The 144,179-nt window shown below is 33.3% G+C and overlaps 6 protein-coding genes and 1 pseudogene across 6 annotated transcripts; 5 read left to right on the forward strand and 2 right to left on the reverse strand.

Moving 5' to 3' along the window:
- The first annotated feature begins 15,829 nt into the window (after positions 1-15,829).
- On the forward strand, positions 15,830-18,002 carry LOC132308049 (protein DOWNY MILDEW RESISTANCE 6-like; annotated as a pseudogene).
- Positions 18,003-27,583: 9,581 nt separating this feature from the next.
- LOC132309873 (uncharacterized) lies at positions 27,584-29,532 on the forward strand. The gene is made up of 2 exons (XM_059808132.1): positions 27,584-27,593; positions 28,952-29,532. Exons 1-2 carry the CDS (start codon positions 27,584-27,586, stop codon positions 29,530-29,532), a joined length of 591 nt encoding a protein of 196 aa, XP_059664115.1.
- Positions 29,533-38,155: 8,623 nt separating this feature from the next.
- LOC132309874 (uncharacterized) lies at positions 38,156-38,686 on the reverse strand. The gene has a single exon (XM_059808134.1). It carries the CDS (start codon positions 38,684-38,686, stop codon positions 38,156-38,158), a length of 531 nt encoding a protein of 176 aa, XP_059664117.1.
- A 12,027-nt stretch (positions 38,687-50,713) lies between these two features.
- Positions 50,714-52,643, forward strand: LOC132308048 (protein DOWNY MILDEW RESISTANCE 6-like). Its single transcript, XM_059806002.1, has 4 exons — positions 50,714-51,049; positions 51,196-51,422; positions 51,528-51,849; positions 52,110-52,643. Exons 1-4 carry the CDS (start codon positions 50,768-50,770, stop codon positions 52,365-52,367), a joined length of 1,089 nt encoding a protein of 362 aa, XP_059661985.1. The 5' UTR covers positions 50,714-50,767; the 3' UTR covers positions 52,368-52,643.
- An 11,893-nt stretch (positions 52,644-64,536) lies between these two features.
- On the forward strand, positions 64,537-66,239 carry LOC132310424 (protein DOWNY MILDEW RESISTANCE 6-like). Its single transcript, XM_059808597.1, has 4 exons — positions 64,537-64,894; positions 64,990-65,246; positions 65,335-65,656; positions 65,791-66,239. The coding sequence occupies exons 1-4, from the start codon at positions 64,616-64,618 to the stop codon at positions 66,046-66,048; spliced, it is 1,116 nt and encodes a 371-aa protein (XP_059664580.1). The 5' UTR covers positions 64,537-64,615; the 3' UTR covers positions 66,049-66,239.
- A 21,342-nt stretch (positions 66,240-87,581) lies between these two features.
- On the forward strand, positions 87,582-89,693 carry LOC132308050 (protein DOWNY MILDEW RESISTANCE 6-like). The gene is made up of 4 exons (XM_059806003.1): positions 87,582-87,871; positions 88,154-88,407; positions 88,491-88,812; positions 89,139-89,693. Exons 1-4 carry the CDS (start codon positions 87,602-87,604, stop codon positions 89,394-89,396), a joined length of 1,104 nt encoding a protein of 367 aa, XP_059661986.1. The 5' UTR covers positions 87,582-87,601; the 3' UTR covers positions 89,397-89,693.
- A 5,156-nt stretch (positions 89,694-94,849) lies between these two features.
- LOC132309875 (tryptophan decarboxylase TDC1-like) lies at positions 94,850-96,385 on the reverse strand. Its single transcript, XM_059808135.1, has one exon. It carries the CDS (start codon positions 96,383-96,385, stop codon positions 94,850-94,852), a length of 1,536 nt encoding a protein of 511 aa, XP_059664118.1.
- Positions 96,386-144,179: the final 47,794 nt, after the last annotated feature.

Raw genomic sequence — 144,179 nt, forward strand, 5'->3', positions numbered from 1 at the left:
CCTAAGTTTTATAATTATGGATTAATTTGGTTTGTGCATAATTTGGGAATTGGGTTGATGACTATCTAGTACTGTTTTATCAACTCTGTTAATTGGAAGATGGTATGTACCGGTATGGGACGGTGACATACTAGGTATGGACTAATTCCAACATTAAGTCCTACCTAATTTGGATCAAGGTATGGATTAATCATAAAGGTTAAGTCCATCATCTACATGTGTCATATCAGTTGTGAATTAAATGACCTACTAGGATTTCAGGATGGATTTGTTATACATATATCAGACCACTACACAGATGGATGGTATACTGTATTAGGAGGAGTACGGACTTTATATATATATTATATGGTGCTGTGGAATGAGCTTGAGTCTCATGACCATGGTTAGGGCGCGTATATCGCCTAGGATGGATAACTGGACATAGGTGTTGTTCCCTGGTAGGTCTAGGTACTCATGCCCACCCTAGGGTGCGTATTCGCATGTTGCCTTCTATTCAGGCTGAGACAAACCTACTGGACTAGCGAGCGTCCTATAGTGTGTACTATATACATATATGGACTACTCTAGATATTGTTAAGTCTTCCTAGGATGTATCTGCGTATCGGATTACTGTTTGGATTGTAGTAGATCAGGACTTGCATGTGGGCCTGACCCACTTCTTTATTTTTCAGGTGCTCGTCAGTTTCAGGGTTAGAGTTTAGACGTGCAGAGCAGATACAGCTATTCATTCTTCCGATTATGTAGGAATCTTCTCTATGTTAGCTTTGGATTTTATTTTTATTATTTCAGTATCTTTTGGAGAATTTTAATAAGGGGTCCAATGGATGGATTCCCGAGTTGTAAACTTATGGAGTTTTGGATTTTCTTTTGGATTTCAATATTTATATCTTAAGGATTTTCAGTTAGCACCCTTCCAGCTTATCATTTTTATTTCTTATTTTATCTTGTATTCTGTGTTCGGTTACATATTAATTGTTTGATATCTCTCGGGTTTGGGCCTGGGCCTGATCAACCCGTGTCTCGGATCCGAGGAGTATCACATTAACCCTATGAGTTAAGTCCATCACCTACTTGTGTCATGTCAACAAAATAGTTGAATAACTTAATATGGTTTCAAGACGGATGGATATACATATACCAGATCGCCACACAGATGGATGGTATTTTGTATTAGGAGGAGTATAGACTTTATATATTTATTATATGTGCCATGGTATAAGCTTGAGTCTCAGGACCATGATTAGGGTGCGTATATCGCCTAGGATGGATAGCTGGACAGAGGTGTTGTTCCCTGGTAGGTCTAGATACACATGACCACAGTATGTGCGATTTGCATGGTATCTCTATTCAGGCTGAGATAAACTTTTTTAGACTAGTGAGCGTCCTATAGTGTGTACTATATACATATATGGACTATTCTAGATATTGTTGAGTCTTCTTAGGATGTATCTGCGTATTAAATTACTGTTTGGATTGTAGTAGATCAGGACTTACATGTGGGCCTGACCCACTTCTTTATTTTTTTCAGGTGCTCGTCAGTTCTAGGGTTAGAGCTTGGACATGTAGAGCAGATACAACTATTCATTCCTCCGATTATGTAGGAATCTTCTCTATGTTAGCTTTGGATTTTATTTTTATTATTTCAGTATCTTTTGGAGAATTTTAATAAGGGGTCCAATGGATGGATTCCCAAGTTGTAAGCTTATCGAGTTTTAGATTATCAATATTTATATTTTAAGAATTTTCAGCTAGCACTCTTTCAGCATATTATTTTTATTTCTTATTTTATCTTGTATTCTGTGTTTAGTTACATATTAATTGTTTGATATCCCTCGGGTTTGGGCCTGGGCCTGATCAACCCGTGTCTCGGATCCGTGGGGTATCACAATAAGCAAGTAAAAGAGTTGTTGGAATAGTATGGAATCAACCAGAATTTGGCAGCAGTAAGTCATCCGCAGACAAATGGCCAAGCAGAAATCACAAATAGAACAATTTTTGCTTGCATCAAGAAGAAAATTGAGGATCAGAAAAGAAAATGGTTAGATAAACTACCGAATGTCTTATGGGCTTATAGAACGACCCTAAGACGGCCAACCGGAGAGAGGCCATTCACCATGGCATATGGTACCGAGGCAGTTATACCAATCGAGCATTTAGTTCTGACTGTCCGAAGCTTAGCATGGAGCCGAGAGGAAAACGACAGTATGTTGAGGTTTAACCTCGATATGTTAGAGGAAAAAAGAGATGCAGCGGCAATAAGGCTCGCATCCTACCAGCAGTCCCTTATGAACAGCCATAACAAAAAAGTAAAGCACAGAGACTTTGCACCAAGTGATCTGGTTCTGAAGAGGAAGGTAGGAATGGTTAAAAAAATGGTGTCACCTTGGGAAGGCCTATATAGAATTACAGAAGTCATAAGAAAGGGAGCTTACACCTTAGTGACCTTGGCTGGAAGGCTGGTCAACAAGCCATGGAATGCTACATCTCTGAAAAGGTATTATCAATAGAAAGTTGAGTTCCAATTTTATCATTGTTCATTTTCAAATTGTGTACGCCTGAATATACATAAATTTTGAAATCTATAAAGAGCTATTTTCTAAAAAATTGAGTGTTGGAAAAACAGTAAAGTAAGTGGCAGCTGGCACTACGAGGCACTATGAGCTGAACACCAAAAACTTGCCAAAAAATGAAGAGTGGTAGTGGCAAGTGGCATTCCAGCCGAGCGCCAACCACTCTGCAAAGTAAGTGGCAGCTGGCACTACGAGTCGAACGCCAAAAACTTGCAAAAAAATGAAGAGTGACAGTGGCAAGTGGCATTTTAGCCGAGCGCCAACCACTCTGTAAAGTAAGTGGCAACTGGCACTACGAGTCGAACGCTAAAAACTTGCCAAAAAATGAAGAGTGGTAGTGGCAAGTGGCATTCTAGCCGAGCGCCAACCACTCTGCAAAGTAAATGGCAGCTGGCACTACGAGCCGAACGCCAAAAACTTACCAAAAAATGAAGAGTGACAGTAACAAGTGGCATTCTAGCTGAGCGCCAACTACTCTGCAAAGTAAGTGGCAGCTGGTATTACGAGCCGAACGCCAAAAACTTGCCAAAAAATGAAGTGTGGTTGTGGCAAGTGGCATTCTAGCCGAGTGCCAACCACTTTTCCAAGTAAGTGGCAAAAAATAAAGAGTGACAATGGCAAGTGGCATTCTAGCAGAGCACCAACCACTCTGCAAAGTAAGTGGCAGCTGGCACTACGAGCTGAACGCCAAAAACTTGCCAAAAAATAAAGAGTGGTAGTGGCAAGTGGCATTCTAACCGAGCGCCAACCATTTTGCAAAGTAAGTGGCTGCTGGCACTACGAGCCGAATGCCAAAAACTTGCCAAAAAATGAAGAGTGATAGTGGCAAGTGGCATTCTAGCCAAGCGCCAACCACTCTGCAAAGTAAGTGGCAGCTGGCACTACGAGCCGAATGCCAAAAACTTGCTAAAAAATGAAGAGTGGTAGTGGCAAGTGGCATTCTAGCCGAGCGTCAACCACTCTGCAAAGTAAGTAGTAGCTGGCATTATGAGCTAAATGCCAAAAAATGAAGAGTGGTAGTGGCCATTGGTATTCTAGCCGAGCGCCAACCACTCTGCAAAGTAAGTGGCAGTTGGCACTACGAGCCGAACGTTAAAAACTTGCCAAAAAATGAAGAGTGACAGTGGTAAGTGGCATTCTAGCCGAGCGCCAACCACTCTGCAAAGTAAGTGGCAGTTGGCATTACGAGCCGAACGCCAAAAACTTGCCAAAAATTGGAGAGTGGTAGTGGCAAGTGGCATTCTAGCTGAGCGCCAACCACTTTGCAAAGTAAGTGGCAAAAAATGAAGAGTGACAATGGCAAGTGGCATTCTAGCAGAGCGCCAACCACTTTGCAAAGTAAGTGGCAGCTGGCACTATGAGCCGAACGCCAAAAACTTGCTAAAAAATGAAGAGTGATAGTGGCAAATGACATTCTAGCCGAGTGCCAACCATTCTGCAAAGTAAGTGGCAGCTGGCACTACGAGCCAAATGCCAAAAACTTGCCAAAATTATGAAGAATGGTAGTGGCAAATGGCATTCTAGCCGAGCGCCAACCACTCTGCAAAGTAAGTGGCAGCTAGCACTATGAGCCGAATGTCAAAAACTTGCCAAAAAATGAAGAGTGGTAATGGCAAATGGCATTCTAACCGAGTGCCAACCACTCTGCAAAGTAAGTGGCAGCTGGCACTATGAGCCGAACGCCAAAAACTTGCCTAAGCTGAATATGAAGTTAATTGTTATTACTGATGAATAGGTGTAATCAATGGGAAAATGTAAAATAAATTTTGGAGCAAAGTTCTGCTAAAAAATCTGTCATCTCATTTATAATAAGAATTTTAAGGTTACAACCCATGAAGTATACAGATGACATGAATACAAAAAGAAGAAATTGTGGCAACAGGAGAACCCTAATTAGCTGCCTTTGTTCCATCACCCTCCTGGTTCAGCTGACTTATCTCCTACCCACCATTGGTTACCTCATTTCCGCGAGAAGGAGAATCAAGCTGAATAACTGAGTCGTTCTGCTGAGTCTCAACCTCGATAGTGGTCGCAGAAGGGACCAGGGTGGACAAAGGAGGCACGTCCAAAGGCTAATCAGTGGTAGGAGTAGGAGTGACCCTGGAAGAAGTAATCTCCTGACACTCATCAAAATATGCTCAACAGGAGTGGAATTTGGATCAACATAGGTTCTTGGGGGATCAATTTCTAACTCTTTATCAACCTCATCCGAAGTAGAACCGGTTTGGCTTTTAGCAGGAACGCGGTTGGTATAACCCTATCGGAACCCTGTGCATACCTGAGGGCACCTACCCTGGAAAAGTGTGCATAAATAGCCATCATACCACCATTTACTTTACCAATAATGTTAAGTAGAGCATCGCGTTCTTCCAAGGCCTTTCTCTCGAAAGCCATTCGAGTGGTCTGTTCATCACTAAGTAGACGCTGAAATTCCCCCTTCTCAGCCCTAAGTGATTCACGCTCAGTATGCTAAACACTCTTCTCAATTTGCAGAGCGTCCTTTTCATCCTGGAGAGAATCTGCCTCCTTTTTCAGAGCATCTATCTCTTTTTCAATTTTGTCAAGCTGAACCATCAGTTCGGCATTTTTGGTGCTGATGATCTCATTCCCTTTTTTGGCCACATCAAGGCCATCAGAAAACTTACGAGCCTTGGCATTCCCCAATTCCACTTGCTTCTGCATACCCATTATACCGAACAAGGTCTGCAGAATACAGGTTAAATCAAGCGTATGGTCAGAAGAGGTCAAGTGTAAAGACTATGAAAAGAGCTAGTGATTAAAGGGGAAAAAGATACCTCCATGGCAGATAAGGGGAAGCAGCTGAACATTTTCTTTTGAGACAAACCTCTGGCCACCTCAATGTCTTTGGGAGTCCACATATTCCTATAATATGCTATGGCGGTAGGACCATCCCTGAACATGGTCTCGCTCGGCTTCACAGTTGTCCCATCCACTCGGATAAACTGAGGACTTCATGGTGCCATTACGGAGGCAGAAGCAGTGGCTGTGACAGACCCAAAGGGTGCAGGGGGCCTAGTTGGTGGAGATACGGGCACATTCGGCCCAAAAGTGCGAACCCTTTTGGTCGGAGGGATACCATCTGGGCTAAATGTACCCTCAGGCAGGGGCCTTTTCCCTCTCTCCTTTTCACAAGCAGCAACAGTGGTAGCTTTCAGTGGGTTATTGACTGAAGAAGTTGTGCTCAGATTGGTAGGCAGAACGTTGATGACCGGGCTGGCAGTTACCACGGTTGGATTGATAGAAGGGGAGGTGCCAGAGATAGTGGCAGAAGAAGATGCCGAGGCTGGAGAAGAGGTTGCAGCAGAAGCGGCAGTGGTCCTTGGAGGGTCCTTCTTCCTACCAAAAGATGGGATCTTGAGCTGACTCATTGTATTGCCGAGGACTGAAAGGGTAGAAAGGTTATTTGAAATAAGGAGATCTGAGCAGGAAGGAATATTGTTCAGAACATACTTCTTTAGGTAATTAACCTTATCCCTGCAAACACCATAACTCAAGTCATTACAAGGAATGCCCAGGGAATGGCATAAGAAAGTGCAAAAGCGAGGAATATAAGTTTCACAGGGACAATCGTTCTTGTGTGTTTTGTATTTCTTATACGAAGAAACAGAGCACACGCCAAAGGCGCTCGGGATTGGATAATCCTTTGCAGTCGTAGAAGACCAGGCCCCCCTAACCCCTATTATGTTTTTTCTCTAACCCTTCTCAGATTTGATTGTGTCCTTACATATGGATTTCTTTTCAAACGAGTAGAAGTGGTAGAACGGTTCATGAGTTCGGATTTTGCTAACCTTGTAACAGAGGAAAAGATCTATGAGATCAAGATCCAGACCTCTGCAATGGGTCAGGAGCAGCAGAACGGATAAGATTCTAAAGAAATTTGGATTTACCTGCAGAGGGGAAATCCTTAATCTATTAAAAACATAGTTAAAGAAGGGGTGCAGAGGGAACCTAATGACGTTAAGATGAAGATGGGAAAATAGAACTTCGCCGGGAAAGAGACCCGTACCAGTTCTGACATCTACATCTCTAGGACATACCCTAATTTGAACGTCACTGGGGAGATTAAGTTTTATACGAAGGATATCCAGGTCGATTGTCATGATGAAAGCGAATAAGAACTCTGGGAAAGTAAAGCAAATCCCCAGAAAGAAGAAATAGAAGCAAAACTAACCTCAAAGATTGGAGACTGCAAAGAGCACTGCGAGATCGCTAGAAAAGAAGCTTTCGCAAGAGTTCACCGGAAGAGATTTGATTTGATTCGAAAGGGACAAGCAAGGATTTGACTAACAGCAATGCAGGATGGAAATGGTAAAGAGGGTTGTGTGGGCATCTTTGAGACTTATAAAGACAAAGTGGGCCTGAAGGTCGAAGCGTCAGGAAAACGAGAAGTTTTTTGAATCTCGAAGCATCGTTTCTATGTTCAACCGTCCTTTTTCCCATAAGATCTCCTTGAGCCGTCAAAATCATGATTCGCAGCCATTAATAATTATCCCCTAATTTATTAGGGAGTAATTATGGGGGCAGTTGAGGAAACTGAAGATAGAGTGGGGCGGATTTGACCCGAGAGGAGAGCACCGGGTTGGGCAGCAGGTTCTAACCCAAGCTTGGAGAGTAATACCACAAGGCCAACACCGGAGATCCACCGGATTGGGTCAAACCCAAAAGGAAGAAGGCCCAAAGGCTAAGAGCCCAACATAGGAAATTAGTTATAACACTTGTAATTGCCTATAAATAGGCATAGAAAAGAAAGAGAAATGGGGATATAGAAAAAATGTAATGAAACTCTAAAGAAATGAGGAGAAATATTTTATTGCATTTACAACGATATTAAAAAATATAGGGTAAAGTGAAAATTACCCCCTAAACTATTGTCCTTTTGCAAATAACTCCCTAAACTATTGATTTGTTACAATTAAAGACAAACCCATCACAAAAGACTATTTTACCCTTTTTTATTAAATGAGTCATTTCTTATTAAATTATTTTTACTGTATTTTCTCTCATTTAAATATTAATTATACCATTTACCTTAATTTTATGATTAGTACCAATTTATCAAAAATATATATATATATATATATAGAAAAAAAAAAATTAGATTTGTAGTTACCATTTTCTAAAATTACTAACTTATTATACTCACTCTGAAAAGAAAAAAAAAATGTAAAAAAATACCTTTTTTTCATACAGTATTCATGAAAAATTAATAAATTACATAAATTAAAAATATCTTCTTTTTATGCAATATATTCATGAAAAATTAAGAAATTACCTAAATTGTTCAAAATTTCTACCTAAGATTTTTATTTAAATAATTAATTTTAAAAATTAAAAGCAAACTTATGTAAATTTAATAGAGAGTATTTCATCAAATTAGTATGATATTTTTTCACAATTTATTTCAACAAGAAAAATAGGATCAAGTGTAATTCAATAGGAAATGGTACTAAAATCAATTAATAAAAAATAGTCAAGGCAATGAGATATTTTGTAATTAAATGTGATATTTCAGAATTTTATGTACAAACATTAGTTTAGGGAGATTATTTAAAAATTTAAACATAATTCAGGATGTTTATTACACTTTATCCAAAAATATAAGTAAATTTTTTGAAATTTTTATAATTGTTTTTTTTTAGAATAAAAAAAATTGGAGCGCTCAAAGGTATCTCTGATGTAACGCGAATATCAGCCTAACTTTTAGAGTCTTTTCTACTCAATTATTTTGGTCATTTGGAATCATGACTATATTAATTACTGGTTGGCGAAGAAAGAATGAGTACGCTGAATTATTATTATATTTTGGTCATTTGTAGAGGAGCTGGACCCCACTCAAAAATGTTGGTATGACTTTTGGGTAGACTTTCAGCGTTTTCTTCAACCATTGCAGTTTGGTCAGTTTGTGGCTTTTCATGTGGACTGTTCCGACTGAAAAGTTATGTAAGAAGTTGTATTTCTAATAATTTATCACATAATAAGAGAAAATAATATATGGTCCGAGATAATCACCAGCAGACACAAACAAATATAGATGAGCATGTTAATTAATTATTATTATTATTTTTTTTTTCAAGGCAAGAAAATTTCATTAGCATAAAGCGTAATCAATCAATACATTCAAGTTCCACAATGTCCGTCAAAGAAAGTGAAAAAGACGAAAGAAAACCGAACGACTTTTTAACTCTCATAGCATATTGGGCTAACCAATGAGCCACTTTGTTTCCCCCTCTATGAATGAATTTGATAGAAAAGTTGTCTCTCCGAGAAAGAATATGTCAATTGATAATAAGTTGACACCAATGGTCCGGGACATACAATAATTTTTCACATGATAATTGTAGCACATAAAGATGTACTGTAGTTTTTCTAAATCACTTCCAAGTTCCTTCTTCCTAAAAAAATTATTTTCATGTTTATTTACTAAGATGAATGACAACAAATATGAAAAGTAATTATTGAACAAAAGCTGACACATTTATTTATGTCACGAATTATGATGAATCAAAATTATATAATCCAAGTGATGTAATAAGAACTTTCTAACAATAATTATATTTGAGATATTGACACTTGCAATGCAACTAAAGTCAAGTCTAATAACATAATTAATCGTACTTAGTCCAAGTCCAACAACATACTAATTTAATAAATCCCTTCTTGGTGGCTGAGGCTGAAGAAAAGCACACTGCACATGTTCTAGAAAAAATTAAAAAATAAAAGATAAAAAAATTCAGATTATAAGTAAGAAATTATTTGTGAAGCAAAATTGATTATTACACAAATAATAATAATAACAATAATAATATTTGAAAGCATAAAATTGATCACAACTGAAAGACTAAATGAAACACATCATATAATTAGAACATGCATACGTTTGTGAGAAAGTGTTACTAACAACAGTGGCGTTATCCCATCATTTTAATAATAAATTATCCATTTAAAACTTTAGTCTCACAAAACACTTTGTATGAAAACAATGATGCCAATTTTGCTAAACTTCAGGCCCACATAAAAATGGAGTATCGATTCAAGACATTTCAGACTCCCAAAAAGTATGAAGTGTAAGCGAAATTTCATATTTGCAGAAAGTAACGAAGTAAAGAACGCAGGCAAAATTTTAGCTTGCGAAAAATATGTAGTCTAAGGAATTTGTAAGCTTTAGTGAAAAAAAAATTAAGTATGCATTATACTATTTTAGTAACACTAAGAAATTAATATAGATGATTAATTTTCTTGCTATTTGGTATGAGAAAGAAAAATTTCATTTCAGTTGCATGATTAAGTGTTATAAATTTGATATAAATATATAATTACAGAGTTAAAAAAGAAAGGACAAATCGAAGAAAAATAAAAATAGTTCGAGACTCAGAGAAGTTTTCATTCACTATGTTTCAAATATCTATGTTGTCACCGTTTTACATACAAATCACAGCTCTCAAAACATAACGCCACAGGCCTACACGTTTCACCGCCTTGTGCAATTCAAATTCCACAAAGGCTCAATTGCATTCACACAGTCACACACAACACATTAAAATTGCATTAATAATTTGTTGACCTAGTAACACTAATTGAAATCATCTTTCAGAAAGTCCTCCTCTTAATATCTACACCACCGCCCAACACTCACTCTCTACCACCACCGCCCAAACTCTCTCTCTCTCGCTCTCTTTTGATATCATCATTGCAACCTCTTTCTCTCTCATATGTTATCAAACGACAAAGCCCCAAATCTATAACAACTGTACTCTGACTAGTTTGATGTGGTGGAATGGAATAAAAGAAAATGAAATGGAATGATTTTTTTTTTTTTTTTCATTCTTGTGTTTGGTGCCAATTTTAAAATTGGAATAATCATTCCCCACTATTCTTAGAGAATGGTCATTTCATCAAAATCATTCCACCTTTAAACAAAATGAATGACCATTCCATTCCATTTCCACTTTCGTTCTCGTTCCATTCCACCACACCAAACTAGCCCTTTTTTGCTTCCTCTATTATCAAAACCCCAATTCACAACAAGAAATTCCAATTCCAAACTCAAATTTCAAAAACTCCACCCCAAAGCATTCTAAGACAAGACTCCAAGAAGCCAAACGTAACTGAAATCATATCAGAATATTTTAGTCAAAACTCTCACTAAACAACTCACAAATGCTACACTTGAATGAAAACCTCTCAAAGAATAACCTTATCTATGAATTTATTGAGTTCTATTTCAAGAAACCATGATTTTTATGCAACACTTAATCTCCAAAGTAAACTTAATCATAAATGAAGGATTTGATCACACCATTTAAGATTTCAAGTTTATCATTTCAACTGGTTTGTGAGTTCCAAGGTGATCGGTTGTGTAAAACCAAAGAGATGAGGTTCTAATCCTTCATTTTGGTAAATAAATATGAGGATAAGGTGATGATCTGCATTTTAGTCATGTTCTTCTATTCCCACTAGCCATAATGGTTTAACTTTCCATGCATTAATCTAGAATAATGATTTAAGAATTAAATTAATTCAATTTATGTAAGTGTGGAGGTGAGTCCCTATTATATAATGTTACAAAACGTCGTGTGATATGTAACTCACCACCCATTCCATACCAAGATTGACTGCATTTTGTTGAGTTTGAAACCAACGAACTGTCACCATCAAGACAATTGCAACAAGGGATGAAAATTCAGTATAATAATAAAAAATAAATAAATAAAATTGAGGAAGAGAAATGAAACAATATCTAAATATATATAAATGAAAGTAGGGTTTTTTTTTTTTTGGACAACCCGGGGTATCCGAGGCTTCACTCAGACTAATCCTAGAGGACCCAGGAAAAACGCCTCCCCACCCCACTTTCTAACGCAAATAGCAGTAAAAATACAAGTGATCTGAAGACTCATTACAGTGATGTCTAATTTCAAATTAAAAAAGTTACTGCTACATAATAATCTTGTAAGCTATGCAATTACTTGTTAAATAGGAACAAAGGATAATGTAGGGGAGTACATGAGAAAGAACCATAAAAAATGGATAACGTGGCGAAATCAATCAAATGTTCACAAGGAACGAAGGTTTTCTTGAAATTACAAAGTAATGTACCTTGAATCCACAAGAAAAAAAGAGAATTCGCAAAAGAATCTGATATTTTATTGATAAATAGATGAATCACCTGCATTGTAGTACATGTATGTATAAATAAGAATCCCTAATAGTATATATATATATAAAATAAAAAAATAAAAAAAAAAATCTAAAAATATACAGAAACTTGCAGCATAAGGAAACGGCTCAAAAACAAACTTGTTCCAAATATTCTATGAAAATAAGGAAAGAAATTAACCAAATTATTAAAAACTACTAAATACAAAAGATTATAGTAATTCGAATCCATTTAGTCTTCTAACGAAAATATTGAAATATTCAAAATTGGGAAAACACAATTTCTGAACCCTAAACGATTTAAGTCGGCCGAAAAGCGTCGATTTTTGCGAGTTGGGCCGTTTCTGATCAAATTAGGGTCTTTTCAGGTCAAAATGGATTCGTCGAAATCGTCTAAAAAAAACAAGGTCAATTTAAAGGAGATCACTTAATTTAGAAATATCAATAATTGTGCACTTATAAAATCGAAAATATGATTCAGCCAAAAAATCAACAACAACAACAAACAGAGAGGAGAAAATTAACCCTTGGTGAAATTAAAATAGGTTTTTTTTTTATTTAAATTAAAAAAAAAAAAAAAAACAATATAACATTGCTAAACGAAATAGTATTTTCAGATTGATACTATATCATTAAAAACTCACAAAACTATGACCTTCTGACGTGAAAACTAAAGGCATAAAAGGATACTGAAACAGTCGTGGATAAGTAAATTAGCATCCAGAATGAATAGAGAAGAATCATCTACTAAATAGAGTTAGTGATTTGCAATTCAATTTTTTCTATTCAAACTTTAAATGAGAAATAATCTTTACACCCTAAAAGAGTTCATTGCATTTTGTTTTCTAATTATGTACATATAACTTTTAGACTATTTCTACTAAATTATTACGTATTATAGGGTACGTGCAGAAAACACTTCTAAAGTATGCTTGCAATGCATATCACATTCTTTACGTGCAAAAATCACCTCTAAAGTATCAATTTGATGCAAATAAGTCCCTCTGACAAATTTAAACCTTAAGTGAACTAAATTACCCTTACTGAAACATTTTATAAAATATATAAAAATAAATAATTTTACAAAATGACCGAAGAGGACACTATTGGAGGACATCCCTTACGTGTAAAAAAACACCCCTAAAATTTCAATTTGGTGCAAATAAAACCCTCTAACAAATTTAAACCTCAAGTTGACTAAATTATCCTTACTAAACCATTTTAGAAAATATATAAAAATAAATAAATTTATAAAATGACTGAAAAGAACACTATTAAAGGACGTTGGTAATGGACAAGTAAAGATAAAAATAGAAAATATAAATACAAATACAAATATAAAAGAAAAGTATAGACAAAAATGAAAAATAAAAAATGAAAATAAAGTGCAAATTAAAGAAAACAAATTACTCCAAACTCTGAAACCAATGCACACTGATATTGGGAATTTTTTTTTTTTGTTTAATAATGGTGGTACGAAAAAAAAAATAGTAGAAAATAGTAAACTGAAATATCAAAAAATTCAAATCCTCAATCTACCAATTCCCAAAAAAAATTTTAAAAAAAGTTTAAAGACATAAAAAGAAAAAAGTTTCAGAAAAGAAAAAAAGAAAAAAGAGTAATGTGCACATAATACCCTTATACTATGAGATTAGTGGCATATATACCCCTTGGGCATTTTCAGAAGAGTAAAATAGTAAAACGGGTATTACAGTATTAATTTATGTCAGATTTTTTATGTACGAAGTCATATTTAAAAATGCTGATATGGGAATTGAGGATTGTTTGGAGCATCAATGACATGGTGATCCTGGACCACTTAATAATTTATCAGGTTTCTTTTTATATAGTTTATTATATTGTTTTATAATATTGTATAATATATAATACTATTATCACAATATATATATATATATATATATATATATATATATATATTTATCATAATATTGAAATAGTGATACTCTTTCACCACCACCATCACTACCACCGCTTTCCCCCTCTACTACCGCCATCTACTTTCACCACCGTTCACCGCTTTCAATCACCGACACCGTCTTCCTTATACATTTCTTGGGTTGGATATGTTAATGCTTAGGATAAGTCAGCTCATCAAGCATCGAGTTACTTTTATTATTATGCACAAATAATATGTAGGACCATTTTAGCATTTTATTTTTATTATTTCTTTATTTATTTTTTCTAGAAAGATCACATGAACGTAATATTTCTTTATCTTTTTCATATTGCATGTTTACTTGTATTTTTGTTTATTTATTTCTTGCATTTTGTTTCTTTGCATGCTTTCATGAAAAGAAAACCTCTCCTTTGATGAGAGGTTGATCTCATACCATCTGCGTTAATATCTTTTGAAATTATTCTAACTATGTTGTCTTTATTAGCGTTACATGTGTTTTACTTCATGTTTGACAAAATTTAAGTGGATGGAGTAATTAAAAACAAATTGAGAAACTTAAATGTAAAAGGACATTGTGTATAATAGAAAAAGATGAACTAAGAGAATTTATATGGCCCACTTCTATATAGGATAAAGGTAGAAATGATGACGATTATGGCCAATTCGTGTTTGTGAGTCCTAATTGCGTCATGTTTGCCTAAGGATATTATACTAAACATGTCAATACTAACCTGACCCGTTTAATAATCATGTCAAAGACTCTCAAACGGGTTACTTGTGTTAATCTGTTTAACGACCTATTTGGAAAAGTAGAAATTAAATTATTTAAATTATTTATAATCTTCAATAAAAAAATTAATGTAAGTCTCAATCCAACCAAATTACTAAATAACTTCTAGTTCACAAGATAGTAATTTTAAAAACACAAGTTTAGATAGTTGTTACAGAACCCAATTAATAATGACAACTAAGGAGCTATGGTATATTTTTGTGAGGGTTTATGTTGCAATGAATTATGACCAAAAAAAAAAAAAAAAAATGTTGAAATGAATTAATTGTACACATTTAAACATTTATTAATGAGTTACATAAATTGAACCCCTCAATTTTAACACAACAAGATTAATTAATTAGGTTAATCATGTCAACCTATGTATGATCTGAATTCATTTAAAATCAACCCAAACTCGTTTATATGGTGTCATGTTCGAGTCGTGTTAACGGATCGTGTCGAACTTTACCACCCTTAATGATAACAATGAACGACCAATGGAAGAAATGCCGAAAGTCGTAGAAGAAGGATCTTAGTGTTGGGTGGGTCACCAGTGAGATAGAAAATAGTACTCCCTGCCTCCTAATATTTTTGTTCATCTTTTTATTTAGAGATGTCCCAAAATACATGTTCATTCCAAAAAAATGAGTGTACTTTTTGCATAATATACCTGGACTATCATATTGACATTGAATTGTGCACTAATTACGAAGTAATTTTTTGTTTCCTCTATCTCAAAATAGTTGTTCATTTTTCCATTTTGGGATGTCCCCAAAAACATGTCCCAGAATTTTTATAACATTCCCAAACTACTCTTTTAACTAAATAACTGCACTAATTACGGAGCACTATTTTGTTTTTTAGTAAGAGTATATTTGAAACTTCACTCTTATCAATATAATAAAAAGCTATTAAAACTCCATTACCATAAAAAGTTGAATTCCCTCTACAGGACATGTATTTTGGGACATAGGAAGTATCTTTTAGTAAGGATTAACTTTAAAAATTTAGCACACTATCATAAAAAATTAAAATCTCCAAAATAAAACTAACAACTTTGGGACGACGAGAGTAACTAGTAAATAAGTAACCATTTCTTCTATATTGAAAGTGGTGGGTGGGTTATTGGAGAGCTAACTGCCTAACTTAGGAAATAACCTAACTTAGGAAATAACCTTGTGTAAATTAGAACGAAGTGGTGTGCGGGTCCTTGGAGATAGAGAGAATCCTAGGAAATAACCGTGTGGTGTTCAAACAAAACGTATGATTCTTTGCAATGCATGGTAGAGTGCCTAACCCAATTGAGCAAACACCATCTAGAAGGTATTTGGACAGTTTGGCCTCAGTAGTGTTGCTTCAAGCCACAGATACTGAACTATCCTTTTGTATTCTTCCTCTTTTATGTATCAGGGACGAAAAAAAAAAAAAGAAAAAGAAAAAGAAAAAAAGTGTACATGGGACTGCTCTGTCTTGTCAAGACACGGCCTTTAATTAGCTGAACAAACAACTTTTGGCCACAACGATGCCTATTTAAATCAACCCTAGATTTTAACGTGCTTTCAATTCAATCACACACCACCAGGTAAACAATGTCTTCTCAAGTACTTGCCACCATCGAGACTCCTCCTCCTGCTCATGAGCTGCGAAGCAATGGCGATTACAAAAAGGAGATTGCTGCCTATGAGAGTGATGATTACAAAAAAGGGGTCAAGTACCTTACTGATATGCTGCCTAATTTTCTTACACTGCCTTCACAATATGTTTTGCCATTCACCACAAGTCCTTTATCAGTCAGCCATGCTTCAATTCCTGTCATCGATTTAAGCGGTCTCAATGGATCCGCGGAGTCTAGAATCACCACTATTCAGGCCATTGACTCTGCCTGTGTCGAGTGGGGAATCTTCAGAGTAAGTTTTCTTATTCAAAAATTCATTTTTGGCATTGATCGCCAATGTCTTGCACGGGAGCCTGATAAATACTGTATATCAAAGTCCAACTCCGCGGATTTAACTTGTTATGTTATCCTAGTGCGAGAGTATTTTGATAATTTTCACAATTATGATGTTGCGATTCTGAACTCTCTGTATCCGCTACTGTCTTGGACGACACTCTAAATTTTGGACCAGCCAAGTATTTTTTTTTTTGTTTAATTTCACAACACTATTTACATGTTTTACACATTAATATATTGTATCTTTTATTAATATGAAATTAATAATTTACCAAAATAAAAATGAACAGGTTGTTAATCACGGGATAAAGATATCTCTAATGGAGGAAATGTTGGAGGCTGTAGTAGGATTTTTCAATCTCTCCTTGGAAGAGAAGATGAAATATGCTTCAGACGATCCGAAGAATCCACCTGTTAAGTATGGAACAAGCGTGAATGCATCCATGAAGCAAGCTATGTGGAGGGACTATTTGAGGCATCATGGCCGTCCTCTTCATACTAGCTTTCATCTTTGGCCAAACACTCCCTCCAACTACAAGTAAGTAGATGTTTAAATAAATGAACCATATTTTTCTCAATTTCATTTTACAAAATTAATCAAAATCTGTGAATTAAAGGTGCATAGCGAAGGAATTTGTAGAGGAGGTTTGGCAGTTGCACCTGAAGATAGCAAGTGCACTATCAGAAAGCTTAGGACTCGACTCTGATTACATAGAGAAGTCACTTGGAGAAGGTTTGCAGGTGGTTGGTGCTAATTATTACCCTCCATGTCCAGAGCCACACTGAACACTTGCCATACCACCACATTCTGATCATGGTGGACTAACAGTTTTGATGCAAAATGACGTTGATGGCTTACAAGTTCAACACAAGGAAGAGTGGGTTGCCGTTGGACACATGCCAGGGACTTTTGTTGTCAACGTAGGAGATTACTTGGAGGTTTGTCTGTTACAGTTTGTAATTCTAATTTAACAATATATACAGGATATTAATTGCTTAGAGGTTAGATGGTAATGAATAGTTAGCATGTATTTCAGACCAAGGTTGAGTCTAAATGTTCAGAAACGACCTTCTCCCTCCTCTTTGAGAATGAGGAGATTATACCATTAGACTAGATGACAATTGGTTCATGGAAGCCGTCTAATTTTCTAAAAATCATATTCTCAAATTAGGTTTAGTTTGAGGTTATATCCTTATTTAAACCTTGGATAATAATAAATAAAAAAAAAAATTGTGATCTTAGATATTGAGCAATGGAAGGTACAAAACTTTGAAGCATCGAGGCGTGACAAATACACAAAGAACGAGGATATCAATAGCCGTTGGCAATGGACCTGGGCTAATGACCAAAGTTGCACCTGCAAGCCCGCTAATGGATGGAGAGAGCGAGATCAAATATGGAGACGTCAAATACAAAGAGTTCATGGAACTACATCGAAACGGCGCCATAGGAAAAAACCCATTGCAAGCCATGATTGACCTACAAGTCAACAAATGAAGCTCCTAAAATTATCAATATGTTATATATATGAGTGAAGTTGTGTAGTGAATTGAATTTGCAAGGTACAACCCATGTATGGGCATAAATAAAGTAACAGCGGTAGTTCTTGTTTGTGTGTTTATATGTTTAGCTGCTGCTGCTAAATTCTAAAATGCAAGACACCACCTTGATAACAAGATATTTTAGTTGCAAAAGTCATTATTTCTGACGTAACTTTTTCCGTATAAAATTTGATAGTGGCGAGACCATATTTTCAACCGAAAAAGTAAAATTATTTTTGTCGCATTAAATTGTTTTTTGTCTGAGACTTTTTGCAACTAAATTTGTACAATTTGCTATGAAATTTGTCGTAAATAAAAACTCCTTTTTTTGTTGTTCTTGATCTCATTTGTATTTCACTTTTGGTGATGAGGTGTGGAATTCCTTGTGAAAAATATTGAGAAATAATGTTTATCACGGTTACCATGGTTCCCTTTACCGCATTCATACATAGATCGGGACCATGATAGTAAAATGAAGCTATATTCGCTTGAAGAAATGTTGTCAATCTGACCGAATAGGAATTCTGATTTTTCATCAAAAGCTCATTGTTTTGTTCAATCATTAATAAACATGATACCAACGTAGAATATTTTGTAACATCGCTATTGATATTGTTGATCTAAGAGCAGTGACGTATCCAGAAAATTTTGTGAAGGGGACGGCCTTTTATTTTGTGGGGGCAAACTTATATAGTTGGTCTATTTTTATAATTTCAATGAGTTATCTTCATAAATTTTTAAAAATTTAAAGTATAAAATGCAAAAAAAAAAAAAAAAAAAAATTCCAATGGGGGTGAATATTAAATTTAGTGGGGGCATATTCAAAAATTTTCAAAAATTTGAAGTATAAAATGTAAAAAAAAAAGAAAAGAAAAGAAAAGAAAAAGAATTTTATGGAGGCAAATTTTAATTTTAGTGGGGGTATCTTTATAAATTCTAAAAAAATTGAGGTATAAAATAAAAATATAAAAAATCTAGTCCTACGTTGGGTCCAAGCCAGGAGCACATTCGCGGTATGAAATGTGGAGTATATTTTTTCTAACATATCCTCATAAGAACTTTCTCTTCATGTAACTTCAGCAATGAGCTGATTATACTTACTCATAGTTTTCAAATCCAACCACCAAATCATATCGAACTTTTGAAAGGATATGAAGGATATGATTTTTTCGACACTCATACCGTTCCTTAATCATTAGGTACAAAGTCTTTAATTCCTCACTAAAATAATGGTGAAGGAAAATCATTAATTCCTTTCGTGCGGTCTTATAGAGACGCTTGATTTACAATATAAATGTCAAAATAACACGGTTGGAATCATAAAAATAAAATGTCATATATTTCAACCTTGAAATCAATATATATGTTTAGAAAGGTCAATGTAGACTTAAGTACTATTGATGTAACTTATAATTTAATCATAAAAAGTACCATCAATACGATATAATTAACAATCTAATCAGAATTTTTTTTATTTTTTATTTTTATAGAAAAAATACATGTTAAATACAAAATAGAGAACTCTTATATTATATTAATGTGAAATAAGATGTATACAAGAGGGGTTTATATAGGAGGGTTATGTATGATGAACAAGTAAACTCTATATATATGATAACTATATATATGGTAATCATATACAAGATAATCCTATATAAGGTTAGAATATATTATACAATATATTCTAAAAATACACATCAATAAAGAAAAAGCCCAAAGAAAGTAAAGAACACAATATTTCTTTTCTAAGTGCATATTTAGAAAATGATTAAATTAGAACATAACAACAGTAACAATTATCATGATGAAACTAAGACTTTCTTCGTAGGAAAATGTCAAATATTTTATTTTAATTCTAGTAATAATATCATAGATAAAAAGAGAATTATATGGTAAAATGAAATAATAATAAATAGAGACATTTCAATAGTTCAAAGACAATTTATATTGTTACTGCTTTGCGAAATTTCAAGATGGCAGAGAGAATTCAATTTTAGCACCTCACCTCTGACGAGTCAGTAACATTGTAGAACTCGTACCGAGTAGTTGCGAAACTTCAACTAGCTCACGAGGAGTATTAAGTGCATGCGAAAATTTTGGCTTGTGACAAATTTTGGTATAAATTAATAAATTCATCACCCACCGTTTTACACCAATCACGTACAGCCTCAATTAACCACCTTGTGCATCGGTGCTCACTAAGACTCAATTGCATTCACACACTGTATATCTAAATTTTATTAAATGATTTGTGTCACCATTCTCATAGTGTAAGTGGAATGATTGAAGTAAAGATAAAGAAGAAATCCTCTTTCAGAAGGTCTTTCTTCATGGACCATACACATCGATTGGTTCACCTTATCTAGATAAGAAGAAATCATCTTTCAGAGATCTCAAAGTACCACTCATGTCGGTTTTCAAAGAAAGTGCAGGATTGTTAATTTCATATACAGGGCTAATCATCTTCTCTCCTAGTGTCAATCAATCAACCACCTCCTGTTAATAAAAAAGTGTAGGATTGTTTCATATGCACACACCTACACACATTGAAAAAACACCATCATAAATTTTTACATGTCCCGGGCTGCATAAGTTAGTTTGGACAAATCACAACTTGACACAAACAATTATATCAATTTTGTTCTTACTAAGATTTTTTATTAGTGGAAACCATCTAATATCGAATCATGTAATAATTTTTCAAAATACCATATGTGCTGTGATTGAACATGCAGGCTTGTCTTGTTCGGATGCGTGCTTTAGCAAAACAAAAATCTTTGGGTATCATATGAACTCAAATCTTCTTACAACGACTTTCGATCTCATTGCTCTCAGTACCTCAATGTCTTCTCAAGTAGTTGCCGAGACTCCTCCTTCTCATGATCTACCAAGTTATGGCGATTACAAAAGAGTTAACTGTAGAAAACTCTCCTCTATTATCAATATAATGCAAAATAGTTTCTCTGTAGTTTAAAACTCCTCTATACTATTGATTTGGTGCAAATAATTCTATGGGGACTTAAAATAATGATAATACCCTATTTTTAGTAGAATATATTAATAAATATAAATATAAGTCATGTAAAATGACCATTTTGTTTGTTTGGGATAAGGTTGCAACTCAGACGGGTTGGGCGGGCTTGACACTCATCTCGAGCTAGGCCTATATAGAAAATCTTCGGCATAAGCCCAGCTCGAGCCCAGCCCACACTAAGCCAACCTCAGAAGAATTTGTGTGTAAAAAATAATTCAATTAATGCTACACCCATGACTTGTACTTGAAATCTTAAACATAAATTCAAAACACACTACCAATTTAGCTAATACAATCTTGTAACTTAAGTCTAATTATAAATATATATAATAATTTCGGGCACGGGTTAGGTTTCGGGTTTCATCCATATCAATCCAAGCCCAGTCCGAATTAAATTTAGGCTCAAAATATACAGCCCAGGCGCAAACCGAAATTAGAAAAACCTTGCCCAACCCCACAAAATTTCGGGCTGGGCTCGGGTTATTTTGGACTGGGCCCGCCTGAGTTGCAGCCCTAGTTTGGGATAAGAATAAAGTAAACTTCCTTTTGTCCAAGAATAAGATAAACTAAACCAAACAATCCCAAAACCGGATATAATAAAACCCAAACTAAATTATATGCTAATGCCATGGTTTGTTGGATTGCTCAATATAATGAACAAACTTGCAAACACAAGTTTAGATTTAAACTTTCAGTGCAGGAATTGTGTCACAACTAGTGCTAAAACTGTACCTTGTACTTCTATCATTTTCAAAGAAAAAAGAACAACAATCATCATTGGTGACCTATATATGTATTCAATTTTCGTTGCTACATATGCTCTTATTATCTTATCTATTGAAAACTCCTTTTTATTGTTATAGAGACATTCGATCTGAAAAATTACTGAGTGAAGGGAGGCTTAAGCTCATGCTCAACGGTGATGGGGAAATCGAGGGAGAGATTCATGTAGAGGGTCATGCTCAAATTATGGCTCCTGCATAGGTTGGTATATTTGCAATTGAGATCCTCATTGACATGAGTGTGTAAAGTGAAGTTGATGTCCAAGTAGGGAATTATTTTATGATAATTATACCCAGAATACAGTAATTTCAAAGAAGAAAAACAGAGGGAGGCAGAAACAGAGAGAAAGGAATAAGTTAAAAAGGTGTGTATATATATATATATATATATATATCATACCTTAGTTATTAATTTGCATTATGTACATTTGATTACAAGATAATGTAATGTTCAAAATTCTTATATAAATTATTAAAGAGGGTATAACTATAGTAATTAGACACAACCATAGTTGTTAAAGGCTCAAGGCGCACAAAAGCGCAAATGCCTCCTGGAGCCTGAGGCGCAAGACGTAAGGCGCAAGGCGAGGCGCGCGCCCGACTGAAGCAAGGCGTACGTTGAAAAAAAAAACAAACAAAACCCACCCAATAAAGTATTAAAGATGCAATAGTATATATAAAGATGCAAAAGTCAACTAAATGAATTACTTAAGTTAAATATTCAACATAAAGATGCCAAAACCAAGTAAATCAAGTACTTGAGTTAAACAGTGAATAATCAAACATATTAACATAAAGATGCAAAAGTCAACTAAGGAGAATTATGAGATAAAACTAAAACAAACATAAACATCATTTGTTCCTAAGAAGACAACAGTAACGAATCTAAATATCATCCTCATCATCAATAAGCATAACAATATTTTGATCGTCACTAAATGATTCATAATTCTCAGGATCCTCTTCTATCTCATCTGAATCATCCTCATCCATAAGTCGAACTGAAGAACTTCCTACTCCCTTTGTTGGTAACCGTGAACTAGAACTAAATTTTGATCTAGTACACCGGTGCGACCTGTTATCCTCTCCAATACCAGCAAAACTAGCAACATCACCCTATGTCAAGGAATTATCTTGAAAGACTAGATCATATTCTGCATCAGAATCATCCATCCTCCCCATCAACCACTCGTTGCTCTCATCAATGTCATCGAGTAAAATGGGATCAAGAGTGTCACACATATTATATCGATGCCTCAATGCTCTATTATATTTGATGAACACTAAATCATTTAAAGTTGTTTGAGCGAGTTTATTTCTTTTCTTGTTATGAAGCTGTAATAAATTCAACTTTAACTAATAAGTATAAAAAATTAAAATTTTGATTTTCAACAATTAAATTATAAACCTAGTTAGTAGATAATATATATTTACATGCTCAAACACGCTCCAATTTCGTTCGCAACCAGAAGAACTGCAAGTAAGGCTTAAAACCTTTATAGCAAACTTTTGGAGAAGTTTTGTTGACTTGCCATAAGCTTCCCACCAATTAGCTATTAAAAAAAATTAGTAATGATGTTTAGCAACTTTAGCTTCATCTTTCTATCGACTCTACTGTCAAAATAATTTTAACACTTAGCTATACTAACTTAATATACTTTACCACTTTACCTGGTCCTCGTGTACTTCTCTGTCTAATAGCAAAAGGATTACTAAAGAGGCCTTCAGCTTTAGAATATAAGGATAGATCCTCATTAATTTTGTCTTGGTCTTTGACATCCGGGACTAACCTTGCAATGCATGCATACAAACCCTTTGCAATGTCTTCATCTTCTTCAATTTTTGGATTTGAATAAAAGTATTCTGGGTTCAAATAATAACCTGCTGCATGCAAAGGACGATAAAGTTGAACATTCCACCTCTTATCAATTATTTCAAAAATATCTGAGTATTTATCTTCTACTCCCTCAAATGATTTTGCAATGGTTTCTTTAGCCCTATCCATAGCTGCATCAATGTATCCCATGGGAGGCTTTTTCTCGCCATCAACTAATCTCAAAACTGGAATAAGAAGACCGAAAACCTTAAGGATAAAGACAATGTTGTTCCAAAAGGAAGGCATCAAAAAATAAGAAGCAACTCTTTTACCGGCTTCCTCTTTCGCCCATTTACTACGATTCCATTCTTCTGAAGTAAACATCTTTCTTAAGTTATTCTTTTGCTTGTGAATACTTGATAATGTGATGAAACATGTAGCAAATCGAGTCTTAGCAGGCCTAAGCAACTCCTTTTTATGAGTAAAGTTCCTCATAATGTTCAACAACTTTGGACGCATACAAATATAACTATTCAACTCTACTGTCCTCTACATTGTTCTAGAGATGGATGGTATTTTCTCAATGTCTTCCAACATCAAGTCAAGCAATGAGCAAACGGAAAAAAGAAAGCAAACGGAAAAAAGAAAAAATGATATAAAGAAAATGAGTAAATCAAAATTGATTTAAAATATATATATATTTGTAAAGAATGTAAACTCTAAAAGTTATAAACATTGAACATTCTTACCGGCATACTTATTGCTTGATTTACTATCTATGACTACTTGGATGACATTTGCTACTCCAATGCGGTTCACAAATTTATTAAGTAAGTCAAACATCTTGTCACCATCCTTCGAAAAAGAAGAAGTATCTATCGATTCAATAAACATGGTTCCCCTTGGACTATTTACTAGGAAATTAAGCAATGTTCTCCCTCTCTTGTCTGTCCACCCATCTGCCATTAATGAGCATCCAAATTTTGACCACTCCTCTCTATGGTCATTCATCAAAGCATTGGTATTATCCAATTCCTTCCTAAGCAAATGAACTCTCACCTCATGACAACTAGGTGGTTTCATGCCAGGACCATATTGTCCAATTACTTCAACAACCTTGGTAAAGCTATCATACTTAACAGCATTGAATGCAATTCCTGCATTATACATCCACCTTGCAAAAGCAGCACACGCTCTTCCTCTCAACTCTTTCTTGCATGCATCATTAATGGTTGTCTGTTTCCCTCCCTCTTTTCTTTTTTGTACCACAATTTTCGGTCTGGGAGTGAAATATAAATCAATCGGTCCCTTTTGTTTTTGCCTCTTTGAGGAATTGACACTAGCACTGCCACTACCTGCACAAACGGCCCTTTTTCCCCGATTGTTAACTTCCATAACGTCATCCGCATCTTTTCCATCAATGAATTAATTTCATCACTAGGTAACAAATTCATTTGATCTTTTTCTTCCTTTTTCTTACTCATGTACTCTTTAATTTCTTCTCTAACACTAGATGGGCATCTTGTGCATGCACTCACATTTCTATACCCTCCAACTAAGTGTTGCTTAGCCCGATAAATACCTCCTCTCGTAACTTTTGCACAAAAAATTACAAGTGACGGCATTTGTATCTTTTGGATTCTCCAAATGTGAGTAATTCCTTGCCGGATCCTTTCTTAAACCATCACTAGGCATCTTTTAAAGTACAAACTACAATCAAATTCAAGATAACAAAATAATAGCATCATGTAATCAGTGTCTGCAACAACTCTGACAAAAATAAATAAATAAATATAAAGCTTCAAAGCAATTAGCAATATTAACATTTCAATTTAAAAAAATAAATACAAAGCTTTGGCAAAATGCAAAAAGCAGAATATTATTTCATGCAAAAAACAGATGAATGGATGATGGATGTGCTATTATTATTTTTAAGTCAAATCAAATCTAATTTTCATTACGCATGAATAAAACATTTTTGCAAGCTGCAAGCACCATGTTTGGATGCATTAAATAGAAATTATGAATTTATCTTGTAAAAACCACAATGATGTGATATATTTTCAAATCAAATCAATTTAATTTTCTATAAGCACCATCATTGATTCTATTTTTCATTTTTGGGTGAGTGATTTAACAACTAAACATTCTTTCAATAATAGAACCTAATTATATGAAAATAATATAACAGTACATGAGTAATTATTTCATTTTAACAAAATTATTTCATTTTAACAGTACATGAGCTATTTACAATTTGAGATTGTCTTCTATAATTTATAGTACACTTAACTAATTATTTCATTTTAACAAAATTAGATAAAAATGCATTTCCTCAAATCAACAACATGTTAGAATGGAACAAATACAGTTGTTCACACAAATAAATAAAAAAATAGTGAGAGCAATACATTGTAGTAATCTAATCCAAGGCTTCCAAGCAGGAAAATATAAAGTACCTCACACAAATATATATATATATATATATATATATATATATATAAGAAGAAAAATAAAAAAATAATAAAAAAATCTGCCATTCTGCCAGGAGAGAGCCGAGACTTGAGAGAAGAAGAAGAAGAAAAGAAGAAAAAAAGAAAAAGAAGAATAAAACTGGAGAAAAAAAAAATTAAAAAATAAAAAGAAGAAGAAAAATAAAAACAAATCTGCCAGGAGAGAGTCGAGACTCGAGAGAAGAAGAAGAAGAAAAAGAAAGAAAAAGAAGAATAAATAAATAAAGAAAAAGAAAAAGAAAAAATGAACTGAAAAAAAAAAAAAGAAAAAGAAAAAGAAGAAGAAGAAGAAGAATAAACTGGAGAAAAAAAAAAAAGAAAAAAAGAAAAAGAAGAATAAACTGGAGAAAAATAAATAAATAAAAATAATAATAAGAAGAAAATAAATAAAAATAAATGATATAAATCTGCTAGGACTAGGAGAGAGCTGAGACTCGAGAGAAGAAGAAGAAGAAAAGAAAAAGAAGAAGAATAAGAAGAAAAGAAGAAAAAAAAATATGACCGATCCGGCAGATCCTAGAAGAGAAGGACAAGAGAAGAAGAAGAGAAAAAGGAGAGATGAAGAAGAACTTACCTGCTGAGTGTTGGCCGACGCAAATTAGACTCCGAGAGTCCGAGTGAGTACTGCCTTCGTTGCCTCTGTCTTCGACTCTTCTTCTTTCCTTTGTTTTGCTTCTCTCTTTCTTTTTTTTTTTTTTTTTTTTTTTTTTTTTTTTTTTTTTTTTTTCAATGTCGTAATAGGCTTTTAGCTTTGAGCTTTCTATTATATTAAGTAATAAAATAATAGAATATGAATAAAAACAATAATATAACAATACACAAAGTCACAAACAATAAACAAACAAAAATAAATAAATAACGAAAAGAAGTTAAAAAACCAAAGTTTCAAGCAGACGCGCCTTTATAGCACCTGTAGCCTGGCGCCTTATGTAACACAGCCTCCTTAAGTGTACTCAAGATGACAACATGGCGCCTGAAGGCGCCTTTGACAACTATGGACACAACGCTTGTTGATTCCACTATTTATGACATTTTATTCCTTGATTGGTTATGTTGCATTTACAATATTAAAGAACTGCGCCACTTAGGTTGACTCGACTTGTAAGATTATTTATTTAATTGTGGCCCACATGATTTGGACATGTGACATATTACTTGGTGGCTAAGTAAATAGATATCAATTAATATTATTTATTTTTGGTCAAGTTATAATTACCTTTTTAGTAATTACTTATTGGAGAAGTGTTTTCCTTTCTTATTTCTTACTTTGATGGAAAGTAGAATTACGTTACTAAAAGGAAAACGGGTCTTCTCTCTGCCTTTATAAAAGTGCATATACTCCATCAATTATGTACGATTAAGGATACAACACGTAAAAGTTTTATGTGTGCAAAAGGTCAAGAGAGAGAAACCAGTTTTCGCCTTTACCTGTTGATCAGAGTTGCAGATTGGTTCGTGGTTAAAAGATCTAGACGTTGGATTTAATCTCAATAAGGTTTGATATCATGAATCGAGGTATGTATATCTAAATATATTTATTTATGCGTTATAAGGATGTGAAATTAATTGAAGTTCTAAGATCTAAGAATTTATGATTATTTGTAATTAATGTTTAACACAAATTAATTATAGTTTACATGTGGTATCAGAGCTTGTGATTTTGGAACCCATTATTTTCCATTATTCTTACATAAATAATATGTGTAAGTTTAAATTAAAATTAAATAATTTTAATTTATTGTATTCGAACATGCTTTAATAAAGAGATCCGCTCAAAATTTTCTAATTCTGTACAGTAGCGTTTTTTCTTATGAAGATTTACGGATCTGTTTGCATTGATCAGTTATGTTGCCTTATGTTAAATTATGTGCCTTGAATTCCGTATTTACATGAATAGATGAAAGTCACTGGCATATATATACTAATCTGTTTACATAAATAATGTTTGTATCATGAATAGAATTTTATTGCCTTATGAATGTTTGTTTGCCTTGATTTCCGAACCTAATAGATTAGTTGAAAGTTGAAGTCTGGTTGTTAATTTTGTGCATAACAATAGTATACAAAATTGTTGTTATATATATATATATATATATATAATAAGACAAATAAGTGATGATTGTGATTTTAGTGTATCATTCGTACAAAGAACCAATTAAGGAGGATTGATATTTCGTACATAATTGTATACAGAATGAAGTATTTGATTGTTATTCCGCTGCATATTTTGAGGCCGTGAATTATGATGATGTTTTGTATATGATTAAATATATGCTTATTAATATATATTACAGTATATATATTTATGAAATTTTTGGACACCCACTTGCAGTTTAATTAATTGACTTTGTAAATTTTGTGTGCATAATATGGTGGGTAACTTAATGTTGATTTTATCACTAGATAATTAAATATTCATATTATAGAAAGGTTGGTAGCTACCAAAGTGGCCTAACCATAATGATTAATGGATATTAATTTTAGTGGTAGACATAATTGTAATATTTTATGAATAATGATGCTTATAATTTTTTGTAAAATTCATGAAAATCTGGTTTATTCAATTATTAGAAATAATTCCTCAAAGGGAATTAATTTTCAAGTGATTAAATAAACATTAAGGGTTTGTAAGTAATTTTTAATTGGGTAGATATAGGATATTCAAAGGTAACTTGTCTATTTAATTACTTAGTGCATCACCAAGGAAGCTATATATAAATAAATACATCTGAGCATCATTTTTCTTATATTTTGTGGTTACTACCCAAAGGGGCACCATAGTTGTACAATATATTTATTTATTTTTATATGTGTTGTTATGTCAAAGTATTAATGTTATGAGCATTTACCTTATTATGATTATTTTATTGCAGTATCTCTTCCTGTTTCAGTGAATTCGCATACTTCATCTATTCCAATTCTCAATGGGACTAATTTCTCAGAATGGAATGAGCAAGTTCAGTTCAACTTAGGTGTGCTAGATCTTGATTTAGCATTTCAAATTGAGAAACCTACTGCCATTACTGGTGAAAACAGTGAGGAGGAAAAGTCTCTCCATAAAGTTTGGGAGAAATCGAACAGATTGAGTATTATGTTTATCCGAATGACTATTGCAAACAATATCAAAACAATTATTCCCCAAACTGATAGTGCTAAGGAATATTTGAAAAATATTGAAGAACGTTTCCGTATTGCAGATAAGTCTCTTATAGGGAAATTAATGGCTAACCTCACTACTATGCTTTTTGATGGTACTTGTAGTATGCATGAGCATGTTCTTGACATGACTAATCATGTTGCGAAGTGGAAAATTTTAGGGATGAATGTGGATGAGACTTTTCTTATTCAATTTATTCTTAATTCCTTACTTACTCAGTATGGGCCATTTCAAATTCACTATAACACTATTAAGGACAAGTGGAATGTGAATGAATTGGCTAGTATGTTAGTTTAGGAGGAAGAAAGGCTTAAGCAACAAGATAATTATAATGTTCATCTCATGACTCAAGAAGTTAGAAAGAAATTTAGGAAAAGGCTTGGAAAAGGCATTAAGCGAGCAACACCCCAAATAAAGGATTCTGATCAAGATATTCAAAAGAAGGAACGCAAGAATGATAAGTGTCATTTTTGTAACAAATCTGGACACTTTCAGAAAGATTGCATGTAACGTAAAGAATGGTTCGAAAAGAAGGGTAAGCCTTTGGCTTTTGTATGTTTTGAATCAAATTTAATTGAAGTTCCTTTTAATACTTGGTGGGTTGATTCAGGCTCTAATGTTCATATTTCCAATACGATGTAGGGATTCCTTTCAACCCAAACCACAAATCCAAATGATGATTTCTTATTCACAGGAAATAGGGAGAAAATTTCAGTTGAAGCTATTGGGACATTTCGTTTAGTTTTAGATAGTGGATTTCATTTAGATTTGTTTAAAACTCTTTATGTTCCTTTAATTTCCCGTAATTTGATTTCTTTGTACAAACTTGATGTTGATGGTTTTTCATTTAAATTTGGTAATAGATATTTCAGTTTGTTCAAAAAATCCCAATTTGTTGGTTCTAGTATTCTTGTTGATGGTTTATACAAGATAAAGCTTGATGATTTATTTTCTGAAACACTTTTGACCTTGCATCATAATGTTGGAACCAAATGTAGCTCAATTAATGAAAATTCATCTTTCTTGTGGCATAAAAGATTGGGTCATATATCCAGTCAAAGGTTAAAAAGATTAGTAAAAGATGGAATTATTTGGAATCTAGATTTTACTGATTTTATTGTGCGTGTGGATTGTATTAGAGGTAAACAAACCAAACACACAAAGAAAGAAGCCATAAGGAGTATAGAACTTCTTGAAATTATTCATACAGACATTTATGGACCTTTTGATGTTCCATCTTTTGGTGGAGAAAAATATTTTATCACCTTTATAAATGATTTTTCACATTATGGATATATCTATTTGTTACATAATAAATTTCAAGCAGTGAATACTCTTGAAGTATACTTAAATGAGGTTGAAAGGCAACTAGATAAAAAAGTGAAAATAGTAAGGTCAAATAGAGGTGGTGAATATTATGGAAGGTATGATGAAACGGGTCAATGCCCTGGACCGTTTGCTAAACTCCTTGAAAAGCGTGGCATTTGTGCTCAATACATTATGCCAGGCACGCCATAGCAGAATGGTATAGCTGAAAGGCATAATCGTACTCATATGGAAATGGTTAGGAGTATGTTAAGTAATTCCTCGTTACCCATATCATTGTGAATGTATGCTCTTAGAACTGCTCTGTATGTATTAAACAGGGTTCCCAGTAAGGCAGTTCCAAAAACTCCATTTGAACTGTAGACATGAAGGAAACCTAGTTTAAGGCACCTGCATGTTTGGGGTTGCCCAGCGAAAGTTAGAATTTATAATCCACATAAAAAGAAATTGGATTTTAGAACAGTTAGTGGATACTTTATTGGTTACGTACCCAGAAAAATCCAAAGGGTATAGGTTTTACTGTCCTACGCATAGTACAAGAATTGTTAAAACCGGTAATACCAGATTCATTGAGGATGGTGAAATCAGTGGGAGTGATAGAAATGAGAATGTGTTCATTCAAGAAGTTAGGGTACAAATCCCTTTACCCACAACTTCTAAAGAAATAATTGTTTCTCTAGTTGTTGAACTGCATAACAACGAAGAACAATTCAATGATCAACAACTCCATAATGAAACTATCATCACTGAGGTTATAAAAGAACCACAAGGAATAACATTAAGACGGTCTCAAAGAGAAAAAAGACCTGCTATTCTGAATGATTATGTGGTATATCTACATGAATTTGATTATGATATAGGGATATGTAAGGATCCGGTTACATATTTATAAGCCATTAATAGTAATAATTCTACCAATTGGATTAATGTCATGAATGAGGAGTTGAAGTCAATGAAACAAAATAAAGTCTGGGAACTCATTGAATTGCCTGAAGGATTTAAACAAGTCGGGTGTAAATGGGTATTTAAGACCAAACATGACTCTAATGGCACTATTGAACGATATAAAGCCAAACTTGTAGCCAATGGCTTCACTCAGATAGTAGGCATTAATTATAAAGAAATCTTCTCTCTGGTATCTAAGAAGGATTCCTTTAGAATTATCATGGCGTTTGTAGCTCATTATGATTTAGAGTTGCATCAAATGGATGTGAAAACAGCTTTCCTAAATGAGAGTTTAGAAGAAGAAGTCTATATGGATCAACCTGAAAGCTTCAGATTAGAAGGTAAAGAACACATGGTCTGCAAATTTAGAAGTCAATATATAGACTTAAACAAGCTTCCCCACAATGGTATATTAAGTTTAATGATACTATTACATCTTTTGGTTTTAATGAAAATACTGTTGATCGGTGTATATACCAGAAGGTTAGTGGGAGTAAGTTTATATTTCTGATTTTATATATTGATGATATTTTGCTTGCTAGTAGTGCTCTTGGTTTATTGCATGAAACTAAAAATTATCTCTCTAAGAATTTTGAGATGAAAGATATGGGTGAGGTATCCTACGTAATAAGAATAGAAATATTTCGTGACAGGTCACGTGGATTGTTAGGATTGTCTCAAAAAACATATATTGAGAGAATTCTAAAGAGATTTGGTATGGAACATTGTTCAGCTAGTATTGTTCCAATACAAAAAGGGGATAAATTTAGTTTGATGCAATGCCCAAAGAATGAATTAGAACATAAAGAAATGCAAAATATTCCTTATGCATCTATTGTGGAAAGTTTGATATATGCACAGGTTTGCACACGTCCAGATATTGGATTTGCAGTTGGAATGCTAGGCAGATACCAAAGCAATCCAGGAATGCATTACTGGAAAGCTGCAAAGAAAGTCATGAGATACTTACAAGGAACAAAGAATTATATGCTCACATTTAGAAGGACTGGTGACTTAGAGGTTATTGGTTACTCAGACACAAATTTTGCTAGATGTGTGGATAGTAGAAGATCTACTTTGGGTTATTTGTTCCTTTTAGCTGGAGGGGTAATATCATGGAAAAGCGCAAAATAGTCTATTATTGCTTCATCTACTATGGAGGCTGAGTTTGTAGCATGCTTTGAGGCTACAAATCATGGTTTGTGGTTGCGGAACTTTATTTCGGGATTTGGTGTTATAGATTTAATTTCCAGACCGTTAAAAATTTATTGTGATAACACCGTAACTGTCTTCTTTACTAAAAACAATAAGTATTCCAATGGCATTAAGCATATGGAGCTGAAATATCTTACCGTTAAAGAAGAAGTTTAAAAACGAGTATCTTTTGAAAATATAAGCACACAACTTATGGTTGCAGATCCATTAACAAAAGGATTACCGCCCAAGAAATTCATAGGACATGTTGAAAGAATAGGTCTTGAATATAATCAAAGTTAACTATTATTTTTGTTATGGATTGTTTAACAATGCTTATATATATTTGACATTTTGAGCTCATTAAGCTGTGTTTCTAATATTTCCTGTTAATTTATGTATGTACATACATGTATTACTTTAAATGATGAAAACAAGAATAGTCTTAGAAAGACATTATTGTTAGACCTTTATTAATGCTTCTCACTTATAGATTATGTTAAATGGGTTACTAGTGTTGTGGTACATGGAAGGGACTGTGTCATTTAATGACATACAACCGCCATAACTCACATTGGTAGTTTGTTTACTATGGTATTTATGATGACCATCTTAATACCTTAATCTGATTTATGGTGCACACTAATGACTATTTTACTAAACCACTACAGAAATTATCATATGTGCCAAGTGGGAGAATGTAAGATTATTTATTTAATTGTAGCCCACATGATTTGGACATGTGACATATTACTTGGTGGCTAAATAAATAGATATCAATTAATATTATTTATTTTTGGTCAACTTATAATTACCTTTTTGGTAATTACTTATTGGAGAAGTGTTTTCCTTTCTTATTTCTTACTTTAATGGAAAGTAGAATTATGTTATTAAAAGGAAAACTGGTCCTCTCTCTGCATTTATAAAAATGCATATACTCCATCAATTATGTACGATTAAGGATACAACACGTAAAAGTTTTATGTGTGCAAAAAGCCAAGAGAGATAAATTAGTTTCCGCCTTTGCCTGTTGATCATAATTGCAGATTGGTTCGTGGTTAAAAGATCTAGATGTTGGATTTAATCTCAACAAGGTTTAATATCATAAATCAAGGTATGTATATCTAACTATATTTATTTATGCGTTATAAGGATGTGAAATTAATTGAAGTTCTAAAATCTAGGAATTTATGATAATTTGTGATTAATGTTTAACACAAATTAATTAGAGTTTACATGACTCACTGATATATATATTTTACTTATGCAGTTTTTATTGGTTTACATGTTTTAGATATTAATACATGGTTTCTTTTGCTAATATTTCTTTAATAATTAACAAAACAAAAATTAACAATTATTAATCACGGGATAAAGATCTCTCTAATGGAAGAAATGCTGGAGGCCGTAGAAAGATTTTTCAATCTCTCTTTGGAAGAAAAGATGAAATATGCTTCGGACGATCCAATAAATCCAGCTGTAAGGTATGGAATAAGCGTGATTACATCCACGAACAATGATCTCCATTGGAGGGTCTATTTGAGGGCTTCATTGTCGTCCTTTGCATAGTAGCATTCATCTTTGGCCCAGCAATCCCTCTTAACTACAGGTAATTAAATACTCATATTTAAATGAACCTATTTCTCTCAATTTCATTTTCAAAATTAATCCAAACCTGTCAATTAAAGGTACATAGCAAATGAATATTTAGAGGTGGTTTAGAAGTTGCAACTGAAGATAGCAAGTGCAATATCAGAAGGCTTAGGACTTGACAGTGATTACATAGAGAAGTCACTTAGAGAAGGTTTTCAGCTCGTTGATTGTAACTATTACCTTCCATGTCCAGAGCCACACTGAACACTTGGGATACCGCCACATTCTGATCATGGTGGAATAACAATTTTGATGCAAAATGAAGTTGATGTCTTACAAGTTGAACACGACGAAGAGTGGGTTGCTGTTGGACAAGTGCCAGTGACTTTTGTTGTCAACATAGGAGATTACATGAAGGTTACTTAGTCTCTCATGTAATTCTAATTTAACAAAATATATGGGATACTAATTGCTTAGAGGTTAGTTCAATTCGAGTCCAAGCAACAAAGAAAACTGTCCTAGTTTGGCTAAAATTCATATTCTCGAACTAGGTTTAGATTGATGTATCAAAATTATATCTTATGAATCTCTCATTCTCTTTAAGGATGGAGAGGTTATACCATTCGGCTACATGTCCTTTAGTATTTACTTGTGTTGTTACTTAACCAATATGTCCAGCCTGGAGTCACTATAAGACTAACCCCTTCGATCATTACGAACATTTTTGTGATCTTAGATTTTGAACAATGGAAGGTACAAAACTTTGAATCATCTGACAAATGCAGAAAGAACAAGGATATCAATGGCTGTGAGCAATGGGCCTGGGCTGACAACCACAGTTGCACCTGCAAGCCCACTAATAAATAGAAAGAGTGAGATCAAATACCGACATGTGACGTACAAAGACTATTATGGTACTAAAACAAAACCGACCCAAATAAATGAAAAAAGCTCATTGCAAGCCATATTGATTCACAAGTCAACAAATGAAACTGCTTCTATTCCATTGCTAAAAAGTAGAAGTGGCCTCCTAAAGTTTCAATAAGTTAGTGCATATGCGTGAGGTTTTATAGTGAATTGAATTTGAATATAGTCCTCGTGTGGGGCCGCCATGGGCATAACTAGGGGTGACAAAATGAGTCAGAAATCATTAATTGGCCTATATCGTTCGCCTTTTAATGATTGTAGATGAACCATATTAAGTTTGAGGGCCAACATGAGCTGGGTAATTTTTAATCACTTAATTTGAGGGTCAAGATGAGTTGAATGGATAAAGGGCAAATAACCCCCTAAACTATTGTCCTTTTGCAAATAACTCCCTAAACTATCGATTTATTGCAATTAAAGATAAACTCATCACAAAAGACTATTATACCCTTTTTTTATTAAATGTGTCATTTCTTATTAAATTATTTTTACTATATTTTCTCTCATTTAAATATTAATTATACCATTTACCTTAATTTTATAATTAGTACCAATTTATCAAAAAAAAAAAAATAGATTTGTAGTTACCATTTTCTAAAAATAAAACTTATTATACTCACTTTTAAAAATAAAAAAATTAAAAAATAAAAAAATTAATGTAAAAAAATATATTTTTTTTCATACAGTATTCATGAAAAATTAATAAATTTCATAAATTAAAAATATCTTCTTTTTATGCAAAATATTCATGACAAATTAAGAAATTACCTAAATTGTTTCAAAAATTCTACCTAAGATTTTTAATTAAATAATTAATTTTAAAAATAAAAATCAAACTTATATAAATTTAATGGAGAATATTTAATCAAATTAGTATGACATTTTTTCACAATTTATTTCAACAAGAAAAATTGATCTAGTGTAATTCAATAGGAAATGTAACTATAATCAATTAATAAAAAATATTCAAGGCAATGGGACATTTTGTAACTAAATATGATAGTTCAAGGGTTTAATGTATAAACATTAGTTTAGGGAGATTATTTAAAAATTTAGACATAATTCAGGATGTTTATTGCACTTTATCCTAAAATATAAGTAAATTTTTTGAAATTTTTATAAATTTTTATTTTTTTTTTGGAATTTAAAAAAAATTGGAGCGCTCAAAGATATCTATGATGTAACGCGAATATCAGCCTAACTTTTAGTCTACATTTGGTGTGCGGGAATAGAATGGAATGCAACATGGTATTGAATGAGAATAGAATAGAATGAGTATTACCATTCTAATGTTTGGTGTGACACGGTGAATCGTCCTTTGTCCCATATTATTAGTTCATTTTTCTCTTTTTAAATGTCCCAAATTAATTGTTGAAGAGTCAAAGCAAATAAATTCTCTATTTCCATCATTGTTCTTTATCTTTTTAAAAAATTTCAAACTTTGTAATTATATATATTTAAATTAGAAGAGACAAATTGGTAATTTTAAAAGGGGACAATACATTAAATGCATGTCTCCTTAAAAACTCTCATTTCTAAAAATAGACCTCTAATGTGGGACGAAGGTAGTACCATTCTATTGTTTGGTTGACTATTATTAAATCTAGAATGGAATGATTTTTTTCTCAAAAATACATTTTTCATTACTTTTTAATAAAATCAATCTAATTAATATTCTGTCAGTACAATTTTATTCAAAAACGGGTTGAATACTTAGCCTGAGAAGCTGATGTAAAGGCTATATATATATATATAATATGGTTGAATATCCTATAACTTTTTGTCAATGGTAGCTCTGGGTATATTCAGAAGGGAGTGAAGGTAAAAGACCTTTACCACGTCTAATAAAGAAGCTCGAGAAATGCAAAAAATGGAATGTGAAAGATTTTTGATTTATGCGAAATATTTTTGCCTTATTAGAATGTGATGAAGGGTTTATTGGGAATATTACAAAAATATTTATTCTTATTATGGAATAGAATGGCCATTCCATAAATTTAATAATAGAATAAATTTTCATTTTATAAAATAGATTTTAGTTCTATTGAAATGGTCATTCCTTTCCATTCCATTCCTGCGTAGAGTCTTCTCTACTCAATTATCTTGGTCATTTGGAATCATCACTATATTAATTACTGGTTGGCGAAAGAAGAATAAGTACGCTGAATTATTACATTTGTAGAGGAGTCGGACCCCACTCAAAAATGTTTTTTTTTTTTTTTGAAAAATAAAGCAACTAACATTAGATGGTTGAAAAGATTAGAAAGTTTGGCCTGAAGCCCATAGTTGATTAATTACAAACAAGCCCCATTGGGTAGCAGGGGCAAAGGCCCAACCTGAAATAACCTAAACATTCAATAACTGTCAAAATTAACTGTTAATTGAAAGGGGTTTTCAAAACCATCTCCGGTGAGAAATTGTAGCCGGCATACGGCTACAGTGAGCTAGTCTGGAGGGCGAGGAGGAGGTCTGCAACAAGACGGGGCAAGATTCCATTCATAGAGAATGATCTTTGATGCAGCACAGTCCTTTAGGAAGCCAAGTCTGAGGATTGAAGTGATAGTAGAGATGATCTTGGCCAGTACCACTCTCTGTGAACACTTTTCTTTCCTGAAGATTCTACTATTTCGCTCTTCCCATGTGTGGTAAACAATTGAAGAAAGGCATATATTCCTAACCAGATTTCGGGGAGTATTGATCTTCCACATGTGGCTTGCAAGCTGAACCAGGTTCCTCCAATTTGTGATCACTGTTGAGAAGTGACATTTATCCTTTATGTATCTCCAAATTGGTGAAATGAAGGGGCAATTGAAGAAGATGTGGTCATGTAATTCCATTGATGAAGAACAAAGGACACAGAGATTATGGTGCTTAGCCATCGATTTGCTATCAAAAGTTGGAAGTTTAGATTGGACTGCCAGCCACAAATTAAATTTCATTTTAGGGATAATTGGGGATTTCCACACCAAATTAGACCACGGCACCATTTCAAATTCCCAGCCAAGTGAGCAGCAGTGTGACTGAAGTTGTATTGTCCAGTAGAAGATGCAGTCCATACCTTCTTATTAGCAATTGATGGACATGGAAGCTGTAATTGCATTAACTCAGGGATGATAGCTGTGAGTGACTGTGGAAATGACCAAGTGGATCCTTCAATGAAGTTGTCAAGAGTGATGGAATCATTAAGACCATGATCTGTAAGAACATTTGTTAGGAATCTAATGCAGAGAAGACCTCCTTGAGCCCAATTATCCCACCAAAATGAGGTATCTGCTCCATTACCAACTTTATGTTTTATTAATAATCTAGCTGGATATCTTAACTGTAAAATTTTCCTCCAACTCCATGTGCATGAGTGAGGAATTTTTAGAGACCAAATGTTTCTGGATTTTAGAAGGTGTGAATTACACCATTTGATCCAGATTCTATCTGAGCTTCCACATTGCAGGTCCCAAAGTAGCCTCATAATGCCTACTTTGTTTGATTACTCCAAATTTGGGATGCCCAAACCCCCTGTAGCCTTAGGTCTACACACCTTTTGCCATGCAACTTTAGAACAAGTTGACTTCATCTCAACCCCAGACCATAGAAAGCATCTAAAAATTTTGTTGAGTTCATCAATGACTCCTTTGGGAAGAATAAAAATGCTACTCCAGTAAATTTGAGTAGATACCAACACAGCCTTGATCAATTGCAGTCTGCCAGCATAGGAAAGGGATTTTGATGTCCAATGTGAAATCCTATGAGTGATTTTGTTAATTAGTTGGCTGCAATGTGAGGCCTTCAAGGAGATTGTGATGGGGAACACCAAGGTATTTGACTAGTAAATTTGCTGCTCCAATGCCAAAAAGTGAGAGAATGGCTTGTTCAATGTGTTCTTCTACTCTAGAGAGAAAGACTGAACTTTTGGAGAGGTTTACTTCAAGACCAGACATAGAACAAAAGTGGTCAAGGGCACATTTTAGTACAGACACAGATGTAATGTCCCCATGGCAAAACAAGAAAAGATCATCAGCATAGGAGAGGTGTGTGATCTTTGGATCCTTGCATCTCTAGTGATACCTAAAGGAGTTAACTTTGTTCACATAGTTTTTGATGATTGAGGAGAGAACATCCATTGCAATTACAAAGAGAAAAGGTGAAAGGGGGTCCCCTTGCCTTAGCCTTCTCTTTCCTTTGAAGTAACCTTGGAATTCTCCATTGAGGGCAATAACAAATGAGGGGGATGTCACACAAGCATGGATGAGTGTGGTGAATTTTTGGGGATAATGATGGAGGTTAAGGTAGTTGAAAATGAAATCCCATTTAATAGAGTCAAAAGCTTTTTGAGATCAATCTTTATGGCACATCTTACTAGCTTGGAGTGCTTATGGTATCCCCTAAGGAGTTCATGGGTTAGTAGAATTGGATCTGTGATTTTCCTGCCAAGGATGAATGCTGATTGGGATGGGTCAATAATTTCTGGTAAGGTTTGTTGCAGCTTCATTGCTAGCAATGCACTTGTAAATTGTGTTGACACAGGATATAGGTCTGTAATCATGTAGAGAAGAGGGGTTTTGGCATTTAGGGACTAGGCAGATATAAGTTTGATTAGCCTCAGCCAGTAGCTTCCTATTTCTAAAGAACTCCGCAATGGCAAGGGTGACTGATCTACCCACAATATTCCAAGCTTTATGGAAAAAGAGGGCATTATACCCATCAGGGCCTGGTGTTTTGCATGTGTTGAGCTGCAGCATACAATTCTGTATCTCCAAGTGTGTTGGGGGTTCATCCAAGTAGTGGTGCAGGTGAGTGGATAGGTGAGCTGTGATGAAGGGTGAGAGATCATCAATATGATGGGTGCAAGGAGGTGTGGATCCAAGTAGATTTTTGAAGTATGCTACCACCTGAAGCTTGATGTCTTCCTTATCATATAAGATATGACCTGAGTCAGTTGAGAGGGAGATGACTTTATTTCTATTGGATCTGGAGCATACTGATTTGTGAAAAAAACTTGAATTGCTATCTCCAAGTTTAAGCCAGCTCATTCTAGACTTTTGTCTTATGATGTCTTTTTGTATGTTTGTTAATCTCCAGAACTCAGTAGTAAGGGACTTCTCCATCAATCTGAGGCTGCGATCACTGGGGTTATTGTCCAGGTCAATTTGACAGGAATCCAATTCCAGCTTTATAGCTTGCAGCCTTGAATCCACCTCTGAAAATTATTTCCTGCAGTTTGTTCTTAGCACTTGCTTTAACAACTTTAACTTTTGGACCACCTGAAACATAGCTGTACCCTTGATGAAAGTAAACCAGACCTCATACACAGAAGATTGGAATTTTGGATGAGTGGTCCATGCATTGAAAAATCTGAAAGGGACATGTCTTCTAGGGGTGTTAAGATCCAGTGTAATAATAATTGGGTTGTGGTCAGATATATTTGGTGGAAGGAAAGAACATTCAGATAGTGGAAATTTTTCAGTCCATTTAGGGTTAACCAAGGCTCTGTCAAGTTTCTTGGCAATACAGGCATTCCCCATACTTTTGTTGCTCCAAGAAAAGAGAATCCCATTAAATTTTAAGTTTTCTAACTCAGTTTCTTGCAAACAATCATACTACTCAGACATAGCATTACTCCACCTCATTGAACCCCCATGAGCCTCCCCAGTGTTTGGAATGACATTGAAGTCACCCATGAGGAGCCAAGGAGAGTTTGAAAAGAGGCTACCATGGTGGATTAGATCTTCCCATAGGAGCTGCTTATTAGCTGCAATGTTAGCAGCATACACAAAGGATGTGAAGAAGCTAATATTGTGCCCTAATACTGATATTGAGCAATGAATGGCCTATGAGGTAGTGGTGATAACAGAGAGATTGATGGTGTTTGGGTTCCATAACACCCACATTCTACCCAAATCAGAGAAGGAGTAGTTATGAACCATACTCCAAGAAGGGGCAAGTTTCTTATGAATAAATGCAACATTTGTGGGAGACACTTTGGTCTCCACAATGGAGACTATATCAATTCTTTTTTTAGAGATTAATCTCTTAATCTCTGCTTGTTTAGGGGGTTGGTTTAACCCCATAATGTTCCATGTAAGCAGTGTAATCATTTAAAGGAGGAGAGAATGAACCTCCAAGATGTTTGTAAGACATCACATCAGTGCAGGGAATTGTCTTCATTCTCGCAGCTTTCTTCAAAGACCTCATTAAGGTGGTGCCTTGGGATACAGTTTGATGAGAGTTAACTGGTTCGGAGAGGGTGGAAACTGTTTGATCTCTTGAATTTGCACTTCTGTTTACACCATGGATCTGCTTTGCTGGTGTGGTGGCCTCTGATGTCAGTTCCTCTTCATGGTTATGGTTTGGTAAAGGAATTGGTGATTTGTGCTTAAGTTTATTGTTGTGTTTGTTGTACTGTGGGAATATAGCAGGAGAGCAATTTTGTGGTGAAGTTGAGGAAGGGTGGTGATTTTCTGGCATGGAAGATGGTACAATTGTAAGAGTGCTTGAGTTGGGTCAGGTGTTGTTTGGTGAGAAATTGAACTTTTTACTGCAAAGGGGAGAGAATGGTGATGTAAGTGGAGGGGAATTTGGTTGGTTACTTATAGTGGGTCTGTGAACTATGATGTTGTTTGTTGAAGGTAGGGTGCAATGAATAAGCTGTGGATTAGCTAAAGGTTGGAAATGGTTGGTGTTGTGAACTGGAGTAGAAGAGGAGGATGGTTGCTGGGATATTTGAGCAGTGTTGACTGGTGGTTTGTTCTTCTTCCTTTTGATGGTCACCCATTCAGTGGTAGGTTGAATTGCAGGGCTGTGATCGATCATTGGAGTATTGTTTTACTGTGAGGATGGTTTGTTAATTTGTAGGGGTGGTGGTTGTATGATGTTAAGAGGGCAGGAGTTGACAGTGTGAGAGAGCTGATGGCATTTACTGCAGAACTTTGGGATCCATTGGTATTCTACTCTGATATCAACCAAGTTTCCTTCCATTTGGAGTTGGACTACATTGCGTAAAGGCTTTTGGAAGTCAACATTTACACAAAGTCTTGCAAATTTGAGTTTGGTTCTGTCTTCTGCTGCTTAATCAGCATACAGTGGTTCTCCCACTGAGCTTGCAATGTAGCTGAGACCATTTGTTGTCCAATAATTGAGAGGGATGTTGAAGAATAATCCAAGTAGGGATACATGCAATGGTTGATGGTTGGGATTGGATTTGGTTAGTCCATCTCAATAGGGAGAAAGGTTTCCCAGCAATAGACCAAGGACCAAGAGATAAAACTTTCTGAGCTTGGGATGAGGAAGAGAATCTAAACAAGAATGTGTTATTGTCACCCAAAATTGTGTGAGTGAGTCCATGGGATGTCCAGAGTTTTGCCGCTGCATCTTGAACCACTTTAAAGGGTAGTCTCTTGTGAAAAGATTTCCCAAATTCCCCAGGTTCTCGTCCTTCCATTCAAGTTGTTCTTGGAGTCTGTCAATTTGGTGAGTTGGAGAAGAGTATAGCAAAGGGTTGAAGTTTATTGGTAAGTTATCTGGTTGATGTTTAGGTTGAAGGTGGGATATCTTATAGGTGTTATTTGTTTTTTGTTTGACATGGTTGGTTGGTCTTATGTTTTGTAGTAGGTGGAGGAAAGTGGTAAGTGTGGTTCCCCTGGTAATGTGGATGGAAGAGGTGGTGGACAGACCTGTGTGAGTGAGGTGATAGTGGATGGAGGTTTTTTGAGGATGAACTTAGGTGATGATTGTTTAGGGGGAAGTAAGGTTTGGTGTGAATTCACTTGTGTGTGGTTATTCTTTGTCTGTTGTACTGGTTTGGAATTTGGTTTTGTAAGGGCTATATGATTGTTTGAGGATTTTGGGAAGTAAGAAGGGGTGGTGTTATGATGAATCAGTCTAGTAAAAGGTGGTTTTAGGTGATTTGCAATTGAATTTCTTACTGATGGAGATTCTTGAGGTTGGGAGGAGTTGGTTTGGAGAGAGGAGTCATGGAGAGAGTTTCTTTCTCCCTTTTCTTCCCCACTCAAAAATGTTGGTATGACTTTTGGGTAGACTTTCAGCGTTTTCTTCAACCATTGCAGTTTGGTCAGTTTGTGGCTTTTCATGTGGACTGTTCCGACTGAAAAGTTATGTAAGAAGTTGTCTTTCTAATAATTTGTCACATAATAAGAGAAAATAATATATGGTGCAGAATAATCACCAATATGTTAATTTTATTTCATTTTTTATTTATATGTCAATTGATAATAAGTTGAGACCAATGGTTCAGGACATATAATAATTTTGCACATGGTAATTGTAGTATATAAAGATGTACTGTAGTTTTCCTAAATCACTTCTAAGTTCCTTCTTCGTAAAAAAAAAAAAAAAACAAAATACTTTTATGTTTATTTATTGAGATGGATGACAATAAATATAAAAAATAATTACACTGTTGAATAAAAGTTGACACACTTATTTATGTCAAAATTATATAATCCAAATGATGTAATAAAAACTTTGTAACAATAATTATATTTGAGATATTGACACTCGCAATGCAGCTAAAGTCAAGTCTAGCAACATTATTAATCGTACTTAGTCCAAGTCCAACAACATACTAATTTAATAAAGCCCTCCTTGGTGGCTGAGGCTGAAGAGAAGTACACTGCACATGTCCTAGAAAAAATAAAAAAAAAATTAGATTATAAGTAAGAAATTATTTGTGAAGCAAAATTGATTATTACACCAAAATAATAATAATAATAATAATAATAATCAATAATATTTGAAAGCATAAAATTGATTACAACTGAAAGACTAAATGAAACACATGATTTAATTAGAACATGTATACGTTTGTGAGAAAGTGTTACTAACAACAATGGCGTTATCCCATCATTTTAATAATAAATTATCCATTAAAAACTTTAGTCTCATTTTAATAATAAATTATCCATTAAAAACTTTAGTCTCACAAAACACTTTGTATGAAAACAATCATGCCAATTTTGCTAAACTTCAGGCCCACATAAAAATGGAGGATCGAGTCTTCAAGACATTTCAGAATCCCAAAAAGTATGAAAGTGTAAGCGAAATTTCATATTTGCAGAAAGTATCGAAGTAAAGAACGCAGGCAAAATTTTAGCTTGCGAAAAATATGTAGTCTAAGGAATTTGTAAGCTTTAGTGAAAAAAAAATTAAGTATGCATTATACTATTTTAGTAACACTAAGAAATTAATATAGATGATTAATTTTCTTGCTATTTGGTATGAGAAAGAAAATTTTCGTTTCAGTTGCATAATTAAGTGTTATAATAAATTTGATATAAATATATAATTACAGAGTTAAAAAAGAAAGAACAAATCGAAGAAATATAAAAATAGTTCGAGACTGAGAGAAGTTGTCATTCACTATCTTTCAAATATCTATGTTGTCACCGTTCTACATACAAATCACAGCTCTCAAAACGCCTCAGGCCCACACGTTTCACCGCCTTGTGCAATTCAAAGTCCACAAAGGCTCAATTGCATTCACAGTCACACACAACACATTAAAATTGCATTAATAATTTGTTGACCTAGTAACACTAATTGAAATCATCTTTCAGAAAGTTCTTCTCTTAATATCTACACCGCCCAACACTCAGTCTCTACCACCGCCGCCCCAACTCTCTCTCTCTTTGTATCATCATTGCAACCTCTTTCTCTCTCATATGTTGTCAAACCACAAAGCCCCAAATCCATAACAAATGCAGTACTCTTTTTTTTCTTTTTCTTTTTCTTTTTTAAAGTTGGGACTCACACACACTGTTGCCTCCACTAAAATTCGTACCCCTGACCTTTCTTTTAAAAAAGTAAAAACCTTTTACTGCTAGGCCACACACCTGTTAATGGTGCAGTACTCTTTCTTTCTTCCTCTGTTATCGAAACCCCAATTCACAACAATAAATCCCAAGCTCAAATTCCAAAAACTCCACCCAAAAGCATTCCAAGGCAATACTCCAAGAAGCCAAACATAACTGAAACCATATCAGAAAATTTTAGTCAAAACTCTAACTACACAACTCACAAATGCCATACTTGAATGAAAACCTCTCAAAGAATAACCTTATCTATGAATTTATCGAGTTCTATTTCAAGAAACCATGATTTTTATGCAACACTTAATCTCCCAACTAAATTTAATCACAAATGAAGGATTTGATCACACCATTTAAGATTTCAAGTTTATCATTTCAACTAGTTTGTGAGTTCCAAGGTGATCTGTTGTTATAAACCAAAGAGATGACGTCCTGATCCTTCATTTTGGTAAATAAATATGAGGACAAGGTGGTGATCTGCATTTTAGTCATGTTCTTCTATTCCCACTAGCTATATTGGTTTGACTTTCCATGTATTAGTCTAGAATAATTTAAGAATTAAATTCAATAGTTACCGAATTTAATTTATGTAAATGCGGTGGTAAGTCCTTATTATATAATGTTACGTAACGTCGTGCCATATGTAACTCACCACCCATTCCACACCAAGATTGACTGGATTTTGTTCAGTTTGAAACCAACGAACTGCCACCATCAAGACAATTGCAACTAGGGATGAAAATTCAGTAGAATAATAAAAAAATGAATAAAGACAATTGCAACAAGGGATGAAAGTAGGCTCTTTTTTTTTTTTTTTTTGGATAACTTAGGGTATTCGAGGCTTCGCTCAGACTAATCCTCGAGGACCCAGTAAGAGCGCCTTTCCACCCCACTTTCTAATGCAAATAGCAGTAATAATACAAGTGATCTGAAGACTCATTACATTGATGTCTAATTTCAAATTAAAAAAAGTTACTACTACATAATAATCTTGTAAGCTATGCAGTTACTTGTTAAATAGGTGTTCAGGGGAGTCCATGGAGAAAGAACCATAAAAAATGGAAAAGAAATCAATCAAATGTTCATAAGGAACGAAGGTTTTCTTGAATTTACAAGGTAATGTACCTTGAATCCACAAGAAAAAAAGAGAATTCACAAAAGAATCTGATATTTTACTGATAAATAGATGAATGATCTGCATAGTAGTACATGTACGTATAAATAAGAATCCCTAATAGTCTAAAAAAAAATCTAAAAATATATAGAAACTTGCAGCACAAGGAAACGGCTCAAAAACAAACTTGTTCCCAAAATTATATGAAAATAAGGAAATAAATTAACTAAATTATTAAAAACTACTAAATACAAAAGATTAAAGTAATTCGAATATGTTTAGTCTTCTAACAAAAATTCAGAAATATTCAAATTTGGGAAAACACAATTCCCAAACCCTAAACGATTTAAGTCAGTCGAAAAGCGCTGATTTTTGCGAGTTGAGCCGTTTCCGATCAAATTAGGGACTTTTCGGGTTAAAACGGATTCATCGAAATCGTTTAAAAAAAACTAGGTCAATTTAAAGGAGTCCACTTGATTCAGAAATATCAATAGTTGTGCAGTTATAAAATCGAAAATATGCTTCAGCCAAAAAACCAACAACAACAAAGAGAGAAGAGAAAATTAACCCTCGGTGAAATTAAAATAGGTTTTTTTATTTATTTAAATAAATAAAACCAATATAACATTGCTAAACGAAATAGTATTTTCAGACTGATACTATATCATTAAAAACAGAGAAAATTATGACCTTCTGACATGAAAACTAAATGCATAAAAGGATACTGAAACAGTCGTGGATAAGTAAATTAGCATCCAGAATGAACAGAGAAGAATCATCTACTAAATAGAGTTAATGATTTGCAATTCAATTTTTTCTATTCAAACTTTAAATGAGAAATGATCTTTGCACCCTAAAAGAGTTTGTTGCATTTTGTTTTCTAATTATGTATGTATAACTTTTAGACTATTTCTTCTAAATTATTATTATAGGGTACGTGCAAAAAGTATGTTTACAAAACAAATCCAATTCTTTACGTGCAAAAATCACTTTTAAAGTTTCAATTTGATACAAATAGGTCCCTCTGACAAGTTTAAACCTTAAGTTGACTAAATTACCCTTACTGAAACATTTTATAAAATATATAAAAATAAATAATTTTATATAATGACCGAAAATGACACTATTGGAGGACACCCCTTATGTGTAAAAAAATATCCCTAAAATTTTAATTTGGTGCAAATAAGACCCTCTGACAAATTTAAACCTCAAGTTGACTAAATTATCCTTACTAAATTATTTTATAAAATATATAAAAATAAATAAATTTATAAAATGACCGAAAAGGACATTATTGGAGGAAGCCGATAATGGACAAGTAAATATAAAAATGGAAAATAAAAATAAAAGTATAAAAGAAAAGTATAGATAGAAATGGAAAATAAAAAATGAAAATAAAGTACAAACTAAAGAAAACAAATCTGTAAACTCTGAAACCAATGCACACCGATATTAGGATTTTTTTTTTTTTTTTTTTAACAATGTTGGTAAAAAAAAAAAAAAAAAAAAAAAAAAAAAAAAAAAAAAAAAAACTAGTAGAAAATAGTAAACTGAAATATCAAAAAATTCAAATCATTAATCTACAAATTCTCAAAAAAAAATTAAAAAAAAAAATTTAAAGACATATAAAGAAAAAAGTTTCAAAAAAAGAAAAAAAAAAAAAAAGAAGAAGAAGAAAAAGAAAAAAGAATAATGTGAACATAACACCCCTATACTATGAGATTAGTGACATATATATCTTTTTGGGCATTTTTAGAAGAGTAAAAAGGTAAAAGGGTATTACAGTACTATTTATGTCAGATTTTTTATTGAAGGTATTTTTGCATAATGTAGAAAGATTAAAAATATTTTTTGCACACTTTTTTAAATAAGGATAAAAGTGTTATGTGGAATATACTTTAATTATTATAGTTTATTTAAATTTATATTTTACATAAATTTATACTATATATGTATTATTTTCTTTATTATATAGTATTGGTTCATTTATTCTTTGAATAAAATGTTTATTGAGATGATTTGATTGATGTTTTGTTTATTTTGATTCTTGCTTGTTCAAATATGAGTTGATGATTTTTGCTTAATTTTAGTTGGCACATGGATGGGGGAGTTGATTATTTCTGCACTTGTCTCTATTACGCGGTATATATTTTGGTCATTTGGAATACTGACAATTAAATTTGTAGAGGAGTTGGATCCCACTCAAAAAGATTGGTTTGACTTTTGGGTATACTTACATCATTTTCCTGGACCATTACAGGTTTGGTCAGTTTGTGGCATTTTATGTAGACTGAAAGGTTACGTACGAAGTCATATTTAAAAATGCTGTTATGGCAATTGAGGATGGCAACAGGGTAGGGCGGGAATTCCATTCTTCATTCATATTTTCATTCTCGATGTATTTTTTATTTTTTACTTTTATCTTTATTCTCATTTAAAATTTTGGCAAAATCTCCATACCCGACCCCCCGACACCTTATCCCCATCCCCGCCCCCGCCCCCGCCCCGGCCTCATAATTTTTTTTATTAAAAAAAAAATACATTTTTTTTTATTTATATATATATAATAAATCTAATTTAATAATAAATTATTATATATAAGGGTATATTAGTAACTTCACACTCAATCAGGGAGAGATGGGGAGGAGAGGGTTTACTCCATTCCCATCCGGCCCCGACCTGGCGGGGATTCATAATTTGCCCCCATCAAAAAGATTAGTTTAGCTAAAAGGATTCCATTCCCGCTATAAACTGGGTGGGGAGAGGCCCCGACGGGGATGGAGAATTTGTCATCCTTATTGAGGATTGTTTGGGACATCAATACATGAGGATTGTTTGGGACATCAATACATGATTCTGCGTCACCTAATAATTTATTATATAATTAAATTTATAGAGGTGTTGGACCCCACTCAAAAAGATTAGTTTGGCTTTTGGGTATACTTGTATCATTTTGTTGGACCATTGCACGTTTGGTCAGTTTGTGGCATTTTATGTAGACTGAAAGGTTATGTACGAAGTCATTTAAAAATGCTGTTATGGCAATTGAGGATTGTTTGGAGCATCAATGACATGGTCATTCTGGACCACTTAATAATTTATCACATAATTAGAGAAAATAATACATAGTCTAGGGTCAATCACCAATAAACAAATAAACAAACATAAGTTTTATGTTTATTTTAACTGAGTCCAATGATTCCATGACTATATAATAATTACTATAAAGCGATAAAAGTGCTATAGGCCGATTTGGTTTTCCTAAATCACTTCCAAGCTCGATCCTCCTAAAAAAAAAATTCACCATTGTTCTTCTTTACTGAGATGAATGACCGCAAATGCGAAAAATTATTACACAGTTGAATAAAAGCTTACCCATTTATTTGTGTGGCAAATTCTGATTGATCGAGATTAGATGCTCAGAATGATGTGATAAGCACCTCATAACGATAATTATAATTCAAGATATTGACACTCGCAATGCAACTAAAGTCAAGTCCACTACTTAGTAAGTCCAACGATATAAAATAATTTAATACAGGCCCACCTTGGTGGCGGAGCCTGAAGAAAAGTAGACTGCACATGTTCTAAAAAAGAAAAGAAAAAATTTCAGACTATGATTAAGAAATTATTTGCGAAGCAAATTTGATTACTATCCAAAAAAAAAATTAATAACAATAATTATGACTATTTGAAAGCATAAAATTGATCAATTGAAAGACTAAATGAAACAAAACATATCATATCATATAATAATTATAACACCCATATATATATGTGTGTGAGAACGTTACTGGTAATAGTGGCGTTATCCCATCTTTGAAATAAGTTACCTACTCAAAACTTCAGACTCACAGAGCACTTTGTGTGAAAAACAATCATGTCAATTTTGCTAAACTTTAGACTGACATAAAGATCGAGTATTGAGTCTTCGAGACACTTTAGGCTCTGGAATAGTATAAAGTGTAAGCGAAATTTCTGGTTTACAAAAAATATCGAAGTAAAAATCTCAGCCTTCGCAAAATTTCAGCTTGCGAAAAATATGTAATCTAAAGAATTCGTCACCTTTAGAGAAAAAAAATGTGAAGTATGCATTCAGTTGGTTGCGTGTTCGAAGTGTTATAAATTTGATAGAAATAAAGAATTACAGAGGTTAAAAAACGAAAGAACAAACCGAATAAATATAAGATTAGTTTTAGAGTCTAGAGAGAAGTTGTCATTCACTTTCTTTCAAATATCCATGTTGTCGCCTTTTTCATACAATTCAAAACGCAACAGTTCACTGCCATGTGCAATTCGAAGTCCACAAAGTCGACTCAATTGCATTCACAAAGTCCCACTCAACACATTAAAATTGCATTTATAATTTGTTGACCCATTCACAGTAATGGAGATCATCTTTCAGATAGTCTTTCACTATGGACCATTCACGTCTATTCTACGTACCTCCTAGTGTCAATAGTGTCACATTTACGCCAGAGCTAATTCCACTAATCCTTACCTAAGCAAACGACTTTTGGCGCCAAAAATGCCTATAAATTGAACTCAAATTTTCATACCACCATGCATTCCAATTTCAATCACAATCCTACTTAGTACTCTTACTACCACAATGTCTTCTCAAGTAATTGCCACAGACCAGACAACTCCTGTTCATGAGTTGCCAAGTAACGCCGATTACTACAAAAAAGGGGTTAAGTACCTTATTGATATGGAGCCTAACTTGTCCAAACTGCCTTCACAATATGTTTTGCCACTACCCAAAAATCCATTATTAGTCAGCCATGCTTCGATCCCTGTCATCGATCTAAGCGGCCTTAATGGATCCGCCGAATCTAGAATCACCACTATTAAGGCCATCGACACTGCCTGTGCCGAGTGGGGAATCTTCAGAGTAAATTTTCATTTTTTTATTTTTCCACTCAAACTTTACTGTTTCAAAAGTTGTTCTGATCACATACAATACATTTACGATGAATAGTTGGTTTTTCAACGTAGGAGATTACATGTTTTTGACATAACCAAAATAAAAATGAACAGGCTGTGAATCATGGGATAAAGATCTCTCTAATGGAGGAAATGCTGGAGGCCGTAGTAGGATTTTTCAATCTCTCTTCTGAAGAGAAGATGAAATATCCTATGTATGGAACAAGCCTGTATACATCCTCGAAGCATGCTCTGTGGAGAGACTACTTGAGGCATCATGGGCATGGCCGTCCTCTTCATAGTAGCTCTGATCTCTGGCCTAACAATCCCTCTAACTACAGGTATATATATAAATATATCTCATCTTTAATTAAATGGACCATTTTTCTCAATTAATTACATTCAAATTCATTTTGCAAAATTAATCCAAGTTGCGTCAATTAAAGGTGCATAACAAAGGAATATCTAGAGGAGGTTTGGCAGATGCAACTGAAGATAGCAACTGCACTATCAGAAGGCTTAGGACTTGACAGTGATTACATAGAGAAGACACTTGGAGAAGGTTTTCAGGTCATTGGTTCTAATTATTACCCGCCATGTCCAGAGCCACACCGAACACTTGGGATACCAGAACATTCTGATCATGGTGGAATAACAATTTTGATGCAAAATGATGTCGAGGGCTTACAAGTTGAACACGAGGGAGAGTGGGTTACTGTTCCACACGTACCAGGGACTTTTGTTGTCAACATAGGAGACTACATGGAGGTTAGTCTCTTATCTATTTCTAATTGCTTAGAGATTATTTAATTTTTTTATTTTTTATTTTTTTTTTATTATTTTTTTTTACATGGAGGCTAGGCATTGTCAACAATTCTAACGTAAGATTTGGTCCAGGTGTTGACTAGTTTTAGGTTTGATGTGTCAAAATTATTTGTTTATTTATTACTTAACCAATATTTCAAACATGGGGTCACTGTTGCTCTAACCCCTTGGATCGATCATAACGAATGTTTCTGTGATATTAGATTCTGAGCAATGGAAGGTACAAAACATTGAAGCATCGGGGAGTGACAAATGAAGAAAAAACAAGGATATCAATAGCTGTGGGCAATGGACCTGGACTGACGACCATAGTTGCACCTGCAAGCCCACTGTTGGACGGAAAGAGTGAGATCAAATACGGACATCTCACATACAAAGACTACATGGAACTCCACCAAAACAGCGCCACAAGAGGAAAATGCCCATTGCAATTCCTGGTTGACCTACAAGTCCACAAATGAAGTTCTTCTATTTCGTTGCCAAAACTATATGAGACCTCCTACATGTTTCAATAAATGTTTTAATAAATTTGAAAGGTATATCCCATGCATGGGCATAAATAAATCTGTCATCTCTATTACATACTACATCCGTCTCATTTTAAATGTTAGCTTCGAAAACTGTCAGTCACAGTTTTTGGAAGTGAACTTTTAATATGGGGGTATGCCCCTCTTATTCCTGTACCTTGCTTCCTTGGTGAATAAATTGTTAGAATTTATATGCCCTATCATAACAAATTCCTATTTGGATTAAAGAGACATGTTCATAACATATCTGAAATATTTATGCTTTATATAATTGGTGAATTCAATGTATTATGTTTCGATTCATTATAGAATTGATAGTGTCCACTTAATTACAAGAGATATTTATATCTGTATGTGATGACGATCAATACATGAATATAAATAGTAATCATAAATAGTTCATAATCGGTAATTATGGATGGACTCATTATTAACTAAGATTTGAACTGGATTCGCATTAGGTTGAGATATATTACGAGAGCCGTTGTATGCAATTGCTCCCTATCACTGTCATGGCATTTGACTCTTAAGTATGAGAGAAGTATAGACTCTTTTATTAATTAGTAATTACTTTGATCTGTTTGGCGGAATATTCGGAATCCATAAACCGGCACTTTGGTTAATTATGTAATTAATAGTTAAAGGGTTATATTTTCAATATTTGTATCATTGCTACTAGTATTTATTTTGTATTGATTGTGCTTGATCTCAAAGTAAATTCGTAGGCCTTTGTATGTTTTTAGACAAAATGATTTTCTATATATTTATTTATTTAAATTATTATTTTTGTCAAATAAATATTTTATTGTTATTAAGCTGGAAATAATCAAATATACCAAAATAAATATATTAATTTAGTAGTCAGATTGATGACTTTATTTATCTAATAACTAATTATGCATAGTGGAGTCAAAGTGCAACTTTGACTTAAAGGTTATTTATTATTTAATTGGAATTCAATTAATTTCTTTTAGTGGAGTAGAAATTAATTGATGAATTAATTGAATTGGGTTCACAGATCTGGCCAATTATTAATTCATTGTAGTCAAGAAAATATTAAGCCAAAGGATTCTCACTCATAGCCCAACTTGATATTGAAATTCTATAAGATTTGAGATATCACGTTACTTTTAGAGATTGAGAAAAAATATAATGTCTTTAATTATTTTTTTTATGTTATCTATATATACATGGAGTTCGTGTATATTTTAGGTTACGCCTATGTTTAATAATTTTTAGAAGACAAGAAAATATTTCTCTCTCTAGAATTTTAGTGTTCGTGTTATCATCTAATGGAGGCTCCCACAAGTTAAGCTTTCTAATGTCATTCATAGAGACTTATGAGTGATTCATAATGACAGGACTATTACCAAGAAGATGGAAATCCAAAGAGAAGACATCTAGCAAAGGGATCTACAATAAGTAAGAACATTCACTTTAAAAGAGAGATTTAAGGTTTACTCAAATCTTAATGTAAGTTTTCTATCCTTAAATAGAATGGATCATCATGTTCTTCATGCATAAAACTTATGTCTACACATGAATCAAAAATTTTATTTGAAAATCCCTCATGAAGTTCCAAAAACTTCCGTTTCCCTAGCATAAATAACTCACTTCTAAAATATATATATATATATATATATATATATATATATATATATATATATATATATATATATATATATTCTTTTAGTGTTGTTCTTCTTGTAAGACCTTGAATATGAAGACAAAGCAAGTTGTGTGTGTGTGTGTGTGTGTGTATATATATGCTAATATTAGAATTAATCTAATTAGATTCTAATTTATTTAAAATTGATGGAGACCAAGACATGACTCGAGAATTTGAATTTCATATGACTTGCACCTACGAAATTAAAGATTTGATGTAATTAATTAGGGTTAATTTATGTTTGTTATTTATTATTTTAGAATATTTTAATGGATGGATATTTTATTACTTTATTATTTTAAGATTTTATGGTTATAACGTTGCATGTATAAAGATTATTGTGTAACCAAAATATTTAGCTTTGATTATTGAAATTTGTTGTGGTTTGAAATTTTTATTTCCTTTATCCTCATTTCTCTTGCACTTCTCAACTTTTTAATCTAATACAAATAAATAATGAAAGTAAATTATTTCGCCTCAAAGCCCATTTATTTAATTTAATTCAATTTTGAAAAGTTTTTCTTCTTTAAGTTTGCTATTTTTTAACTTGTTATATAGCAAGCATCTTTATACGTGTAACCCATCATTTCCAGGTTCTGCAAACACGTAAGCTTGAAGTCATATATCTCAAGCATTTTGTTTTTGTTTGCCATATTCAAGGGCGAATTCAGGAATTGCAAACAAAGAGGCTAATATTAAACAATGGAGAATTAGGGATCGAAAGATTAAAGAGTTGAAAATTTTTAGAACATATAGGGTTAGACTTTAGAGGGAGAGAAGGAGTGAGCTCTTTGATTTGTGTAAGAATTTAGGAGTTCTCTGTACTTTAGTTTAGTGATTATTTAAGTCTTGTTTGGCTTGGGCCTATTTAGTTGGGCTTTTGTTTTAAAATTGTGATTTAGATATTGTTTGGATGGATTAAAATTAGAGGGGCTAATAGTACTACTAATTTTCATTGCTACCATAGCTTTTGATTTAGCAAAATTGTGGCTGTACAGTAAAACATGTAGAGTAGTAGCTCGCATTTGGCCTTGCTGATTTTACCCCTTTTTTTTTTTTTTCGAAAGTTTTTTTGATTTTACTTCTTATGACTTGAATGCTTTTCAAACCGTGAAGTGTTTATTTGGAGAATCTTACGAAATAAACATGTCTTACTCAAACAAGGCATGGGAATTTTTCATACGCACGCTAGAGCTACTTGGCTACACAAATTGAGAAAACACAATCAACACAAACTTGTGCCATTTCTTGTCCCACACACATGGATTAGCTTAATAAACAACTTTTGGCACAACAATGCCTATATTAATTATAAACTCAAATGTTCTTACAACATTAAATCTCATTGCTCTTACTACCTCAATGTCTTGGCACGAGATGCCAAGTAATGTCGATTGCCAGAAAGGCGTCTACCTTACTGATATGGTGCCTAGCTTGACCTAGCTGCCTTCACAATATGTTTTACCATTGACCAAAAATCCATTGTCAGTTAGCCATGCTTCAATCCCTGTCATTGATTGAATTGGTCTCTACAGAACGGCTGAGTCTAGAATGATCACTATTCAGGCCCTCGACTCTGCCTGCGCCGACCGGGGAATCTTCAGGGTAATATATATATATATATTTGAACCTTTTTTTTTTTTTTTTTTTTTTAACCTAATAATAAGAAACAGCCATATGACATCTAAAAAACACATCCATAAATAATCATACTGAGGCAACAAAGCTAAGCTAGAAAAAGACAAACAAATCATGAAACAAAATAAGATAAATGAAGAATAAGTTCCAAATTTGTTGAGAAAGAGCCACCGCTTAACAACGGAGACCACCAAGAGAGAAGAGCAGCAACGGGAGTGACCCAAAAGTCAGACCATCATCAAGGCAACAGCTCCAAAGCTACATCCACAAAGCGCCTTCGACAGGAGAAAAAACCACCCAAACCCCACACAAGATAAAATCAAGTCGGGGATAATAAAAACTGACATAAATTAGAGATCTAGCCTGAGAAAAAATAACAAATCCACCCGAGCAGGAAATAAGCCAAACAGGAACAGATATAGCAAAACAAAAGAAAAAACCGCATCAAAACCACCCACAGAACGAACTTATTATTACACGCCGAGTTTATTTAGCCTGTGGGAGGCAAGAAACGACACCTCCCCACTCCCATGAAAGAGAGCAGGGATAAAAACAGATGGGAAAGACGAAGTTAAAGGCAACAAAAAGGGTACTAGAGAGAGAAGTGAGAAAAAGTAGATCGTTATATTTGAACTTTACTCTTAGTAATTACATATAATACATTTACTCTCAGAGAAGTACTTTATTGGCCAATCTGCCTTGCTTGCCAAGACACAATGGCTTGCAGACCTTACTATACTTGCAACATTTTATTTCTTGGTTGGTTATGTTGCATTTATATTCAAGAATTGTGCTGCTTAAGCAGACTCGACTTAGTAATATATATATATATATATATATATATATATATATAAAGTAGTGTTCAATTGCTCCCTAATGAGTAGGGAGTAGTTTACTCACTTTTAATCCTAATAGTATAATCTAATCTAATGGACATTATTTAATTAGCTTTCTTATTATTATTTTTGGAAATATACTTAATTTTTTTATTACCATTGGATACTATTAAAATGAAATGACAAAAGTAAGCATTTAACAAAAATTTAACAATTTACTTTCCTAAAAATAAAAATTAAATATTTCATTACTCCCCAATAGGCTATTGATTCCTGATAGTTCATGATTGTTGGAAGAAGAGATGGAGGGATGGGCAATCAGAAGAAGCTAAGACCTGCAATTGGAAGATGCAATAGGCTATTGATTGTTGAAACTACAATAAAAAAGCTACACTTTCAAACCAATTAATTTGCTTGGAGTTTTACCAGTAACAAATTTGGTTTAGATTATATTGATTTTTAACTAATACTTTACTAAACTAATCTGGTTAAAGTGTAAAGGATTTGATTTATTAAGCCGTTATGCTTAAGATTAAAAATCACTTTGATTATATTTGCAATGAAGCTTCTCTCTCACTTTTAATTTTGCCATTGAAAACTAAATTGATCCAAATTGATGTAATTGATGCAATTGAAAACTACTATTATTAATTATATGAGAATCAAGAAACCGGCTAATTTTTTACGAATAAAATTTATTTTCTTCTCATTGGATAATATGAAATAACACACTATAAAATTTCTAGTTTTACTTATTGGAATAAAAAACCTGTAATTTTTTATTTGCTTTGAAGAAAATCTCTAATCTTACTTTGTGAGAAGAAGAGGAATTTTTTTTTTTTACTTCCCTAATTCTAATTCAATCAACTAAAAGAGTAACACAATTGTTAAATTTTTGTTAAACTTATAATTTTGTCATTTCATTTTAATAGGAAACATAAGTTTCTTTCCAAAAATAATTATAAGAAAGATAATTAAATAATGTCTATTGGAGCAATTAAACACTATATATATATATATATTGTAGCTAAGTGGTTTTTATTAGTTTACATGTTTTCGACATTAATATATTTACCAAAATAAAAATTAACAGGTTGTTAATCATGGGATAAGGATATCTCTATTCGAGGAAATGCTGGAGGCCGTGGAAGGATTTTTCAATCTCTCTTTAGAAGAGAAGATGAAATATGCTTCCGAAGATCCGATGAATCCAGCTGTTATGTATGGAACAAGCGTGATTACATCCACGAAAAATGATCTCCACTGGAGGGACTATTTGAGGCTTCGTTGCCGTCCTCTACATAGTAGCATTCATCTTTGGCCCACCAATCCATCTTACTACAGGTTACTAAATAAATAGATCTTTAAATGAACCATATTTTTCTCAATTTCATTTTACAAAATTAATCCAAATCTGTCAATTAAAGGTACATAGCAAATGAATATTTAGAGGAGGTTTGGAAGTTGCAACTGAAGATAAGAGTTGACAGTGATCACATAGAGAATCACTTGGAGAAGGTTATCAGCTCGTTGGTTGTAATTATTACCCGCCATGTCCAGAGCCACAACGACCACTTGGGATACCACCACATTCTGATCATGGTGGAACAACAATTTTGATGCAAAATGAAGTTGATGGCTTATAAGTTGAACATGACGACGAGTGGGTTGCTGTTGGACACGTGCCAGGGCCTTTTGTTGTCAACATAGGAGATTACGGAGGTTAGTCTCTCATGTAATTCTAATTTAACAAAATATACAGGGTAAAATCCATATTCTCGAACTAAGTTTAGATGTATCAAAATTATATTTTTGGAACCCTCTTCTTCTCTATGGGGAAGAGACGACGGCGGTTCCGCGATGATTACTTTCGATGATGGCACGATGAAAAGCGACGGTGACACGTCGTCGCTGGATGCAAATCGATTTCAACGACGATGATGAAGGATTGTTGGTTTACGAGTTTAAATTTGTTTTGTGACTATTATAAAGTCTGTAGGTTTGTTGGGTTACGGGTTTGGGAACAAAAGATGGTGTTAGGTTATGTTTGGTGGGTTATAATTGATCAACTATAACAGTACCCAAAACAGAATCTCGTGTAGAGAGTGAAAAGGTAAGTTTGTGGAGGTAAATTTGCCGATGAGGACAACCTCTCTTCCGCCGGTGGTTGTGAAGTTGGGTGGGGAGTAGCCACGGATCTGTGAAGAGCTCAGGAGCCATTAGCCGCCAATGAAATTTTTTATTATTATATTTCATATCCTTAAATTTATACTTTTTTATATTTATATCCATAAAATTTTGAAATTGTTCCTATTGAAATTATGAAAAAATCTCTCCATATAAATTTATCTCCCCTTATATGAATTTTTAAATCCGTCCCTGGTAAGGAGGTAAGGATGTGGCAGTGTTGGCACATATGTGAAAATCAAAAGTCAAAGGGTAAGAGTGTTTTTTTGAAAAAAAAACTGTCATATTAATATTAAAATAAATGACATATTAGTATTTTCACTTGAATTTCATGTTGGAGAGAGATAAGTCTAAGGGTGTGTTTGGTAGGGTTGATTTGGAGGGATAGGGAGATAAAAGAAAATAGAGAATAATGTGAGAGTGTGTTTAGGTAACTTAATTGGAGATAAAAGAGAGGATGGGGGAGAGATAGGGAGGGATCTATCCCTCCCTATCCCTTATAAGTTTTCTCTTCCAATTTGATAAGATAGGGAGGAAAGGATAATGGAGTAAGTTGTAAATTCTTAATATCAAAAATACCCTCTACAAATCAATATAAAAAAAAGTTATTCCATTTATTTCCTAATTTTGTTTTCATTTATTATTTATTATTTTTTTTCTTTTTCTTTTTTACTTTTGTTTTTACCCATTGAATTGAACTATCACAGAGAAACATTCCAAATATCTTATGTGAGATTTTGGAAATGAATAATACGTGAAGTGATTATAAAAGGGTATAATAGTAATTTGGTCACTATCCTTTCTTTTTTTTCCTCTAGTCTGTTTTATCTAAACAAAAATAACTATCCTTTCTCTTCTTTTTTTTTCTGTCTATCCAAATACGAATTAAAATTATTACTATGTTTCATTTTCTTTTCTTTTCTCTCATAACTAATATTATTCTTTCTTTTCTTTTTTTTTCTATCTATCCAAACACATCCTAAAGGCACTGAGTGATATTTTCCCATTTGAAGATATGGTGGCCACCGACCCACCAAAAAGGTCGGTTTGACTATAGGGTAGACTTACGGCATTTTCTTGAAGCATTAAATTTTGGTCACTTTGTTGCATTTTGAACCAATGACTATTGTTCCGTTTGAACTTTATTAACCCACCAAAAAGCATGCATATTTTTCTGCCATCCCAGAAACACAAACACAGAAAGAAATCATAGAAAAGAGGACAGGTTACTTCCGTAACAAAATTGATTTTTTTTTTGAGGAAAAAGCATGGTCGTGCTTTGGGAAAATAAGAGGGAATCGTAATTATGTTATATAGAATCTTTAAAAGTAAAGAAATATTTAAATTTTTATATAGGTATAGAATATGTCCCCGATATTTTTTATTGAATATATATTTAAAAAATATATTCAATCATTCAATTATATTATTGTATATTATTGCTTTAGAATGAATTAAATATCTATATTGAATATTATTATATTAGATAAAAACACGACTTCACCATAGAAAATAAAATAAAATAAAATTAATAATTAGCAATGTCCATGTATCTTTTTGTTTAAAGATTTGACATTTCTGACTCAAGAATATATATTCATATTCAACATACGTACCCGAATTCATATAACATAAATAGGACTGAAGCAATTACTAATATAGGCAGCAACATCCACAAAAAAACTAATTCTTACAACTAATTTCATTATCCCAAAGGAAGTTGATATTAAAAATACTAACAGTAAAACTTAATTTTTTGTAATAATAAAAGGAAAATAAATAAAATAATAAAAGAAAACAAGAAATTGAGGAAAATATTACTATCAGCATAATCTATTTATCACACTCATTGAACTGAAATTTAAATTGGAATTATTTTATTTTAATAAACAATGGACACAGAGTCACTTAACAAACAAAATCATATCAAAAGGTGTAAAGTGCAAAAAATTTCCCTCGAATCGGAATTTTCAAATAACTCTATTGAAATATATTTTGTGCATAAAACTTACTAAACTATCATATTTAATTACAAAATACCTCAATGCCTTGATTATATTTCATTAAATAGTCATAATGCCCTTTCTTATTGAATTACACTCAATCTATTTTTCTTATTAAAAAAAAAAATTATACTAATTTGATAATATATTCTCCATTAAATTTACCTTTAATTTTGAAAATTACTTTTAAAATAAAAATCTCAAGTAGAAAATTTAAAATATTTTAAGTCATTTATTAATTTTTCATGAATATATTGCATAAAAAAGTATGCATTTTTTATTTAGGTAATTTATTAATTTTTCTTAAATATATTATATGAAAATAAGATATTAGTTATAGTAAAAAAGTTTATTGTGAGTATAATAAGTTTTATTATAAAAAATTAAGTGTTAATAATAAGTTATTCATTTTAGAAAATGATACTTACAAATATATTTATTTATTTTATCATTTTTTTTTTGATAAATTGATACTAATAATATAATTAAGATAAACGGTATAATTAATATTTAGATAAGAGAAAAGATAATAAAAATAGTTTAATAAGAAACGACAAATATAATTAAAAAGGGTAAAATAGTGTTTTGTAAGAGCATCTCCAAGTATATATTTTTGTGTAAATCTAATGTGTCAGAGTAGATTTACACAAAAATTTTGTACTACCTATTTTTAGCTCCAACGGTTATTTTATACCTTTTGTGTAAAAAAATATCACACAATAACAATTAACCATGTCATACCCAAAGTTTTACATAACTTTTACAAACTTATTTGATTCATTTACTTTTTTGTAATTAAACCTCACGTTCCAATCCTCCTCAATTAGAAAAATAATAATAATTTTCCCCTATACACTTTCTACATAACCAAAAATATACAAAAAAAACAATTGGGATTGAATTGACTAATCACCAAAAAAGAAAAAAAATTAATAATTTGTATATCGGTATCAAACAACAATTATATTAAAATAAATATCTAATATTTGGCTAGTACATATTTATCTAGTTAGAATATAATGTAAAAAGATAAAAATCTAAAAAAACCCTAGAATCTAGTACGAAAATTACGGAAGATAAGATGAAACGAAAGTGATGAATCAAACTATTTTTATTAAAAAAGAAAAAAGAAAAATAAAAGATGGTCGAACAGTTTTTACCTTACCGCCAGTTGCAGATTTTCTCTATATCGCTCTAAAAGTGGAAAACAAAGAGGCCTAAAGGAATGAGAGAGAAGAAAGAGAACTGCGAGTGGAAACGGAGAAGGAGAGAGAAAATATGCTTATGTGGCTGTGTAATGGGCAGACGGATCTTAACTCCATCATTCCATCTCATTCGATCTCTTCTTTCAACATTTACTTTTGTTATCTAACTCAACTTCAAAGCTTACCAAAAAATATATACGTTTTAAATAGTTATTTTGGTTAAAAGAAAAACAAATGACTTTTTGTTAACATATTTTTTTAACCATTGCGTATCTAACTATGACAACTCTGGGGAAAGGTCAAAAAAAAAAAACCAATAGACTCCTCTTCAAAAAATTATATACATTAACGATAATTTTCAAGCATCGGTGGTTAAGATGTCTCTTGTCAAGAATTGTCTATCGTCTAAATATACCTATAGAGTCCTATATTTTAAGATTTCAGAAAAAAAAAAAAAAAAAAAAAGAAAAAAAAACAAAATCCATGTTCTCTTTTCCTACAAAAATGTTATTATATCCTTAAGTCTATTGCTTATAGAAATTTTTCTCAATTGCTATACTTTTTAATATATAATAATAAATTTTTCAGGTGATAAAAGTTTTTGTTAGCGTGCTGCCCAACTCTTCCTTTAAAACGATTCTCAGGTTCTTCTCCTTTTTTTAACTTTCCTTTACATTGTTATCTCCAATTTTAATATAAGAAATATTTGTTTATCTTAAAATGGTTTGTAATTTTTAACCATTAAGATGTCTGTCATTTTTAACCATTAAGATGTATGTCGTCTATATATGACCACAGAGTCCCATATTTTAAGATTTTAATAAAAATAAAAATAAAAAAAGAAAGTGCATGTGTGAAAATATTATTCTATTTTCAAGTCTATACGCATATAGAATTCTGTATATGGTCTATATATGCCTAGAGAGTCCCATATTTTAAGAAGAAAAAAAGACTGCACAATTGTTATTCTATTTTCCAGTCTACCACCTATAAAAGTCTTTGTCAAATATACTTCTTTATATAATAATTAGTTGTCATCAAAATTGGGATGCCGTGAACTCTTCATTTGAAACAACTCTTCATTTGAAACAATTCCATGGTTTCTACGTTCTTCTCTCCTCCACACACACATATATATGTAAAAATGAAGTAAAAGACTCATTCATGTTCTTCTCTTTGAAAAAATTATTCTATTTTCAAGTTTCATATTGATACAATACTTCTTTTTATAATATATTTTTTTAAAGTGGATAAAAGTTGTTATTACCAAGTAAGAAAAATATTTTCAATACAATAATTGAGACTAAATGATCACCACCATTCGGTACAATTCAACAAAAAATATTAAATACCGATTAAAAATTACTTTTCTAGTAAAAGTAGTCATTGTGATTAAATGTAATTTTAAGTTATTTTTATTAGTTAGTCAATGTTTCTATGATAAAAAATATCAATGTTTCTATGATGAAAAATATTTTCTCCTTCATTTTTTTTTGAGATATAATAATATATAAAATATTAATTATTTACGTACAATACACTACACGTGATCATTTTCTAATATATATATATATAATATTAACGGTAGACAAACAACAGTCGGTAAAAATACTCCGTAGATTAGAACCCTCATTGAAGACTTTTCATTGAAAATACTCCGTAAATAGGTTCCATTGGTTTGTATATATATACACACTGTTATACGCAAAAGTATTTACGGTAAGCAATTCTTTACCTTTAGAAAAATATGGATGATTAATATTTTTACTCTTAAATATGAATAAAATATAAAATTAGAAATATAGAATTGGAGATTCAAGAGAGAGATGCTATTCACTTTCTTTCAAAAGGTATAAAACTCAATATACAATACGGATATATGATATGTACATGTTATCAACGTTTTACAAGCCAATCATAACTTCTCAAAACATAGAAACATTTAAATGAGCAGGTTGTATTGATGACATGTATCACCAATTTATTAAATATTACAACGTAATGATAGAATCTAAGTCATACAATCTTGCTTAACAAGTGTTTCTGCGATCTCGCTCAAATTCTAATTACACTTAATTTTGCCGCTCTCTCTCTCTCTCTCGTTCCCGCTCCCGCTGCCGCATTATGTGACTTAGGATAGGACTTAAAAAAATAAAAATTACTTATTTAACATGACATAATTGATTAATGTCATAAATAACAAAGTATTAAAAGTGAAAAAAAGTAATTTTGCTCGAATCATACCTCACCATTTCATTACTATCAATTGCATTCGCGGCACGGTACTATTTATTGCATTAAATTAATGATCGGTGAATATTGAACCAATGATATGAAGAAAGCATCTTTCAGAAATTAGTATTTCATCAAGGACCATACACGTCTATTCATCTCATCTCTTATTGGCAACCGGTCGGTGTTAAAAAAAATAAAGTTTATGATTCTTTCATTTTCATTCTAGAAGTACCGGCTACCTCATTAATTCAGAAAAAACACACAATCTGTAGTGGTATTCCACACATACGCGTGCTTAATTCCATCTCCAGAGACCTGCCTTACCTAAACCAACAATGCCTATATATATCAACTCAAATTTTCTTACAACCTACATTCAATCTCATTGCCTTTACTAGTTACTACCACGATGACTTCTCAAATTGCCACAACAGATGTTCCTTTTGCTCATGAGTTGCCAACTAATGGCGATTATTACAAAAAAGGGGTCAAGTACCTTACTGATATGTTGCCCAACTTAACCAAGCTGCCTTCACAATATGTTTTGCCATTAACCACTAATCCATTAGCAGTCAACAATGCTTCAATCCCTATCATCGATTTAAGTGGTCTCAATGGACCCGCTGAGTCTAGAAAGATTACTATTCAGGCCATCGACTCTGCCTGTGCCGAGTGGGGAATCTTCAGAGTAATTTTTTCTCTTTTTCAAACTTTACTGATGAATTGAAAAAATCTTTTCTGACTTTGATCAAAGAAGTGTGTTAATATTACATTAATATACAGGTTGTTAACCACGGGATAAAGATCTCTCTAATGGAGGAAATGGTGGAGGTGGTAGAAGGATTTTTCAATCTCTCTTTGGGAGAGAAGATGAAATATGCTTCGGACGATGTGATGAATCCACCTGTAAGGTATGGAACCAGCGTCATTACATCCACAAACAATGCTCTCCACTGGAGGGACTATTTGAGGCTTCGTTGCCGTCCTTTACATAGCAGCGCTACCATTCATCTTTGGCCCACCAATCCCTCTAACTACAGGTAACTAAATTTTTTTTTTGGATCTCTAAATGAACCATATTTTTTTTTTTATCAATTTCATTAATCCAAATTAATCTGTGAATTAAAGGAATATAGCGAAGGAATATATAGAGGAGGTATGGAAGTTACGAGCGAAGATAGCAAGTGCAATATCAGAAGGCTTAGGACTTGAATCTGATTACATAGAGAAATCGCTTGGAGAAGGTATTCAGATCGTTGGTTGTAATTATTACCCGCCATGTCCAGAGCCACACCGAACACTTGGGATACCACCACATTCTGATCATGGTGAGCTAACAGTTTTGATGCAAAATGATGTGGATGGCTTACAAGTTCAACATCACGACGAGTGGGTTGCTGTTGGACACGTGCCAGGGACTTTTGTCGTTAACATAGGAGATTACATGGAGGTAATTAGTGTTTTATCTGCTTCTTCTGATTTAACAAAATATATTTGTATTATCATTTTGGCTTGGTTTACTAATACTAGAATTTGGACTAAGCTGTTTAAATTCGTCTAAAAATCATATTTTTGTGATGTTAGATTTTGAGCAATGGAAAGTACAAAACTTTGAAGCATCGAGGTGTGACAAATGCAGAAAGAGCGAGGATATCAATAGCCGTGGGCAATGGGCCTGGGCTGACGACCACAGTTGCACCTGCAAGCCCACTGATAGATGGAAAAAGTGAGATCAAATATCGACACGCTACGTATGAAGACTACATCAAATTTAAACAAAACGGGACGCTAGGAGGAGAAAGCCCATTACAAGCCATGATTGTCCCACAAGTCAACAAATGAAGTGTTTTTTTTTTTTTTTTATTCCATTACATCTTTTTCTTCTTGATTTGATGATCTTGTGCGGAGTTTTTTTTGGGTGTCAGAGCATGTTATGGTTGTAGCTTTGGAGTTGTTACCTTGATGATTGTCTGATCTTTGAGTCACTTCAGTTTGCTACGTTTATCCTATGGTAATTATTGTTTGTGTTTTTATTTCTTTTTGTTGCTTCTTATTGTTTCCCGTACATTATAAAGGCAAGTCATATATATACTGCTACTAAGCCTACTATTAGAATTATCATTCTTCTTCTATGTGTTTTTTTTTTTTAGAGGTAAATGAGTTAGGCTAAAATCAAAGCAATACAAACTAAGCCCAGCCCACACAAAAGCCCACCAGGAATTCAAGTCATCATCAATCAACATGGCCCAAAGGAACGTTGCTCTGGTCACGAACCAGAGCACCATTCATTTGAGGAGGAGGAGGAGGATCGATCTTGGTGAAGGACGCCGGGAGTTCCCGCACTCTGACAGCAGCCACCGAGGATTTCCACTTAGTAGTCAACAATAAATTGATTTTCCTAATATATGAAGACCAACCGAATCATATTATACGTTAATATTAAAACTAATCTAATTAGAATATTGATGGAGAGAGACTTAACGACACTGCTCAAGGGTTTGAAGTCCATATGATTCGCACTTATTATATGAGATCAAGAAAATATAAATATTCTTACTAGAGCGTGGCATACATGTATCGAATATGTGTCGGATATGGAGATTCTCATGGTGAACCTTCTAACTTTGATACAACTTATTATGACAATAGCTAGAAGTTCATGCCCATCCAGATTCGATCAACTATAAATAATAATTAATACACATCCCCCATATTTAATGTAGTTGAATAAACTCACTTGCGTCTACAAATGAAAACAAAGGATTTTGTAGAGAATTGTCACTTAGGCTTGTTTGTTTGGACGTAAAATATTTTTCAGAAAATATTTTTTTATTTTTTAGTATTTGGTTGTCATGAAAATATTTTTTTATTTTTTAGTATTTGGTTGTCGTAAAATATTTACGAAAAAAAAGAATATTAAAATTTAACAAAAATAATTTATTTATAAATTTTTGACAAGTTATTTTACATACCCCGACCGATGGACTCGACCTCAACCTTGATGTAAACCTTTGTCAAACACTTACAAAGTAAAAATAAAATAATATTTTACCTAAAAATATATATATTTTTTAAAAAATATATTTTACGTCGAAACAAACAGAGCCATACTCTATTTAACCATTAATATACGAGTTCTTAATTAATATACTAGCTTGTACTCTATCCAGAATTTTAAATATATATTTTTAGAATTATGGATACTTTTTTATATATATTTTAAAAACATAACATATATTTTTAAAAATCATTACATTAAGCAATGACTTACATGTTTTAAAAATATAGATTAAAACATATAGATATATTTGGCACAATGACTTACTAATTACTTTACTAATTACATATTATAATTACTAATTACTTTAATGCCCAACAAATCATTACATTAAGCAATGACTTACATGTTTTAAAATTATAAGAGATTTTACTATTTTTAATTAGTCTCCGATTAAATAATAATTTGCTTGTAAAAAATATTTTAGGTCGAAATAAACGGAGCCTTAGTCTATTTAACCATTAATATACGAGTTCTTAATTAGTCTACTAGCTTGTACTCTATCCAAAATTTATAAAGTTTGCTCATGATTCCTTCTAACATAACTGGCACATATTGTTTGAAATTTGTGAAAAATTAACCCGAAAAGACATTATTTTGTAGGAAACAAAATGAACATGAAATATTGGTTAAATCATCAAAGTTGATTGGTCTGCAATCAGATCGATCTTCCTTACACAATTTATCCATATTTGATGTGATTCAAGATAATATCTTATTTTGCATATGATGTAACAAGTGAATGATAAATAAACTAAAAAGGAACATTTATAGGATAATGATTAGTCCCGTTATGTTATATGATGCAAAATATTAGGCACTAAAAAAGAAATACATATCAATGTGGCGGAAATACAATGGTAAGATGATTGTTAGAATAAGATGGGATTAATAAGAATTAAAAAAAAAAAAAAGGCGTGGAAAAATAATAGAGTAGTCTTAGGTGATATGAGCATATTTAACTTTATCTATAAATGCACATGTGAGGAGAGAATTAGAGAGGGTATAACCTAAGTCACATAAAGCGAGAGCGGGAGCGCGAAAACGGCAAAATTAAATATATATATTCTCCCCCTTCACATGTGGTATTTTTTTAGTCCAACACGTTTTTTCGGTTTTAAGTATCAGAATCATGATAAAGTTTGAACTTGAGATCATTAGCTCTAATACTACATTAGCGTTTTTTTTTTTTTTTTTTTTTTTTTTTTTTTTTTTCTTAGTTGGTATACTCACACACACATGTCTCCACTGAGACTCGAATCCTTGATCTCACTTTGGAAGGATAGGGCTTGATACCGCTAGGTCACTGACATGTTAGTCGATACCATATTAATTTACTACCATCTACTCTTAAAACTTAAGAATTAATATAGTTTTAAAGCATACGAGGTCTTGTGTTATTTAACCAAAAAAATGTGTTCAAACCTAAACGTTACCTTACTATTCAAATTGAAACACATGTTGGACCAAAAGAATGCCACATGTAAAGGGATGTGTTAAAGAATTTAAATATTAAAAATACACCGTCTCTAATGGTTTAAACTAACTTTTAGAGTATATAATGATTAAAAGAGAGGAAGATTGATTTTTATAGAGGGGAAGAGGCAAAGAGACCGACTGTAGATAACATAGAATGAAGTGAATAGAAATAATTTCAAAAATTAAATCTAGTAGAATATATGCATACAAAAGAAAATGATGGAGAGATACCCATTTATACGGGATAAAGGTAAGGATGATGATGATTTTTATGTACCTTCGGTTTGGCTGGTTAGAAAGATTGTGCACCAATGCTACCATGTGTGATATCCCTAATTTTCAAGCGTGGGTTGATCAAGTCCGCACCCGAATACTGGGGGATATCAAACAATTAATAATAAATATGCACGGCATACAAAATGATAAATAAGAATAGATAATAAAATGATGAACAAAAACAAAAATCTAAATAAAAAAATAATAAATCATCCACTAATAAACCTCTAACAAAATCCATAATAGAAATAAACCTCCAAATGTATACAACTCGGGAATTCATAAATCAAGGACCCCTAAATAATTCCATAATTGAAATAATAAATATCTAAGTCTAAATAATAAAGAAATAAATAAAATCCTACGTCGAAATAATCGAAAGAGTGATGAAGATTGTCTCTGATCAGCAACAAACTCAACCCTATGACTGAAATGAAGAAGACTTGAAAAATGATAACAAAGTGTAGGTTAGACCAACGAATAAGCCTTCTCTACTACAACCCAATCAGAGAATCGAAAAACAATCCATCTCTAACTAAAACTCATATAATAACTATATAGTTGTACATATATATACACATTAATAGATTGTCACCAATGCATACGGAGACTTAACCGGAATAAACGACGACCACTCATAAACTCACACAAGGCAGTCAAGTGTCCCGAAGTCCTACCCGAAAGACAATGTCCTATATATGCAATATATCTCCGGCAATATACGTCTCAGTCCTAAACACTAATCCCGAAATTACAATTGGTATCAGGTCACATACATATATAATATCAACATTATAGTCATATCTAATAATGGCACAATATAAGTGATTCTAAACTTATTAGCCAGCTCATCTACTCATCACCAAATATCAAAGCCATATCTAACAATGGCACAATATATATGAGACTCAGCTTATTAGCCAACTCACATAAATCCACCTCATACATTCATCAATTGAATTCATATAACATCATCAAACATAAGCACGATTAATATGATACATACTTGATAAAAATAACTGATTAAAATCATTCGTTACAACACATTACACAATCCATCTTGATTAGTATCAATTATCACAACACATAAACGAAGATTTAACTCAAGTTAATTAATGTCTGTTTTGAGCCCCATTCCTGCAGCGCGACTGATCGCACAAGGGGTCGGTACCGTTCGCGACTCCATACTTAGAAGATTTTTTTTAAAACTCTAAATTACATGTTTTAGGTACCATCGTTCGCGTCAAGGGCTCGACCAATCACGTTGATAACGCGATCGATCGCGCTCTCCACGCTACCAGTTGCGTTCGTCTTGAACACGATATCTGTTGCATGCGACTTTGGGTTTCAGATCTAATTTCGCCCGATTTGGAGTTCTAATGATGCAAATCATGCCCAGCAATTGATAATACGAATCTAAACAATAACACCAAGATTAATAAAGCAAAATCAAGCCTTATGAACACAAACACACACACACACACACACATAGATACAGACTTATATATACATACACATATATATCCAACAACATTTATATACATACACTTATATATAAATTCGAAATCACCATTACACATGCATAGATTTATATCTAAAATTATAGATGTACAAATACACCTATTGATTTGAAAACATAGATACACATATACACATATATAATCAAATTTCATGCATTTACATCTATGTCTAATCATGTATTAATATTCAATTATTAAAGTTCCGCAAGAATGAAAAGTTTATAAATTCAAAGGAGAAGAATAGAATAGTGACTTGCCTTAAGTTTCCGTCACGAAAACGATATTGAAAGCCCTCCGAATCTTCTTCTCCAACTCTGGTAGCCATAGATTAGTTGCTTTGTCTTCTCCCTCTTTGCCTCCCAATTCTCTCTATCTCTTAATTATACATACGATACTAACTCTAATAAAAATGATCTTAAATAAATAAATATAATATATATATATATTAATATAATCATAAAATCAAATCAAATAAAATGCATATAATATATGATATGGGCTTTAATATACTACATGGGTTTTAATATACTTTGGCTTTAATACCAATACAACCCAACAAGCCCTCTAAATAAGCTAAACTCAAATCCTATGGTCCAATGATACTATAACACAACCCATTGAAAAACTAAAATAAGGATAATTCTTTAATTTGAAAACTGAAATTAATAAAATACCTTAAGACAAAAAAAAAAATTTAAAAATATATATATAAACATAAATACAATAAAGTAAATAAATAAATAAGGGAATTTTTTATAACTTTTATTTAAAAAAAAAAAACCCCAAAAAAATCATTTTTTTAATTTTTTTTGTTTATTTGTTTATTATTTTTTATTTACAAAAAAGAAGGAATACCTAAAATTCCCTATTTTGGGATTTTTGTAAAACTTTTGGTCAAACGTGACAATGAAGGTGGCAATTTACTCAAAATTTTGAAAATATAAAAATTTATATGCACGTATTAAATAATAAAAGTGTTTCTTTTTTCTTTTTCTTTTTTTTAGTTTAAAAGGATAAGCTTGTATATATAAATAAGCTTGTAAAAGTTTGTATATATAAAAGTGTTTCTTGCACATTCTATATAGCAATTTTTTCTTTTTCTTTTTTTTCACTTTACCCTATTTCATACGTGGATGCTTTGACCAAAAAAAAAAAAAAAAAAAGACTGAACTTACTTTTACAAAATGGACAATGTATTCACTTTGTCGTACACGACATCATTGTTACACACACACACACACACACAGATATATATATGTATATATATATATATAAAAAGAACAAAAGAAATGAATAAATAAGTGACGGAATATATTCTAATAAATGACATCATTTACGCATTTAAAATTGATTTCATGTATATTGAAGAAAACATTTACTGTGAGTGCTTATATAATACAAGCAATTGGGGATTTAAATTGAGAACATACTTGTAAAAACATAAAACACAAATCAATAGGTTTTAAATGAAATTGTTTTAGGGAAGTTGAGTCTTCCACTTAGAATACAGGGTGTCTATTTTTGTTTGAACTTTTAAATATATATAGGTATTAGGACAAAGTACATAAAACCCTTTTATACTTGTAACATTTTTCAGTAAATTTTTCTCGTCTAATTTTTTACTAAAGAACCCCCATCGACTTGTAGAATTTTCAATAAATCTTCCTTGTCTAATTTTTTTACCAAAGAACCCCTCTCAACTATCGGAGGGGAATAAAAGAGTTAATATTTGGACCAAAATACCATTTTATTTAAATCTTAATTTTCTTGAACTTCAAAAATTCATATCTCACAAACCGTACATCCAAATATTGCAAATAATATATAAACGGAAAGCTTATAAAACAAAGATTCCAAAAATATAAGATTTGTTTAACAAAACTTTATAACCAGAGAGAAATAGATAATCTAAAAGTCTACTACAACAATCTTATTTTATTTTATTTTATTTTTTATAAAATACTCGGGTTATTTGCAAGAAAATTTTCAGAATTATTCATTTTCATATAGAGTATAACATATAAACAAAATTAGCCCCAATAGAGACCGAATATTCATTTTTATTTATTTTAAAATGGTAAGTTTATAAATAAAAAAAACTAAAATACTTTAACGCAAAATATGATATCTCATGAAATCGATCTCTATTGAGGTTAAATTTTTTCTATATTCGGCTCCGTATATAAATGAATAATTCTAAAAAATTTCTTGCATATATCTCGAGTATTTTATTTTTTAAAAATAAAAGAAGACTGTTGGAGTAGATTTTTAGATTGCCTATTTCTCTCTGGTTATGAAAGTTTGTTGTATAAATCTTATATTTCTAGAATCCTTATTTCATAAGCTTTCCGTGCATATATTATTTACAATTTTTAAATGTATGGTTTGTGAGATATGAAATTTTGAAATTCGGGAGAATTAAGATTTAAATAAAAGGATATTTTGGTCTAAATATCAATTATTTTACCCCCTTTAGATGGTTGAGGAAAGTTCTTTTGGTAAAAAATTAGACAAGGGAGATTTATTGGGCAAAGGTTACAAATCGAGGAGGGTTCTTTGGTAAAAAAAATAGACAAGAAAGGTTTACTAAAAAAGACGATGGGGGTTTTCTGTACTTTGCCCAAGGTATTATTCAAAAACTAATTAAGACCTATCCATTAAAGAAAGTTCAGCTTTAATAACATAATAAAAGAAAATCTTGTACTCTCAGTTGTTAATGATCTTGCAGTTTGTGCTTAATTATGTACTTATATTACATATTGGGTTAGTAAGCTCTCTCATCTAATCAATTAATTAAAAATATTATTAAATGATTAAATAAAAGAAGATCATATTTCTTATAATGAGAAGTTCTCATAATAGCATTATTTTATTGAATTTTAAATTTTTGACTCAAATCACTGTTTTAAAACTTAATATTTTTGTTTGAGAGAGACACCTGGTTTCAAAAGTCATTATCTATAAACAAACTTATTTATTATTGCATTCGAGTAATGGAAGGAGGTGATTCTTTTGTCGTATCTCTCATAATTCTCTCCAAATTTATTTGTTTATCATTTCACGTGAAGTTACATATTAAATCCTTTTACATATGATTGGGTTTAGGGACGACATCAACAGAAAAAAAAAAAAGAAAAAGAAAACGAACCAACTTGAAATCACGTGAATGACAAGGGAGATGCATAATTCAATTTTCTAATAATTAAATCATGTTTACATTTTTATTTTTATTTTTATTTTCGCAAATCATGTCTACATCTTTTGGCTTGGAAACAATTATATCTCACTACCTCTCCATAGGTCCAATTACCATCTTACTGTTAAGCCATCTCCAACTCTTCATCTGGTTATCATTTTGCAATTTTTATTTTCAAACATGGAATGAAACTTACAAATAACAGTAGTTTGATTTACTCATTAATCACTAACAACATAATCATAAGTTGTTGATTTTAGTTAACATCATTTGTGTACCTCATTCATTATTGTTCTGTTTCTCTTTGTTCCATGAGTGAATAATTATCAAAGTTTGCAACAACAACCACAAAAAAAAAATTAATAAATAAAAATAAATAAATAAAAATCAAATATCAAAGAATCATTTTTAATATGATAATTGAAGTATATAATTATCTAAACCATTAGTTACCTTTTTTCTTTTTTTTTTTTGTTAAAAGGTAGACATTATTTACTTGTTGAGCTTAAAGAAAATTTATAAAATTTGATTGTTCTTAATATAAAATGATTTCAAATCCCTTTTTTGAAAATTTCAAAAGAAAATAGTCTTGAATCCATTTCCGGCTCGTATAGTAATTATATATATATATATATGGAAGTAGAAATAAAAAAAAACTGATTGGTGTTTGGTTGGTTGAATTGAAAATTTTATATATTAGAAATTGTAATACGAAGTTTTACTTGGTACAAATAGAAATATTTGTACGAATTGATTTTGGTACAATTATATTTCATTTGTTTTTGAACAATTTATTATCTTTGGGGTCTTTGGTTTTCAGAGAATGAGGCACACGCTACATGATTTATCGATTGGACGGAGAACTCTAACTTGGAAATTATCCCAAAGCATGTACTTGGTTGTTTCTAATCCCATCATCGTTCGGTTTAATGGGTTTTGACTTAAATTGTCACCCATAATAAATAATACATAAAAATAATTAAAAAATAAAGAGTTAGTGTTTAATGAGATTTTTTGTTTAGAGAACTAAGATTCATGAATGACCTTAATCAATAAAAGTGGGAATACAAGAATCTTAGTTCTCTAAACAAAAAGTTTCATTAAACACCAACTCTTTTTTTTTTAAGTCCAAACCCATTAAATCGCTCAAATCCGTCCACTAAAACTAAATTATTTAAGCACTAAAATTTAAGTAAGTAGATAACAATGAGTAAAAAGTGAATACCTATATAATTCAATAATTAATGATAAATTAAAAGTAAATACACATCTTAACCCACAAAAACAAAATCCTATTTTCTTTCTCCTCCGTTCATATCTCTTTTGTCTCCTCTGTATTATGCCTGTCCTTCTCTTTTATCTTTTTCATTTATTTTCACATTTTTTTCTTTCTCTTCCGTTTCTCTCTCTTCCCTCCCTTCTTCTTTTCTTTTTTTCTTGCATTCTCTCACCTCGCTGGTTCTTTTCTTTTTTTCTTTATTTTTTTTTCCAAGATAACTCTCCCTCTCTTCACTCTTTCTTCTAAATTTTGTTTTATTATATAAAACAAATGACCAACAATTAATTAAAACTCTTACTCAAAATTCTTTTTTTAAAATATATGTAATTAATATTGTTGAGTAACTTGTATAGTAACATTTTCCAAAATAAATTTAAAAAAAAAAAAAAATGTAACTCTTGAAATCAAAAAAATTAATTAATATTGTTGATGAAGTTGTATAGTGACTTTTCCCAAAAATAAAATAAAATAAAATAAAAATAAATAAAAATTAAATTTATAATATTTGAAATCAAAAAATTAATGTAAGAACAAATTATTAATATATATTTTTTTTTTTAGCCACGGATGGTTGGAAAGTATAAAATTTGCAAAAGTTTTTTTTTTTTTTTTAAATAAAAAATAAATAAAAAGTTGGAATGGGTTAACCTGTTTTAACTTGTCCATTTGAATCTTACCCATTTATGACCCACTATTGATGGGTGGAGAATTGGTTAGTGACCCATTCTCAACTCACCCAAACCCACCCAATTACAACCTCTATTATTTATTTTATAGTCATTGTTATGGACTTAATTTTTATAATTATGTTTGTACTTTGTATATGATGAAATTATTTTTATCAGTTGATACTTATTTTTTATGATTTTATATGATTTTTTATCATGATATTATTATTGTTATTATTATATTTATAGTAGTAATAATTATCAAGGACATCAAACCAGCAATTTTGCCAAAACTTCAAGCTAAGAAATAAAATTTAATTTATAATAGCTCCGACAAGTCAATAATTTCGTGAAAAACACGATCAAGAGTTCTTCACTTCTTCAGCTTAAGAAAAACAATTTAGAGTATGCAAAAAATAAATAAATAAAAATAAAAATACTGCCTCGTGACTCTCATGGGTAAAAAAAAAAAAGAAAAGGGATTTTTACATATAAATGGGCTTAGTGACCCATATTTATATATTCATTGAGTCAAAATACAATAGTTTCAAAAAAATGTGTTTGACTAAATTGCTGATGTGACACATGAATTATTACTGTTTAAAATTTGTGTTACCTAAAATACCCTTCTCCCTATTTTCTGTGTTGCCTAAAATGCCCTTGTCCATTTTCTAATACATTTTACTTTTTGGAGCCCTAACCTCACCGAAATCCATTCGTGCAATAACCTTCTCTCTCTGCCCTAACCATCACTCAAATCTCATTCGTGAAAAGCCCTCTCTCTCTCTCTCCCCCTCTCTGTAGCACCATTTCACACTCATTCGTGCGCCCTCTCTCCCCCTCTTTGTCTAACCAGCGAAGCAAGACCACACCACCACGAAATCCCGGCCCTCTTTCAGAAGAAGAAAAAAAGAGCCATCGGTGAGCCAGCAAGAAAATATCTCTCTAAACATGGCGATACGCCTCAGCATCTACAACGAGACCTATTTCCCTAGGGCACCTGCCCACAAGTGAATGTAGAAGCAAAAGGAGTCATTCTTTTCCTTCAAAACGCCCCGATTTTCTAGTAATGGTAAATACTCCCTCTCTCTCTCTCATTTATTTTTTAGATGATTAGTGTTATAATTTTTTCTTTTTCCCCAATTGGATGTCTGATTTTTAACTAGGTTTTTTTTTTTTTTTTTTTTTTTTCCCCATTCATTTATAAAGAGACATGAGCTATATTATACCCTCTAATTCTACATGTTTTTACTATTTATATACCAAATTTTTGATTCCACCACTCAAATATGCAGGTATTCTTTTAGCATTGGTACCACAACAAAAATTCAATTTTTTTTAATAATTTTTAATTATTAAACATACAGCTTTGTTGTCAAGGCCTTGATTCTCCTCTGGACTATATTCATCTGAACTTATGTAAACAAACTTGATTGATCCGTAGCGCTCATATCGCTCCCTTAACATGTTGACCTGGTAGTATAATTATATAAACATTTTTTCAAATTAACACCAATTCATGAATAACAGTACGTTGGAATCAAATTAAAAACTTGAAAATAAAATGTAAAATGCAAACCTTGCGCATGCAAAGCCGGCAATCACCGTCATAAAGCATCATAACCTTCCAATTTGGAGACGATTGTTCATCATCATCATCTTCCTTCTTGGAAGCTACAACTTCCACAGTTGGTTCATGTATTGCACGAATTGAATATTTTTGTCCTGCAACAAGGAAACAAAAAATTCAATAGCCCCAATATAAAGCAAAATTCATGTTATTCTTTCCCGACTAGAATTAAAAGCTAATTTGAAAAATATTAATGGCATAATACCAAATACAATTATCAAAACCACAAAACAACATATCTAATACCAAATCACAAAAACACATTTGGAATTTAAGTGAGTAATGTAGAGAAAATATAGAAATGAAAAAATATATATATCTGACACAATTATAACCTAAAATGAAAATTATAGGTGTAGTATATATGTGTGTGTGTATATTCCCTGTTTGGAAATTGGGATTATATGAAAGAGTTCTATGAAGAAGAGGGTGTGAAGAAGAGGCATGGTGTCTAGTTTTGAGATAGCGAGGGATAAAGAGAAGAATTGGGTTTGCTTGTCTTCCAATTGAAGCTACCCCTCTCAATGCCATGTTGTTGAATCTAGAGAGAGAGAGTGTGGTGTGTTTCTAACTTTCTGTTATAAACGGTTCTGTATACGTGGTAGCACAGTTTTCACCCAAAATAAAAAATAATAATAAAAATCATTAAACAAAAATTCAACCGATACAAATCACTTAATGTTTCTGGTTTGGTGTATTGATTATGTTCACAATTATAATTGAATTATACCTAAACAATCTTTTATTTAGTGATAGTTGTGGTGTTTTCATGTTGGAGTTAATAGAGAAATGGGATGGTTCACTCAATCAACTAAAAGAGAAGGTGAAGTGGAAAAATCTATTTTTTACGTCGGTCTTATTTATTTTGTAAATGGTGTTTCTAATTTTGAATCTTAATCAAAAAGAAATAAATAAAATAAAAATCCCATTTTTTTCTTCAACTACTAAATGTGCTTCATGAGATGTCAAGTTAATAGGTTGCAATCTTTTAAGCCAGGGTTTGAGTAAATATGATTGTACACTGATAGATGTTACTTATGAGTTAAAGGTCATTGCAGATTGACTAAACCTGGAAAAGAAAAATGATCAATTTTTTGGAATTGATATGACAATTATTGAGATAAATAAATTATATTCTTCACAATAACCGTCTGCCGAAATTTGATCCATTAAAATGGAGTTTTTTAGAACTTGACAAGGCTCTTAACAGCCTTGTGGTGGTCAAGATTTTTAAACGCGTCTACACACCAATAACCTCTTTCCCGAAGCGTCACATTAAAATGGAGTTTTTTAGAGAGGGGAGATCTTTGGCTTTCATCAATGGTTATTCCATTTCACTAGGTTGTTACTTTCATATTATTCATCTTGTTTTCCCTTATAAATTATTATGTGCTTGGTTTAATGAATTATGTTTAATCATGTTAATTTTTTCATGTTAACGTACCCTTTCAAGAATTCCTCTTTTTTCCGTTTAAATGATTATGATGTTGTTTGGCACAAATATATTTTAGTCTTCTGATAATTAATCGAGAATGTTTTATGGTTATTTTCTAAAACTTCTAGATTTTAAAGCATCAAGATATATATGGCTTAACTTTAGTGACACTTTGATTAAGATTTAAGGGTATGTTTTGACATAGGACTATAGTTAAATGTGAATCTAAACTTTAATAGTGTGGAAATGATAGAATATTGAAAACTGACAGCGTGAAGATATCGGACAGTGACTGTTTTGCAATCTTAAATTAGTCATTTCTAAGGGAAGGGAGGAATCTTAAATTTGCATTTGGAATGTTTGCATTTGAAAACATACCAATGTGCATCCAGTACTCGACAATCAACCAATGTGCACACATTTTCTGTTCTATTAAAATGCAGTGACGCTAAATCTAGAACTAAGGCTATGTACAAAGCTCTCTCTCGTATGTCCCTTGTGAATCTCCTAACACCCATTAAGTATTGTGTGATTATTTCCCAACACCCATTTGTTGTATATTGACAATATGGGGCCATTTAATTGGCCGCTACAATATTCATGCACATACAAATCATATAGAGGTATTCCACACACGGTCCCAAACTAGTTGTCTCTCTTTCCTTTCTAGAATATTCCAAAATAATGTCTACTTTCAAAATAATAAATGACTTTACAAAATTTTCCTTAGAATTGAAAATTCCTTATGGTTTGAAGATTACTTTTGGAATTTTAGAAAAAAAGATGCATGCCCTATAAAAACTTGGAATCACTAAAAAGGGACAACTATTTTGGGACTGAGAGTTCTTTGTTATTATAAAATTTGTTCTGGTTTTGTTTATGTTCTATTTTTGTGCTCATCTGACCAAATTGCTAACATATTTACTAAGAATGAAGCTATCTGTGTATGCAATATTTCACATATAAAAGTTTAGTATCACCGAGATTTTGTCTAATTTCAATATTGTGCAACGGTGGTGAAAAAGTTTTCTTTATCAAATATATAGTTTATGCAGCACTAGATTCCTATTTATTTACACTTACATGTATTCACGTATGAAGTTCATTTCCTTATCCTATACTCATAAAAAGAAATTACCTGATTTAATATACAGGTAGACATTGACAGGTTATGTGCAACTATCGCTTCAAGTTTGCTTTTAGATAACAATAACAGATTCAAGAATTATGTAAAGACCCAAGCACGTAATATATGATATTTGTGGCTAAGCACATTTATACTCTTTAACGGCTATATTTTAATTTGTAACATTTAGCTGTGGATTTGTTTTAAAGAAGAGGGTTTTATAGGCATTAAACTTACCATAGCACTCTTTTGGTGATTGATTCTTGTATGGGTTGATCACAAGCACGTGATATATGATATTTGTGGTTAAGCACATTTATACTCTTTAATGGCTATATTTTAATTTGTAAAATTTAGCAGTGGGATTGTTTTAAAGAAGAGGGTTTTATAGCCGTTAAACTTAGCATAACACTGTTTTGGTGATTGATTCTTGCATGGGTTGAAACGGTGTTGCCTTTCACCCTTCCATTCTCTCCCATTTCCCATGTGTATTTCCTATTTTTATTCTTCTTTCTAAAAATAAAAATAAAAATAAAAAAACACAATATTTGCTTTACAAAATTTTTTTGGGCAGTATGTAGCCAAAACGGCGACCAGGCACAGTGACCGGCGCCTAGCCCCTCTTCTGTTTAAAAATATATATATTTATTTGCTTCACAAAATTTTTTTTGTTGGCAGAATGTAGCCAAAACGGCGACCAAGCGCAGTTCAGCCCTATTAAAAAAAAAAAAAAAATTCAAACCAACAGCTCCATTAGCACCATAATTACCACAAAATGTTTTCCAAGCTTGCTAAGCAGTGTTTAGCAAACATGGTACCTGGAGGCCAAAAAGTGGTACCTTTAGTTCAAAAACGTGGTACCTTCGGAGAAAAAGTAGTACCTTCGCAAAATGGACTTTTTTTTCTAATTCAATATGTTATTAAACCCCACACTGCTCATTAAGTTGCACATTACATCCACAAACAACTCTATTAGCGCCATAAATACTTCAAAATATTTTCCAACCTTGCTAAGCGAGTGTTTAGCAAACATGGTACCTGGAGGCCAAAAAGTGGCTTTAGTTCAAAAACGTGGTACCTTCGGAGAAAAAGTAGTACTTTTGCAAAATGGACTTTTTTTTCCAATTCAATATGCTATTAAACCCCACACTGCTCATTAAGTTGCACATTACATCCACAAACAGCTCCATTAGAGCCATAAATACCTCAAAAACATGGTACCTTCGGAGAAAAAGTAGTACCTTCGCAAAATGGACTTTTTTTTCCAATTCAATATGCTATTAAACCCCACACTGCTCATTAAGTTGTACATTACATCTACAAACAACTCTATTAGCACCATAAATACTTCAAAATATTTTCCAAGCTTGCTAAGCGATTGTTTAGCAAACATGGTACCGGAGGCCAAAAAGTGATACCTTCAATTCAAAAACGTGGTACCTTCGGAGAAAAAGTAGTACCTTCGCAAAATGGACTTTTTTTTCCAATTCAATATGCTATTAAACCCCACACTGCTCATTAAGTTACACATTACATCCACAAATAGCTCCATTAGCGCCATAAATACCTCAAAATATTTTTCAAGCTTACTAAGCGAGTGTTTAGCAAATACGGTACTTGGAGGCCAAAAAGTGGTACCTTCAGTTCAAAAACGTGGTACCTTCGGAGAAAAAGTAGTACCTTCACAAAATGGACTCTTTTTTACAATTCAATATGTTATTAAACCCCACACTGCTCATTAAGTTGCACATTACATCCACAAACAACTCCATTAGCGCCAAAAATACCTCAAAATATTTTCCAAGCTTGCTAAGCGAGTGTTTAGCAAACATGGTACCTGTAGGCTAAAAAGTGGTACCTTCAGTTCAAAAACATGATACCTTCGAAGAAAAAGTAATACCTTCGCAAAATGGAATAACTTCAAATATGAGGAGTTAAAAATGGAATAACTTCAAATATGAGGAATTAAAAATAGAATAGCTTAGAATGCTATAATGAATTGATATTGATTAATTTCGCTCCATACAACAACAAGAGAGAACCAATGAATGACTACTGCTTCAACATAGACATACTTATCTAATATTTTTATTTTGGTTTTATTTTAACCAAATTATTATAATGTTAATTTCTTTTTGAAATAGATTTCTAAGTACACTTTGATTATCTAGTATCTTTATTTTGATTCTATTTGATCAAAGCTATTATAATTTTTTTTTTTTTTTTCCAAATACATTTCTAAGTGCACTTTGATTATCTAATGTCTTTATTTTAATTCTATTTGATCAAAGCTATTATAATGTTATTTTTTTCACATAGATTTGTAAGTGCACTTTGATTATGTAATTTTTGAATTTTGATAATGTTAATTTTTTGTAGATAGCTAATGGGAGGACGAGGACGAAGATACGATGTTTCTCAATAGATGGAAAATTTGAAATTTTAGTGATGGGTTAAACAAGAATGAGAAAGTAGAGGATGTTCCTATTCAACCTCCATCTCCAATTGTGAACCTCGAAAATAATTTGAGGTATAAAAAATTAACAGTGCAAAAGAGTATTATGCAGTATTTTTCCAGTGAACCACTGATACAAAAATCTAGTCATAGCTTCTTACAGTATAGGTCCTCTGAAAAGTTCCTATCCAAACATTTCTGATGATTTTTAGTTAGCTCCCCTTGTTCGTACAAAATACTGACATCAACAATCAATCATCCATAGCAATCTTCTCGAGTGCTATTGTCGTTGAGAACTCGAAACAAAAGAAGCAAAGAATCCAAAACAAGCCTGACAAGTCAAAGCTATGATCGTGCCCTTTCCAAAGATCACTCCCTACTGACTTCCAAACTAAAAAGGAGATTTGTCCGGGAGGTGTTCCCCACTCCAGCTAGCTCATAGCGCAACGGAAATGTGGAAATCCTGTCTATGTAAGAGAATCTCCTTCAATAACATTCTGTTAAAAAAAAAAAAAAGTTAATGACATTCAATTTGTGTCATATAACGAAAATAATAACAAGCCTTAAAGAAGTTGGGGGAAAGGAAAAGGGACAGCCATCCCCAACATGGGACAACACGTTCGAAGAAAATTAGAGCGGTGGAAAGTATTTTTAGAACATTCGTTTGACATCCAAATTGAGAAAAATTAATTTATTTTGAAATGAGACTTTGGATATTATAAATATGGAAGTTCTTGGAATTTTCCTAGGTCAACAAGTCAGTCAAGTAAAATGTTCAAAAATCAAGTTACAAGTACTGGAAAAATTCAGACGGCAGCTACTACCCGTTTTTTTTATAAAAATAACTTTTTGGCCAAAAATCATAGAATTAATTTCGGAAGTACTAGACACATAAAGGAATCTGGGGAAAAAATTTCGTAGCAATTGGGCCAATACAGCTTCTTATAAAAACTTCTGTTCCAAACGAAGACTTGAGAGAATTTGACAAGAAAGCTGGAAATGCAGCACTCTAATTTCTGCCAAGAGACTACATTTAAGGTCACCCAATCCTTTACAGAAAATAACATCAGCCCATATATAGAACAATCGGTCCTCAAATATAACTTGATCATGATAAAAACCTTTATACAAATATTTCATCAAACATTAGATATCAACATGAGATAGTATCCAATTAAGCACATAAATTTTTGGCATCATTTGGAGAGATGATAAACATAGAAACTTCCAAAGTATAAATTGAAACAAAGGTACATAAGAAATTGATTTCGAGAACATCAGTGTATATGTAGGCATTATAAATTTAGATCAAACACTCACCTTAACTATGCAGATTTATGTTTTCAAAGAAAGAACAAAGCCCCATCAAAAACGAAAACCACTTCAATCCTACCCAAAAATCTACACATAAATTCATTGCCTTTTAGGTAATAAATAAATTTAACAATAGCAATTAGGGAGTTAGATTTTTGAACATAAAGGAACAATAATTAATTAAAACTTTGTATGCTAATTCATGAACCATTCAAGAGGTCTACTGCTATAAACTGCTCAAAATGTAAAAACCAATTCAAATTTTATACACATCTGCTAAAATTCTACAATGAAAATCAATCAACACAACCCTTGATTAATGAAAATCAATCAACCCAACCCACCATTATCATCCATGCACATCAGCATTTTCATCTATACTACTCATGGTTATCACAAATGGTTCCTTAGGCATTATTAAAATTAATGCCCAGAGACTAAAAGAGGTCAAATGGGTTCCATCACTATTGCAACTTTCTATGGAATAAGTTTGATAGTGAAAAAAGATGAATTCTTGAAAGGGTACATTAACATGAAAAAATTAACATGATTAAACAGAATTCATTAAACCAAGCACATAATAATTTATAAGGGAAAACAAGATGAATAATATGAAAGTAACAACCTAGTGAAATAGAATAACCATTGGTGAAAGCCAAAGATATTCCCTCTCTAAAAAAACTCCATTTTAATGTGACGTTTCGGGAAAGAGGTTGTTGGTGTGTTGACGCATTTCGAGAAAAATCTTGACCACCACAAGGCCGTTAAGAGCCTTGTCAAGTTCTAAAAAACTCCATTTTAATGGATCAAATTTCGGCAGACGGTTATTGTGAAGAATATAATTTATTTATCTCAATAATTGTCATATCAATTCTAAAAAATTGATCATTTTTCTTTTCCAGGTTTAGTCAATCTCCAATGACCTTTAACTCATAAGTAACATCTATCAATGTACAATCATATTTACTCAGACCCTGGCTTAAAAGATTGTGACCTACTGACTTGACATCTCATGAAGCACATTTAGTTGTTAAAGAAAAAAATGGGATTTTTATTTTATTTATTTCTTTTTGATTAAGATTCAAAATCAGAAACACCATTTAAAAAATTAGATAAGACCCACGTAAAAAAATAGATTTTTCCACTTCACCTTCTCTTTTGGTTGATTGAGTGAACCATTCCATTTCTCCATTAACTCCAACATGAAAGCACCACAAGTATCACTGAATAGAAGATTGTTTAGGTATAATTCAATTATAATTGTGAACATAATCAATACACCAAACCAGGAACATTAAGTGATTTGTATCGGTTGAATTTTTGTTTAATGATTTTTATTATTTTTTTTTATTTTGGGTGAAAACTGTGCTACCACGTATACAGAACCGTTTATAACAGAAAGTTAGAAACACACCACTCTCTCTCTCTTTAGATTCAACAGCATGGCATTGAGAGGGGTAGCTTCAATTGGAAGGCAAGCAAACCCAATTCTTCTCTCTATCTCTCGCTATCTCAGAACTAGACACCATGCCTCTTCTTCACACCCTCTTCTTCATAGAACTCTTTCATATAATCCCAATTTCCAAACAGGTAATATACACACACACATATAATTTTCATTTTAGGTTAAAATTGTGTCAGATATATATATATATTTTCATTTCTATATTTTCTCTACATTACTCACTCTAATTCCAAATGGGTTTTTATGATTTGGTATTAGATATATTGTTTTGTGATTTTGATAATTGTATTTGGTATTATGCCATTAATATTTTTCAAATTAGCTTTTAATTCTATTAGGGAAAGAATAACATGAATTTTGCTTTATATTAGGGCTATTGAGTTTTTTGTTTCCTTGTTGCAGGATAAAAATATTCAATTCGTGCAATACATGAACCAACTGTGGAAGCTGTAGCTCCCAAGAAAGAAGATGATGATGATGAACAATCGTGTCTCCAAATTGGAAGTTAAGATGCTTTATGACGATGATTGCCGGCTTTGCATGCGCGAGGTTTGCATTTTACATTTAATTTTCAAGTTTTTAATTTGATTCCCGCTTACTGTTATTCATGAATTGGTGTTAATTTGAAAAAATATTTATATAATTATATTACCAGGTCAACATGTTAAGGGAGCGGAATGAGCGCTACAAATCAATCGAGTTTCTTCACATAAGTTCAGATGAATATAGTCCAAAGGAGAATCAAGGCCTTGACAACAAAGCTGTATGTTTAATAATTAAAATTTATAAAAAAAAAAATTGAATTTTTGTTGTGGTACCAATGCTAAAAGAATACCTGCATATTTGAGTGGTGGAATCAAAAATTTGGTATAGAAACAGTAAAAACATATATAGAATTAGAGGGTATAATATAGCTCATGTCTCTTTATAAAATAAAATAAAATAAAATAAAATAAAAAATAAAAAACACCTAGATGAAAATCAGACATCCAATTGGGAAAAAAAAAATTATAATACTAATCATCTACAAAATAAATGACAGAGAGAGAGAGAGTACTTACCATTACTAGAAAATGAGGGCGTTTTGAAGGAAAAGAATGACTCATTTGGCTTCTACATTCACTTGTGGGCAGGTGCCCCAGGGAAATAGGTCTCGTTGCAGATGCTGAGGTGTATCGCCATATTTAGAGAGAGATTTTCTTGCTGGCTCACCGATAGCTCTTTTCTTCTTCTTCAGAAAGAGGTCCAGGATTTCGTGGTGGCCTGGTCTTGCTTCGCTGGTTAGACAGAGAGAGGGCGCACGAATGAGGGTGAAATGGCTGTTACAGAGAGGGGGGGAGAGAGAGAGGGGGCTCTTCAAGAATGAGATTTGAGTGAGGGTTAGGGCAGAGAGAGACAGAGGGGGCTCTTGCACGAATGAGATTTCAGTGAGGTTAGGGCTCCAAAATGTATTGGAAAATGGACAAGGGCATTTTAGGCAACACAAAAAATAGGGAGAAGGTTATTTTAGGTAACACGAATGAGGGTGAAATGGCTATTACAGAGAGGGGGGGAGAGAGAGAGAGGGCTCTTGAGGGCTCTTCAAAAATGAGATTTGAGTGAGGGTTAGGGCAGAGAGAGACAGAGGGGGCTCTTGCACGAATGAGATTTCAGTGAGGTTAGGGCTCCAAAATGTATTGGAAAATGGACAAGGGCATTTTAGGCAACACAAAAAATAGGGAAAAAGGCATTTTAGGTAACACAAATTTTAAACCGTAATAATTCATGTGCCACATCAGTAATTTAGTCAAACACATTTTTTTGAAATTATGATACTTTGACTCAATGGATATGTAAATATAGGCCACTAAACCCATTTATATAAAAAAATCCCAAAAGAAAAACCACCTCCTTTCACCAGCTTGTGCATTTGGACGGCCACATACATTTGAATTGTCACTATTTATTGCATTAAATGATATGTTGACTCCATTCTCAACATTATTGTCAACATTGTCGATGCTGAAAAAAAATATGTTTAGGGTTTTTTCACATGTACGTTAGAGCCACTTGGCTACCCTAATTGAAAAAACACCATCTGTGGTTTACTTTTTCTGAATTAATTAAGTAAACCACGTGTTGTAATGTAAAAGATGTGAAAAATAAAAATAATAATAATAAAGTGATGGGTGAGCGGGTCTCTTAAAACATGAAAGTGGTGAAAAATAAGCTCCATATGAATCCAGAGAGAGAACAGGAAATAACCTGGCCACCCAAAATTGACAAAACAGCATCTAGATGGATCGAACATACGTAATCCTCTTCTTGTCAAGAGTCAAGACACATACGTACGTACCTGCCTACCCCAATTCAGAAAACACACAATCTGTAGTGAGTCTAGTGAGCCACCTGACCTAAACCAACGACTTTTAGCAGCAACAATGCCTATATATATCAACTCAATTTTTCTTACAACCTACATTCAATCTCACTGCTTTTACTAGCTACTACCACAATGTCTTCTCAAATTGCCACAACTGCTGCTAAAGAGCTGCCAACTGATGGCGATTATTACACAAAAGGGGTCAAGTACCTCACTGATATGCTACCCAATATGACCACACTGCCTTCACAATATGTTGTGCCGTTACCCACAAACCCATTATCAGTCCGTCATGCTTCAATCCCTGTCATCGATTTAAGTGGTCTCAATGGACCCCCTGAGTCTAGAAAGATCACTATTCAGGCCATCGACTCTGCCTGTGTCGAATGGGGAATCTTCGGGGTAAATATATATATTTTTTTCTTTCCAAAGTTGACTGATTCAAAAATTCTTTTTAGCCATTGGTTACCAAACTCGGTCTGAATAATAAGTACTCAAAGCAATTACATACAATATAGTTATCTTTAAAGAAGTGCTTTATAGGCTGAGTCTGCCAAGACACAAGGCCACACAATTTACAACATTTTGTAGCGTGGATTTTTATTAGTATACATGTTTTAGACGTTAATATATAGTTTGTTTTGGGACTATTACTGTAATAATTAACAAAAGTTTAATGAACAGATTGTTAATCACGGGATAAATATCTCTCTGATGGAGGAAATGTTGGAGGTCGTAGCAGGATTTTTCAATCTGCCTTCGGAAGAGAAGATGAAATATGCTTCGGACGATCCAATTAATCCACCTGTTAAGTATGGAGCAAGCGTGAATGCATCCACGAAGCATGCTTTCTGGAGGGACTATTTGAGGCATCATGGACATGGCCGTCCTCTTAGTAGTACCTCCGATCTTTGGCCTAGCAATCCCTCTAACTACAGGTATATATCTTTAAATGAACCATTTTTTCTCAATTTCATTCAAATTCATTTAGCAAAATTAATCCAAAATCTGTGAATTAAAGGAACATAGCGAAGGAATTCGTAGAGAAGGTATGGCAGTTGCAACTGAAGATAGCAAGTGCACTATCAGAAGCTCTAGGACTTGAACCTGATTACATAGAGAAGGCACTTGGAGAAGGTTTTCAGGTGGTTGGTGCTAATTATTACCCTCCATGTCCAGAGCCACACCGAACACTTGCCATACCACCACATTCTGATCATGGTGGACTAACAGTTTTGATGCAAAATGACGTTAATGGCTTACAAGTTGAACATAAGGGCGAGTGGTTTGCTGCCAACATCAAGCCAGGGACTTTTGTTGTCAACATAGGAGATTACATGGAGGTTAGTCTATTATATATGTATGTAATTCTAATTTAACACAATATATAGGATATTAATTAATTGCACAGAGTATTAATAATAGGATGTAACGCGGCCAATTAATAGTTTGGTCATAGTGGGGAAGGAGCTAGCTTCAATCTTTATGATCACATAGCTTCAATCTCCCGAAGAAGAATCTGAGTCTCAGAAGAATTTTTTTTATTATTTATCTTTTATTTTCTGTTGATTGTTGTACTAGTGTTGTTACTTAACCAATTAATATGTTGAACCTGGGTCATTGTAGCACTAACTCCTTTAATCATAACGATCTTTTTTTATGATCTTAGATTTTGAGCAATGGAAAGTACAAAACTATGAAGCATCAAGGTGTGGCAAATGAACACAAAACGAGGATATCAATAGCGGTGGGCAATGGGCCTGGGTTGACGAACACCATTGCACCTGCCAGTCCTCTGGTGGATGGGAAGAGTGAAATCAAATACCGACATCTCGCCTACCAAGACTACATGGAACAACACCAAAAGGGTGCCACAAGAGGAAAAACTCCATTGGAATTCATGATTGACCCACAAGTCAACAAATGAAGCTTCTACTGTTCCATTGCCAAAACAATAAGAAACCTCTCCTAAAACTATCAATAAGTTATATATATTTGTGAGGTTTCATCATGAATTGAATTTGCAAGGTATAATCCATGCACGGGCATAAATAAGCTTGCTTTCCAAGCAATACCGTGAGTTGTTGTTTGTGTTTTTATTTCTTTTGCTGCTGTTCTTTTTGTTTTTCCTTATATATGAATGTTGGGATTACTCTACAAAGTCGTCGATGATTTGTAATTGACTTCTAGTTTTAATAAAATCTTAGTTTTTTTTTTCAATTTATCCGCATACGTATATGATGGGTGCTTGTGTTAATTAATTAAAAAGTTATATTAAGTATTCGTTAATTATGATAGTTATAAACTTGTTCACATTCATCAGCAGAATTGGACATTCTATTATATATTTTTTCTTCATAGGATGTCTTAGCGTGTAAAACTCATAAACTTGTGTGTTAATGTGTTTGTCACGTTGAACTCGAACTATTTTTAGTCATTATGAGTAATTTTTTCTTTATCATTACAAAAGCAAATAGACTCTTAGTCCGGAGATATTTATGGACTTTTGTTCATAGTCCTGGTTACCTTAACTTACTCTGAGTCATATCGTTTACACGTTCAATATTTTGAGCATTCGTGGACCAAAAGCTTTGGAACATATATACTTCACAAAATGGAATTTTGGTTTGGTTTCTTTGATCACAAAAAATTACCTCAGTTATATTTACTATATAATTTTTTACTTATTTATTATTTTAAAATAAAATAAAAAATTATTTACCCAAAATATATCTATATATATATATATATATATATATATATATTTTTCCTAAATATATGTATAGTAATCAAATTTACAAAATATTTGTCATTTAGTGACCTTTTAAGATTTAATGTCTTGAATACCCTTTTATGAAATCATAAGTTCCAATTACAATTTAGAAAATGAAAATAATAATAATAATAGTTTTTACTGGCCTTTCTCGAATGCAGCAGCAGAGTCTTGCATTTAGTTCAGGGCAGACAATATGGTAAGAAATTTTTAATAATCAAAAGTCAAAAAATGAATACCAGTTTGTGGAAAAAAAAAAAAAAAAAAATATGATGGAGAGAAAGTTGAGTGTTGATTTGACTTGATGGGACAGTAAGCGATTTCAATTTTCACGTGTTCTTCCGTACAGGTTGTTGTTGATTTGCAATAATAATGTGCTTTTTGTCAATAATGTGTATTCAATAGTTGTCGGAGTACACACTTGCATTAGATAAATCACATTTCATAAGGATACTTGTATTATTTTAGAGTGTCCCTTGGTGAAATTTTCAATTTTCAATATCCTTAAACAAATACTGCATATTTATTGTTTTTGAAGATCGGGCAAAAGGTTGCAAAGATAATTTTGATGTAGACCGTTCCATAATGATAGTTGGACAATATAGATGTGAAATTATTCATAAATAAACCAATTTATTGTTTTTGAAGTTTTGGTGGACTGTCCGAATTTACTTTTTTCAATTTCAAAATCCATACCACCGCAGTGCTGTAGTGTTTGGTTAGTGTGTTGTAGTGTGCCCTACAGTGCAACAGTACCAATTTTCAGAACACATGTTGTTTGGGCTCAACTTGTTGTATTATCAACAGTAGTGAAACACCAAGGAACAAATCCAATATTTGGCCCAAAAATTGGAACAATAATTTGGTGTTTTATGTTGTTCTAGGCCCACTTATTTTTACGAGATAATAAAAAAAATTTCAGCCTCCCAATCGCCTCCATCTCCATTCTCGTTCTCAACTCTGAACTTGCCCTAATCGCCTCCATCTCTATTCTCATTCTTAACTCTGAACTTGCCCTAATTTCATATCAAAAAAAAACTTCCTAATCGCCTCCCAGTGGCGATTTCACGGCAAATCATTTCAGCCTCCTAATCGCCTCCATCTCTATTCTCGTTCTCAACTCTAAACTTGCCCTAATTTCAGATCAAAAAAAACTGTGAACTTGCTCTCTCTCTCTCTCTCTCTCTCTCTCTCTGCAAATGCAAATTACAAAATATACAAGAATCAGTTTCCCTCTCTCTCCCCCTCTGCAATTGCAAACTACAAAATCTACAAGAATGGGTTTCATTTCAGATTGTTCAAAACCCATATCTTTCGGTCAAGTGTCAGGTCCACCTTTCTTTGAGACATTTTTTTGAACATATATATACTGATTTACAATATTGTTTGACCAGAGATGCAAGAGGAAGGGCGGGTCTCTTATTTGATGTGAGCTTTGCTCTCACTCTGTTCCCTGTTACGATAGAGTCAATATTTAGTTTGAAGTACAGTTATGCAATAAAAGAGAGAGCTACCTTGTGTGTATGGGTTTTCGCTATTCTACTGTGTTTGGGTTTTGTTGTGTGTATGGGTCTCAACTATCAAGCTTGCCCCCTCTCTCTCTCTGCAACTGCTAACTTGTGTGTATGGGTTTTGTTTTAATTTTTTTTTTTTCTAAATCAACTAATCAAGCTCTGTAATTCTTGTTTTGCAAACTAATGAAGCTTTGTAATTAATTTAATTTAATCATCCACAAAAAAAATATTAATTTCTATTCTAAAATTCTCACTCCAAATTTTTGTTCCAAACATGTTTTGTTCCCATTTCAGAATATCACACTACAAAACACTTGTTCTATTCTAAACTAGAGCAGTACACTACATCACACTACACTTAAGTATCACAAAATACATTGTGTTGCACTCTTTCCTTGGAATTTTTAAAATGATTTTAGAAATTGTCAATGACGTGATTTAATATTAAATATATATTTAACTGGCTAGGACTTGTTTGGTTAAGCTAATATTTAGGTAGGTTAATACTATATATATATATATATATATATATATATATATATATATATATATATATATATATTAATTGGGCTAAAATTTTCTATATAAATAGAATTTTTTTTTTTTTTGGGTGGACTTAGCCCAATCCTATATCCGCCCCTAGCCCTATTTATAATATGAGAGTACTATTTTACTCTTATACCTAAACCCTTATATTACATACAAAATTATCTCTATTATTAAAACAAAGTATATGTTTATTTAGTTGCAAATGCCTTGAGAGTCCAATGTATTAGTGTTTCTCATAAATTTTGTAGTGTCAAACTTTGACTCTTTGTATTTATTAATCTAACTTCTAATACTTCTTGCCTTATGAAAAAAAAAAAAAAAAAAAAAAAAAAAAAAATTGTGCTTTTAGTTACTTTTGTACAACTATATAAATTTTGGAAGAATATATTTATTTTATTTATATTTTTAAATACGAGTTTTGCAAAAATTTGAGGAGAAGAATTTTTTTTTTTTTTTTTTTTTTTAAAAAAATGAGTTGGATTAAAAAGGATAACTTTGCCAAATGATTTTGGACGGAATTAAAACTTAGGATCGATGGTCATTTCTACACCCACAATACTTATCACACAAAATCAAACCACTCCCCCGTAATTGTTAAGATAATTTTGATGTATGCACTTTCAAAATCGTCAAACAATTAAAAATTGAGAAAACTTCATTTAAATAGAGTTAACAATCCTGGATAACAAAATGGTCAGTTTTAAACTTTTATTTTTCACTCTGATTGAATTAATTTGTAAAATAATTACATATACATAGATAACCATTGTCTATGTTCAAAATACCCTCCGAATTCTCATTTCAAAATACTAAATTATTCTTCTTAAATCAAATAATTCATTCACTTAAAAAAAAATTTTAAAAAAGAGTCATATTCAACAATCCTCGCGTCAGCAAAAATATGTGAATTGTTAGTAACTTATTATCTTCTTCTAACTGATTTAGTAGACTTTTTCATTTTCTCCCAATTAATCCCTGCAATTTTCCAAACACCCAGAATTAGCAATACTAAAACACCAAATCACTTATTCTTTGCCTGCTCCTATGTCAAACCTTTTGGGTCGTATGGACATTTCTTCAAATACGTTGTGGGTTTCACATTCAGCCACCAAATTGGGCTTGCCTACACATCAATGAATAGGAGATTCTTCCAACCAACAAAGCTCAATCTCGCGAATGGCACTCTCATCACTTGTCTACAATGTTTGAAATGAGCGTAACAGAAGAATATTTAAGAAAAAGAACCTAATGCAGAACTCAGTCCTCCATCGTACTCTTGACAATGTTAGAATCAAGTTTGCTCGACTACCTCTTTCGAATTCCACCAATGGACAACAAATTGCAGATGAATGGGAGCTTCCCATTTCCCCATCTCGTCGTCCGGCGGAACCACGTACCGGACCTTTGATTGAGGAGGTTCATCCTTGATTGGGGAGTTTCCTCATTGTTTCTATCGGATCGTGGAGTTATCAGTTATGATTTCTTCTTTCGTTGCTTCCTATCAGTTGAAGCCTTGGCCTGCAAATTTAAATTTGTTTTTGGGGGCGGTGTATTGGGCCAGCTCCCTTTTGGGTCGTATACTTCTATGTTATATAAAAAACTTGAAATTAACTTTTCAAAAAAAAAAATTACTAAAACACCAAACAGTACAGTCATCCAAAAGGATCTAATTATTGTTTCTTCAAAAGCAAACCCAGATCAACGAAACAAAACAAATAGAGCAAACTGAATCGCCTTAACACTTATTTGTAGAATACCATCAACATTGATGATAAGGATTATACATATATAGATATAGACTTATAGTCTGTTCCATTACATTTATGTTATTTGCCATTTTTATTTTTTTTAAATAAAAATATGTTTCGATATGTATATTAATCCTAAAAATTTTCAATGAATGAATTATTTGGGTGTTTGGTAAATGCAGGGTTTGATTGGGAGGAAATAAAATCGTCACAAAGAAGTTGACGAGGAGGTGGAAGATATCATAAGAATTCATAGATCTAAGGCAGCGAGATCCAGAATCGATAAGGTCAAAGCCGTGAAGACATGAAAATGAATGATATTTTTTTAGGATGAAATTATTTGATTTAAGATGAATAATTTAGTAATTTGGAATAAAAGTTAGGAGGTCATTTCAGACTTAAATATTTTACTTAATTAAGCAAAAGTGAAATATCAATTTTTAAAATTGATTAGTTTGTTATTTAGGACTCTAAATTTTACCTAAGTATAATTTTCTTTGAAAATTATTCTTTTTCTAAAAGAATCAAATGATTGGAAAATCAAATACTCTCCATTTACAAGAACATTAACATTGTGTGAATGGAGAGCATTCCCTTTGATAGAATTAATCTCTCTTTTTATTTCATAATCCGCCATTCTCTTACAAGATATCACGAACATACTACACTCACAATACATATCACATAAAATTAAATCACTTACAAGAATATATAGCAACTTCTTTCTTCATCACTATATATCAGAAAAAATAAATGACACCTACTCACAAGTCACAAATTGCAAAACAACATTGACCTAAGCCGTTCCAAAACGATCCCACAAGACGAAATCACTTGACCAACCCTTCAGCAAATAATCAGCTACTTCCTTAATTAATTTCCAAGCGGCAATTACGTGGCGCTCTTCAGTGAGTGTGGCCCCCACTGCAAACCTCAGCATGTATACTCCGCCCGCTATTGTGTGCGTCATATAAACCTGCCCCGTTGAGTTTACACATTCCAGTAACTTCCGATTCAGTATCTCCGGGTTCGACCCTCCATTCGGGTTCAACCGGAAACAGACTAGTGAGAAGAGTCGGGGCACAACAATCTCGAACCGTGGGTCGGACCTCACGAACCCTTCGAACATGTTGGCCATCCTAACATCGGACCGGATATGGGTCTGGAGGTTCATGACACCGTAGCTACGCAATACGAGCCAGAGACGGAGCGCTTTGAACCTTCGACCCGTACCCACTTGCCAGTCCTTGTAATCCACCACCGAGTTGGATTCACTGGGTTGGTTTTTCAAATACTCCGGATTTGTACTCAGTGCCTTCACTAACAAATCAGGCCTTTTCACCCACAAGCAACAACAATCCAGGTAACTGAGTAGCCACTTATGTGGGCTCAGACTCAGCGAGTCAGCTCGTTCGATTCCGTCCAAGTGGTGCCGAAATTCTGGACATATACATGCACTCCCTGCGTAAGCTGCGTCCACGTGCAGCCAAACGCCGTATTTACTCGCCACGTCAGCGAGACCCTCCAAAGGGTCAACGGCTGTGGTCGAAGTGGTCCCCACAGTCGCACAAAGGTAAAGTGGGACCAACCCAGAAGCCACGTCAGCTTCTATCACTCTTCGGAGATCCACAGGGCACAGAGAAAACCTGGTATCACCCTTTGTGGGGACCGATCGTATGTTGCGCGGGAATATACCAACCACCTTGCAGGCCTTTGAGAACGTGGAATGAGTCTGATCAGAACCGTACACGACAAGTTTGTCCACACTATTGACGCCTATGATCTCGAGTGCACGGTCTCTAGCTGTAACGAGTGTGCAGAGGATTGACTCACTAGTAGTCCCTTGAATTACACCCCCACCAGAACCTGAGAACATGAATGATTTAGGAAGCTTAAGCATGTTGGCGAGCCAATCCATGACCACCATCTCGAGCTCAGTCGCCGCCGGCGAGGCCAACCAGTTGAAACCAACAGAGTTGAAGCAGGTACACAACATCTCACCAACAAAAGCGGCGGAGCTCACGGTGGCCGGAAAGAATGCAAAGAATTTAGGGCTCAACCAATGGGTCATACCAGGGATTATATGGTTGCGCACATCTGTAAGAATGGTTTCGAAGGATTCGGGGCAATGGGGTGGGTTTTGAGGGAGTTGGGTCCGGAGATAGCCCGGCTGGACTTGGCTGAGAACTGGGTAGTTCTCGATGTTCTTGTAGTAATCAGCAATGAAATCAACCATTTGATGGGCTTGTTTTCGGAAAATTTCAGAGTCAAGTGGTCTGAATTGGGGAACGGGTGACTCGGCGACAAAGGATGGATGATCTAGACTGCCCATTTGGAGAATGAAAAGGTCGAGATGAGGCGTGTAGAGGGAGGTGGCCGGTGAAGATTAAGAAGAAGAAGAAGAAGAAGAAGAAAACGGGAAGGTAGTTGGGGTGGTATAAATGCAGAGGTAAGGGGGGTGATAATAGGTGCGACAAAAGATAAAGGTATCCGTTGTATTAATGAATAAGAGTTGCAGTGGCGGAGTTCTAATAGTCAAATGTCTTGCCCTCTCCCTCTCTCTCTCTCTCTCACAGACACACACACACAATTTGATGATTGAGGAGGAGGCCAGAATGTTGTGAATGATTCAAAGTGTTTGTCTTCCATGATATTTATAGAGATGGTATCGTTACATTTACAAATTGTACTCATGCATGCAACACGTTTTTTATGTAGTTATTTTTATTATTATTACTGTATTTTTTAGCATAGGTTGTGCATTATTAGCTGAAAATGTAAGCAAAGGAGTAAAAATATATTTTTTTTTAATATATTATTTTAGCATAGGTTGTGTATTCATATTTAATCCATTAGTAATATAACATAATTTAGCAATTTACAGTCCAAGAACAATTTACCAATTATTAGAACTCAGAGATGCAGAGTTTTACAGTCAAATGGTCATTGATTCAGTAAATGCTCTTAAATTGTATTAAACTTTTACAGGAATGGTACCTCATTGTTAAATATGTTCATTGATTCATGAGTAAATTAGACACAGACGGGATTTTGGCTAAGGAATGGGTTGCTAGATCATAGTAACGTTACAACCAGATGGGATTGTCTATTGAAAAGGTTCTCACCAAAACCCAAAACAAGTCTAAATAGTTGGAATTTCCTTGGAACGCGTATCTTCAGAATATCTTTTACGAAAAAATTTGAACAAATTAGAGGTTCATATCCTTATTTAATTTAATAATAATTTAATATCAAAAAAACTGTCAAATCAAAAGTCTCTAATTTTTTTTTGTACCGTATACACTATATAAATCTACTTAATCAAACTTTATTTCTTTTCCTTAAAAATCAACCTAATCAAATCCTAAAAAATTCATTTCGTGTCAAAATATAAAATTATTAAGTTTTTTAACATAAGTATATGATAATTTAGTTATTTTTAATTTTTATTAACTGTATAGTTGAGTACACACGTCTAGTCTTAGTAAAAGTCAAAATAATAATAGTCAAAAGTTTTACCTGTGTAAGTTGTCCCAAATTTCAAAAAAAATGTTAGTGTAATTTACCAACTATAAATTCGTGCTTATGAAATAGAGATATTGCAAGGGCCATGCAATAGATTTTAGAATGTTTAAATAGGCCTTGCCCCACCATGACCAAAAAAAAAGACAAAGTTCAATTATTTACTTTTTTTTTTTTTTTTGTAAGTATGAGATACGTACATAGGATTTACTATATATGCATGTAAAAATTGGGCTAGTTGTTATTCTTAGAATAAAATATAGATCCTTATGTTATATTTGATGTAAAGAAATATAATGAAATATAAGTGAGGTTAGAATGAGAATGGGAATAGAATGGAATGACCATTCTCATTCTATTATTTGGTTATAAATATGAAATGTGTAAGAATGGAATGATAATAACCATTCTATTGTTTGGTTCGATTAATTTAAAATTTAGAATGAAATAAATTTCAAATTGAATTCTCCAAAATATTACTCTTAGTTACAAAAAAATTAAATTAACAAAATAACATTCTCTAATAATTTTTTAAAAATAAATGGTATCAGTGGCAGTGGTGGTAGTGGTGAAAAGTGGTGACGATGGTGGTGGTAAAAAGTGGTGACGATGGCAGTGGTACAAGGTGGTGGTCGCGGTAAAAGGTGGTGGCGGTAGTGAAAGGCAATGACAATGGTGGTGGCAGTGGTGGAAGGCGGTAGTGGAAGGCAATGACAATGGTGGTGGTAGAAGGTGAAGGCAGTGGTGGTGGTAGAAAGCGGTGGTGGTGGTAGAAGGCAATGGCGGTGGTGGCGGTGGCGATGGTGGAAAGCGGTTTGTGGTGACGGTTGCGACGGTGAAAGATGGTTGTGGAAAGCAGTGGTGGTGAAAGATTGTGGCCGTGGTGGAAGGTCGTAGTGGTGGCAGTGGTGGTGGAAGGCAGTGGCTATAGTGAAATGTGATGGTGGTGGAAGGTGGTGGCGGTAAGGCTGCAAATGAACCGAGCCGAGCCGAGCTTAGGGTTGTTCGGACTCAGCTCGCCAAAATCAAAGGCGTGCTCGGGCTCGGACGAGCAAGGCTAAGGTATGCTCAGGCTCAGCTCGTCTTTGTTTGGTTGGGCTCGACTTGGCTCGCTCAAGCTCGTTTATATATATATAACCACATTCGTATACATAAAAAATCTCAAGATCTGTTTATATATGTACACATACTCAGAAGATGAAATTCCAATGGGCCATGGTCATCGATTTCCGTCAGCACCTGATTCTTAACCATCGTCTGTGTTCTGGGCTGGTAATGTTGTATGGCACTTGTTAGTCTTCTTCAAAGTTAAAACCAGGATGAAAGAGAAATAGTGGGAAGATAGAGAGATTTTTGAGAGAAAGATGAAAGAGATAGACTAAAAAGATAAAGAGATATTTGAGAGAAAGATGAAAAACAGAGACTGAGAAGAAGCGTAAGAGAAGGCGAAATGTGGATGCGATAATTAGGGTTCAAGTGAAAGTGAAGTGAATTTGGGTATATGTTGTTCTAAAGTTTGTTTAAGGCCGTTAGATTTTAACGGAATCTAATGGCTCATATGGTATTAGTTTTATGGGCTTTAACAAGTAAACTTAAAACATAAGGAACTTTGAGCCACACTTCTAATATATGTGGGCTAGCACCTTTAATATAAAAATATGAATATAATGGACTTCTTAAACGAGCCTAACGAGTCGAGCTCAGCATTGCTTAAGCTCGGCTCGTTTATTAAACGATCTTAAAAAATGTGTTCAAGCTCGACTCATTTACTTCACGAACAAATCCGAACCAAGCTTTTAACGAGTCAAGCCCTAGTTGTTCATGAACGGCTCGGTTCATTTGCAGCCCTAAGTGGCAGTGGTGAAAGGCGATGGCAACGTTGGTGGTAGAAGGTGGTGGTGGTTCTGAAAGGCAATAACGGTAGTGGTAGTTGCAGCAAAAGAAGGCGGTGTCGGTGGTGAAAGGAGGTGGCGGCAGTGGTGGTGGTGGTGAAAGGCGGATGTGATTGTGGTAGAAGGTCGTGGTGATTTTTGGATTTGGAACATGAGACTTTTTTTGGGACGGTTATTTATAAAAAAAAATAAAAAATTATTTGAAAATGGAATAGTGATTCTATAGGTTTAGTTGTAAAATGAATTTTCATTCTAATGAAATGTCCATTCATACTTTAAATTACATACGAAACAAAAGAATGGTTAGAATGAATATTCCATTCTCTTCAATTCTTATACACCAAACGTAGCATTAAGTTTTATTAGTAAAGATTCCGAAAAAGGGAGTTTGGCAATATTTAAAATGAATAATAATAGTCAGTTGATCATTGAGGTCAACAACTAGTCTGAATCCAACGTGTAGTTGCCAGGTCATTCTAAAAAAAAAAATTACTCCGAGGATGTTAGGGGCTCCTCACTCTCTTCGATTCTCTCTCTGGTTCATTCTCCTCAGTGATCCCATCTCATTAAGATCAATCTTCATCCATTTATCGTTTTCATTTTTTTGATCAACTGAACTTATTCTTTGCCTTTGTTCACTTTGTCAAATGATTTCAATCAATTTTTTGTAGAAATCATTTTTTCACTTGAAATAATCACATATATAACCCAAATTGAGCTCTTGGGAGTCGGAATTCCCAGATTTTGTGAGATTTTGTGGGTTTTGGTTGGAAACAAAACTAGACAGTCACAAAATTTTGTTGAAGATTGACACTCTTCTTTGAAAATTCGAATTTTTTTGTTCTTATTTTGAACAAAGAATTAAGAAAAAAAGTAATCATTGTAATTAAATCATTGGACTTAGGGTATGTTTGGTATAGTTGAAAAGAAAAAAAATGATAATAATAGTTACGAGGGAAAGGAAATTAAAGAAAAAGATAATTTTAGGTATTTAAAGAATAATAATCATGTTTGAGGAAAGAAATGGAAGGAAATTAAAATAATGAATTTATAACTATACCTTTTTTTATATGATTTTTCTCTTATAAGAATAAATTTGGTATTAATAAAATTTCTTTAAAAATATTAGCTTTTTTCCCTTTCCTCCCATTTTTTTAGAGAATAAAAAAAGTTATTGTTTATACTTTAATTTTTCCTTCCAAACACCTCCATTCCCTTTCATTTCCATCCAACATTTTATACCAAACACAATTTTTTATTTTTTTTCTTCCATTTCCTTTCTTTTTTTTTTTCTCCCGTTTCTATCATACCAAACTGAGCCTTAGAGAATTCGCCGGTGTTCAAGAAATTACTGCAACAAGCCGTTCATTAGCTTACCGAGGTGAAAATAGACCGTAATAGTTGATAACATTGAGAATTCAGTGGCGGTGTAGTTCTACAAAAATGTCACATATGCATTATTGAGAGAGAGAGAGAGAGAGACAAAAGAAAAACTGTCAATCAAAGTTACGATCTCAAGGTTTTTTCTTCCCCTTTTTTTTATTGGGTCCTTTTTTTTTTTTTTTTTTTTTTTTTTTTTTTTTTTTGGGTCGAGTCCTTTTCGTTTCAGACTTTGAGTGGCATGATGTGATTAGATTAGACAAAGGAGAGAGAGTTGGAAGTCTTCTGTAAATGAGCACGAAAAGTAGTAATCATAGTGTTTGTTTGCAGATGTAGGTGCCAGTACCTCGATCAACCCGTATCTATCACTCCTCTGTGGCTACGCCACTGGCTAGTACTACGTACTATACTGTGTGACCCACTGAACTTTTATTTTTTATTTTATATAGAAATATTTTTATATTTATACAATTACCGCACTAAAATTTGACGTGCACATTTATATATATATATAATCAAATGATCATTCAATGTATTACACAAAAAAATAATAAAAAAAAATAAAAGAAATATAAGTTTTTCAAAAAATTTGATATTTTTTTTTTTCATTTTTTCAAAATATTATATTTTTTTCAAACTTTCCTCACAAATACAAATACAAGATATTCTTTCACAGTTTTGACTTTACCACAAACAAATGCGTTGTTTCCATCAAATTTTTAGTCTTCAACATTTTTTTTTCGACGAGTCTTTAACATTTCAAAAATTCACAAAATCCAAAACAAATATTGCAGTGCGAAAACAGGTAAACTGATTTTTTTTTTTTTTTATCATTTAAATTTACGATTATTATGCCATGAATATTTTGAAAACTCGACTGCGCAATCGAATGGAAGACCAATGGATGAATAATATGATGGTTGTGTATATTGAAAGAGATATATTTAGTACTGTTGACTATAATGTTATTATTCAACGCTTTCAGAATATGAAAGATCGTTGAACGCAATTGTGAATGTACTGAATAAAAATATTATGAATCAATGTTTTAATTTTTACATTTTTTATTTTGGTTCAAATTATATATATATATATATATATATATATATATATATATATATATTATTGCTATTCACTAAAGGAAATTTCTGGTTACGCCACTGGTACTAGCCACGGATCTAAAGTTTTCAAATCATACTTTGTCGTGTATAATTCGATACGTGACGTATCAGCAAAGTAATTGAGCACGAAAAGTAATAATCATAGTGTTTATTTGCAAATGTAGATGCCAATACCTCGATTAACACGTATCTATCACTCATACAGTACAGTACTAGCAATGGGTTTAAAGTTTTTAAATCGTAGTTCGCCGTGTATAATTCAATACGTGATGCATCAATTGATATGAGAACAATGATTTTATCCAAAACCGTTACACTGCGATCGATACCGCAACCGTAATCGATATTACGAACCATGATTCAAACAAAACCACTTGGTTACTCTAAGTTTTCCTATATATTTATTTATTTATAAATAAATTATTTTTACTTTTATTTTTTATTTTTATCTTATAATATATCAGCAAAAATGCCTTTTAAAACGTTTTAAGAATACAAGTTTCTTATTAATTACCAAATAAATAACTTATTTGAAATAATAAATATATACATATTTATATTGATTATCAAATAAATACATTTTCTCGTCAATTCAAGTTTCTTTTAGTTTTACCTTATAATTTTTTATTCTCTCAACAATTTCACAACTCTTGGACTTCCTAAAATTTTAAAATTCTCTTGCATATATATCAATATTGATAAAAAAAAAATTGTAGTTTATAGTTTATTGACTTTGTTTCAAGTAGATTTCTAGGACAATTAAATCACTATATATTTATTAAGTTATAAAAAGTAAATACTAGTATTTATATACTTATTGAGTGTTACTCCCCTTCATCTCCTAAAACGTGTTCACATTTTTATTTTTGATTATTCCAAAATAATGGTCTCAATTCAAAATTTAATATACAATTTCTTTTAATAATAATAAAATAAAAATAAAAAACCTACTCCAAGGATGTTAGGTGCTCTCTCACTCTCTTCACTCTCCCTCCCCTCCACTCTCCCCAGTGATCTATCTCATTAAGATAAATCTCTATCCATCTATTGTTTTATTTTATTTTATCAACTGAATTTATTTTTTTTACCTTGTTCACTTTGTCAAACGAATTCAGTCAATTTTTTGCAGAAATCATTTTTTTTTCAAGAAAACCCAACTTGAAATAATCACAGATATAACCCACATCGAGCTCTTGGGAGTCGGAATTCCCAGATCTTGTGGGTTTTGGTTGGAAACAAAAGAAGACAGTCGCAAAATCCCCTTGAAGATCGACACTCTTATCTGAAAATTCGATTTTTTTCATCTTATTTTGGACGGGGAGTAATCAAAGAAGGAAAAGAGTAATCATTGTAATCAGGTCATTGGACTAGAGAAGTCGACGGTGTTCAAGAAATTGCAGCAACAAGCGGCTCATTCGTTTCTGTTTTTATTATGGTGGAAATACATCGTAATAGTTGATGTTATTGAGAATTCAGAGGTTGTGTAGTTCTACGCACATTCAAATGCCGGTCTCTTTGGACTGGCTGCTCACTTTTACAAGAATGGTAGTGTTAAATGGTCAAAATTGATTCAGTATATATACATATATATATATATATATATATATATATATATATATATATTGTGACGATTTCGGGTAAGAATAGGTTGTTGATCATTTCCTTGAAATTAATAATGGTAGTAAGGTTATGTGAAATTATTATTATTATTATTATTTTTTTTGGGCCATGTACACATACTTAATAAAAAGATAATTTGCACTTACCTCACATCTACTCATGGTTTATTACACTTACCTTTCCTGTATTTTGAATAATTAAAGTTGTCTTTGGTCTAATTACATGTGTATTACAAATTAACCTTGTGAGTTTCATTATAGGTAAAAAATAGTCAATATTAATGTGACAAGCATTTAGCTTCAACTGACAAATATGTGGGTTCAAATTGTTGTGAAAATTCTTTTGTCGATCATTTGTTGAGAGATTTTGATGCTTTCTTCTTTTATAACTCGCATCTATTTCATCTCATTCACGTTAGTCAAATGAACTCGTGAAGGGATATGAATTTTTTCCACATCAATAAATTGATCCTTTTGTGAGTTTTCAAATATCTAAAATTACGATTGAGTCTTGCAATTTGGTAAAGTATTTCATATATCAAAAAAGTTATCATGCAACTTTAAAACATAAAAAATGGTCGGGCATAGTGATGAATTTATAGGCAAAGTTAAAAAAAAAAAAAAAAAAAAAAACTAAACTATATCCGAAATTAAAAATACCCCCCATTAAAATATATTTTGTGCACAATAACCCTAGAATTATCATATTTTAGTGCAAAATACCCCATGCTTGGGCTATTTTGTTATTACATTATCATGATGCCCTTCTTGAATTACATTTAATTCATTTTTCTCATTAAAATAAATTATACAAAAATTCATACTAATTTGATAAAATATTCTGCATTAATTTAATTTTAATTCTTCAAATTAATTGTTTAACTAAAAATCTATAGTGGAAAATTTTAAAACAATTTAGGTAATTTCTTAATTTTTTATTGCATGAAAAATAAGGAAATTTTTATTTAAATAATTTATTAATTTTTTATCAATAAATTGTATGAAAAAAGAAGGTGTTTTTTTTCCTATAAAAAAGTTTAAATCGATTATAATAAGTTTTATAACTTTTATTATAAATTGTAAAGTATTAATAATAAAAAAATCATTTAAAAAAATGGTAGTTATAACTCGGTTTATTTATTTTTTTTCATTTTTATGATAAATTGATACTAATAATAAAATTAAAGTAAATGGTATAATTAATATTTAGATAAGAGAAAAGATAATAAAAATAATTTAATAAGGAGTGACAAATATAATGAGAAAATAGTCTTTTATGAAGAGTTTGTGACGTTTGTCCTTAATTTTAACAAATAATTAGTTCAGGAGAGAAGTTTGTAGTTCATGGGAATTATTTGTAAAAAGACAATAGTTTAAGGAGATTTTTTTTTTTTCACTTTGCCCTCAAATTATTGAATTAAATGAGTATCAATCATGTTTTCATTTATTTATTTTAGTAAAAAAATATCTTGGCATTATTTAACATTTCTTCCACTTTTTTATCTCAATATTGGCGGGCACCTTGTCCCATGATTTTTTTTTTAAAATTATTATTATTATTTATCCGTCATGTACATATTTATAAAAATAAAAAGATAAATTACACTTAACGCCCCTTTAGTTAGGGTTTATTACACTCACTTATCCCTGTGAGGATTTACACTTACTTACTTGTAACAACCCGAACCGGGGGTCCGAATCGCTAACCGGGTCCTTAACCAAACACGAGGACACATTGGGGGTAAAATGGTCATTTTACAATATGAGAGGATAATCTATCTTTAAACTAGTGAAATGAAATTTAAAACAATCATTCTAGTCGTTCCATGATGTTTGAAGAAGTTTTACGGTCATTGGATATGATTTCCCAAAAGCGCTCTTACTCGGTTCAAGGGAAATTCCGACACTGTTCCACTAAAACAACCATAACTCTCAATATGAACGGAATTTGAAGATGAGGTTGGTCTAATTGGAAAGTTAACTCAAAATCCTTGAAACAGACTTAAGAATAACCCTATTTGGGTTTTGAACAAAGAAGTTATGGCCGCACGAATTCAAGTGATCCAGGCTGTCAAACTGTGAAAGCCAAAAAATGTACTGTGGAAATTGAACCGGTTCCCAAATCTTGGTACCGATTCCACATAGGCAGAATGCCCAAATGTGAACCAATTACACCCTTGAACCGGTTCCCGAAGACCAGAACCCTGAAAATTTCTCGGAAAAGCATAAAATAAAGTATTTTTGCACATGGGCACCCCCTTGGTCCCTTAGTGACCCTATTTAAAGTCTAAACATGTCCTAAATCACGCATATGCCGATGAAATTAGCACAACTAGGTATCATTACATTCGAATAAAACTGTACATGAGTCCATTACATCCTTTAAAGTAAAATAAGTCTGTAATACATCGAGGTATGGCCTTAAGGCCTTACATGGATTTCAAAATTTTAATTAGATCATGAGATACAAAATGGCACCTAATACAATTTACAACAAAAGGGTAATATACACATCAAGCACAAAAGAAGTCCAAGTCTCTTTCAACCCTACGAAGCGTATGGCGGATTGTCGTGTGATACCCCTTGGATCCGAGACACGGGTTGATCAGGCCCAGGCCCAAACCCGAGGGAATATCAAACTATTAATATTTTAAAAACGAACACAGATGACAAAATGAAATAAGAATAAATAATAAAAGTTGGAAGAAACTAAAATAAAATCCTTTAAAGATAAATACTTAAATCCCAATAATCCAAAACCTCCGATACATTAAACAACTCAGGAATCCATCTCTAGTGGACCCCTAATAAAAATTCAAACTATAATAAAAAAAAATAAAAATAAAAAAATAAAAACTGATAGAACATCCAGAAGTAAGCTATGGAGAGAAGTCCTACGTCGTCGATAAAGTGAGTAGAAATCTCTGCTCAGCACGATCAAGTCTAAGTCTGGAACTGTCGTATACCTGAAAAATAGAAGTGGGTCAGGCCCACACGCAAGTTCTATACTACAACAATCCAAGCAGAGACCCGATACGTATGTACATCCTAAACAATTCGACAATAGCTAATAGTCCATAAATATATATATAGTCCCACTAAAGGACTCTCACTGGACTACATGCCAGTCTTAACCTGAATAGAGGTAACATGCTAAAACGCACACGAAGTGGACATGTGTACCTAAGCCTAAATAGGGTACACCTCCAACCATCGTATCCAGCTATGCATCCCAATGCATATACGCTCCCTAACCGTCGATCCTGAGACTTAAGCTCATATCGAGGTACCATAACAATATATTTAATATACATCCTGTAACCTAGTAGTGCCGCTTAACTAGTCGTTGCTATGACACTACAATCAATAGGACTTACCTTTTAGTTAATCCAATTCTTAATCCCGAGTAGGTAGGTTTTGGTATTTTGAAACCAAACCGTCCCTAGTATATCACCGTCCCATATCGGTGTATACTATCCAACCATCCAGTAGTTGATAACACAGACACTTAAGGTAAATATCAACTAAATCCATACATCCGTCACTGATACTAACAGTCATCAGGTAAGCATCAATAAGCATAGTTAAACTATATACGTAAACATACTCAGTTTAAGTTGTTCCATAAGATCAGATATAGTGATAAGATTAATTCAAAATATCATTCAACACTTAGCAGTTGATATTACAAACATTTAGAGTAAACATCAACGAAGTCCAGACCTCCAACAGTTGATACTAACAGTAACAGTGCAAGCATCAAAACAGAATTACAGTATATATATAGACATGCTTCGTTTAGGTTGTTTTACAAAATCCAGTTAATGCTAAGTTTAAATCTTAATATCACTCAACACCAACCCATCCTAAACAAGTATAATTCAGATACATGATCATAATATAAGATGAAACATGTTATCTGTCTCAGAAAATTTCTAATGTAGAGTACTAAACACTGCAAGTCTTTCAACTCTAAACATAGTGTAAATATTTGATCAAGTCCTCTACTGTCCAAGCTATTCTAAGTGAATAGATTAATTAACACTCCTTATGGAACCTTAACCCAGACATGAGCCTCTTCTAAACCTTCCACATTCAGTCCTAAACTCATCTGAAAAATTTTAAAAACCATCCACTGCATGAAAAACTGACTGGAAACGAAATAAAAAGAAAAATTGGAGCAAGAGCCTGCTCCAACAAGTGTGGAGCCGGCTCCTTTGCCCTTGGAACTGGCTCTCACACCTTGGGAGCCGCCTCCCATCAAAAGGGAGCCGGCTCTCTCCCTCTCTGCCTCGTCTCCTCTTCTCCAACGTCTTCTGCATCCTTTAACCCTCACCGTTATGGATTCCAGACACTGTAACTAAACCCCAGTGTGCTCCCAGTCCATGTTTAAGTTCAGTTTACATTACATACATAGCTTTAAACAGAGATTAATGCAAGCAAACATCATGTTTTAACAGTTTTACAAAGCATAAAAACATACTGCTATCTTTCAAGTTTAGCAAAACGTTTTTTTAATTGATTCAATCAATCCTAGAACTGTTTAAGAATGCAAAGAAAATGAAGCCTAAGGGAAAGAGTAAGGATAGAACTTGCCTTACACTGATGTCTGTCTCAATTCTCCGGCAAATCCTTTGTTTGTTCTCTGTTTTCTTTCCAGCCGTCTCCAAAACTTCTCTCAACCTTATTATGTTGTAATTTTATTCTACAACCCTAAGTAGACAACTTAAGTGAATATTTATAGGCCACACTAATCCTAGGCTCTCTTAAATCCTAATTGAATTTACTCGGCCCATAGAGAAATCTAGGTTAATAACAATGTCGGCTGTAAACCTAATGTACAACTATATAATAGTTACGTTGAAAACATAATTACATTTAATTAAAATAAGTCCATTTAAACAATTCAATTAAACAGTTAAACCATTAAATTTAAGTAAATTAATTCAATTAAAACAACCAAATAATTAACTATAATTAAATCAATTAAATTAGAACAATTAAATAAGTAAATTCAGTTAAATCACAACAATGAAAACAATTAACTAATTAACCACAATTAAATCAATAAAATTAACACATATGCATGTCAACAATTAAAAATGCAATTGAAACAATAAAATAAATACCAGGACTATCCTTTTTAAAATTAGGAGTACTACATTCTTCCCCCCTAACTAAAGGAATTCCGTCCTCGGAATTCGCTCTTACCTTCTCCAAAAATTTTAGGAAATTGCGAGCGAATTGCGTCCTCCGTTCCCAAGTAGACTCAGCCTCATTGTGATGACTCAACTGGACACGAACTAAAGGGATAACCTTGTTACGAAGGATTTGATCCCGACGGTCGACAATCTGACACGGCGGCTCCAAATAAGTTGCATCCAGCTGCAACTCAATCTCCCCAACATCGATATGCTGATACCGATCCCCATCTCGCAGAAATTTCTGCAACATGGAAACATGGAATACGTTATGTACGTGATCCAAATTATCCGGAATTGCCAACCGATAAACAACAGCTCCAACTTGATCTGTAATCATGAATGAACCGACAAATCGTGGTGACAACTTCTCTTTCTTCCCAAAGCGCATGACTCCTTTTATAGGAGACACTTTGAGTAGAACCTGATCCCTAACTTGAAACTCCAAAGCACGAGTGCGACAATCAGCATAGCTCTTCTGCCTACTCTAAGCAGTGCGCATACGATCCCTAATAAGAGCTATCTTCTCAGAAGTATCCTTAATGAACTCAGGACCCAAGAATCTGCTCCTTCCAACCTCCATCCAACAAATAGGGCAATCGACACGGTCGGCCGTATAACATCTCAAAGGGTGCCATCCCAACAGTCTTCTGAAAACTATTATTATAAGCAAACTCCACAAGTGGTAAGTAATCCTCCTAATGGCCCTTGAAATCAAGAACACACGACTGAAGCATATCCTTCAGATCTGATTCACCCTCTCCGTCTGTCCATCAGTCTGAGGATGATAAGCAGTGCTAAGATGTAACTCGGTACCCAAAGCCTGCTGAAAACTCTTCCAAAATCCTGACACAAAGCTCGAATCTCTGTCCGATATAATAGACAATGGAATGCCATGCAACTTCACAATCTCAGTAATGTAAAGTCTCACCAACTGCTCCGAAGTGAAGTCAGTGTGAATAGGTAAGAAATGAGCTGATTTCGTCAATCTGTCCACGATAACCCAAATCGAGTTGTGATCCATGAAAGAGTTTAGCAATCCCTTCACAAAATCCATAGAAATGCTCTCCCTTTTCCACTCCGGTATCGGTAGTGGCTGTAGAGCTCCTGGCGGCCTTTGATGATCAATCTTAATCATCTGACAAGTACTACACTGAGAAACAAAAAGAACAATGTCCTTCTTCATACCTGCCCACCAAAACTGCCGCTTCATATCCTGATACATCTTGTCGCCTCCTGGATGAACAGAGAACTTAGAATGGTGCGTCTCCGTCATCACGTCATTTCTTAAATTATCAGCAAATGGTACCACCAACCGTTCCTTGTACCTCAAACCCCCATCAGTCCCAATATAGTAAAAGGGAACCTCTCCAGAAGCTATCTCTGCAATTTTGTCAATGCACTGCTGATCTGTGAGTTGTGCCTTCAAAACCTTGTGAATAATAGAAGGTGTAACTACCATACAAGCCATGAAAGCATCCAACAACTCATCCACCGTCTTCAAAGTATTTCACTCAGTAGTGAATAGAGTAGAAAGACTACCGACAGGTCGACGACTGAGTGCATCCGCCACCACATTCGCTTTTCCTGGATGGTACTGTATAGAAAAGTGATAATCTTTCACAAACTCCAATCATCTGCTCTGTCTCATATTCAGCTCCCACTGAGTGAACAAATATTGCAGACTCTTATGATCGCTAAATAATCTGAAGGACTCACCCAGCAGATAATGCCTCCAAATCCGTAAGGCAAAGACCATAGCTGCCAACTCCAAGTCATGCGTTGGATAATTAAGCTCATGAGGCTTAAGCTTCTGAGATCTATACGAAATTGATCGCTCCTCTTACATCAAAACATATCCAAGACTCTGTAAAGAAGCTTCTGTGTAAACAAGATACTCTATCCCGCTCTGTGGTGTAGACAAAACCGGTGCAGAAGTCAGTTTAGTCTTCTCAAAAGCTTTCTGACAATGTTCATCCTACACGAATCGTACACCCTTCTTAGTCAAATGAGTGAGTGGCCCCGTTATCTTGGAGAACCCCTGGATAAATCTCTTGTAATACCCTGCCAAACCGAGGAAACTCCGAATCTCAGTAGGTGAAGTAGGCTGTCCCCCTCTCAACTACCGTTAAAACCTTGGCTAGATCCACCGCTATTCCCCTTTCTGACACCACGTGACCTAGAAATTTCACCTCCCGCTGCCAAAATTCACATTTCTCGAACTTGGCATACAACTGGTACTCATGAAGCGTCTGCAAGACTATCCGAAGATGTCTAGCATGATTGTCCTTTGACCTTGAGTAAATCAAAATGTCATCTATGAAGACAACGACAAATTGATCCAAGTAAGCCCTAAAGACTCTGTTCATTAAATTCATGAAGACCGCTGGTGCGTTAGTCAACCCAAACGGTATCATACGAAACTCATAAGATCCATATCTAGTGAGAAACGCTGTCCTCAGAACATCCTGCTCCCGAACCCGAAGTTGATGATATTTAGACTACAGATCAATCTTAGAGAAATACGTAGCTCCCTTCAACTGATCAAAAAGATCATCAATCCTAGGTAACGGATACTTGTTACAAATTGTAACCTTGTTCAACTCCCTGTAATCTATACACAGCCGAAGTGAACCATCCTTCTTCTTCACAAACAGAACTGGTGCTCTCCAGGGTGAAGTACTCCAGCGAATAAAACCCTGGCTGAGTAACTGTTGAATCTGATCCCTCAGCTTTCATATCTCCACCGGTGCCATCCTATATGGTGCCCTAGCAATAGGCGTAGTGCCTGGAGCTAAGTCAATCTCACGACTAGGCGGCAACCCTGGAATCTCCTGAAATACATCTGGGAAATCCTGTATAATTGGTATGTTATCCAATGATATAGTAATCATCTCCTCTGTTTCCTCCTCCATATGAAACAAATAGGTGCTAATGACCCCGCTAGAACGCGGTATAGTGACGACGTATATGTCCTGACCAGGTATGGTGAAAACAACTGACCTATCATAACAATCTACTTGGGCATGATAATGCGATAACCAATCCATCCTAAGTATCACATCATAAGTGTGCATGTCTAAGACCAAAAGATTGGCTATAAATCTGAGTCTACCAATATCTAGTGTCACAGGCCCATCACTCTCATGTAAAATAGCTGTATCGCCCAACGGTGTAGAAATACCCTGAGGTCTACTGCATACTCGAGTCGTCATCCCAGACAAAACAACAAAAGACCTATCTACAAATGAGTATGTAGCACCCGTATCAAATAAAACACGTCCAAGTAAACCATGAATAGGAAACTTACCCTCAATAGCCTGAGGTGCCTGCATATCCTGTGGCATGGGGTTGTACACCCTGCCATAATGTAGCTGCTGCAGTGCCTGTCCCTGAGGCTACGGCGGTGCCGGTAAAGCTGGATAGGTCTGTTCCTGAATCCGTGGAACCTGTGGAGCTGGTAAAAGCAATGACGCCCTCTGCCCTGGCTGTAAATGCTGTCATTGTCCCTGTCTGGCTGTAGGACACTGCCTGGAAGTGTGGCCATACTCTCCACAAGTATAGCAACTACCCTGGAAAGTACCAAATGGCCTCCTTTGTCGGTCAGCCTGTGGCTGACCCAGTCCTGTCTGTGGTCCCCCGTTCTGCTGTCGCTGAATAGGTGCCACATCTCTTGGAGCATATGAACTGCCCTTGTGCTTCTTCCAAGGCTGTTGTCCCTGGAATTTGCCCTTGTCATTCTATTGGTGTTCATTCCCATTCCCTTTTTCAGCTGACTGGTTAGTAGAGTCTCTGTTACCCCGCTTCTTACCCTTGGCCTGTCTGAAGTCCACGGTCAACTGGTACTGTTGTAGAGCGGCGTCTACCATTTGAGCATAGGTAGTATAGGCTGGATTACTTGTAATAGCTCTCTTGATAAACCACATCATCCCTTGACGAAACTGTTAGGCTTCTTCTCCTTTGTATCCACCTCCTCCGGTGCAAAAAGAGATAAGCGCGTGAACTGCTGCTCATACTCTGCCACTGACATGTTTTCCTGCTGCAGATTGAGAAACTCAATCTTCATGGCTGCCCTGACTACATAAGGAAAGTACTTTTCATCAAAGCGTGCACTGAACTGATCGTAAGTCAATGCCATCCTCTCCTCTGTGGTGGTAACTGACTCCCACCACTGTAGTGCATCCCCAACTAGCTTGAATGTAGCAAGTATTTGCTTCTGAACCTCCATGCACTGAACCAAGCGAAGATGTCACTCGATGTCCTGTTTCCACTGGTGAGCTGCTCTCGCATCAGTAGAGCCCGTGAACTCAGGTGGGCTCCCCTTTGTGAAAGAACTCTTGTCTTCTCCCAAGTATTAGTCTAAACAACCGATCCTGGTAGCGGTGCCGGCTGTACCTTAGGCTGATTCAGAAGTGCAGCTGTTACCCTAGCTTCTATAGCCGGAGCAATAAGATCATTAATGTGAGAAGGATACTTTGGATCTCCTCTCTGATCCCGAGTCTGTTAAACTGCCTCCTGAAACTGACCATCATCATCCTGAAACCTAAGCCTTTGTTGCTCTTCCTCCATTTGCTGACGCCGTAGGAGATATTGTTGCCTACGTGCCGTTCTCCTCTCCTATCTAGATCCTCGCATGTTCTGTCCGTTTCTAGCGTTAACCATCTGTTAACACGGAAAGACAGACATCAGTACCATTTCCTAACGAACCGTAAGGAATACAATGAATCCTAAACTTAAGCTTTAATCAAGAGAAAACGCTACGCGGAAGTCTTATACGATAGAATCCTATAGACATTTGAACCTAGAGTGCTCTGATACCAACTGTGATACCCCTCGGATCCGAGACACGGGTTGATCAGGCCCAGGCCCAAACCCGAGGGAATATCAAACAATTAATATTTTAAAAACCAACACAGATGACAAAATGAAATAAGAATAAATAATAAAAGCTGGAAGAAACTAAAATAAAATCCTTTAAAGATAAATACTTAAATCCCAATAATCCAAAACCTCTGATACATTAAACAACTCAGGAATCCATCTCTAGTGGACCCCTAATAAAAATCTAAATTGTAATTAAAAAAATATAACTGATAGAATATCTAGAAGTAAGTTATGGAGAGAAGTCCTACATCGTCGGTAGAGTGAGTAGAAATCTCTGCTCAGCACGATCAAGTCTAAGTCTGGAACCGTTATGTACCTGAAAAATAGAAGTGGATCAGGCCCATGCGCAAGTTCTATACTACTACAATCCAAGCAGAGACCCGATACGCATGTAGATCCTAAATAATAGCTAATAGTCCGTATATATATATATATACTCATACTAAAGGACTCTCACTAGACTACAGGTTGGTCTCAACCTGAATAGAGGTAACATGCTAAAACGCACACGAAGTGGGCATGTGTACCAAAGCCTAAACAGGGTATACCTCCAACCATCGTATCCAGCTATGCATCCCAATGCATATACGCTCCCTAACCGTCGATCCTGAGACTCAAGCTCATATTGAGGTACCATAACAATATATTTCATATCCATCCTGTATTATAATAGTGCCGCTCAACTAGTCGTTGCCATGACATTACAATCAATAGGACTTAACTTTTAGTTAATCCAATTCTTAATCCCAAGTAGGTAGGTTTTGGTATTTTGAAACCAAACCGCCCCTAGTATATCACCGTCCCATACCGGTGTACACTATCCAACCATCCAGTAGTTGATAACACAGACACTTAAGGTAAATATCAACTAAATCCATACATCCGTCACTGATACTAACAGTCACCAGGTAAGCATCAATAAGCATAGTTAAACTATATACGTAAACATACTCAGTTTAAGTTGTTCCATAAGATCTGATATTGTGATGACCTTGTGGGCGGGTGCGAGAGACACTGTCAGGTTACCACACTGGCTGGCTACGGGTGCACGGTCCCACATCGCCTAGGTAGAGAAAAGGTGAAGTGTTTATATGTAAGTGTGTCACTCTAATTAGTATGAGGCCTTTTGGGGTGAAGCCCAAAAACAAAACCGTGCGGGCTCAGCCCAAAGTGGACAATATCATACCATGTGGTGGAGTGGGTCATTACAAATGGTATCAGAGCCTGACTCAGCCGGAAGTGTGCTGACGAGGACGTCAGGCTTCCAAGGGGGGTGGATTGTGATGACCTTGTGAGCGGGTGTGCTGTGGGCGGGTGCGAGAGACACTGTCAGGCTACCACACTGGCTGGCTACGGGTGCACAGTCCCACATCGCCTAGGTAGAGAAAAGGTGAAGTGTTTATATGTAAGTGTGTCACTCCAATTGGTATGAGGCCTTTTGGGGTGAAGCCCAAAAGCAAAACCGTGCGGGCTCAGGCCCAAAGTGGACAATATCATACCATGTGGTGGAGTGGGTTGTTATAAATGGTATCAGAGCCTGACTCAGCTGGAAGTGTGCCGACGAGGACGTCGGGCCTCCAAGGGGGGTGGATTGTGATGACCTTGTGGGCAGGTATGCCGTGGGCGGGTGAGAGAGACACTGTCAGGCTACCACACTGGCTGGCTACGGGTGCACAGTCCCACATCGCCTGGGTAGAGGAAAGGTGAAGTGCTTATATATAAGTATGTCACTCCAATTGGTATGAGGCCTTTTGGGGTGAAGCTCAAGAACAAAACCGTGCGGGCTCAGGCCCAAAGCAGACAATATCATACCATGTGGTGGAGTGGGTCGTTACAGATATAGTGATAAGATTAATTTAAAATATCATTCAACACTCAGCAGTTGATATTACAGACATTTAGAGTAAAAATCAACGAAGTCCAGACCTCCAACAGTTGATACTAACAGTAATAGTGCAAGCATCAAAACAGAATTACAGTATATATATAGACATGCTTCGTTTAGGTTGTTTCACAAAATCCAGTTAGTGCCAAGTTTAAATCTTAATATCACCCAACACCAACCCATCCTAAACGAGTATAATTCAGATACATGATCATGATATAAGATGAAATATGTTTTAATTATATTATTCGTCTCAGAAAATTTCTAATGCAGAGCACTAAACACTGCAAGTCTTTCAACTCTAAACATAGTGTAAATATCTGATCAAGTCATCTACTGTCCAAGCTATTCTAAGTGAATAGATTAATGAACACTCCTTCTGGAACCTTCACCCAGAATGAGCCTCTTCTAAACCTTCCACATTCAGTCTTAAACTCACCTGAAAATTTTTCGAAATCATCCACTGCATGAAAAACTGACTGGAAACGAAACAAAAAGAAAAATTGGAGCAAGAGCCTGCTCCAACAAGTGTGGAGTCGGTTCCTTTGCCCTTGGAGCCGGCTCCCACACCTTGGGAGCCGCCTCCCATCAAAAGGGAGCCGGCTTTCTCCCTCTCTGCCTCGTCACCTCTTCTCCAACGTCTTCTGCATCCTTTAACCCTCACCGCTATGGATTCTAGACACTGTAACCAAACCCCAGTGTGTTCCCAGTCTATGTTTAAGTTCAGTTTACATTACATACATAGCTTTAAATAGAGATTAATGCAAGCAAACATCATGTTTTAACAGTTTTACAAAGCATAAAAACATACTGCTATCTTTCAAGTTTAGCACAATAGAAAACGTTTTTTAATTGATTAAATCAATCCTAGAACTGTTTAAGAATGCAAAGAACACGAAGCCTAAGGGAAAGAGTAAGGATAGAACTTGCTTTACACCGACGTCCGTCTCAATTCTCCGGCGAATCCTTTATTTGTTCTCTGTTTTCTTCCCAGCCGTCTCCAAAACTTCTCTCAACCTTACTATGTCGTAATTTTATTCTACAACCCTAAGTAGACAACTTAGGTGAATATTTATAGGCCACACTAATTCTAGGCTTTCTTAAACCCTAATTGGATTTACTTGGCCCATAGAGAAATCTAGGTTAATAACAATGTCGGGTTTAAACCTAATATACAATTATATAACAGTCACGTTGAAAACATTATTGCATTTAATTAAAACAAGTCCATTTAAACAATTCAATTAAACAGTTAAACCATGAAATTTAAGTAAATTAATTCAATTAAAACAACCAAATAATTAACTATAATTAAATCAATTAAATTAGAACAATTAAATAAGAAAATTCAATTAAATCACAACAATGAAGACAATTAACTAATTAACCACAATTAAATCAATAAAATTAACACATATGCATGTCAACAATTAAAAATGCAATTGAAACAATAAAATAAATACCAAGACTATTCTTTTTTAAATTAGGGGTATTACATGTCGTCCGCTACTTCCTTTCCGTATCTTGAAAAATATAGAGAAATGAGCACAAGGTCCAGTAGAGATTGCCTAAAGGGTATCTCCTAAAATTAAGTAGACGAAACGCATATTTAGATACGTCAATGAATAGAGTAGGAGAATAAGGATCATGCCTGGATCACGCATCATCAATAATTAACAAGTAATCTACTATCAACCACTTAAAGTAATGCAATGCATGAAATGACTTATGCAATGCATCCCACACACGCACTCTCATACACCCAATCCATACACCAAAAACGTACTAACTAGCCGGACTTTGGTACCCCTGCCGTCCTTAGGGAGAATTTGCTAGTCGTCCCTGGCAAAAGGTGACTCCTAACTACCATTTGGGGCCCGAGGTAACTAAATTACTCACGGGTATCTCCCGTGTCCCTATTAACTAGTTAGCATCGCCGGCAAAGGATTACCCCTCCAACTACCGGGTTTTTTTTTTTTTTTAAAAAAAAAAAACCTTTTCTCAAAACTTTTCCAATTTACGTCACCAAAATTTCCCATACAACACACCTAATGCTCAATGCCAATGCAACAATGTTAATGCCATGCTCACAATGGTCCACAAATTTCAATAGTCATCATTGCCCACTTATAGCCGTAATCTTACCTCCACATGAATTGTTACACAATCATTAAATTATAAACATACATGGCATTGACAATGATACAATTTTTTTTTTCTACAAGTCAACATATGATCACTAAAACCACAATAGTATGAATTTTACAATTAAACATTCACATTAGCAATTTTACAAACACATAACATACTTGGCATTTCAAGAACACAAAAAATGTCAATTTAATATCAAGCAGCATGCGTGCTCACAATTAGCCACATAGTCCATTCAACAATTGAAATTTTTCATCACATAATCATCATTTAACACATAACAACAAACAAATTGACATATATCATGAATTTAATAAAACACTAGCATGCTACTATCAAATTGACATCAAATTGGCATATAAAAATTGGGAAAAAATATGGATTCAACTACAAATTTAAGGACTATGCAAGTTAGACAACTCTACCTTGTTTTGAAGCAAAAGCCCCAATTCAAGCCCTAATTTTTGAAATTCCAAGGTTGGCCAAATGGTGATTTGTTCCGATTAAAACAATGTGCTCGACGAGCTCTCTAACTTTGCCTTAAGTGGTACTATCAAATTCTCAAAGGTTGAAGAGAAATCAAAGCTTGAAATTTGAGTTAAAAAAAAAGGGGAGGCGGGGGGTGGGGTGGGGGGAGGGAGTATCAAACGGGAGAGAGAAAGAGAAATGAGGGCCTATAATGGCTTCTTAGCCATTAAAATGATAAAAATGGGAGTGGCCCCCACAAACATAAAAAAATCTCATTATCTTATCATTAAATAATTATATATATACCAAAATTAAATCACAACCATACATTAGTATATTGAACATTTAATTTATGTACAAAACAATAATGCATGAAATGTAATAAATTCATGACACAACCCCCGTGCACAATAATTCCGGTAGCGGGTCCCACTGGACCTTTCGGTCCGAAAAATAGAAAAATGCCGAAATGGCTACCGATACATTTCTGAGAGTCTTGAACTTAATGGAATGCCCCAACCAACTCTCAGATACACTCGACGCACCCCACGATGTCTGGTACGCAAAACGAGAAAATACGAAAATACCCTCGAAAATCAGAAAATTCCAATAAATGAAAAACGGTAAAAATTGGAAACATTACACCACCATATATTTTAAATAATTACAAGGATAAATTACACTGACCTCCCCTAAAGTTTAGATAAATTACACACAAGTAGAGTGGTTTGGACTAATGAGAGCTTGCATTCCATCTGTCAGTTTTTCCATTGTCTTAAATGGAACTCCTTTTGGGATGATTAAGCCAAACAGGGGGCTTAGACAACGGGATCCACTATCCCCTTATCTTTTTTTATGTTGCGCGGAAGGTCTTTCCAAATATCTCTCATATGCTTTGTATGCTAGACGGATATCGGGAATCCAAATTTGTGAAAGAGCCCCAAAGGTCTCACACCTCCTTTTTACTGATGATAGTTTATTATTTTGTAGGGCTATTGATTCAGAGATTTAATGTATCATGAGAATTTTATCGGAATACGAAAAGGCTTCTGGACAAGCTATAAATCTAGAAAAATCAGCCATTTTCTTTAGCCAAAATACTGCAGCAGATACTCGAGAAAGAATCAGAAATATGCTGGGTGTTGCTAAGGAGGGTCTCTGGGATAAATATCTCAGTTTTCCTGCAGTGGTGGGCAGCTCTAAGTCAGAAATTTTCAATTACATTAAAAGGAAGATCAAAAATAAAGTCAATGGTTGGAAATCATTTTATTTATCTCCTAGAGGTTGGGAAGTACTCATCAAGAGTGTGTTGCAAGCAGTTCCAGCCTATACAATGGCATGTTTTAAGCTTCCAAAGAATGTGTGCAAAGTGATTAAAAAACAAATCCATCAGTATTGGTGGGGAGGAACTAATAACCAGAACAAAACTCACTGGATTAATTGGGATCAGTTATCAGATTCAAAGTCTAGAGGTGGTATGGGTTTCAAAGACATGGAGAAGTTCAATTTGGCGTAGTTAGCTAAGCAGGGATGGCGTCTAGAAGTTGAAAAAAAAAAGTTTGTTTTATTAAATCTTTAAGGCAAAGTACTTCGCTCATAGATCTTTCTTAAAAGCGAAAAAAGGGGCTAACTTTTCATGGGCTAGCAAAATTTTCTGGCAGCATATCATTTACTTGAGCGAGGTCTGGTGTGGAGAATTGTGGATGGCCGTCAAGTATGGGTTTGGGAGGACAATTAGATCCTAGATAGAATTAATCCTAAGGTGATATCAAGTTGTCCATCTTCTACTAATGTTCATAGAGTTATAGATTTGATTCACCAGGAGAAGATGGGTTGGAATGAGGTTCTTTTGCATCAAACGCTCCGTCTAGTGGATGTTCAACGAATAGTTCAAATCCCTATTAGTTTGTCAAGTGAGGAAGATAAACAATATTGGCTTTATACAAAAAATAGGTATTTTTCAGTCAATTCTGCTTATAAACTATGTGTTGATATGAAAAGAAAAAGAAAGCAGGATCATTACTTCAAGGAAGATGAATGTAGTGGTATTAGAATAAAAGACAGTTTATGGAAGGAGACGTGGAGTTCGCAAGTAAGATAGAAAATTAAACATTTTGTGTGGAGATGTGTCCATGGAAAAATGAGAGTCAATGGAAGTTTAGTTAAACGAAACTTGTCAAATGATTTGATGTGTAAGGTGTGTAGTCTTGAGCCCGAAACTCTCACTCACATGCTCTGTAGTTGTCCTCGTGCAATTCGTGTACAGAAATCTTTTGCTTTGCGGTTTGATTGTTGCTTAATTGGCCACAGTTGCTAGGTAAAGTTGTGGGCAAATCAATTGGACCTTGGGAATTCTTCAAATGCCAGTATTGAGTTGAAAGGGATTGCGTCTTCATTATGTTGGTTCATTTAGAAAGCTCGGAATGCTTGGGTCTTTGAGGAGAATTGGTAGTCAGAGCATGATAGATCCTCAAAAGCTGTTTGTCAATATTAGGAGTTTAGAAATGCCAATGGTAAATTGATCACTTTTTTCGCAGTTCCTAATCTACAAATTTCCCTCACGGAGAGAAGGCAGGTAAGGTGGTCACGACAACCAGAAGGGTGGATTAAAATTAATTCACATGCATTATTCTCTAAGATTAGTAAGGAAATTGGTGGAGGGATTATTGTTAGGTGCCATTCGAGGAAGATCATTTTTGCTGTTGTGTGTTTCTTGAATATTGTTTCGGGAGCGGATTTGGCAGAGGCTCTGGTTCTCGAAAAGGCTGTTGGTTTGGCTATTGATTGGGACTTCGAGAAGGTGATTTTTGAGTCTAATACTGAAACCAGTGTTCGGTAGGAAGGAAAGAAGAGGTCTGGAAAGAAAATATCAAGAAAGGGACAAATTTCCATTGTTCAGTTAAAATTATACAAGGAAAGAAAGGAGAATAGGAAGGATGATCCATCTTTTCTCCTTACAAATTTTCATCCACTCAAAAATAGGTGGAAGAAAGGAAGGAAGATAAATGGACTATTATAGAAGTTTTAAATTAAATACTATCATAATTTATACAAGTTTTAAATTACAGTATTATTCTATATAAATTACAATATTATAAATATTATTGGATATAATAGTAAAAATAATTACAACTCTCTCTTTTCTTGTCTCCTAACAAACATAATAAATTATGAATTTATTTTCTTCTTTTCTATCCAACCGAACAAAAAGAAGGAAATGAGCAAATTCAATTTTTTCTATCCAATTTTTTCTTTCCTACGGACAGACCATTAGTGAAGGCAGTGATGGGGGTCACTATAGCTCCTATGACTATTTCCACAGCGGTGGTTGATATTTGTAACTTGTTGAAAGTCAAGGTGGATTTTCAGTTAAAATTCATTTTCAAACAAGCAAATTCAGTGGCACATAAAGGTGTTTTTCTCGCTTTTACTTATAAGCATGATTGTGTTTTTTAGGGAGATGTTCTTAAAGCAATGGTAGCAGTGAATACTGCTTAATCCATGTAACTTTGTTTTCATTTCTATATCAATATATCCTTTCTTGCCGTGAAAAAAAAAAAAATCATTTCCATATTTTAAAAGATCTCAATAACCTTATATTTTGACATAAAAATAAAAATACCAAAGTATCAATTTTCATACCAATTTTATATTATTAAATTTTACAAATATATATATATATAATAAAATTGGATCCACGATCTTTATGTTTCTTGATTGCTTTACTAGTTAGTAACTGGCATTTTTCATGTTCTCTAGACAAGGAGTAGATTTGTTCTACTGTTTTAACTGTGTAGTCACTAAGAAATGTTGACTTGAAGAAACTAGTTTTGTAGATTTCTCTGGTTGGAATACGAGGAATACTCCAATCACTAAAGTCTAAACTAACATCTTCAACTTGGTATTCTTCTTCATTAACTATGTTTGGAATAGGGGGTAGGCTGGTTCTGGATCTAGAACTCACTGAAGAGGAAGACCTGAATAACCTATTCATGGTTACTTATCTCAAACTATCTATGGTTGAATGACTAGATAAAACATACTATTATTATGATTCTCTCAAAGTGGTATCGAATTCCTATCCATGCACTCATCCGCTCATGTCGTCCTGCTCAGGCCTCTCTTGGGTCTTATTGTTTGGCTCGGGTCTTATTGTTTGGATCTGGACTTACAAGAAAGAGTAAGAGTAACACGATTTAAGAATCAATAAAATAGGATGAATTAAACAGAACAAAACAGTCAAAGTAAGTAGGAGAGAAGACGCATAATAGATTACACAAATATTCACCAATAAATGGCTCTGATACCAAAAAGGGAAGCGCACAATAACTTAAAACAAGTTAAACATTAAATTAGATAAGGCGGTGTATAACCGACCAAGTATATATATTAACAGAGTAAATTAATTAAGACGGTATATAACCGACCAAGATATATAACATGATAAATAACTGAATATTAAACTGATATTAAAATCAGAAAGTAATTACAAAAGATTACTGAAAATACCTTACAAATTAATGTAACTGATAGAGGTCTGAAGAATACAACATATTGGTGAAGTATTATACTCAGAAAGGGTAAATAAACAAGAACTGAATATTACAATTGGAACTGAATATTGAAGCCTAAATTCTTTCTCTCTCGAAGTCTGGAAGAGTAGCCTAAATGAAGCCTGATGAGCAATGGGACTAACCACTGCATTTATAGGCGAGGCTGGAGACATCTGAGGCGCAAATTTTGGCTTTTAAAAAGTAACTTTTGACTTTTCGGACTGCTTGTAACTGTTGGTGAATAGTGAGTTATTGTTCCTGTCGTTTGTGCTAAAGGTTACTGTAGATGAATAGTGTTTTGTTTAGAGCACTGTTGAAATAGTGATTCTGCCGACAGTTGCTATGGAAATAGTGACTTTGTCTTGTTACTGTAGAAATAGTGACTTTGGGTCAATTCAAGTTTTTATTAGAATGAATCATTTTGGTATGGGTCTTGACTATCTTGGAATACAGGGTCATCATATAAGTGGACTGGGTGACTAGACTCAGCTTTAGAAGATGCATCATCAGCTTCTTCCTCTTCTTGTGATAACTCTTGGAGGCAATTAGTTAAGGAAGCAACTATTTTCTTGAGTTCTGCAATCTCCGACTTGGGAGTTTTCTTTGACTTGGAGGTGTTTGTAGAAGAGGTTTGTTTGGGTTAAGTGACTGGTTGTGAAACTGCTGTGATTGGTGCTGTGACTGGTGTTGATAACTGCTGGGTCTGGGGAAATTCTCCCTCAACGTAACCAATGATCTGGTCAATTTGGAAAGAGTCCCAACATTTAACATAGTGGCGACGGATAACCAGGGTTCTTTGGATATCATATTGCCATTTGAATATCCATGGAACTTTGTATTTGCAGGAGAATAGGAAACTGAGAGTTATGTTTATTAACTTTGTAAACAGTGTGGAAGTACTTGATTTGGTCGCTAAGGGTTAGGGGCAGGATCTCTGGAATGGAGCCATACTGAGACCACCATTTAATGAACCAGGTAGGGATGGGAGTTTTGTAATTGAATTGGTTATCAAAATTGAGAAACCAGGAATGAGTGAAGAACTCATTTCGGTGAAGCAGGATGATGAACCAGGCATTCATGTAATCATGGTAATTAAATACATAATCATGATCAGGTAATGGTTTGCATAAAACAGGGTGACTATCCCATTCATCTAAGGACATGATTTTTTGTATATAGAGAGAATGGTAGAGAACTTTTGTCTTATCAGTTTTATCAAAAATTTTGTTAATACGGATGGACTTTGTGGAATACAGAATATTTTTGTAAAATTGGAGTGACTTGAAGGTTGACTGGAGAGATAATGAAGATTAGGAGGAAAATAGGACCGGGCCAGTTCAATGGGGTCCTGTATGTGACTAAGAGAGGGCTCAATGGCCAGAGGCCCCAATTAGTTAAACCATTTGATATTTGCTCAAGTAAAGCCCCAGTCACTAGATCTCAATCCCAGTTATAACAGTCCTCTACTCTAGTTGTCACTAACAGGTTTCAACCACTTACTTCTCAGTTACCCTCTTTCAAGTCCGCTCTAATTGATCCTACCCCTGATCCTTTCCAAGATACTACTCGACGCTCACACCAGTCACCTATGCCAAGAGATACTACCAAATCACCAAGTAACTACATTGAAAAACCAGTTCAACCATTATTCTACGATTAGTCCAAGTGGCCATTAATCCATTTGGTGGTGCTGGTCTTAATGCCTCAGTTCTTCTAGCTCTTCGTGATGCTAGATTCCTAGAATATGATGATAGTCTCCTAAGAATAGTTGAAACCAGTCTCTGTAATGGTCCAGTTCATTTTAATTGTTACCCTGATCTAACCCTCAGCCTCACTGATCCTTATTTATTAAAAGCCTTAACCCTTAATATTAAAACTTCTGGTTACAAAATGCTCCCTGGTTCCCAACCTCTAGGTCTTATTTACCGAATTTATTATAAGACAAGAGGAACAAATCTCAACATTAAAGCTATAAAAAAGGATGTTAAGGGTCATACTCTATTAATTGAAAGTAGTTCTGTTGATGCTAATATTCAACTCAAGAAAACTATTGCTTGGAAAGATATTTCTTTCCCAAATGAGTGGTTTCTTGATAACGAAAATCATCCATTAAAAATACAAAATGATATCTGCAGTCTTGATAGAGTCCAGAAATATATTGACGGAACAGTTAGAATAAGCTTTGATGAACAACGCCTTCTGACCCGTTCTCGTCCTTCTACTTCCTCCAGACTTGATCACAACAAAGATAGTAACTCAGTCCCTCCTCTTGAAAGAAAAAATTCAAAACTTAATCCTCAGTTGAAAGATCTTAAGTTAAAAGGCATTCACATTGAAGAACAAATTAGTCATCCTTGTTATGAATAGACTCCTCCAGCCAAGTCTCAAACTGCACCTAATTCACCTACCCCTTCAGATTTTATTGGTAACATCAACCCAGTTGATCCTTCGTTAAACACCATTAGTAAACCTTTTAAATATAATCTCCCCAAGTTACATGACGAATATTCCTCTTAGCAAAACAAAGAAAAAAGAAAAAACTTTTCGAAAAAATCATACTGAGAAGGAACAACAAAAAATCCTCCGTCATTGGCAAAGATTTATGACAGAACATTAGTTAGAAATCAAATTTTTTGATTATCTAGAAAACTGTTGTAATCAAGTCAATGTATTAACCAAAGTCAAATGGAAAAAATCAGATAAATCCGTAATTTCCCCTTCCCATCCTCCTCTAGACTCTATAGTTCTAGATCATATGGGAACAAAAATTCTCGCATCCCCTTTAAAAGTTACCACCACAGTCACTGATAATGACACAAGAAAAATCATTGAACAAAATAATTTTACTAATCAATATTTACATACTATTGGGATTCAACCTGATAAAATTGAGCTTTCCCTCACTCAGTCTTCTCCTCCTCCTGTCCCTTCCACCCCACTTGAGTCACCAATTATTTCTATGCCTACACAGCGAAAAGGTCTTCCCAAAGCCCTTCCTGATCCTTCTGTCATTCTCCAGATTGAGTCTCTTCTCAAAACCATAGAGAAAGGCAAAACCATTAAAGAAGATAAAACACTCACTGTCATCAATAATACTGATGATTCTGATAGTCTTTCTTCTCCCTCTAGTTACCCCACTGATATTCAACAAATTAAACATGCTTTTTCTAATCTAGAGATTAATCGATTGGTCAATAAACGTGTCAACCCAACTAGTCTTACCAAAAATTGGTACCCCAGGCCAACACTTCCTGATCTTCAATATGAAGAAAGAAATATTCAGAATCAATTTTCTGTATCCTCTGATAAACTCTATGAATGGAATATAGATGGTTTATCCGAACAGGAAATCCTTAATAAACTCAGTCATATTTCCATGGTGGTTAATAACTACGTTACTATACATAATCTTAGTCAACCCGAAATAGTTGATCTTCTTGCTTCAGGATTTTCAGGGATGTTAAAACCTTGGTGGGAAAAACACCTAACTGAAGTTTCCCGAACACAGATCAAAAATGCTATTCAAAAAGATAATAATGGTCTTCCCATCTTTGATGAAGCCGTAGGCCGTGCTATTCCTGATGGAGTCAATACCCTTGTCTACACCATAGTTGATCATTTTATAGGAACTCCCAGTAATATCATTTCCAGAATACATGACCAACTCACCAATCTCTCTTGCCCAACCATGAGTGATTTTAGATGGTATAAAGATGTGTTCTTATCCAGAGTTATGATGAGAGATGATAGTAACAAACCATTCTGGAAAGAAAAATTCATTAATAGTTTACCCAACCTTTTTGCTCATAAGATTCGAGATACTCTTAGTAAAACAGCAGGTAACATTGATTCTGATAACCTCACATATGGCAATATCATCAGCTTAATCCAGAAGGAAGGATTAAGGATGTGTATTGACATGAAAATCAGTAACCAATTACAAGATGATAGGAAAAGAGCTAAGTATGAAATGGGAACCTTTTGTGAAAAATATGGTCTTCCACCCATAACTCCCTCCAAACAAAACCCCAAATCACAAAAGAAAAGTTACAAAGGTTACCGTAGGAATTTCAACAACAGGAAACTAGTCTTTCCTAAAAATGAATACTATTCTCAAAAACCTAAGCCTAAAAAGAAATTTAGGAAAAAGGATTTTAAGAAAAAGAATACCCCTGCCACAAATGATAAATGCCACAAATGTGGGCGCACGGGTCACTTTGCAAAAGATTGCTATGCAAAAACAAAAATTAACCAGTTACAAATCCCTAGTGAAATCAAAGAATCCATTTACAAAATTCTCCAGTTAAAAGACACTGATGATAGCAGTAGTAATCCAGAAGTTGGTTCCTCTTCCCAGTCATCTGATAATTCTCCTAGTTCTCCCAATATTACACTAGGATGTAAAGATAGTTGCTGCAATCCTAATAAGTCACTCAATGTTCTCACAAAAAATAATGAACAAGAACATTTACTTATTGATTTAATCAGTAAGGTAGATGACCCTGAGTTAAAAACCTAATATCTTAAAAAACTTAAGGTATTATTAAGTAACTCAGAACCTGAAGCCCTGACAGTCAGTAAGCCTAATTTTAGTCTATATAAAACTCTAGAAAGATTTAATAACAAACCAAAAGAAGTTACTATCCAAGACTTGCAAACAGAAATTAACATAGTAAAAAATGAGATTAAAAATCTAAAAACAGATCACCAAGTCATGAAAAATGATATACAAAACTAAAACAATATTCTACTTTTTCCTTTACAGGAAACGAATCTTCTGAGTCTTCTGATGAAGAAACCTCTACTCATTCAGCAGAATCAAAACATACAAATCCCTTTGGTTCTGGAACTTCTAACAAACTCCAAACTTTGAGTCACATTTCATTTCAAAAATGGTATACTAAAGTTACTTTTATCATCAACAAAGATTTCAAACTTGAAGTCGTTGCTTTAGTTGATACAAGAGCTGATCTTAATTGCATTCAGAAAGGTCTTATACCAACTAAATACTATGAGAAAACCGCTGAAAGGCTAAGCTCAGCTAATGGTAGTAAAATGGACATAAAATACAAGCTTTCTAAAACTCATATTTGCCAGAACAATGTATGTTTTAAGACATCATTTGTCTTGGTCAAAAATATGACTGACAAGCTAATATTAGGTGTTTCATTCATCTACCTCCTTTACCCATTCACCACTGATAATGAAGGATTAGTTACTCGACCTTTTGGACACAAAGTTCAATTCAAATTCCTTAGTCCTCCTTCCAGGAACGAATTGAAATCAGTAATTGATTCCTCTGTGTCTAAATCAATAAATTTACTTCAAAATAAAACTTAACAGTTGAATTTTTTGAAAGAAGAAGTTAATTACAAAAGAATTGATATTCAGTTAACTGAACCAGTTCTCCAAACAAAAATTCAAGATTTTGAACAACAAATTAAAAATACAGTCTGTTATGATCTACCCACTACTTTTTGGCACAGAAAAAGACATTCTGTGAAGTTACCTTATATTAAAGGATTCAAGAGAAGGCGTATTCCTACTAAAGCCAGACCAATACAAATGAGTCTTGAAGTCATGGAATTCTGCAAAAAAGAAATTAATGATCTTCTATATAAGAAGATTATTAAGAAAAGCAAGTCACCTTGGTCATGTCCAGCTTTTTATGTTCAGAAAAATTCTGAACTAGAAAAAGGTGTTCTTCGCCTAGTCATCAATTACAAACCCAAGGTTTTAGAATGGATTAGGTATCATATTCCCAATAAAAAAGATCTTATTAGTCACCTTAGTCAAGCAGTTATTTTTTCCAAATTTGATATGAAATCAGGATTTGGCAGATTTGTCTCCGCAAGAAAGATAGATACAAAACTACCTTCACTACTCCCTTTGGTCATTATGAATGGAAAGTAATGCCCTTTGGCTTAAAAAATGCTCCTAGTGAATTCCAAAATATTATGAATGATATTTTCAATCCTTATAGTCACTTTTCCATTGTTTATATTGATGATGTTCTTATCTATTCCAAGTCCATTGATGAACACTGGAAACATTTGAAATCGTTTCTAGCAACAATTCAAAAAAATGGTCTTGTTGTTTCTGCTACAAAAACCAAGTTATTCCAAACCAATATCAGGTTTCTTGGTTACCATATCTATCAAGGACAAATTCGTCCCATTGATAGGTCCCTTCAATTTGCTGATAAATTCCTAGATCAAATTGTAGAGAAGTCACAATTACAGCGGTTCTTAGGGTCTCTAAATTACATTGCTGATTTTTACAAAGATCTTCGCAAACAATGTAAACCCCTATTTGATCGCCTTCAGAGTAACCCCCCTCCATGGACCTCTGTCCATACTGATACAGTCAAATCTATTAAACGTTATGTCAAGTCTTTGCCTTATCTTGGCATTCCAACTACTGATTCTTTTAAAATAATTAAAACTGATGCCTCTGACATTGGCTATGGTGGTATCCTCAAGCAACGAGTCAGTCCAAATGCACCTGAACAATTAGTTGGATTCCATTATGGTGTTTGGACAAAAGCACAAAGTAACTATAGTACTATTAAGAAAGAAATTTTATCTATTGTTTTATGTATTAGTAAATTTCAAAATGATATTTTGAATCAAAAATTTTTACTTAAAGTTGATTGTCAAAGTGCCAAATATGTTTTAGAAAAAGATGTTGAAAATATTACTTCTAAACAGATTTTTGCCCGATGGCAAGCTATATTAAGTATATTCGATTTTGATATAGAATATATCAAAGGAAGTAACAATTCTATTCCAGATTTTCTTACCAAAGAATTCTTGCAGAAATCTGATGGCGGACCGACAGCCTCCCCAGAGGCCCCAATTAGTTAAACCATTTGATATTTGCTCAAGTAAAGCCCCAGTCACCAGATCTCAATCCCAGTTACAACAGTCCTCTGCTCTAGTTGTCACTAACAGGTTTCAACCACTTACTTCTCAGTTACCCTCTTTCAAGTCCGCTCTAGTTGATCCTGCCCCTGATCCTTTCGAAGATACTACTCGACGCTCACACTAGTCACCTATACCAAGAGATACTACCAAATCACTAAGTAACTACATTGAAAAACTAGTTCAACCATTATTCTACATTGAGCCCTCTCTTAGTCACATACAAGACCCCATTGAACTGGCCCGGTCCAATTTTCCTCTTAATCTTCATTACTTTTCCAGTCAACCCTTCAAGTCACTCCAATTTTACAAAAATATTCTGTATTCCACAAAGTCCATCCGTATTAACAAATTTTTTGATAAAACTGATAAGACAAAAGTTCTCTACCATTCTCTCTATATACAAAAAATCATGTCCTTAGATGAATGGGATAGTCACCCTGCTTTATGCAAACCATTACCCGATCATTATTATGTATTTAATTACCATGATTACATGAATGCCTAGTTCCTCATCCTGCTTCACCAAAATGAGTCCTTCACTCATTCCTGGTTTCTCAATGTTGATAACCAATTCAATTACAAAACTCCTATCCCTACCTGGTTCATTAAATGGTGGTCTCAGTATGGCTCCATTCCAGAGATCCTGCCCCTAACCTTTACCAACCAAATCAAATACTTCCACACTGTTTACAAAGTTAATAAACATAACTCTCAGTTTCCTATACTCCTCCTATTCTCCTGCAAATACAAAGTTCCATGGATATTCAAATGGCAATATGATATCCAAGGAACCCTGGTTATCCGTCGCCACTATGTTAAATGGTGGGACTCTTTCCAAATTGACTGGATCATTGGTTACGTTGAGGGAAAACTTCCCCAGACCCAGCAGTTATCAACACCAGTCACAGCAGTTTCACAACCAGTCACTCAACCCAAACAAACCTCTTCTGCAAACACCTCCAAGTCAAAAAAACTCCCAAGTCGGAGATTGCAGAACTCAAGAAAATAGTTGCTTCCTTAACTAATCGCCTCCAAGAGTTATCACAAGAAGAGGAAGAAGCTGATGATGCATCTTCTGAAGCTGAGTCTAGTCACCCAGTCCACTTATATGATGACCCTGTATTCCACGATAGTCAAGACCCATACCAGAATGATCCATTCTAATAAAAACTTGGATTGACCCAAAGTCACTATTTCTACAGTAACAGGACAAAGTCACTATTTCCACAGTAACTGTCGGCAGAATCACTATTTCAACAGTGCTCCCGACAAAACACTATTCATCTACAGTAACCGTCAGCACAAACGACAGGAACAGTAACTCACTATCACCAACAGTTACAAGCAGTCCGAAAAGTCAAAAGTTACTTTTTGAAAGCCGGAATTTGCGCCTCAGATGTCTCCAGCCTCGCCTATAAATGCAGTGGTCAGTCCCATTGCTCATTAGGCTTCATTCAAGCTACTCTTCCAGACTTCGAGAGAGAGAGAATTCAGGCTTCAATATTCAGTTCCAATTGTAATATTCAGTTCTTGTTTATTTACCCTTTTTGGAGTGTAATACTTCACCAATATGTTGTATTCTTCAGACCTCTATCAGTTACATTAATTTGTAAGGTATTTTCAGTAATCTTTTGTAATTACTTTCTGATTTTAATATCAGTTTAATATTCAGTTATTTATCCTGTTATATATCTTGGTCGGTTATATACCGCCTTAATTAATTTACTCTGTTAATATATATACTTGGTCGGTTATATACCACCTTATCTAATTTAATGATTCAGTTCCAATTATAATATTCAGTTCTTGTTTATTTACCCTTTCTGAGTGTAATACTTCACCAATATGTTGTATTCTTCAGACCTCTATCAGTTACATTAATTTGTAAGGTATTTTCAGTAATCTTTTGTAATTACTTTCTGATTTTAATATCAGTTTAATATTCAATTATTTATCCTATTATATATCTTGGTCGGTTATATACCGCCTTAATTAATTTACTCTGTTAATATATATACTTGGTCGGTTATACACCGCCTTATCTAATTTAATGTTCAACTTATTTTAAGTTATGGTGCGCCTCCCCTTTTGGTATCAGAGCCATTTATTTGTGAATATTTGTGTAATCTATTCTGCGTCTTCTCTCCTACTTACTTTAATTGTTTTGTTCTGTTTAATTCATCTTATTTTGTTGGATCCACGATCTTTATGTTTCTTGATTGCTTTGCTAGTTAGTAACTAGCATTTTTCATGTTCTCTAGACAAGGAGTAGATTTGTTCTACTGTTTAACTGTGTAGTCACTAAGAAAGGTTGACTTGAAGAAACTAGTTTTGTAGATTTCTCTGGTTGGAATACGATGAATACTCCAATCACTAAAGTCTAAACTAACATCTTCAACTTGGTATTCTTCTTCATTAACTATGTTTGGAATAGGGGGTAGGCTGGTTCTGGATCTAGAACTCATTAAAGAGGAAGACCTGAATAACCTATTCATGGTTACTTATCTCGAACTATCTGTGGTTGAATGACTGGATAAAACATACTATTATCATGATTCTCTCAAAGTGGTATCGAATTCCTATCCACGCACTCATCCGCGCATGCCGTCCCGCTCAGGCCTCTCTTGGGTCTTACTGTTTGGCTCGGATCTTATTGTTTGGATCTGGACTTACAGAAAGGAGTAAGAGTAACACGATTTAAGAATCAATAAAATAGGATGAATTAAACAGAACAAATATATATATATATATATATATATATATTGTTAATGATATAGTGGGTGTTTGGGATTGCTTTTCTACTACTGAAAAGTACTTCTATTCTAAAAAAACTGCGGTGCAATGTGTTTGGTAAAAAAAAGAAAGCTCTTATAAATAATAGAGGTTAGGTCTAAAAAGTGCATTTAAGTAAAGTTATGAATCGTAACTTTTAAAATTGCGTTAAGATAGAAGTCTATGTTTTTAGGTAACTAATTGTTTTTTTAAATAATTTAATTATATTTTTTATAAATACAATTGTATCCTTTCTACAAACAAATGGCAAATAATATGGACTCTGTGACAAACTAAAATCCTAATTTATTTTGGGACTCTCCAGAATTCCAATCTCAATTTTTAATAAATTATGATTTGTAATTTGTTTTTAAAATAACTATAATACATTTATACTATTATCTTAAATAACAAGTAATAAGAATATTAATTGTGGTTAAAGTGTTTAGTTTTATTTTATGAAATGTTGTCTATATTGCAAAATATTATATTATTAAATTTTATTATTATATAGCATATGAAAAAATTTGCTTATTTTATTACTGAAGATTCCAAATCAGCTACAAATTATTCATCATTAAAATATGTTTAATTCATTTATGTTTTAGTACTCAATACAAATTCGATATCATAAACAAAATATGTGATATTTAAAAAAAAAAAAAAAAAAAAAAAAAAAACCAATTCAAATTTATCTTTATAAATTATTGAACTCAACGAAATTTTATAATATTTAATATTATGGAATTAGTGTATGTTTAGTGCAAGGGTAGTATAGTAAGATTAATAATAAAAATGCTTTAAGCAACATTATTACCAAACAAATTTAAAAGTACTTCAAGTATAAAAATTGTTTTATACAATGTGTCACCAAATGCTTAATTGCGTTTTAGTGACAGCACTTTTATAACAGCTCTACTATTAAAAACGCTTTTAACATTCTAATTAACAACAATCCCAAACTGGCTCATAGTGTCTTTCTAGAGTTTGATTATGGTTTTTTAGTCAAAAAAATTAAAGGGTAATAGAGTCTTTTGGTTTGACAAATTTTTTTATTAAACTATTATTAAATTAGATAAGGTTATGAAAGCAATTTCACACTTTTATAAAGTAATAAAGGACAAACATTATATTTGTGTGCAATTTGTCCAAACCTTAGGGGAGATCAATGTAATTTACCCTAATTACAATCACCTTCTTTTTAGTTACATGTGTATAACAAATCGACTCAGCCTTCACTAAAGGTCAAAATTGCTGTGACAAATTTTTTAAATTTAAATGAAAAATATGTCTTTAAATTGTTGTGAAAAATATTTGTCCAATATTTATTGAGTGGCAATGCTTCCTCAATATTTTATTTTATTAGTTACTTTATACCCCGACTTAAAACCAATAAAGATAAAATATGACGTATTATTCTAAAATTCTAACTTAAATTGGTATCATTACTACTCTTATTTATTTCCATAAAATATGTCTATTTCCCTTTCCTTATCTTTTTAGTTTTCCGTAGCTGTATTATCTTATTTTTCGTTTTCATAACAACTTTCATGATACTCAAATGTAAGAATTTGATTTGAACAAAATCTAGAACAAAAACTGCAATGTTTTACAATTTTGCAATGCTTTGTAATTTTTCTTTAAATTCCTCTCTTTATTTTTGTTTCTGGAAGTCACATAAATCATTAGTTTTGATCATTATAACAATGAACAAATGCCTATCAAAGTATAGATGTATATTAATGATCAAAGACACAATTTTTTATATATAACGAGAGATACACAATCTAATTATACATATGTGATATATATATATAATTTGATATACATGGTGATTGAAACTTTAATCCACAACAAAGATACTATATTAAGATGAAACTTAGAAAATGTATTACAACTTTTCAAATAGTTAATTACTTTATATTTTAAAATGGGTCCATTATATTTGACACATAGGTAACCACATAGACTTAAAAAAATAGTAAGTTAACTCTAAATTATAACTTACATATAATTCAGGTAGTCAAATGAATAGAGATCAATGACCCCATAACTCTATAAATATTTTTTTCTCAACCCTAATATATTTAGGAAAATCCTTAAGGGTCCGTTTGGTTAGACGAAAATTTATGATGGAAAGTGAAAGTGAAAGAAAGTGAAGTGAAAGAAAGGAAAATCAAGTTTCTTGCATGCATTTGGTTAGCAAGAAAAAATTTCAAGAAAGTTAGGGAAAATAATATTTTATTAGTTTGGAAAGCATGAAAAGGAAAAGAAAATGATTTACTTACCAAAATTGCCCTCATGATTTAAAATATTAAAAAATAAATTAATTTTGTGTTGGATGAATCATCTTTATACCCAATTATTTATATTAATTTTTAGCAATTAAATAGTAAAATAATGGATTAATAATAATTATTATTATTATTTATATTCATATTTAAATTAGACAAAGTAAGTAGGACTACATTTTAGTTGTCATATTCTTTTTATTTTCTGTTTTCAATAATAATTATTTATATTTATATGTAGAATATAATTCACTTATCATAACATACTCATGTTTTATCATAAAATAATGGATTATTAATTATTATTATTATTATTATTTATATTCATATTTAAATTAGAAAAACTAAGGACGACTGCATTTTAGTTGCCAGATTTTTTTATTTTGTGTTTTCAATAATAATTATTTATATTTATATGTAGAATATAGTTCATTTATGATAACATACTCATATTTTATTGAATTATTAAATATCGAAGAAACATTAAATGGCAACTCTAGAATAAAAATTGTCATGCAAAAGTAACATATTTTATAATTCGTGCATAATAATTTTATGGTTTATGCACAATTTATCAGTCCCCTTTCATATTTTTTATGAATATGAACCACTTCTATGCAAATTTTTCTATGCAAAAATTACTCAGTATAAAACGTTATTCAGTCAAAGCTGTATATAGTAAAAAATAAATATTATATTGATTTCCATCCATGTAAAATTGTTATGTCATATAAATAATATGATGACTCAAATTAATCTCTTCTCATATTTCTATTGAGATATTGATAAAAATTAAAAGTTATATTATTTAATATTCCACCCTTCAACTCTTAATTTATTTCCAAATTTTTTAGGTAACGATGTATTGGATATAATTAAATTATGTGTCTCAATATATAATAATTGTTGGAATATTTTCTAAGTCTGAATTTAATAACCACTATATTTGTTATGTGAAAAAAAAAAATGGAGAAACAATTGGGATAATAGGAATTTAACTTTCTTGTGTTTTCGGCAGGGAAATATTTTGGAAAAATTTATCGATACTGGAATCTCACATTCCCAAAAATTTTCCCTTTCTAGGTAACCAAACTCCTAAAAATTAAATTTCTTTTCTATTTCTTTTCCTTTCTACCTACTTCACGCTAACCAAACAAACCCTAATTAATATCATTTTTTTCGTAGTTAATATACTTAATTAATACTTTCAAAGATAAGGATTTTTTTAATGTCAGTAAATTGATCCTTTCGTGATTTTCAAATAACTAAAATTACGATAGAGCATTGCAATTTAGTGGAGTATTTCATATATCAAATTAAGTACATAAAAAACTAGTTGGAATAGTCAAAAATTTATTGAATTAAAATAGTATCAATCACGTTTTCGATCATATTTTTATTTTTTAAAAAAATTGTCTGAACATTGGTCAACATTACTCCTACTTAATTAAATTTCTGTTTTTGTGTAGATTGGTTACTTTTGTGACAAATTTTCCTGAACTGCATAAAGTTTATTTATTTATTTTCGGTGGTTGTAAAGTGATGCATGTAAATTTGTGCTGTTTTTCTTCCTATGGGGGAAAATATAGACCCTTATGTTGTTCGCGAAATATGGTAGACGCTTTCTAAACCGAGGATTTGGTTTTTTAAGCCGAGGATTTCAACGGAATCCTCGGCTTTCATAGAGTACTACTACTCCATGAGAATTAAGAGGGTGGAGTTCTTGCGGCCAATTATTGGCTCACTTTGAATGAATGGTACTTGTTTAGAGATAATTAACAAATAATAATAATAGTTTTTTTTTTTAACCAAATAATAGTTGTTTGGTTGTCCATTATTTAATAAATAAAAAATATATTATGGATGAGGAAAGGGAATCTTCCTTAAAATTATTAGTGGTGGTAGGTTTACATTTAAAACTTATTTAAATTATTATTTTCTTTTTTGTTTTACTTTTAGATTCTTCGTGGGTGAGTCATGAAAATGATTTCATATATACTCAGTATAAAGTTATCAATTTGTTTTAAACTTTATGCCAAAATTGAAAGGGAGTCTCAGATACAGGCACACTCGTTCAAAAACTGAACGTTTTACTAACCAAGCCACTGGTAAGTGTTAAGGCGCAATTCCCATAATTATTAGCATATAAATATATATTCAATAATTAAAAAAAAAAAAAAAAGCCACCGAGGTTAGGTAAGGATTTAAATTATGAGTTTTGTTAATAGGGGGCGGAATCTAAATCTTTGGAATTAATTAATTTTTTTGGACTGTTAAATCTGTACTATTGGTAGGAGTCTAATAATATAAGAAAATAAATTAAATTAAATTTAAAAAATAAAATACAGAAAAATATAAAAAATTTAATAAGTAGTCCAATAATTGTAGTAACTTTCTTATTGGCTAGGGCCCGCCCTTCTTGCTGGTGTTTGATAGTGATTTTTATTTTATTTTTTCATAATTGAAAATTTATTGATCCGAAAAATATTTGAACAAAGCTGAAAGCTCCCAAGCCAGCCGCAGCCCGAACAGAACAAGCCAAAAAAACAAACCATCACAAGTTGTGCCAATAATTGCTACAAACACAAAATGTCAAAAGCATAAACCAGTAAGAGCAAAGTCTATATAATAGTACGTAATTTGCCAGAAAAAACACCAAAAAAAAAATAAAAAATAAAAATAAAAATTTGCCGCCAAAAATATCCTAGATGTAGTTGTTAGTTACTGGTCATTAATGAGTAAGCAAGGGCCCTTGTTTCTTTCGGGTAAAGTACAAGACACCCCTCATGTTTGGTATAAGGATATATAAATAAAAGTAAACTTATTTTTTATAATGATACACCTCATGGGAGGATAGTAATCCAATTCGCTTCTTGAATGGGAGTTGTGGTAGTATGGGCGGGTTTGTTTTGGATGTAATAGGAAGGCGGAGGTGGTGGTAGCTCGTTTGAGTGCAATAGGAAGGTGGAGGTGGTGGTGGGTGATCGAAGTCATGCGATGGTGGTGGTTGAAAGGTGGGGAGGTGGATGTCGTGGTCGGCCGGAGCTTTAGGGGCCGGTCTAGGTGTATGGTGGTTTGGGGTTTACACAATAATACCTATACATATAGATCATAGATGTATACATCTATATCATTATTAAATGTGTAGATAGTGTATAAGGATAAAAACGTCATTTAAGAGTTTTGATATTTTATAATTTAAATTAATAAAATATTAAAGGGCAATATTGACTTTTTATAATTTTTAAGGGACTGCTTGGATCCAATTTTTGACAAAAGAGTGTCATTGTCCAGAAAGAAATCAACTTGTATCTAACTGTCCTTATACTAAACCTCAGCAAGTGTCATTGTACTTTACCCATAAATTTAGTATCGGAGGTGGTATGGTTATGTTTAGACACATTGGTATGATTACGTTGAAACACATCCTGTTCTTGGATAAGGTAGGTTTGTTTATTTAATTCTTTTGTCTTCTATTTGTAAGTGTGCATAAGACTTATGTAATGCTTGGACATCTCGAATTTTTTTTGGACATATTATAACAAAAAAAGTAATCCGATTCGCTTACAAATGGTAATCCGATTCCCTCATTGGAGCATAGTAATCCGATTCGCTTCTTACATGGGAGTTATGGTAGCGTGGGTGGGTTTGTTTTGGGTGTATTAGGAAGGCGGAGGTGGTGGTAGCTCGTTTGGGCGTAATAGGAAGGTGGAGGTAGTGGTGGGTGACTGAAGTCAAGCGGTGGTGGTGGTTGAAAGGTTGGAAGGTGGAGGTGGTGGTGGGTGATCGAAGTGAAGCGGTGGTGGTGGTTAAAGGTAGGGAGGTGGATGTCGTGGTTGGCCAGAGCTGTGGGGGTCGATCTGGGTGTATAGTGGTTTAGGGTTTACACAATAATACCTATACATATAGATCATAGATGTACATATCTATATCATTATTAAATGTGTAAAGAGTGTATAAGGGTAAAAGTGTCATTGAAGAGTTTTGATATTTTATAATTTAAATTAATAAAATATTAAAGGGTGATATTGACTTTTTATAATTTTTAAGGAACGATTTGGATCCAATTTTTTACAAAAGAGTGTCATTGTTGAGGAAGAAATCAACTTGTATCTAATTGTCTTCATACTAAACCTCGACAAGTGTCATTGTACTTTATCCATATATTTAATATGGGAGGGTGTATGGTTACGTTTAGACACATCTTACTCTTGGATAAGGTAGGTTTGTTTATTTAATTCTTTTGTCTTCTATTTGTAAGTGTGCATAAGACTTATGTAATGGACATCTCAAATTTTTTTGGACATATTATAACAAAAAAAAAAAAAAATCCAATTCGCTTACAAATAGTAATCCGATTCCCTCATAGGAGTTGTGGTAGCGTGGGTGGGTTTGTTTTGGGCGTAATAGGAAGGCGGAGGTGGTGGTAGCTCGTTTGGGCGCAATGGGAAAGTGGAGGTGGTGGTGGATGATCGAAGTCAGGCGATAGTGGTAGTTGAAAGGTAGGCGGTGGATGTCGTGGTTGGCCAGAGCTTTGGGGGTCGGTCTGGGTCTATGGTGGTTTGGGGTTTACACAATAATACCTATACATATAGATCATAGATGTACACATCTATATCATTATTAAATGTGCATAGAGTGTATAAGAGTAAAAGCGTTGAGTTTTGATATTTTATAATTTAAATTAATAAAATATTAAAGGATAATATTGACTTTTTATAATTTTTAAGAATCGGTTTGGATCCAATTTTTTACAAAAGAGTGTCATTGTTCAGAAAGAAATCAACTTATATCTAACTGTCTTCGTACTAAACCTCAACAATTGTCATTGCACTTTATCCATAAATTTAGTATGGGAGGGTATGGTTACGTTTAGACACGTCCTGCTCTTAGATAAGGTAGGTTTGTTTATTTAATTCTTTTGTCTTCTATTTGTAAGTGTGCATAAAACTTATGGAATGCTTGGTTTGGATCCAATTTTTTACAAAAGAGTGTTATTGTTTAAAAAGAAATCAACTTGTATATAATTATCTTCATACTAAACCTTTTCATACTAAACCTCAACAAGTGTCATTGTACTTTACCCATAAATTTAATATGGAAGGGGTTTGCTCTTGGATAAGGTAAGTTTGTTTATTTAATTATTTTTGTCTTTTATTTGCAAGTGTGCATAAGACTTATGTAATGCTCGGACATCTCGAAATTTTTTTGGACATATTATAACAAAAATAGATTTTGGAGTTACTTTATGTTATCACTAGGGATGGCAACGGGGCGGGTTTAGAGCGGGTTTCCCTAAATCCCGCCCCACCCCTTTTATTTTTTATTAAGTCCATGCCCGCCCCGAGACCCTCGACGGGTTGGATTTTCCTGTTCAGCCCCGCCCCGTTGGGAAATACTGTGCCCCCGTGCCCGCCCCGCTAACAAATTTTTTTCTCCCACTTTTTGGAACTTAAGCTCATGCTATTTGAATGTGGAAAGCCTGGAAATGGCACAACATAAATGAAATTATGTATCCTAACAAAAATAAAAAAAATAACATGCACATAACATAATTCAGAGAACATAATAAACAAAAATAAAAGTTTAATATAACCAAATCACAAGAAGTTCTAAACTCCAACTTCCACCATAACCAAAACAAAAGCAAATTTAATACCAAGTTTATATATATATATATATATATATATATATATATATATAAAATATAGTTATATGCTTAACGGGGCGGGGCTCCTAGGATATGTATACTGAACCCTTACCCGCCCTGTGACCCGCGACGGGTACAAAATTTGTATCCATGCCCGCCCCAACGGTATAAAAAGTGTTTCCATATCCTTTATTAACAGGGCGGGACGGGACGGAGCTCCGGCGAGGCGGTAAAAATTGACATCCGTAGTTATCACTTATCAACGAAAAAAAAGTTATCGGTTAAAAGGGTACTTCAGACTCTATTTGATTTTGTAGAGTAGTGTCTTTTACTTCAATTATATCATTTCACTGTTAAGATTGAAATTCAATAGCAAAGATCGAACTATCAAGCACTCTAAAATTATGAAAAATCCTAATCCAATAAAATCTAATTTAATCTATATACGCATAACTTATATGTTAAGGTGAAGTTAACTGGAGTTATTAAAATATATATATATATATATGATTAAAAATAAGTACTCCGTACCATTTTGCTGCTATTAGACATGCATATAAATTGATGCTGATAGTCTTCCTAGGAAATTAAGAATTGAAAAACAAGTTAATGGATAAATTACACTTTAAATTTGAACAAATTTAACTCTACTTTAATATGCTTTGCAATGTTAATCTTGGTCAACAAACTTAACTCTGTACTTTAATATGCTTTGCTATGTTAATCTGGGTCAAATCTAAATTCACTAATTGGATAATAAACCATCGTATGTATCACGGGTTTGATATGTGAAAGCAACATACTCTTAAGAACATGTTTCATGTGGTTTAATAATGGGCAATAGAAGATTATGAAAGCCAACCGTTAGTATCATGTGCCCTCGTGATTTAGAAAGGCCAGTTTTACTGTGGAATATTTTTACGAGTTGAGTGCAAAAAATATTGGATGCGTATCACATCTTTCATGAGCAGAAAATAATACCAAAGTTTTAATTTAGCGTAAATAAGTATTTTCTGACACATTTAAATTATAATTTGACTAAATTGTCCTTATATACACATTTTACATATTATTTAAAGAACAATATTTGTCTACTCACTGATAAATAGGTTATCTCTATTGATCGTTAATGTGGTTCAATCATAAATGCAGATATTATTTCAAAATCAGTAGAGATCACCTACTCACCGATGGGTAGACAAGTATTGTCCTTATTAAAAAATGTCATTTTATAAAATGAAGAAAATAGTTATTTAGTACATGAGAGATGTGACACGCATTGTAAGCATATTATATATAGGAGTGTTTTATGCACTTTATAAACTATTGTTGTTTTGAATCATTTGATATTAACGGTTAGATTTAATTAAGAACATAATTTTATGGCAATTTGAATAGTATGATGACCATCGGTGATTAAACACCCATTTGTTTGTTTGTTTTTTTTTTTTTTTTCCTCAATAAAAATTGAATACACATTTATTACTATGTAAAGAATTATATATATATATTTGTAAAAATTTATTTTAAATTCTAAAGTTTTAAAAATTAAATATATACACACCCATTTGGGTATTTTCGAAAGAATAAAAGGGCAAAATGGGTATTAGAACATTATTTTATGTCAGATTTTTGATTGACGGGTGTTTTCGTACATTTTTAGCATACTTTTTTAAATATGGATAAAAGTGCTACGAAAAGTATACATTAAGAGTGTTTTCTGTACTTAACCCATATTTGTAAAAGCATGTAATTGGTATTTTTATTATTATTATTATTATTTATTTTTCAAAGTGGAAGACAAAGAGTTCAAATCTACCTATAAGTATTATATAAATTCTTTGGGAGGACAAAAAAATAAAGAAAAAATAAAATAAAATAAAATAAAAAGTAGTTGGGAAATGAAGCTTTGGTTACCGGAGGATGCAAAAGGATAAGGTTGTAATTGACGCACAAAAGTCAAACTTTAAGGTCAATTGTTAGCTTTCTTTTTCTTTTTTTTTTTTTGAAGGCAAGAAAGATGATTTCATTGATTCAAAGGAAAACACAGTACAAATTTTGGCAGTCCACTAAGGCTGCTTCTTGAATCACTCAAGAGATAGTAAGATCAAACATTATATCACTCTTTTGAACCCAAGTGACTCAATACATGAGCAACAGAATTAACATTTCTACCAATCCAATGCAAGGATGCTCATTGGAACTGGGAAAGCAGAAAGCTAATATCTTCCCAAATAGCAGCGATGCAGCTTTGAGGACTCTTCGAATCAAGGAGTACTTTACAATCACCCTCGATAATTCAATCAATAAAGCCCCACTCTAAACTCTATCTAAGTGCCTTCCTAGCAGTAGCAGCTTCAGCCATTAGAGCAGATGACATGTTTGTTAATGAACAGATGGCAGCTTTGACAATGCACCCTTCTGAATTTCGAACAACAAATCCTCCGGCAACTTCTCCAGAACGAGCAATAAAAGAAATATGAAAATTCAACTTATAAACACCAATGGGTGGAGGTTGTCACGCCTCTGTTCTATTTGCAAGCGGGCCGTTACAACGCATAGACGGAGCATTCATAACTTGTTTAAACTTATCCCAGTGCTTCAAAACAAGAAAAAGAACCTTGTGCTCCGTCATGACATGAGCTTCATAAATATAAACATTTCTAGCTTTCCACAAATACCAAACAAATTCACTAATAGGAATTCTTTGGATAAGCTTGCAATCTTCAAAGCCAAAAAAGTGATACAATAGATAACAATTCAAACTTTTGGTACGAGGATCAATAAGATCATGGACCATTTGAATTTCACAACCCACAGGACAATAGCTTTCATTTGTTTTTGAATTCGTAGAACAAAACATTTAAAATAGAAAAACAAACAAACAGGTGGCGTGTATGGGACGCGGTGAAAAAACACACCACCACCCACAAGAATGTGTAGGTTAGCAGAGAAGGGAAAAATTGTGGTTGGGTAGCAAAAATAAAAAGATTCGTTATAGTGTTAAAGGTATACGAGAAATTATTCATTATAATTAGGCAAAAGTACAAAATACGAGAAATTATTCATTATAATTAGGCAAAAATACAAAAAAAGACTTCTTGAACTATTACTAAAATTGTAAATACTCTCCTAAATTATTTGGGATTGTAAATCGAACCATCAACTATAAAAAGGTTGCGAAAAGGACCCTCCCGGTCACAAAACCACATTTTTCGATGACCAGAGGGTCAACATTACCAAAATACCCCTATATATTAATTTATATAAAAATTGTAAAATATCATAAATGTACAATACCCTTCAGGGGCCATATTGCAACTAATTAATAGTTCAGGGTTTTTTTTTTATTTTATTTTATAATTTTGCTTAATTATTATAAACAATATCAATAATAATAATAATAGTAAATTAACAAAAATAAATTGCTTAGTTACAAGATATGTGAATCACTTTTAGCCCCTGCGAATTAATAATAATAATAATAATAATAGTGGTAGTAGTAATAATAATAAAATTTTAAAATAATAGTAAAAATAAATTGCTTGATTAGTTACTTGATGGATCCATATACCTATAAATAATTTTTGCAAGCTCATAAATTATTAATAAATAAATAAATTTTAAAAAGATTATGTACTAGTTGAATTGATTGTGTAATAGTAATATATGTATTTTGTGGGGGTAAATAATAGTAATACCTGCAACGGACTAACCATGTGCCAAAAACAAAAATTATAGCAGAAACATTTAATTTTATTAATTATATATATGTACGCGAGTAAATACCAAACTAACCGATGCAAAAAGA

The sequence above is a fragment of the Cornus florida genome, unplaced genomic scaffold (genome assembly GCF_030987335.1).
Source record: "Cornus florida cultivar Cherokee Brave unplaced genomic scaffold, ASM3098733v1 CherokeeBrave_3.0.0_Hap2_Chr05, whole genome shotgun sequence".
NCBI classification, from domain to species: Eukaryota; Viridiplantae; Streptophyta; class Magnoliopsida; order Cornales; family Cornaceae; genus Cornus; species Cornus florida.

What these genes read in the sequence shown, in the direction of transcription:
- LOC132309874 (XM_059808134.1), bottom strand. Translation starts at nt 38,686, where the DNA reads ATGAGGCTACTTTGGGACCTGCAATGTGGAAGCTCAGATAGAATCTGG.
- LOC132308048 (XM_059806002.1), top strand. Translation starts at nt 50,768, where the DNA reads ATGTCTTCTCAAGTAATTGCCACAGACCAGACAACTCCTGTTCATGAG. An exon ending in AACAATCCCTCTAACTACAG is followed by an intron (nt 51,423 to 51,527) that starts GTATATATATAA and finishes CGTCAATTAAAG; the next exon opens with GTGCATAACAAAGGAATATC. An exon ending in ACATAGGAGACTACATGGAG is followed by an intron (nt 51,850 to 52,109) that starts GTTAGTCTCTTA and finishes CTGTGATATTAG; the next exon opens with ATTCTGAGCAATGGAAGGTA.
- LOC132310424 (XM_059808597.1), top strand. Translation starts at nt 64,616, where the DNA reads ATGACTTCTCAAATTGCCACAACAGATGTTCCTTTTGCTCATGAGTTG. An exon ending in ACCAATCCCTCTAACTACAG is followed by an intron (nt 65,247 to 65,334) that starts GTAACTAAATTT and finishes TGTGAATTAAAG; the next exon opens with GAATATAGCGAAGGAATATA. An exon ending in ACATAGGAGATTACATGGAG is followed by an intron (nt 65,657 to 65,790) that starts GTAATTAGTGTT and finishes TTGTGATGTTAG; the next exon opens with ATTTTGAGCAATGGAAAGTA.
- LOC132308050 (XM_059806003.1), top strand. Translation starts at nt 87,602, where the DNA reads ATGTCTTCTCAAATTGCCACAACTGCTGCTAAAGAGCTGCCAACTGAT. An exon ending in TCGAATGGGGAATCTTCGGG is followed by an intron (nt 87,872 to 88,153) that starts GTAAATATATAT and finishes TTTAATGAACAG; the next exon opens with ATTGTTAATCACGGGATAAA. An exon ending in ACATAGGAGATTACATGGAG is followed by an intron (nt 88,813 to 89,138) that starts GTTAGTCTATTA and finishes TTATGATCTTAG; the next exon opens with ATTTTGAGCAATGGAAAGTA.
- LOC132309875 (XM_059808135.1), bottom strand. Translation starts at nt 96,385, where the DNA reads ATGGGCAGTCTAGATCATCCATCCTTTGTCGCCGAGTCACCCGTTCCC.